This window comes from Danio rerio, chromosome 8 (genome assembly GCF_049306965.1).
Source record: "Danio rerio strain Tuebingen ecotype United States chromosome 8, GRCz12tu, whole genome shotgun sequence".
Lineage (NCBI taxonomy): Eukaryota > Metazoa > Chordata > Actinopteri > Cypriniformes > Danionidae > Danio > Danio rerio.
In genome coordinates this window covers 48939002-49055000 of record NC_133183.1, presented here as the reverse complement: position 1 = coordinate 49055000, position 115999 = coordinate 48939002, and the positions used below count along the sequence as shown (strand labels likewise).

The 115999-nt window shown below is 35.5% G+C and overlaps 3 protein-coding genes and 1 long non-coding RNA gene across 18 annotated transcripts; 1 reads left to right on the top strand and 3 right to left on the bottom strand.

The window, feature by feature from the left end:
- Positions 1–26827: 26827 nt before the first annotated feature.
- izumo1 (izumo sperm-oocyte fusion 1) lies at positions 26828–44751 on the bottom strand. Of its 11 annotated transcripts, XM_073909033.1 has the most exons (10): positions 44419–44638; positions 42975–43049; positions 42795–42878; positions 42673–42693; positions 42246–42329; positions 39451–39540; positions 39223–39341; positions 34020–34173; positions 32797–32965; positions 26828–27081 (listed from the first exon to the last, which is right to left on the bottom strand). In XM_073909033.1, the coding sequence occupies exons 1-10, from the start codon at positions 44636–44638 to the stop codon at positions 27003–27005; spliced, it is 1095 nt and encodes a 364-aa protein (XP_073765134.1). In that variant the 3' UTR covers positions 26828–27002. The 11 variants fall into 11 exon arrangements, with proteins under 11 accessions (XP_073765134.1, XP_073765140.1, NP_001314727.1 ...); XM_073909039.1 differs by lacking the exon at positions 42246–42329 and having other exon boundaries at positions 42795–42892; positions 44419–44717; NM_001327798.1 differs by lacking the exon at positions 42246–42329 and having other exon boundaries at positions 44419–44685.
- npc1l1 (NPC1-like 1) lies at positions 43386–93851 on the top strand. Of its 5 annotated transcripts, none has more exons than XM_073910990.1 (21): positions 43386–43849; positions 46314–46386; positions 62601–62765; positions 65341–66658; positions 69062–69326; positions 71623–71723; positions 71805–71977; positions 74932–75060; positions 76109–76291; positions 77253–77367; positions 80420–80685; positions 82444–82533; positions 82666–82856; positions 84498–84625; positions 84733–84859; positions 84983–85041; positions 87367–87517; positions 88949–89180; positions 89789–89902; positions 92120–92282; positions 92769–93851. In XM_073910990.1, the coding sequence occupies exons 3-21, from the start codon at positions 62703–62705 to the stop codon at positions 93077–93079; spliced, it is 4179 nt and encodes a 1392-aa protein (XP_073767091.1). In that variant the 5' UTR covers positions 43386–43849; positions 46314–46386; positions 62601–62702; the 3' UTR covers positions 93080–93851. The 5 variants fall into 5 exon arrangements, with proteins under 5 accessions (XP_073767091.1, XP_073767093.1, XP_073767094.1 ...); XM_073910988.1 differs by lacking the exon at positions 43386–43849 and adding an exon at positions 44297–44678; XM_073910992.1 differs by lacking the exon at positions 62601–62765 and having other exon boundaries at positions 43815–43849.
- On the bottom strand, positions 77529–82626 carry LOC141375901 (uncharacterized). The gene is made up of 3 exons (XR_012384707.1): positions 82395–82626; positions 81964–82156; positions 77529–80728 (listed from the first exon to the last, which is right to left on the bottom strand). It is a non-coding gene; the product is annotated as an uncharacterized lncRNA (long non-coding RNA).
- Positions 93852–95313: 1462 nt separating the features above from the next.
- sb:cb288 lies at positions 95314–115292 on the bottom strand. The gene is made up of 5 exons (XM_002663185.5): positions 115155–115292; positions 111648–111693; positions 111496–111564; positions 104534–104618; positions 95314–96626 (listed from the first exon to the last, which is right to left on the bottom strand). Exons 1-5 carry the CDS (start codon positions 115209–115211, stop codon positions 96572–96574), a joined length of 312 nt encoding a protein of 103 aa, XP_002663231.1. The 5' UTR covers positions 115212–115292; the 3' UTR covers positions 95314–96571.
- Between the last annotated feature and the right edge of the window lie 707 nt (positions 115293–115999).

Sequence of the window (115999 nt, the reverse complement as noted above, 5' to 3'; positions counted from 1 at the left end):
AGAGTTGTAGAGAATTAGTATTATTATTAAGAACATTTTAGTTTTGCATATCATATCCATGTCTCCTACCTCATCAAAATCAAGATGGCAGATATTATTCCTATAAAAAAATGTATCAGCCTAAATAAATAAATAAAATGTGTATCATGTCATATAAGACTGAAATATTTTTTGAGCCATTAAAATTACTCTTCAAAACTCCAAATAGATGTTTACAGAATATATATAATCATAATGTAACATCTGCCAAAATATACAGTATTTCACAATATCATAAAATTTCCCTGTGCTTGGCTGCAAGTTGAACACTTACACTTATTCAGATTACAAAATCACAAAGCAAAACTAAAACTGTTGTTAAAGGAAGAGGAGGAGGATCCTCCCCTGCTCTGCAGCTGAGCTCAGCTCATTCACTCCCTCACTTTTGAATTTCCCTTCATTCACTCGCTCTTTCTCCCCCGTCTTTTCCCCTACTGCTTCTTCCACAACTGTGGCCACTCTACCATCCCACTCTCCTCTTCCTGTTCACTTTGATGACTTGTGTTCACACTTACCTCATATTAATCTGACTGTCAGTGCATGTCCTTGCATGTCAGGTAATTCCCTTGAGACATAACACTGTCATTCCATCAGATGAGTTAGTGAAGACTCACTATTCACAATTGGTATGCTGTTAACCATCAGTGCTGTAACCAGTGCAGACCAGTCAAGTGTGTTTAATAATGTAAAAAACACACCTGTCATGGGCAAAAAACACTTTCCTGTCATGGCATTAAGTCAAACATTATGGTTTTGTTCAGACCACCTGTCTGCAATCACAATAAGCAAAAGTTCAGAACAGATTAACACACTCAGGCCATGCAAGATGTTTTCCCTTTTTTGTTTAGAACTTAAGTCTTTGATTTGAGAGTCAAAAAATGTACAGGCAAAATAAATTAATAAATTAATAATTTATTTTAATTAATTAATAATTAAGTAAATACAAATAAATTAATACTCATGGCTCGTCACTGAAAAAAGAAAATTCAAAGATGATTCCTTGGATTTAATCAATTTGTTTAAGTTAAGTTGGTTGTAAACAATCTATTTGAGCTGAAATTAAACAAATTAAGTTGACTGACTAAATTTGATTTATTTAAATTTAACTTAAATAAATTGTTTGCAACAACTTTGCAGACATTTTTTAAGTGTGGAGACATTCAACCAGAAACGTACATTAAATTTCCCTAAAACAAGAACATAAATACAGTAAATAAAAAACATTTCATCACAAAAAATAAAAAAAAATAAAAAATTCTAATATGGGCTAATGAATTCTAATATGGGCTGATGGTTGATTTCTGCAAGCTGTTCTGTAAAGGAATATGTCATTCATTTGGTTCTCAGATTTTTGTTCTTTATTAAAAACACTTTACAAATGTACAAACCATGTCATAGTCCTTGTCCTTGGCCCAGTTGAACCTACAGCTTTAATAGTTTGGTTATGATATAAGCTGTTATTTTGAAAAAAAAAAAAAAAAACTTCAGAAACAGCAAGTTTAAGTTGTTATCATTCACATCAATTGATCAAAAATATGAAATTATAAATAAATTCTACAAATAAATACTACAAATATATAATACAAATAAATCTACAATTGTCCCCATGTTTCTGTCAGTCCTGACACATTATATATTCAAAAAGGCAGCAACACCAAAGCTCCAAAAAAGCCAATTTATTAAATAAAAAAGGCTAATACAAGTCCTGTCTCATGCATTAAATTTAACATAAATAGTATGCAATACAAGTTTAAGGCTATAACAGGAAACGCTGGAAAAGCTGACAGTGATCAAGGATGCATTCTATTATTGAATTGATTTTATAATTGACTTTGTATTATTAGTATTTTTGTGGAGGACAAGCTTAAGTCAGACCCTGTCACATTTATTATAAGTAAAAATGTACGTTTTTGATACAGAGTCCCTATGATTGAGGTCTTATAACCTGAACACACTTACTGACTCGTTTCCACTCAGTGGTACGTTTTGGTACAGTAAAAAGACGCTTTTTTATGTCTGTTTTCACTGCCAGAAAAACCAAAATAGTGAACCATACAGTAACAATTTTAGTGACCCATTAAGGTTAGGACAAAAGGTTGAAGCTAGACTCTAACAAGTTGTACTAAAATGTATGTGATTGTACAAATTCATACAAATTAGCTCAAAATGGAAAAGTTACAAGTTGACATGAGATTGCATTGCAGATTACCCCCTACACCTCTCAAAAATAAAGGTACAAGAGCTGTCACTAGGGTGGTACCTTTTCAAAAGGTATTTGTACCTAAAGGGTTCATATTAAAACCTCAAGGGTACATATTAGTCCAAAAAATACAAAAGTGTACCTCTTAAAATGTTTAGGTATATATATATATATATATATATATATATATATATATATATATATATATATATATATATGCTTTTGAAGTACCAATATGGACCCTTTTAATACAAATATGTATCTTTTGTAAACCTATCACCCCAGTGACAGCTCTCGTTCCTTTATTTCAGAGAGTGTAGGGCCTTCTTAGACAGAATGATGCTCAAGAAGGGACATCTGGATAAATTGATCTCATTTTGACTAATTGGAATGATTAAAAATACTATGAAAATGAATATAAAATGATCTGACTAACACACACTGTAAAGTTACCATCCACTATCCATTTATATTAATATTAATATTATTATTATTATTATTATTATTATTATTATTATTATTATTATTATTAGTGTTGTTTATCCAATGTTATGTCTGTCAACCTGAAAGTTGAAATAATAATATATAAAACTCAAACTAATATTATCTGCCCATTTGTGTTTTAAAAACTAATAAAAAAAAAAAAAAACAGAATTATTGCACTTTGATTAGCTTTAAAAATAATTTAAATAAATAAATACATACAAATAAAAACTATTCACCATTTGCAAAGAAGAAAAATTGTTGTTCCCTAAATAACCTGTCAGTAAACAGTTTTTGGAATAACCGCTGCATAATCTTCAAGTAATCTAAAGCAGTGTTTCTCAACTGGTGGGTCGGGTCGCGGGAACATTTTCAGTGGGTCGCGGAGTGTGGTCAAAGAAACAACAAAAGTAATTTTTTTACCTATTTTGCTTATAACCGACTTTTATTTTGGAATGCACGCATGACAACCATACCGTTTGACATGTGACATTTTATTTAATTATAGCAACAAATATGTCGAAGCACAAGTACGACCCCGAATATGTTAAGTGTGGATTTACATTGACAACAAAAAAAGGCTTAAAGCCTCAGCGTGTCATATGTAGTGAGGTGCTCTTACAAGAGAGCATGAAACCTTCTACATTAAAACAACATTTAGAAACCAAACATCCCAGTCGCAAGGACAAACCCGTGGACTATTTTCAAAGACGACTCCATTAGCTAAGGGCAACACAAAAGAGCCTAACATCTTCATGTTCAAAACAAGTACAGGCACTTTGCGCATCTTATAGTGCTCACCGTGTAGCAAAGGCCAAGAAAGCCCACACAATAGCAGAAGAGCAAATAACTGGTGATTATTATAAAAATGGTTAAGATTATTTTAATTACTTTAATTTGCTGGTTTGTTCTGTTCAACTGGATCCCTGTTAAGGTTTTATAAGCAGTTCAGTTTAGTTAATGGTAACTGAACTTTTCCTTACCCTAACCACTGTTATTTGACGTTTTTCCTCTGTAATATTACTATAAGTTGATACATTTTGTTAAATGACAGAGATAAAGTATTGTTTATTTGTAAGTCTTGGTGAATTTCTTATGATTTTACTACATTTGTATGTTAACAAATAAATACAAATGAATTATAATTCCTAAAATTATAATATAGTTCCCAAAAATTTGGGTCGCGGCTTGATGACCATGTAAAAATGTGGGTCCCATGACCAAACCAGTTGAGAACCACTGTACACTTTACTCTATAAAGACTCTTTTTTTGTAAAATAAGTTGTATGGATGATCAAGGTTCATCACCATAAATGCTGATAAGGAGCCTTTATTTTTACAGCCGCACACAGCTGTGCACATCAATTAAGTTTGTGTGTGTGTAACATTTGCTAACCTATATGTGGTTTTGTGAGGGTGTCAGGATGAGGGTGTACATTGCATATGCGCAAACTGAATTGCGTTTCGGTTAATGCTGCAAGGATGGTGTTGTGTTCTGAGGTTAGTTTTAAGAGCCTAATGTCATAACTTCCTGTTCAAGGTGGCAGAGAAAAAAAAATACTGGCCCTTGTAGCCAGTTTAGCAACCATAATAGGGCTTCATTTTACTGTCGGAAATTAAATCATCAATGGAAAACGTTGACGATTGCTTTTAATGAAAGACATCCCAGGTGAATAGGGTAAAAAATAAATCGTTTTTATCACTATCATTCGCTAGTTGATTGACTTTAAATCAATATAAATAACACAAAAACACTGAATAAAGTTAGATTATAATTTCTTAAGTTGTAAATAATCTTCTTGAAATATTTATTTGTTTGTTTATTCATTTATTTATTCATGTTTCACAAAATACATCTAACAACCAGAAAAAAAAATACAAATGCTAATAAAACTGTAAATGAATTAAACTTTCAATTTTAATATATGTAAGTGCTGCCGAAATGAACTGGAGGAGAAAAAAACCAGAGAATGACCATTAAAATATGTTATGAATTTAAAATCTATAAATTAACTGATTTAAAAAATAAAAATAAAAAAAAACTATAAAAAGAGTTTTTAGATGATGTCTTTTAACTGAAAAAAAAAAAAACTAAAGAAAAAAAACAAACATGAAAAGCCAAAACACCCAACATCTTAACAGGTGCATGAACAACAACTGTCTTTTCCTCCAGAAAATGGCCATAAAGGGTAACACTTTACAATAAGGTTGTATGGGTAATGCATTTACTAACATTAACAAATAATGAACATTGTTTATTTATTACAGTGTTTGTTCATGTTAGTTAACGTTAGTTAATGAAAACAAAGTTGTACACTGTTAGTTGATGTTAACTCACAGAGCATTAACTAATGTTAACAAGCTTGAATTGGTATTTTAATAATGTAGTAAATGGTAAAATATGATTAATAGATAGTGTACAAGTATTGCTCATAATTAGTTCATGTTAGTCAATAAATTAACCAATGAAATCTTATTGTAAAGTGTGACCCCATAAAGTATATGCACTCACCGGCCACTTTATTAGGTACACCTTACTAGTACCGGGCTGGACCCCCTTTTGCCTTCAGAACTGCCTTAATCCATCGTGGCATAGATTCAACAAAGTACTGTAAATATTCCTTATAGATTTAGGTCCATATTCACATGATAGCATCACGCAGTTGCTGCAGATTTGTTGGCTGCACATCCATGATGCGAATCTCCCGTTCCACCACATCCCAAAGCTGCTCTATTGGATTGGTGATTGTGGAGACCATTAGAGTACAGTGAACTCATTGTCATGTACAAGAAACCAGTCTGAGATGAACTGCGGTTTATATGACATGGCACGTTATCCTGCTGAAAGTAGCCATCAGAAAATGGGTACACTGTGGTCTTAAAGGGATGGACATGATCTGCAACAATATTCAGGTAGGCTGTGGCGTTTGCACGATGCTCAGTTGGTACTAATGGGCCCAAAGTGTGCCTAGAAAATATCCCCCTCACCATTACACCACCAGCAGCAGCATGAACCATTGATACAAGTGAGGATGGATTCATGCTTTCATGTTGTTGACACCAAATTCTGAACTTATTATTCAAATTTCGCAGTAGAAATGGAGACTTATTGGATCAGGAAACGTTTTTCCAATCTTCTGTAGCCTCAGTTTCCTGTTCGTAGTTGACAGAATTGTCAGATCGTCTTGACCATGTCTACATGCCTAAATGCATGGAGTTGCTGTCATGTGATTGGCTGATCAGAAATTTGCGTTAATGAGCATTTGAACAGGTGTACCTAATAAAGTGATAGTGAGTGTATAATGTTTAAAGTAAAAAAAAAGTATAATGTATGTGTACATATCCAGTCGAAGAAATACTAGCCCTCCTGTTTCTCCTTCTTCTTTTATATTTTAACAGTGAGAAGATGTTTTTGAACATTTTTATTATTATAATTCCTAAAAACTGATTTCTGTCATGATGACAGTACATCATATTCTACTGAATCATTTTCAAGATACTAGTATTCAGCTTAAAGGGCAATTAGCTAGGTTATTTAGGAAAGTTAGGGGAATTAGGCAAGTCATTGTATGACAGTGGTTTGTTCTGTAGCCAATTGAAGACAAAATATTGCTTAAAATGGCTAATAATATTGACTTTAAAATGTTTTTTTTATTATTATTATTTATTTATTTATTTATTTATTTATTTATTTATTTATGTTTTTATTAAAACTGATCTTTTTCCACACAAAATAAAACAAATAAGACTTTCTCCAGAAGAAAAATATTATTGGAAGTGCTGTAAAAATGTCCTTGCTTGAGAATGTTTTGAAATAAGAATGAACATCTCACAGGAGGGCTAAAACTTTGCCCTCAACTGTATAATGCAATACATGTCAGTTAAAGTATTTGTATACCAGAATAAAAAATAAAAATCTATCTGTAATTACACCGTTTTCTATAGACCAAATGTCTTTAACTGCCAAGTAAGTAACGGAAAACAGTCATGACCATGTCTTAATGATAAAAGAAATAACAAAGACAATGTTTCATTCTAGGAACGCCCCGTGAGCTGTTTGTGTTTTATAAAGGAAGTTGGTGAGTAATCCGGTGAAAATCAATACTTGCAATGTACATTTCGTTCCAAAGTAAACGAGTAAAACCATAACAAGTAATAAAACCTTAGGAATAAATATACAAATGTTGTTAACCTAATGTTTTGGAAGAACCGTCCTGTCTGCGTTTACATCGACAGCACTTCCTGTCTCCGTGATGTCACTCGAACCTCACTCAGACAAAAGGAAAATACAGAAAGCTTTCCATCACAATAAACGAAAGCATAAAAAGCAATCGTTCAAATTCACAACTTGGCATAACTTCCAAAACACATGATTAGGGTTTTCCTTCAGACAATGACAACATTAAGACAAGAGATTCCAAAGATTATTATTTATGTATTTAATTTTTTGTATTGTAATGTAACAGTTTTTGAGCAAATGAGGGAGTGTTTAATAAAATATGCACTCATTTGCATACATGTCTAACACAAAAAGATGAATATTATATGAAGTCAGGTTCAATTATTATTTTTGTTGACAAATTAGAGTTAATGTTTTTATATTTTTAAGTTTGGGAGTTTAAAAGTGAAAACTGGGAATCTATTTTTAATCACGCTATAATTCAGAAAATACAATCAACAGCTGCACAGTACATTTTTGAGCTGAATAAACTTAACTGTACAAGTAATTTCAACTTAACATCAATTGAACTGACTTAAATTTGTCTTAAATGTGTGTGACAAAAAAAACTTTAAACTTGATCGACCTCAAACCTCTGATCAATAAGTTAAAGTAAAAAAAAAAAAAAAAAAAAATATATATATATATATATATATATATATATATATAATGTAGCGAGCACACACATGCCACGTCGCCCTGGTCGCTAATCCAACCCAGCTGGACCATCATCAGCACAGGATCGCTCACAGCTGGACGTCATCAAGCGGAGAGGCATATAAACCAAGCCCACGCCAGAGGAGGACGAGCTTCATTCAACTAATGACTCCCTGCGCTAATGCTTGTCTCGCTGTCTCTCTTCCACAGCAGACTCCAGCTCGTGACGATCCCACACCCGACTACTCACTGTCCTTCACCTACTTCCCGGAGCACCAGAGCACCTCACCTCGAAGAAGAGCACCGTTTACACCATTCACTTTGTAAATAAAGCACCCTCCGGGGACTTGTCTGTAAACTTATCCAACTGTGTCGGTGTTTTCCCTCTGCCTCGCTACAACTGGTCGAGAATGCGAGCAATTACAGAGATAAAAAATTCAGAAAACAGCACTTACCAGTAAGGAGAAATAATCGCTGAATTTTTTCTTGTTTCTTTGTGTTTACAGACAGGCATCCGCTCTCTCTCTCTCACTCACGCTCTCTTGCTCGGCTGTCATCCTCTCCTGACTCATGTCGTTGGAAGAAGTAGTACGCCATCTAGTGGAAATTTCAAGAAAACAACAGGTAATAACCGAACAGCTCACTGCCAGACAAGACCGAATGGAGCAACAGCTCCGCCAAGCGGCCGCTCCTGGTCAGTTCCCTGATGTGAGCGCTCATCGTTATATCACCAAACTCAGCGACCTGGATGATATAGATGCTTACCTTCACACGTTTGAAGTGATTGCCGAAAGAGAGAGATGGCCGAAGGAAAGTTGGGCGAGGATGTTGGCACCGTTCCTAACTGGAGAAGCTCAACGAGCATATTTTGCATTGGAGACTCCGAAAAAATGACGATTATAAAGCATTGAAGAGGGAGATACTCGCCCGAATGGGGCTCTCCACAATAAACGCAGCACAGCAATTTTCCTCGTGGTCTTATGATGAAAAGCAGCCGGTACGTACCCAAGCAGCTCACTTATCTCGGTTGGGGCGGTTATGGCTGTTAGGAGGAGATCCTTCGGCGATCCAGGTCGCTGAGAAAGTGGTGATCGAAAAGATGATGAGGGCGCTACCAAGACGACTCCGCACACTTACCAGCATGAGGAATCCCGAATCGCTGGCCGCCTTGGTGGAGGCGGTGGAGCTGGCAGAAGCTCACGTGGCCAGGGAGACTGGGGAGAGAGCGGCTCTGCCACCCCGGAGGGTAAATGCACCAGGGCGACCGGTGGAGGGCACAGCACGACCAGGCAGCAGACCGGCGGTCCCCAGCCCAGTCGACGAGCCGATGCCCACAGAGCCCACATCACACTCGACCCCGGCCTGGACAGCAGGGTGCGTAGTACATTGCAACGTCCCACCCGAAGCTCCCACCCGAAGACTATTGTTAGACGGGAAAACACAAACAGCCACGTTGGATACAGGAAGCGCCATAACCCTAGTTCACCCGAAAATATTAAAAAGTCATCATGAAGAAAAAAGGGCGAATCCCTATTACGTGTGTGCACGGGGATACTCGCCACGAACCCTCACAGAGAGTGACCATTGCAGCAAAATTGGGCAGCTGGCGCATTGAAGTAGGAGTGGTTCCGGATCTTCCCGTACCCCTCCTTCTGGGCAGAGACTGGCCGGGGTTCGATGATCTCCTCACCCACCATCAGGCTCTATCGGCTCGTCCGAAGAAAAAGAACAAAGGACGGGCTCAGCGGGACCGCCAACCAGCGCTGATGGCCAGCGAGAGCGACAGAGGGGGTGAGTCATCATCGGCTAACCTATATTTTGATCTGTTCCAACACATAACTGCAGGTGGTGATTTCGGAAGGGCGCAACGAGAAGACGAGACGTTGAAACACTGTTGGCCACAAGTGAGGATCGTTGACGGTAATGAACGGTTTCCCAGCCCTCACCCCCTCCCACATTTTATCGTACAAAATGGTCTGCTGTACTGTGTCGCAGAGAGGCGGGGGGAAAAGAAGACACTGTTGGTCGTCCCGAGGACCAAGAGGGAGACGGTTCTGGAGCTGGCACATACTCACCCGATGGCGGGACATCTAGGAGCGGCCAACACAATTAAAAGAATCCGAGATCGGTTCCACTGGCCCGGGCTGGACGGAGAAGTCAAGAGGTATTGTCAGGCATGCGACATCTGCCAAAGAGCGTCTCCCCAACGACCACCCCCCAGCCCTCTGATACCGTTACCCATCATCGATGTGCCCTTCAACCGCATTGGCATGGACTTGATAGGGCCTTTGCCGAAGTCGGCCCGGGGACATGAACACATCCTTGTCATCCTCGACTACGCCACCAGATACCCTGAAGCGATTCCCCTGAGGAAAGCCACGTCATCGGCGATCGCGAAGGAGCTGTTTCTGCTATGCAGCCGAGTAGGAATACCAGCGGAGATACTGACCGACCAGGGCACCCCATTTATGTCCTGGTTGATGGCAGACCTCTGCCGCATCCTAAAGGTAAAGCAAATAAAAACATCTGTTTACCATCCACAGACTGACGGCCTTGTAGAGAGGTTCAACAAGACGCTGAAGCAGATGCTCCGCCGGGTGGTGGCAGAGGATGGGCGCGACTGGGACCTCATGATCCCGTACGTGTTATTCGGGATCAGGGAAGTTCCCCAGGCATCCACAGGTTTCACCCCCTTCGAACTGCTGTTTGGCCGCCAACCACGTGGGCTATTGGACGTGGCTCGTCAAGCTTGGGAGCAGGAGCCAGCCCCACAACGGTCAGTAATTGAGCACGTACGGGACATGAGTGGACGCATTGAAAAAGTCATGCCCATCGTCAAGCAACATCTGACCGAAGCCCAGCGCGCCCAACAGAGATTATATAACCGGCCCGCCCAACCCAGAGAGTTCCACCCAGGGGACAAGGTGATGATCCTCATACCTACCACAACTTCAAAGTTCCTGGCATCCTGGAAGGGGCCATATACAGTGGTAGAAAGGGTAGGGCCGGTAAACTATTGAGTCCGTCAGCCGGGACGAAGAAGAGAAGAACAACTGTACCACATCAACCTGATAAAGAAATGGGTTGCAGCTCCAGGTCATCTAGTTGCCTTCTCAGAAGAAACTTTCCCCCGTTGTCCATATAGGTGAGCAACTCTCACCGAATCAGAAGGCGGAGCTGCAAGTCTTGGTCGGTCAGTTCAAGGATGTGTTCTCAGAAAAACCGGGCCGAACCACCATTATTCAGCACGACATCATCACTCCACCTGGCACCATCGTCCGGCAGAGGCCTTATCGAGTACCAGAAGCTCGCCGGCTGGCTATCAACGAGGAGATCCAAAAGATGAGGAAATTAGGAATCATCAAACCATCTCGTAGCCCGTGGTCCAGCCCCATAGTGATGGTCCCCAAACCCGACGGCACCCTCCGCTTCTGCAACGACTTCAGGAAGCTCAACGAAATATCAAAGTTCGACGGGTACCCCATGCCTCGGGTGGACGAGCTGCTGGATAGGTTGGGTGGAGCCCGATTCATATCCACGATCGACCTCACCAAAGGTTACTGGCAGTTACCACTAAGTGAACGCGCCAAGGAGAAAACCGCCTTCTCCACTCCCGGTGGGCACTGGCATTACCGGGTTCTTCCCTTCGGGCTCCACGGGGCCCCAGCCACATTCCAACGAATGATGGACATCCTGCTGAGGCCCCACCAGCCGTATGCAGCAGCATACCTCGACGACCTGATCGTCCACTCCGAGTCATGGGAAGAACATCTATCCCGGTTGCGGAGGGTGCTCCTTGATCTTCGTAGGGCTGGGCTCACAGCTAATCCCAAGAAATGCCACCTGGGTCTAGCAGAAGCCAAGTACCTTGGATTCCACATCGGTAGAGGTCTCATACAGCCACAACAAAGCAAGATCAAAGCACTACAAGAAACTCCACAACCCACCACAAAGACCCAGGTACGTGCATTTCTGGGGTTAGCGGGCTACTATAGATGTTTTATTCCTAATTTCTCATCCATAGCCAGCCCTCTGACAGACCTGACCAGAAAGGGGCAGCCGGAGAGGATCCAATGGAACAAAAGAGCAGATGACACGTTCCAAGCCCTGAAGACGGCCCTCACATCCTCACCGGTACTGCACGCACCTGACTTCGGCTGCCCCTTCATTCTACAGACAGATGCTTCCGACTCGGGCCTGGGCGCGGTCCTCTCCCAGGTCCACGCGATAAAGAACACCCCATCATGTACGTGAGTCGGAAGCTTACCCCTGCAGAGACCCGGTACGCAACGGTGGAAAAGGAGGCCCTGGCGATCAAGTGGGCAATCCTGGAGCTCAGGTATTATCTCCTTGGCAGGAAGTTTACCCTGGTGACCGACCACGCTCCCCTACAGTGGATGTCAACAGCGAAAAACAACAACGCTCGAGTCACCAGATGGTTCCTGTCGCTCCAGGATTATAACTTCATGGTACAACATCGAGCCGGGGCCTCCCACGGAAACGCTGACGGTCTCTCAAGGCTCTGGTCAGGATGGGCAGGTCTGTCAAAACATTCCACCCCCCCTCTCAATACTTTACCTTTCCTCCGCAGGAAACCCAGGAAAAGGACGACGCTAAGGGGGGGGGAATGTAGCGAGCACACACATGCCACGTCGCCCTGGTTGCTAATCCAACCCAGCTGGACCATCATCAGCACAGGATCGCTCACAGCTGGACGTCATTAAGCGGAGAAACATATAAACCAAGCCCACGCCAGAGGAGGACGAGCTTCATTCAACTAATGACTCCCTGTGCTAATGCTTGTTTCTCTGTCTCTCTTCCACAGCAGACTCCAGCTCGTGACAATCCCACACCCGACTACTCACTGTCCTTCACCTACTTCCCGGAGCTCCAGAGCACCTCACCTCGAAGAAGAGCACCGTTTACACACCCTTCACTTTGTAAATAAAGCACCCTCCGGGGACTTGTCTGTAAACTTATCCAACTGTGTCGGTGTTTACCCTCTGCCTCGCTACAAATATATATATGGCGTTTCAGTGTGGAGTTTGCATGTTCTTCCTTCATTTGCGTGGGTTTCCTCCAGGTGCTCCAGTTTCTCCCACAGTCCAAACACATGTGGTACAGGTGAATTGCATAGGCTAAATTGTCTGTAGTGTGTGAATGATTGTGTGTGGATGTTTCCCAGAGATGTGTTGCGGCTGGAAGGGCATCCGCTGCGTGCTGGATAAGTTAAAGGTTCATTCCGCTGTGGCGACCCCAGATTAATATATATATATATATATATATATATATATATATATATATATATACAACAGTTCTGTCTGGATCTCGAATCTGATTGGCTGATAGCCGTGAAATATTTAAGTAATATCTGAATCCATACAGCCTCTTTACCCTTTGTGTATTACTCCACCCACATACAGCCAGCAACAAGCAGAGACGCAAGTTTGACAAATATTACTGCTGTTAGACAACAAAATGTACTTTTGAGGCTTTTTTAGTTGAGAATGTAGTTGTTTAAATTGCAACTATGCCGTTTATCTGTAAGGATAGTGCCTATTTTTAAATATTTACAGTTTCTGAGAGAAATTAATTATTAATTATTGTGGGGTAAATTATTGTGAAATCCTGATTGCAACAGAGAAATACTGTAGACTGTAACACTGTAAGAAGATATCTCTGTAGATTGAAGGCATTTTATGTCATTTTCAGCCTTATAATCTTAAAGTGTGAGCAAAATCAGCTATTTTATCATCACTTTAGACATTTTGCTAAAAAAATTCAAACAGTCATTCAAACACTAGCTCTAAATTGACGTTGGTGAATTAGTAACAACTTCTGCTGTTTTGACGTCGGCTACAGACATGAATGAATGGCGGAAAAAAGTAGTTCCTAATAAAAAGAGGTTTTTAGACTCTGTGTTTGATTTTCTCATTTATATACAGGATTGTGCCGTCAAACTGTTATATAAACGCAATATCACACTTGTAGCAGTGCGATATGGATGCATATCAGCACTAGTGGGACGCTAAGGCATGCCTCACATCAGTGCTAATATACAGCCATATCACACTGCTACGAGTGTGAAATTGCTTGTGTGTATATATATATATATATATATATATATATATATATATATATATATATATATATATATATATATATTAGGGATGTAACGGTATTGTAAATACCGTCATACCGCAATATTAATTTTTTTTCGATATTACCGAAGTCGCATGACTCGGTAAAACTATAGGTCTTCTGAGAAAATTTGCTCAGGCGAATGAAGCGAACGGGAGGTAACGAAAACTACAATTGCCATCAGCCCATGCTTGACCATCATCCCTTGCGGTCTGTTGTTGCTACAGATCCAGTAATGCGGAAATGGAGTGTGCTGCTAGAAGCGGGGATGAAAAGAGCTGGAAAACTCTAAAGCAGGTCGCACACCAGAAGCGCCGCTCGGCGCCGCGACACGGCGCGTACATGACAGATTAAAGTATCGCACACCAGACGCGCACATTCGAATGATATTTAACATGAAACTAATCAGATGGCGCTCTGTGGCGCGGCTGAAAAATGAACTGCGTCCTGAGCCGTCGCCGGGCGCCGCCGACAGCCGCCGACTTGCGGTGCCGGTGTGTGTATCCTGATAGAAACCTATGATTAGAATTCTAAAATACGTGGCGCTGCGCGGCGCGCCGCCGAGCGTCGCTTCTGGTGTGCGACCTGCTTTACACGCACAGTTCAGTCCTGCATTATCTCCGTGTAAGTTCAGACTTCTTCTTCTTCTTCTCAGTTTGATATGGAAAAGCAGATTATACCGAGGACACGGGTAAATCTTCAAAGGGAACAGTGTACTTTATAACTTCATTCACATCACCCTGGCTTCGTTGTTTCACTTTCTCAACAATAAAATGTAAACATGATTTAAGGAACTGCCTATTTTCATTTTATTATTAGCAACTAAACAGACAGCAGAAATGTTGAGGCGTCGTGCTGCATATATGAGCGTCATCTTCACTGTGTGGATATTTATAACAAAACGGAGCCGATAACAACTGCCTCCTTTCAATTTCAGTGAAAATACGAAACACAGCCTCTCTTTTGCTGAGTATCAGTTTTAAGAATCGATAATGGCCATTTTAAAAGTATAACATACAATAAGTTTTTACATTATAGGAAATAAAGACGATCAGTCAATATACAGAATGTACGTGGTTACATTAATCATTAACTTATCTTTGCGCTCAGCCAAAACACCTTACCTGAGAACAAGTAATAGATTCCAGTGACCAAAGTCAGGGAATATGTCGTTAGATAAAGACAACAAGATAAATGAAATATCCCGTTTAATAAATATAGTGAGATTAGATCCAGCGGGAGATGCTTGATGAGAAGTCCGACTAGCAGAGCTCTCATCTGGGTAGATGGGCTGAGTGTGATTAAATGTTGAATGTGATGAGTTTTCAACAATACTAAATTGAAACTTTATTTTTTTACATGGTTTAATAATTTTTTGTTATTAAAATTGAAGTTCCTGTTTCAAAGCTTACAGATAGATGGCTAATTTGTATGTCATTGACACTTTTGGCACTTTTTTGGAGTATTTTCATAAGTTTTGTTTTTTCCTGTAAATGATTCAATAAATACCGTACCGTGACATTCATACCGAGGTATTACCGTACCGTGAAATTCTGATACCGTTACATCCCTAATATATATATGTGAAAACTATCAAATTTTGTGTAGTTAAGAGCTGCTGAAATAAACACAAATAATAATATTAATAATAACTGGAAAAAGGTGGTTTGCTATTTACAGGTTGGAGGAAAGTGTACCCCAAGTGGAGGAGTTCAAGTATCTTGGGCCTTTGTTTATGGGTGAGGAAAGGATGGAATGTGAGATTGACAGGCAGGTTGGTGCAGTGGCAGCAGTAATACAGTCCATGTATCAGTCTGTTGTGGTAAAAAAGGAGCTGAGCCGAAAGGCAAAGCTCTCGATTTACCGGTCAATCTACGTTCCCTCTCACCTATTTTCATGAGCTTTGGGTCATAAACGAAAGGACAAGATCTCTGATACAAGCGACCAAAATGAGTTTTCTTCGCAGGGTCACAGGGCGCTCCCTTATAGATAGGGTGAGGAGCTTTGTCACCTGGGAAAAGCTTGGAGTAGAGTCGCTGCTGCTCCACATCGAGAAAAGTCAGCTGAGGTGGCTCAAGCATTTGTTTCGGATGCCTTCCTAGGGAGGTGTTCCAGGCATGTCCCACCAGGAGGAGGCCTCGGGGAAGACCCAGGACACACTGGAGAAATTATGTCTCTTGGCTGGCCTGGGACACCTCAAGATTCCCCTGGAGGAGCTGGAGGAAGTGTCTGGGGAGAGGGAAGTCTGAGGTTCTCTCCTAAGACTGCTGCCCCTGGGACTCGGCCCCGGAAAGGCAGATGAAAATAAATAATAATAATTTTAAGAGTTCACACTTAGGTTTGGCATGCTGTCCCAGGAGAGAACCCTGAGCTCGGAGATAGATGAGACCAAGGTTGCCGCGAGTCGCGACTTTAGGCTCTGGTTAATAGGTGGTACTGATTGATTAGGTATGTATGTGTTAAGTACATGTGACTATTACAATTCACTTATGTATATGTTTTTAGGCTTGTTTAACCCACACAAACACGGGGAGAACATGCAAACTCCGAACAGGGAGTGCCGACTGGCTCAATTAGAACTTGAACCTGTTCCAAAAACGAAGATAAGGAATGAAGTTTAGGCTGGATATTTATAGTAGTTTCAAAATGATCTTATAGGCTAGCTGATGATTAGCGATGAGGATCAGCTGTAGTCGATAATTTCACATGCTCCTCTCGAAATTAGTTTGTGAAACTTCACGTATTGAAATTATAATCGACAGACACAAATTGATAAAGTGCAACCAACAGAAATACATAAAAGTGTATCGTTGATAAGAAAACAAAAACATTATAAAAGCCAGAAATCTCACAATCATAAGGATTCCTTTTTGCTGTAAGGCGACAGTGCTAACCACTAAGCCACCGTGTCGCCCCATCATAAGGAAAACATGTAGTGTTATTTACAATATATGTAAAGTACAATAGATTTCAGCCCCCTGTTCATGTAAAACAACACAAAACTGTTTTAGAAGTATTAAAAACAGCCACAATCAATCAGAGGTAACGCAGGCCCTCAAAACAGGAAGTCTGACAGTCTCTCACTGACCAAAGGGGAAGTTCATATGAAAACAAGAGTTTTCAGCGTACACTCCTCTGGCCACAAGAGAGGATTATCCCTGGGATTAACCAGTTGGCAGGGGAATATTAATTCTAGAGAAAAAAAAAAAACATTGTAATCCGAGTGATTTACTTCTCCCACTGTATCTTTCATTCCCTCCCACGTGTCGGCCAACAGAAACGTGGCATTCATTCATCTGAAACGTGTCTTGCTTTTATTTTAATTCCAGTGAATGGGTCTGTTTTAGAGTGTGTGTGAATGTGGTCTGCAATTAAAGAACCCACATTGTATGACAGAACCTTCTGGACAGATAATAATGCAAACGGCATTAACCACCGAGATGAGTTACTCATGAAAATCTACCTCAGAGTAAGTCACATGACTTCAGGTTAAACCATGATGTCATCATTTCTGTATGAGCTTTTGACAATCCTATGGCTGCTTTTTTATTATTTATTTTCATTTGTTGGCCTTTAAAGTTGGCATCAAGCCATACTGTGTATGTGTAAAAAAAAAAATATTTGAAAATAAAGGTAAAATTCCAATATTATATGAGGAACTGCTCATTAATCAGTGAGTATGAAGGAATTTAAAAGTTCCCCTTCGGGGGGAACTTCAGCACTATAAGTGGATTTGATTTGTAAAATCCACGCATTGGGGAGGTTCGGTTCAGAAGCTACTCGTCTGAAAGAGTATTGAACGGGCCAATTAAGAATGAATTGGCAGCGCAAGCCTGCGCAGGTGAGCGGCATAAGCAATCAACTGAGTATATAAGCTCACCTGGCGCCAGCAGACGCTATCCTTTTCGCTTCAGAGACTTTCTGATCGAGTCGATGAGGGTTCCTCCTGCTGTGACCAGCGATTCTGAGCGAACGAGAGCATTCTCCCGGTCCAGAGTGTGTACACGCAGTGGCAGACGGTCGAGCTGGGTTTCTCCCTTGCCTGGCGTTCTTTGGGTCCGGTCCTCCAGAGCGGTGCGTATAAAGTTGCAAACTTCACAGAAAGAGCAACACAGTCGTGCAGCACGTCCTTATCAGGACGGCGCTCCGACTGTGCGTTTCTGGATGCGGTGGTTTCCTGTCCTCGGATGATGGGCGCGGGCACTGCGTTACATGTCTGGGGGTCCAGCATGTTAATGCGCTGCTCGCGGGCAGTTCATATCGTCATTGCGATGCCATGACTGTTGCGCAAGATCGCGGTTAGCCTTTGCAAAAGGGTGAACCACCCCAGTTGTCCCCTGCTCTGCAGCGGGCACTCGGGCAGATCTGAGGGTTTCAGCGAGAGATAATCCGTCGCCCACGGGCCCGCGGACCTCCCGCTCCTCTAAGCGCTCCATCCAAGCTTCGGGCGGGGGAAGCGATCCGTCTAACAGATGGTAGCCCTTACGCCCGATGACACCGGAGACCAGATGTCCACCGCGGCATCGGAGGGTGGGCTTTCATTGTCCGATGATGATCCAGACCCGCTCGCCCCCTTCGGGCTGGTGAGCGCTGTCACTACGGATCCTGAAACGGACATGTTAGCCGTGCTTTCCCGGGCTGCTTCGGCCGTGGGTTGGAGATGGTTTATCCCCCAGCTCCGCGGCCGGACCGACTAGAGGGGCGTTCCCTTCTTCCCGGAGGTGCACAGTAGGCTCACGCGGTCTTGTAAAGCACTTTTTTCTGCTCGTGCTGCGTGTTCCTCCACCCTAACCACTCTTGACGGTGAAACAGCCAGGGGGTATGTGGCGATTCCTCAGGTTGAGTGCGCGATGGCGGTAAATCCGCGCGGCGCCTCTTCTTGGCGGGATCCGCCTCGTCTCCCATCCAAAGCCTGTAAGTTATCTACCTCCCTTGGAGCTAGAGCTTACATAGCTGCGGGCCAGGCTGCTTCCGCCTTGCATGCGATAGCCACCTACTAGCGCTACCAAGCGCAGGCGCTGGCCGAGCTGCACGAGGGTGGGTCCAACCCAGGCTTACGAGCTTCGCACCGCCGCCGACTTAGCTCTTCGGACTACTGAGTCCGCTGCGTGTGCGTTGGGGAGGACGATGTCCACATTAGTGGTCCAGGAGCGCCACCCCTGGCTGATATGCGCAAAGTCGACAAAGTCCGCTTTCTTGACTTCCCCATATCCCCAGCCAGGTTCGGCGACACTGTCTGTGAATTCACCCAGGAATTCAAGGCGGTGAGAGAGCAGTTGGTGGGTGATGTCTTATCGGCGGTCCGTAGCCCGCTCCGCCCGCCGTGCCATTCATACCTGCTCCTCGCCGAAGGCGCCCGCCTACGAGAGCTGCTCCGCCCCCGCACACGCCTCAGGCGAAGCGAGCGCGTCGGGCACCTCGGAAGCAGGCAGCCCCCCTGCCCAGAACGCCGCTAAGTCCGGCAACGGACCGCGAAGCGCCCCTGGGACAGGCCATCTGGAGAAGAGGGAACTTGCTCTTTCCCCGCTGGAGGGCGGGGCCCCATTTCCAACGGCACTTTTTACTGCCATGAAAACATTATGAAAGGGCACTTTTCACTTCCCCAGATGTGACAGCCCGAAATCTGCCAGTCTGGGACGCTATGCTTTCTAGCTTGCAGATTCGGTGCGTTTCGCCAGTGGCTCACGAGCGCTGGGAGGACGGTCTCCTTTCTCCCACCCCTCGAGCCTCCCCTCCGGAGCTCGGGTTTGGAGTGAGAGCAAATATCTCACCTCCAGCTTTTCCGTGGGACCCGCGAGCTTCCCGGATCAGCACACCCACTCCGCGCTGCCCCACTGCTGGTACGTCAGCGATTGTAGCGATGAGTCCATTAGCGAGAGCTCTGCCTGCCTGGTTAGCGCGGGCCAGCTCTTCGCGGTGGCTCATACGCACAATCAGACTCGGCTATGCGATTCAGTTCGCGAAACGGCCCCCCAAGTCACGGGTGTGTATTCACCAGGGTCAGCCCCCTGTCCGCCCCTGTCTTGCGAGAGGAGATTGCTGTCCTCCTGGCGAAGGATGCAATCGAGCCGCTCCCTCCAGCCGAGATGGAGAGTGGGTTTTACAGCCCACGCTTCATCGTGCCCAAAAGAGCGGTGGGTCACGGCCAATCCTAGATCTGCGCGTTTTGAACCGCTGCCTGCACAAGCTGCCGTTCAGAATGCTCACGCAGAAGCGCATCCTCCGGTGCGTTCGTCCTCTGGGTTGGTCTGCAGCATTAGACCTGATGGACGCGTATTTCCATGTCTCCACTCTTCCTCGCCACCGACAGTTTCTGCGGTTTGCGTTTGAAGGTCGAGCTTGGCAATACAAAGCCCTCCCCTTCGGGCTCTCTCTGTCTCCGCGGGTCCTCACCAAGCCCGCGGAGGGTGCCTCATCGCCCCTTCGGCTCGCGGGCATCTGCATACTCAATTTCTTTACGACTGGCTGATTTTTGCCCTCTCTCAGAGCAGTTGATTATGCACAGAGACAAAGTGCTCTGGCACTTCCACCTGTGGGGGTTTCAGGTCAACCGAGAAAAGAGCAAACTCGCCCCCGTGCAGAGGATCTCTTCTCTCGGGCTGGAGCTGGACTCGGTCACCATGGCAGCGCGCCTCTCCGGAGAGCGCGCTCAGCTGATGCTGTACTGTCTGAGAGAGCTCGACAGTAAAATAGTGGTCCCACTGAAACTATTTCAGAGGCTCCTGGGGCATATGGCATCCGCAGCCGCTTCATGCCGCTCGGATTATTCTATATGAGACCACTTCAGCACTGGCTTCACGATCGAGTCCCCAGACGCGCATGGCACGCGCGCGCACACCGAGTCTCTGTTACTGCGCTGTGGCGCCGCGCCCTCAGCCCTTGGAGCGACCCCTCGTTCCTACAGACCTGGGTGTCTCTAGAACAGGCGTCCAGTCTTGTTGTCGTTTCAGCAGACACTTCCAACACGGGCTGGGGGGCTGTGCGTTGCGGGCATGCGGCTGCGGACCTGTGGAAAGGTACCCAGTTGCATTGGCATATCGCCTGGAGCTGTTGGCAGTGTTCCTCGCTCTCCACCGTTTTTTTTCCGGTGCTGGAGCGGCAACACGTGCTGGTCAGGACGGACAGTACGGCGGCGGTGGCGTATATCAGCCGTATAGGGGGTATGCGCTCTCGCCGCATGTCTCAGCTCGCCCGCCATCTGCTCCTCTGGAGTCATCCGCGGCTGAAATCGCTGCACACCATTCATATTAAGGCAAGCTCAACCGTGCAGCCGATGCGCTCTCACGGCAGCCTTGCGTCCTGGAGAATGGAGACTCCACCCCGAGTCTGTTCAGCTGATATGGGCGCGATTCGGGGAAGCCCAGATCGATCTGTTGCTTCCCCCGAGATCGCTCATTGCTAGTTGTTCTTTCCCTGACCGAGTGCTCTCGGCACGGATGCACTGGCTTACAGCTGGCCTCGGTGCACGCGCAAATACGCGTTTCCCCCAGTGAGCCTGCTCGCGCAGTTACTGTGCAAGGTCAGGAAGAGGACGAGGAACAGGTTGCTGGTTGCGCCCCTCTGGCTCAACCGGACCTGGATGTCAGAGCTCTCCCTCGCGATAGCCCTCCCCTGGCAGTCCCTTCGAGAGAGCACCTACTCTCTCAGGGACAGGGCACCACCTGGCACCCTCGCCGATCTTTGAAGAGATTTTAGACGCGAGGAAGACTTAGGTAACCTCCGATTGCGGTGGCTAATACCGTCACTCGGGCTAGAGCCCCCTCCCCGAGCGCGCCTATCCCCTGACGTGGAGTCTATTCACTGAATGGTGTGTCTCTCGCTGAGAAGACCCCCGTAATTTGCCAGATCAGCGTTGTGCTTTCTTTACGCCGAGAGAAGCTGGAGAGCAGGCTGTCGCCCTCCACACTCAAGGTTACGTGGCTGCCATCTCCGCTCTCATAACGCGGTGGCTGGCAGCACCGTGGGAACGCATAACCTCATCATCCGGTTCCTCAGGGGCGTTAAGCGAATTAATCCACCCCGCCCCCCCTCATGCCCTCTTAGGATCTCGCCCTCGCTACACAAGCCGCGTCAGATCCCTTCGATCCTCGACTCAGTATCTTTCTGTCCCTGAAGACAGCTCTGCTGGTCGCGTTGATATCGATTAGAGGGTCGGGGACCCGGAGGCATTTTTCGGTCAGTGACTCGTGCCTGTAATTGGGCTGGCTTCTCTCACGTCCTGAGACCCCGCCCGCGATATGTGCCCAAGGTTCCTACCACTCCGTTTTAATACGAGGTAGTGAGCCTGCAAGCGCTGCCCTCGGAGGAGGCAGACCCAGCCCTTCTTTATTGTCCAGTTCGCGTTTTGCGTATTATCCGGACCGCACTCAGAGTTTAGATAATCTGAGCAGCTCTTCGTCTGTTATAGCGGTCGGCAGCAGGGAAGTGCCGTACCGAAATAAGTTCCCACTAGATTGTGGATGCCTTTCTTTCACTATCAGAGCCGAGATGAGCCGCGTCCCCCGAGAGCGCGTGCGCACTCCACTCGGAGTTTCGTATCCTCTCCAGCGCGCGCACGCGGCGCCCCTCTAACAGACTTCTGTAGAGCTGCGGGCTGGGTGACACCCAACACATTTGCAAGGTTTTACAATCTGCGAGTGGAGCCGGTTTCCTCAAGGGTATTAGGTAACCCTTGGTGATTGAGGAAACAATTCGGTAGGGTGTTGAAACACGCTTGCTGCGCCATTTTCCCTAACACGGAGATACGTGCGCCTTTTTATCTGTCAGTAAAGTTCCCCGTCAGGTGAGCCCTGCAGATTCCTCCGTGGCCCCCAGCACTGACTCAGCGGAGGAGTCACTTGCTGGCCCACTACGTTGTAGGTCTGCCCGCTGGTCAGCCCGCGTTTTGGGTATAGGTGCCTGCTATGCGTGATCCCCACTAGGCGATCCCATATGCTTATTCCGCCACGGTTAAGTCCCCCCCCCTGGGCGGACCCGTGTCTTCCCTCCCCGCTAACCACTCTTTTGCTATGCGTACTCCCCCTTTTTAGGGCTAGTCCATATGTAAATTCTGCCATCTATCCCCCCTCGGGTAACGGATGGCCTCCGCAGCGTCCTCCCTATCGGGATTGCACGCTTCCCAACGTACTGTCGTATTTCCTAGAATTATCTAGATGCTCACGACTTCCCAAAAAATATATCTAAATCCGTAAAACTTCTGTTGAAGTAGGATAAATTAGGGCCAGGGACACGTTGGAGGACCGCGCCCCCCATGATGCGGGTGCGTCACGCTTGCTTGACTATCTCCTCATCGGGGGTGTTGGTAAGGTGCAGTCATTATGGCGCTTTCAATGGGCTCCCAATGCGTGGATTTTACAAATCAAATCCACTTATAGTGCTGAAGTTCCCCCCGAAGGGGAACGTTCGAGGTTACTAAAGTAACCCTTCGTTCCCCGAGGAGGGGAACGGAAGCACTATACTCCGTCGCCATAATGACTGTCCCTTAGCTGTTGAAAGTCTCTTCAGCTTAAAAAGGATAGCGTCTGCTGGCGCCAGGTGAGCTTATATACTCAGTTGATTGCTTATGCCGCTCACCTGCGCAGGCTTGCGCTGCCAATTCATTCTTAATTGGCCCGTTCAATACTCTTTCAGACGAGTAGCTTCTGAACCGAACCTCCCCAATGCGTGGATTTTACAAATCAAATCCACTTATAGTGCTTCCGTTCCCCTCCTCGGGGAACGAAGGGTTACTTTAGTAACCTCGAACGTTCTCAATGTTACTATTTTTTAACGATAGTACTACTGCGTTTATTCCATATTGATTGATTATAAAATATAAATAATATTTGAAAATTACATTTATTTAAAGGTTACATATTAACAACCCCATATATATAAATATTTTTTATTAATAATTTTTTTAATGAAAAGTTTAGATGCAAAAAACTCTAAAAGCCATCAGTCTTCATCAGTGACGAATAAGTGACAGCCATCAGTGACGAATAAGAAGGGCATCCACTGCGTAAAAACATATGGTGGATAAGTTGGCGGTTCATTCCGCTGTGACGACCCCTATGTGTCAGCAAGTATTGACAGTGAATAAGGATAAGGGGTAGAATAGCTCTAAGTGTCATCTTTAATTAGAGCCAAAAATGACAGTCTTTTGTGTGTCAATGGTCAAAAAGGTTAACTTGAAGTCTCCAAGTGGCCTTTATTGGGAGCATCTATACATTAATTTGAATAAACATGTATAAAACATTTATAAAAGTAGAAAAGATTTTCTCAGGTACTGTTATCAAAATAGAAAATTTGGATTGCTTTGATTCAATTGTCTTTTCAAACCAATTACCCTGACAAAAATGTAAATTTTAGAAGAACATTTCAGATGGCATTTAGAGATATTTGCATATATATATATATATATATATATATATATATATATATATATTAGGGTTGGGCATCTAAGCTAAGCTATAATCCGATACGCATCTCGATACAAAGAATACGATCCGATATATTAGCGATACATTTGTGACATATTGCGATGCAACACGATACGATTCACACCCATATCACGATACGATGCGATATTTCAGCACTAACTAATTAGATCAAGTTTATGAGATGATGTGAAAGAGGATGCTGTGCCATTGAATGAGTTTGATTATTTATTAACCAAGCAAAACCAAGACTTTTTTACAAACTGGCTCTTCTCTCAGAGCCAGAGTGTCAGTTTACAGTAGAGGGCCATTTTAGAACATATAGCACATATTATTTAAGTATTTTCAAGATAAACAGAATGTATAAGTGCAATATATATTAAAAAATATATATATTTGCACTCTTTCAACATAAATAAATTTAGCATTGCACAACAAGAATTGTGATTTAACTTTTCAACTATGAAAACAAGTTTTACAAAGATATATTTTGCCACTGATTATTCAAAACTTAAGGTCGTGAACTAGCAGTGTTATGCTGCGTTGAAACATCACTGTCACTGTAAACAACAGGCTAATAAAAATATAACAAACCAGCAATCTTCTTGCTGTGAGGTGGTCAAACTACCCACTGTGCCACCGTGACACCCATTATTTTTATCATTATTATTATTAATATTATTATTATTATTATTATTATTATTAAATAAAAATTAACAGGAGGAGGTGTTTAAAACCTTCGTTCTCCGTGACACTAGGCTGAATATCTTTGCAGATGAACAATGCAATAGCATTCGTTATTGGCGTAGAGCGAGCAGAACTGTTGCGCATGGAAAAAAAACTTGCAATGCTTTTCTCACCACTTTTGGAGCTGGTTGAAGCAGTGCGAAAGCCGGGGATGCAGAAACACTAGAAGATGCTTTCACAACAACACCGTGGCGCCGCTTCAAGTGAGATATCAGATTAGTCGTACTGCCCGCGTATTTTACAGATGCGCGGCACATTTTGCAAATTGCATCTGTCCTGTCATGTCGTCCATCCTTAAATCCATAATGTTGCCATACTTTAGATTTAAAACTCAGTGGGGAATAAAATGTTTGTTTTGCTTCTCGCGCTTTCTGAGGGCGCTCCACTAGCTTCATCCGCACACCTGATACACTGAGTTGTAGTGTGTGCACATCCGCAAATCCGTTGCTAAGGCTTACTTTATGTAGGTCGATTAAATTATGCGCCAAAAACAGGTTGACAACACTTGTTAATAAATAAAAAATACATTCTTTATTAAAAATATAAGCTGTATCTCGGAAAAATCGATGCATCTCGCAAAAACCGATGCATCTCGATTTGCTTCCAAAATTTCATTCATCCTCTGCTGCTCAACCGATGCACTCGCATCGTGCACGCGCATGACCACGTATCGATACATATCGGTTAATCTTCCCATCCCTAATATATATATATATATATATGTGCATATGTTGCTATGTCGTAACTGAGATACATTGAAAAGTAGTACACCTCAAGGGATTAATCCTAATAGATAATTTCTAAATAAATAAACAAAGTTAATAATATTTTAAAATCATAGTATTGTAAATAGGTAATATATTTTAAATATAGATATCATATTATATATACATGCACATTCGGTCAAAAGGTTGGGGTCAGTTTTTTTATTTTTTAAAAATAAGCTTCTCCTGCTCACCAAGGCTGCATTTAATTAATTAAAAATACTGTACAAATTGTATAATTGTGAAATGTTTTAGCACTATAAAGTACTGGTCCAAAAGTAGTTTATCATTTAATTTAACCATTTTTTCCAGTGGTTTTAAACATTAATTTTCAGCTTAATTACTCCAGTCTTCAGTCACATGATACTTCAGAAATCACTCTTAATCATTATAATTATTATTATTATTATTGGTAATAGTAATAAAAGCAATAAGGGTTGGATTAATATTTTTATTTGAAACTACACACAATAAGCAAGGACTTATTTAAAGTTGTAATAAATATTTGACAATGTAACTTTTTTTTTTACATTTAATAAATGCTGCCCTGAGAAACAGAATAATTTCACAAAACAAAACACAAAACAATAAAAACATGAAAAAAAAAAAAACCTGCCCCCAAACTTTTGACTGGTAGTGTGTGAGTGTATATATATATATATATATATATATATATATATATATATATATATATATATATATATATATATATATATATATATACAAAAGTTCTCAGTATATATCACTATATAATAAATTCATATTTTTAATAGGAAGCTATTCAATATTTTATTTGTGCACATACATTAGATTACAGTACTGAAGCCAAATCTGGAGCTTATCTTACAAAATAACTTATGATAACGGTAAAAAATTAGACCAACCAAATTTATGTTATTGAAAAATATTAAACATAAATTTAAAAAAAGGAAAAAATCAAGAAGCAAAAAATTGAAAAATGTAGTTGAAATTTTTTAATTTTTATTTTTTATTTTTGCTATATTTTGATTGAATTTAATTGTGTTATCTTTTCACTTATAAATATGTTTGTTGACTAAAATATTATTTTAATAAATGTATCCGTTTAATAAATCTGTTTTGGTTAAATGCACCAAAAAACATTGCCTATATTCACATGAAAAATGAGCACTATATATAGTATGAATGAATGAATGCTATTTATTATGCTATCATGCAGTATTTATTTGATCTAGTGCAGAATATATAATAAGGCCTTTCTAAATACTTTGAGCGTTCTGGCTGCGTGTCATCTTCAAACTGGAACAGTAGAAACTCATCTGTCTTTATTCCTGCATGTGTCTGGATGTGATCCGTCATTCAGTGTTGAGCTCTATATCTCCTGCTGTCCTGCTGTCTCTCCCTCTCGCCTCCTCCTGCCGCTTCAGGCTCTTTCTGTCACACAGACACAAAGAAACATGACAGAATGGAGGAAAAACAAAGTGTGCTTCCTTCCTACTGTCACAATCAGCAGGACATCTTAACAGATCATTCACTGTCAGTTTGTCTTTCCTCTCCTCCAGTCTCTCTTTCTCCACATGTGTCGCAGCCTTCAGGAATGTTAACTACACTCTATAAAGTTCTTGCTGCCTTAATTTTTTTTTGTAGAGTCAGATTAATTAGCTACAATCAGACATGTAGCGCACCTGAATGCACAAGTGTTGTGGAGTTGAAGACACTATAGAATTTGTTCTTGAGAATGATGAATGTCTTTTTTAGGAGTTTTGGTGAGGAGTTTTCCCATAAGTATTTTGGGTGGGATCAGATATAAAGTAGTGGATAGATGCAAAGTGTTTAGGATTAGGGTTAGAACTTGCAATTTTGAAGACAACGAAAAAAAGGTATTAGAACTTAGTTCATTGATGCAGAATTAATGTTGGAGTGTATGCTAAAAAAATTACTTATTTATTTATTTAATTAATGATGTTGAGGGACAACACTTTGACTCAATAGTTAGTTGCCTCAAAACAAGATGGTCACTGGTTTAAGTCCTGGCTGGGTCGGTTGGCATTTCTGTGTGGAGTTTCCTCCGGGTGCTCCAGTTTCCCCCACAGTCCAAAGACATGTGGTATAGGTGAACTGAATAAACTAATTTGGCTGCAGTTTATGAGTGTATGCGAGTATGGGTGTTTCCCAGTGCTGGGTTGTGGCTGGAAGGGAATCTGCTGTGTAAAACATATGCTGGAATGGTTGGCTGCTAATTCCGCTGTGTCAACCCCTAAAATAAAGACCCATGCATTTTACAATTCTATGCATAGAGTTCTATCAGAGTACGCACTGCAAGTCGACGGCTGTCCGCGGCACCCAGCTACAACACAGGACACTGTTCATATTTCTGCCGCACCACAAAGCGCCATCTGAATAGTTTTAAATAACATGCAAATGTGCATGTCTGGTGTGTGATTCTTCTTATTTTAGTGTGTGCGGCGTATCGCAGCGCTGAGTGGCGCATCTGGTGTGAGACCCCCTTGAGCCGAAGGAAAATGAATTAATTTAAGTATTAAGGAGTTTGTGTTATTGGTGATGAAGTTTTTTTAAAATTCTACTTGAATTGATAATGTTAAAAATTCTGGATTTAATGTAAAAATAAAGCTTTTTTCAACCCCTCTCTCTCTCTCTCTCTCTCTCTCTCTCTCTCTCTGGAATGCTATGCCCCTCTGTATTAGATCTGTTTCATCTCTGTCTGTTTTTAAATCTGGAAACTTATCTCTTGATTTGGCATTTTATTTATGAAAATTGTCCATTTTAGCTATAATTTTATATTTTTATATAAACTTTGTTGTTAAGTATATTGCACAGCACATTGGTCAACCTCTGGTTGTGTTTAATAGTGCTCTATAAATAAAATTGCCATTACATGTGTCACAGCCTTCAGGCATTAGTACTACACTGTATTTTTTGTTATTAAATCAAAATAACTTTTTAAATTAAGTCATCTAAACTTAAATCAAAAACATCAAACTGACCAAATTCATTCATTCATCTTCTTTCAGGTTAGTCTCTATTTTTTAAGGTCGCCACAGCGGAATGAACCGCCAACTATTCCAGCATATGTTTGACACGGCGCGCACATGACAGTTTAAAGTATCACACACCAGACGTGCACATTCTAATAATATTTAACATGAAATTAATCAGATGGCGCTCTGTGGTGCGGCTGAAAAATGAACTCCGTCCTGAGCCTTGGCCGGGCGCCACCGACAGCCGCCGACTTGCGGCGCCGGTGTGTGTATCCCGATAGAAACCTATGTTTAGAATTCTAAAATGCATGGCGCTTCTGGTGTGCAACCTGCTATACACTAAAGCCAATTTAGTTTATTCAATTCACCTATAGCGCATGTCTTAGGACATTTGGACTGTGGGGGAAATCGGAGCACCTGGAGGAACCTGGGGAGAACATGCAAACTCCACACAGAAATTACAACTGGCCCAGCTGGGACTCGAACCAGCAACCTTCTTGCTGTGAGGTGACAGTGCTAACCACTGAGCCACCGTGCCCCCTCAACTGACTAAATATATTAAGTAAAAAAAAAAAACATGTTGTCATAACTTTGGCATATAACAGTGAGTTTTACAATCTACAGCTCATACATACATATAATGTCTTATATTAAAAAAAAATAATAATAAATATATATATATATATATATATATATATATATATATATATATATATATATATATATATATATATATATATATATAATGTCTTATATTAAAAAAAAGAAAAAAAAACATTACAACAACATTTACTTTGTTCATTATTCAGAGTTGGCCTTTTTGGTAATCTGTTAACATTAAATACATCAGTTAGAATGAAACCATTTCTGAATTTTGTATTAATCTAAAGTATAATTTCAACATTAACAGTTTTAAAATTGATCTTAATTTATAATGCATGAGTAAATATCTTGCTAACATTATCAATGAGCAGTTGAATGTTTAAGAACTGATATCAACAAGCAAAGTTGAATGAAATGTTGTCAATCAATGTTGCTCATTACTAGTTATTGTTAGTTGGATACATTAATTCATGTTGACTAATGTATGTTATGGGACTGTAAAAAGTGCTGGGTTCCACACTATTCTTTTCTTTAACACAAATTGATTAAGTTATCTTAATTGTTTTTACAAATTTAAGTGATTAAACATTAAGTTGTCCCATAAAAACTCAATAATTTTGTTGATTGATTTTACATAAGTTTAAAAAGGAAGAAAAAAAAACATTTTCTGAGTAAGGGATTTTTCATTTGTACTTTATTTAATTTGTAATTCACAGACTCACATTTAGGAATTAACAATTCAGCAATGTTTTGCAGAATTAATCTACTACATAATGGCATAATCATATTTTATTTCAGTTCTTTAAATCAAAATTTTCATTTAATATTTTATAACATTTAAATTACACTCATTTTATTTTATTATTATTTTTTTTACATTGTAGAACATCTATAAAATAAATGATATCCTCACAGATTAGCAAGACATTTTACATATAGTTCTTTTTAATTTTAAAACACAATGCAGTGTGCAATTGAGAAAAACACCTTCAAAAACTATTCTTGAAAATTACTTTATATAAACCCAGTAAGTTGGACTGTATGTTTATATATATTTTTATGTGCGTTCTATTTTATTTTTTTATTATAGTTTTAACAATAACAACCGTGGCTGCAGTATTATTAAAGTAACATGGTATTTGATATACAAACATTGGCGGGTGTTGCATTGAGTGTAGTGGTAATAAGTGGATTGTTGTCGAGCTCTGTGGGTGCAGATTCCATGTGGGCTTGATTATACAACATTTTCCAAAACATGAATATTTAATACAAACATGAATGAATGTAACTTATTGAACTGTCTATGAAATCCTATTTCACTATATTACACTGGTACTTTATATACAGTATTAATTACAGAAACATAAAATATGCTAAGCAACAAATCAACAAATATTTGTAAAACCTATAATTCCTCTTTTACTAAACGCATTTTTCATTAAATAAATGATCACCAAATATTGCAATTGATAAAAACATGGTAACATTCAAAACACTTAATCAATGAGATCAATCAAAGAAAGTTTTTTTTTTTTTTTTTTTTATAGTCCAAGTAGGGGATTTTGGGAATCTGCACTTATTACTCCATATGCACTCACTGGCCACTTTTTAGGTACACCTTAATAGTTCCGGTTTGGACCTCCTTTTGCCTTCAGAACTGTTCTAATCCTTCATGGCATAGATTCAACAAGGTACTTGAACTATTTTTCAGAGTTTTTGGTCTATATTGACATGATAGCATAGTTGCTGCATATTTGTTGGCTGCACATTCATGATGCAAATCTTCCATTCCACAACATCCCAAAAGTCCTCTATTGGATTGAGATTTGGTGACTGTGAAGTCCATTTGAGTACAGTGAACTTATTGTCATGTTCAAGAAACCAGTCTGAGATGATTCGCTTAATGACATGCTGCATTATCCTACTGGAAGGAGCCAACAGAAGATGGGTACACTATGGTCATAAAGGGATGGACATGGTCAGCAACACTACTCAGGTAGGCTGTGGCGTTGACACAGTGGTCAATTGGTACTAACGAGGCCAAAGTGTTTTAAAAAAATAAGAGTTTCCTGTTCTTAGCTTACAGGAGTGGCATCCGATGTGCTCTTCTGCTGCTGTAGCTTATCTGCCTCAAGGTTGGAGATGTTTGGCATTCATAGATGCTCTTCTGCATACCTCAATTGTAATGAGTGGTTATTTGAGTTACTGTTGCCTTCCTATCAGCTTAAACCAGTCTGGCCATTCTCCTCTGCCATTAACAAGGCATTGGTGCCAGACGAACCATGCCATGTTCAAAGTCACCTAAATCACCTTCTTCCCAATTCTGATGCTCGGTTTGAACTGCAGCAGATGATCTTGACCCCGTCTACATGCCTAAATGTATTGAGTTGCTGCCATGTGATTGGGTGATTAAAAAAATTGCGTTAACAAGCAGTTGGACAGGTGTACCTTAAAGTGACCAGTGAGTGTAATTCCAAAATACTGTGATTGATTAGAAAAAAATGTTTATTTACTGTATAGCAGGCACGTGCACACATAGGGCTCAACCTGTGCAGTGCACATGCCCTTTTTAGTCTTGGATAGAAAGTGCCCTTCCAAAATGATCAAAAGTGCCCCCGCGACGCGGCACACCTTCGGTCCCGCTCTTCAGTAGGCGCGCGACAACACCGCTCTTGAGTACGCGCGACAACACAGCTGATCAGTAAGCGCGCGATAACACCGCTCTTCAGTACGCTCGCATCCACTCTGCAGATCTGCACCAATCCCCCCCCTCCCCCGCCCACTCTTCAAAAAATTTATCCTGCACATGCCCTTTGGACGGTCTCTGCACGGGCCTGCTGTATAGAATAAAATGTTTTATATAATCAGGCAAATTATATGAACAATTTCCCCTAAAAAAAGGTTTCTGAACTCAGATTTGAATAAATTTGTGAACTTTTAGTGTATGAAAGTGCTACTGAAGGGAAAATTTATGGAGATTTTTTTCAATTGGTTTTTATGAACTTATGAAAAAACTTATGAAGATAATAAACTACAGAAATAAAAATGATAAAGTGCAAAATATGTAACACTTAATAGTGTATTTTGGATGTTTATTTCCATTAAACTACAAAGAAAAGCCCAAAAGCTTACATTTTACATGTGCTTCAAAATCAGTTTTTGGCTGCAGTGTATGCCTTAGAGATACTAAATTTCACTTAAAAATGATAATTTACTCACTATTTATTTACTCTCCCTCAAGTGGTTTTAAATCTTTAAGACATTCTTTCTTCTGTTACACACAAAATATGATATTCTAAAGAAAGCTGAAAACCTGTAACCATTGACTTCCATAGTAGGAAAGACAAATACTTCGAAAGTCAAAGGTTAGGTTACAGGTTTCCAGCTTTCTTCAAAATATCTACTTTTGTGTTTAACAGAAGAAAGAAAGTCATAAAGGTTTGGCTCTTTACTCATTCTTTTGTTTCCTGTTTGCAAATTTATTTGTTATTCATTATATTATATTACACACGCCTTACTCATGTATTCACCCTATTGGCAATCATACCTGAGGTACTCTATGATGATGAGGCTGCCTGTGATGCTGAGTACAGTCAGCAAAATTAGTACAGTGAGGAAACTGCTCTTCTGAAGGCTGTAAGGTGTGTTTTCATAACCCAAGGGTAAAGACGGCAATGTCACAACCTGTCTAGGGCTTGTGGATGGAAATGGCTTGACTGAGGGAAAGAGAAACAGGTCAGATGAAGTCCAAATTAAATCGTGTATGGATAGTTGTCAAAATGTTGTTTTGAAGATTTTTTAAGAAGAAGAAGAAGAAGAAAACATACGTATATTTAGAAAACAGATATATTTATGCAGTTTGAAGTCTGATGTTTGAGGAAAACCTAAGGGGTCGTTAACTCAATGAATTCTTACACTGTTATTATAAGTACTTTATATATTTTTTTATTTATTTTTAAAAGGAAGAAAAACTATTCTTAATAATATAAAAATAGTGTGAGAGTAATTTATCTTCATTGTTGGACATTTAAAGTGCTATTTATTTTATACGTAATAATGAATATTATTTCTCAATGACTTGTCGGACATTTTCAATTAATAGGGATTACACCAAATGACAACAAAACTTGACAACTGTATAGTGGGTCTTAAAAAAAAGTAAAACATGGAAAATTATGAAACAAAAACTTAATAGATGTATGTCATTGGGCTTCACAGGGGGCTTCAGTCACAGTGAACTTGAATGTGGTCCTTCAACTAATTAAATTTTTTGGTGAAAATTTGCATATAGTGTCACATCAAAGACAAAATGTATCAAGTTTTGATGTTTTTGAAAAATGTGTATAAAAAAACATTTATATTTTCTAATAAAAAAATGCCATTTGTAAAACCTGCCTAAGTATTTATTGATCATCTACCTTTGAATTTATAAGAGCTGTAATTTATTGAACTATAAATGAGACCATCACACTATTGGACAGTAGAGATTCACCACTAGCTCTTCATACTCTCCGTCAAATAACACCTTGCAATAAAAAAATAAATTATATATATATATATATATATATATATATATATATATATATATATATATATATATATATATATATATATATATATATATATATATATATATATATAAATATATATATATATATATATATATATATATATATATATATATATATATATATATATTAAATAAATATATATATATATATATATATATTTATTTATTAAAAACATAAATATCATAAATAGCTACTGTACCTTCTAGTTGGAAGAACGTGCGGGACAGTGCAGTACCCTTTTGGTCCTTTAGAAGGCAGCGGTATGAGCCTTCCTCACTGACACTCAGCTGATTGAGGACGATTTTAGACTCTTTTGTCACCACTAGCTCTTCATACTCTCCGTCAAATAACACCTTGCAATTAAAAAAATAATAATAATAAATAAAAAAATATATATATTAAAAATAACAAATGTTGTAATCTGGTCTGTAAATATATATAGAAAGATCAACATTTGAATAGCTTATCAAGCTCATGATGTAAACTCGTTGCTACTTAAGGGGAAATTATATTATGATAACATTACTATAAGATAATTTACAGTAATGTAGGAAATTATTAATTCACCTGGCAAATTCTGACTCAAAGCTACTTTTATTCAACCAGCATTTTTTTTTTCTGGAAATGACACAGGTTAAATTTACTGGGATTTGCATTCACATTGACATATTTGCATTCACATTGAAATATTTGCATTTACATTGACATAATTGCATTCACATCAAACATTTCAAAAAGAAAAATGCTCTTTATATATGTTGCTAAAGCACTTATTTAACTGAAAATATAAAGTAAATAAAACAAAAATTGTAACTCTTTATGCAAGTGTGTGTGTGTGCATGTGTACTGGTTTTGGGGATTTGAATAATGGGGTGTAATCCTGGAATTACAATGTTGAGGTCATTTATGAGAATATGCCTTGTGTCTTAATTAATAATTAAAAAAATTTTAAAAATCATTCTTAATGGGGTCTTCTTACTTTCAAAATTTACAATTGCTTTCTTGTAAGGGGTTGGGTTAAGTGGTAGGGCTAGGGTAAGGCCATATGATAAGCGTTTTTTCAGTATGAAATGCATTACACCTCTGAAGAGTCCAAACCACAAAAACTGACATTACAGTATATTTTACAGTCTAAATTAGCCAATATGAATCTCACATATAATCTGACTGGGTCTAATGTGGGGCTCAACTGGGTAACATCCATATTGGTCACACAGTGTTTCATAAAAACAAATGAAATCAACCTGTTCGGCCTTATTTCTCTCTGAGTACTGACAACCTGATAGTTGCAAAACGATCTATTGGATACTAGTGGAGGGAGCGGGGCTTTCAGGCTCTGATGCTGAATGAAGAAATAACCGCATAAAGTTCATACACTGCATGGTTGAGTACATAGTGTCAAAGTACATGTGTGCTTACATGTGGAGTGTATATCATTTAGGATACATCTGTGCTCTTTATCTAGTTAAAAATATAATGTTATTTTTACAGCATATTTTAAATCTTAAAAAAATATTTACTGTTTTGTTGTGTTTTAAATAAGTACACTGATTTTAATGTGTTGACTTAAATGCTACTAAACAATATTTGGTAATTTTGACTGTTTGTAAGTGATCTTTGGCTGTAATGCACTTTAGCTATAAACTATCTGAGTGCAAAAAGCAGGGAAAAAAAGACTTGCTGCAAGTTTACTCATCATTAGGCAAAACAAGTTGTGGGTAAAAAAAAAAAGGTCAGTAAAATATCAAAGAGAAAATCTGGCTGAAACATTGGTGCTTAGTGATGTGCAAAACACAAGTCAATTTTAAGAGTCCAAACAGAAATTAATTAATTATTTTTACATAATGGATACCTTTGGCCTTTGTGAAGCAAAATGATCAGTCTGTGCAGGAAACGGAACATGATTTACAACAGTATTACCTTTAATTTACAGCCTGTATCACGAGTTGATGTTGTTTGCTTGTAGATTTATTTCATTTATTTTTTGATGACACAAAAAAACACAAAATTCACTTTGCACTTAAAGGTCTCATTATTTAATTTTTTTTTTTTTAGATGTTAGTTTGTCTGTTAGTTTTAAGAATATCAATAAGCTGTGCTCCAAAACAGTGACACAATAAGCAACTATAAAACTGATTTAAACGTAAAGCTTGAAGTCCATCACTTAAATGGACCTAAAAATACCTAAATCGATCAACGTTTTTTTTTTTTTTACATCACCTCATACTTCAGTTTCTAATTAAATCTTGCCCAATCAAATACTCTCTAGTATCTGCCATGCCCTGCCTCCTTTAATACGCTTCTTATTTGCTTTTCATTTGATGCACTTGAGCTCAACCACTCTCACTGGCAGAGCTGTGATAAAAATGCTAAATGTAAAAAGGGGAGGGGCTACTCTATGTCCCACCCTCTCTTAATTTTTCAGTTTGATCAAAAAGCATAGAATCACCAAGAGACGACACTCTAGTGCAATTTGTGAAAGAGCCACTGAATGGCGCGGCGGCCATTTTGGAATCAAAACTCCAATAGAACAACAGCACATTATAAGTCTGTAAAATTAATTATTAAAAGTGCTGATAATTGTGATAGTAAATGTTGTATTGTCGTCTTTCAGGTTGTACTTTTAAAAAAACAACGAAAAAAAAACAAAGCAGCTGCATGCCATTGCGACAGCAATAAGATCCAATAGACAGCCGACCGCTTTGACTCCAAAATGGCAGAATCCGGGGCTGTTGCTGTCCGCTGCTGTTTAGATGGAATGTTCTATTAATTGTCAAGTCTTGGTCATTCTAAGCTTTTTGGTTTGATTTAGTTTGATTTTGTCAAACCTCGAATAAAAACGCAAGTGGTTCCAAATCATTATAAGTATCTTTTTTTCTGTTGAATACAGTATAATATATTTTGAAGAATGTTAGAAGCCATTGAAAGTAACCATTGACACCTATAACAGGAAAAAAAATAATAAACCCAATAGAAGTCAATGACTACCAGTTTCCAAGATTTTTCAAAGTAACTTCTTTGTGTTCATTGGATTAAACAACACCCAACAGGTTTTGGATAAGTGAAGGGTGAGTATGTGATTCAGAGTGAACTATATCTAAAAGACATTTGACTGATTGTAGCAAAAGTGAAACAAATTCCAAAAGTTTAATCAAACAAAAGCGATGTGCCTTTAAGTTAATGAAAATAATAAAACAATAAATGTATATTTGGGGCAAGGCAGTGGCACAGTAGGTAGTGCTGTTGCCTCACAGCAAGAAGAACGCTGGGTCGCTGGTTCAAACCTCGGCTCAGTTGATGTTTCTGTGTGGAGTTTGCATGTTCTCCCTGCCTTTGCGTGGGTTTCCTCCAGGTTCTCCGGTTTCCCCCACAGTCCAAAGACATGCAGTACAGGTGAATTGGGTAGGCTAAATTGTCCGTAGTGTATGAGTGTGTGTGTGAATGTTTCCCAGAGATGGGTTGCGGCTGGAAGGGCTTCCGCTGTGTAAAAGCGAGCTGGATAAGTTGGCGGTTCATTCCGCTGTGGCGACCCCGGATTAATAAAGGGACTAAGCCGACAAGAAAATGAATGAATGAATAAATCTATATTTTATGTTACATAAAATACTTAATTTTTACAAAACATCTTTTAGCCCAAATTTGACAGAAAATCAAAGCTAAATTTTTGATCAAATTATATTCCAAATTTGAAGTTGCTTGGCCGCAATACCAAACATCACCACCTGTTAACATTCAGTTTAAATTGGTGACTATTTAAGGGCACCCCTTATTTATGTGTATGTTTCGCAGAATATGAACCATATGTTTTCATACTTTTGACAATATTTGTAAAGTAGGAATTAAAGTCTGACGTAGTATAAGCAGCTTGATTTGAAAAATCCTCAAAAAAGCATCTACATTTTTTACATGTGGATTGCTGTAGCAAAGTAATGCTTTAAAACCCTGATGAGTATCTTGTCGAAAATTAAAAAATAGCTGTTTCTCAATAATATTTATCAAGAATTACCACATTGAAATTAGACACTTTTAAATAGTTTGAAATAGTTAACAAATAGTTTGTAGGGTTGCACAATATATCGTTTCAGCATTGATATCGCAACGTGTGAATCTGCAATAGTCCCAATGCAAGATCTGCAGTGTCAAGTTGGGTTTATACTGTAATCACCAGCCACCAAGGTTCAGAAAATGTGATTCGTGGAGTCTGCGCAAAGTTTAACCCTAATATAGTGAAAGATTTTTATTCGAAAATGTTTTTGAACGCCTGTCACCCTCTGAGATTTCAAGCAAATTTAAACCAAGCAGTTATAAAGTTAAAGCTTTAAAAACAGATTGGTTGTATTTATTTATATTTATTTGTTTATTTAAAAGACTATACAGTGTTATTTTACATATGACTGAATTTCTGTGCCTTAATATTGTTAGATTCTGCAGAAAACCCTAATACACTATTTATTTTATTTGCATCTTTGTTGTTGTATGCTTCTAATTTGTTAATCAGATTTTATGCAGATACTGCCCTACAAAATAATCTTAATCAATCTAAACTTATGATTTTTAAATAGTGTTAAAACTACAAATCATTTTTTGAAATTATAGTTACAGTTGAAGTCAGAATTATTAGCCCCCCTGAATTATTAGCCTCTATATTTATTTTTTTCCCCAATTTCTGTTTAACGGAGAGAAGATTGTTTCAACACATTTCTAAACATAATAGTTTAAATAATTCATCTCTAATAAGATAATTCATTTCTAATATTTAGAAAAAGTAATAATTCTAATAATTCTGACTTCAACTGTATATTGCAATATATATTACAGACAAAAAGCATATTGCAATGCCAGTTTTTTTTTTCCAATATTGCGCAGCCCTAATAGTTTGTCATGGTTGCCTCATGTTTAGACTATAATATTATGGCTTAGAAATGTATCAGCACACGATCCCACAGGTTAAAAGGTGACGGTTAATGGATTTCAATCTTTTCTCTTCCTACGTAACAAAAGTAAAATATGTATTCAGAAGCTTTAGACCTTTCCAAATATATAGTTTGTCATGAAGTGGTTTTTATGAGAAAAGATCTCGTACGAGAAAAGATGACGTTATAACGACATAGCTGAGTGAGAAAAAAAAATGTATGTGGCAGCAATGCGTCAACATAGCATCTTGCAATATAAGAAAGTAAACTAAAGAATCTTGCTATCTGGATAGTGAAAGGAAATGAGGTTAAGCATACCTCTTTAATAAATACCCTTTTAAAGGTTTTTTTTTTTTTCAGGTTACAACTGTGTGTGTGTGTGTGTGTGTGTGTGTGTGTGTGTGTGTGTGTGTGTGTGTGTGTGTGTGTGTGTGTGTGTGTGTGTGTGTGTGTGTGTGTGTGTGTGTGTGTGTGTGTGTGTGCCTTTACATTTGTTTCTCCAGGATGCCAGGAATAATGATACTCAGTCTGTCCCACCACAAGAGTGTGCCAAGACAGAAAACAATCCAGCACCACCTCCTCTCCTTCATCTGCCTCAAGATGATGCTCTGAACGAATAGAAAGCAGAGAGAAAGACAAAAGAATATTATGTGATGTGTTAAAATAGTCTGCAAATGTAATCTTGCTGTGTATTTCCATGATGGCTGTCTTTCTCACCTCCACAGTCTAGTGGTGGTTTGGCTGACAGACATGTAAACAGCCCATACTGACAGGAAGTGCAGTTCATCACTCTCTGATACAACAGGCCTGAAACAAACAAGAATCCGCCCCGGACGGGCAACCACCCATGCATACACCCACACATCCCATGAGCAATAAAATATACAGTAAATATATCGTCATATTCTTTATATTCTGCGTCATGTGACACATACACCAGTAATCAGAGGTTTAGAGACACTTGACTGAATTTATGTCTCAGGATATTAAAATCTAAAGGCTTAAGCTTAAATACTTGATTTTAACGTAGGAGACGTGTATCAATTTGAATGACAGGGATGAACAGCTGTATTCCAGGAAGAATAATGTAATACACACACACACACACACACACACACACACACACACACACACACATATATATATATATATATATATATATATATATATATATATATACTGTTGGCTACGATTATGGGACACAGGACAGTCGGCTTCACTTTCTACAGTATATAGTTTGTATCAGATCATTTTGGAGCTATATGATCTATATGCAGCTATATATATATATATATATATATATATATATATATATATATATATATATATATATATGCAAAATACGATGGGACCATCACAACTGGCCCACCAACCAAGTGTACAGTTGAAGAATTATTAGCCGCCTTAGAATTCTTTTTTCTTTTTCTTTTTAAAATATTTCCTAAATGATGTTTAACAAAGCAAAGGAATTTTGATAATAAGTCTGATAATATTTTTTCCTCTGAACAAAGTCTTATTTGCTTTATTTTGGCTGGAATAAAAGTAGTTTTTAATTTTCTATGAACCATTTTAAGATCAAAATTATTAGCCTCTTTAAGCTATTTTTTTCGACTGTCTACAGAACAAACCATCATTATACAATAACTTGCCTAATTACCTGAACCTGCCTAGTTAACCTAATTAACCTAGTTAAGCCTTGTCACTTTAAGCTGTATAGAATTGTTTTGAAAAATATTTAGTCAAATATTATTTACTGTCATTATGGCAAAGATAAAATAAATCAGTTATTAGAAATGTTATTAAAACTAGAAATGTGTTGAGAAAATCTTCTCTCCGTTAAACAGAAATTGGGGAAAAAATAAACAGGAGGCTAATAATTCTGACTTTAACTGTGTATGACATATACTGATATATATCAGTTTGATGTGCAAAATAGTACTGGAAAAGGCAACCCAGGCTCATTAAAATAATTTTTACCCCTTCAATTTTGTCCAAAACATTGTATTTTTGTTTTGCATTTATTTTTAAAACATACACAAGCTCAACATTTTGATCACACACCTTACCCCACTCCTCAACATAACTATCATTGGTGTGTAAGCAGATGAATGTAAGCCCCTTATCCATGAAAAATTTCAAATTTAAAGTAAACAATCATAAATTACTATGAGTTTGTTTTGAAAAATTATATAAGTTTCTGTCATTTTGCAGCTCATTTCAAAATGAAAGGTCAAGGGTTAATTGTTAAGAACAGCCAGGTAACCTTTTTTGTCTGTTTTGTTTGTTTTTTATGTACGCATTGTAGCAGTTAGTTCAGAAATCACATAGCCAATAATTGGCACAAAACATGTAACTAAGTTATAAAATAACATAATAGTGTAGGACTAAACATTAGATTACTAATAACTAGACAGATAGTTGTAGAGAAAAATATGTGGTACAAATGTAAACTACCGTTACAATGTAATGTTATCTTTTAGAAGCTGAGCATTTTAACTCCAACCTCATCGCTGTATTTAGAAAGTGTTTGCAAAACCCCACAGATAGATATGATGTGAATGTTAAAAGGTAATAATTCACAACTCATTTACCATTTCAAAATGTTCTGAGGTTTGAGGAAATTATGTCATCAGCACAGCAGCTATGCCTGGGACAGTTGGCTTCACTTTTTACAGTCTATGGTTTGTATCGATACTGTGTTAAAGGAACATCACACTTTTTTCAAAAATAGGCTCTTTTTACAAGTCACCTACAGTTAAACATTTGAGTACGTTTTTGTAATCCATTCAGTCAATCTCCCAGTCTGGAGGGTGCACTTTTACCTTAGCGTAATATAAACAATTGAATTGGACTAGACCATTAGCATCTCATTCAAAAATAAAAAATGTAAACATTTCTTCAATTTAATAAATTTATTTAAATTAATTTTACATATATTGTGCCTGCAGCAGGCACAATAATATTATTAATCTAACTCAATGACCTATGCTGATCTAAACTAAAAGTGAGAGAGATCGGCTAAATGGATTTAAAAAAAATAGCATGGTATCCGCAGGGTCTTAAAAGTTCTTAAAATGTCTTAAACTTCAAAAGCTATATTTTAGGCCTCGATAGGTCTTAAATCTAGTGAAAAGTTGAGTTGTAGATCTTAATTTTCCTTTGTTCATGTATAACAATGAATAACATGTATATGTATAACAATGAACTACTTTCCTTGCAGTAACATTTGCTTAAAAGTTCCCCATTTATTTACTGCTGAGGATACTTACCTCTTATTATTTAATTATTATTATTATTTTAGACTGAAGTAAGTGACAGCTATGTTTAGTTCTATTCTTGGTAAGGGTTTTAGGATTGTGAATGATAATATTTGAAAATTATAAAAAATATTAATGTTCTCCCTGCGTTTGCTCCAGTTTCCTGCACAGTCCAAAGACATATGCGGTACAGGTAAATTTGGTTGGCTAAATTGTCCATATTGTGTATGGATGTTTCCCAGAGATGGGTTGCACCTGGAAAGGCATCCGCTGCGTAATTCATGTGGTGGATAAGTTGGCGATTCATTCCTCTGTGGCGACTGCGGATTAATAAAGGGACTTAGCCAAAAAAAATTAATGAATAAAAAACATTCCAAGTAAATAATTATGTACTGTATTAAATTTTAATAATATTTTAATAGAGTAAGAGGAAATATTTTCTAACTGGGATATTCTAAAAGATGTCTTTAACATTTAGCCCCATATAAGTCTATAATTTCATTCATAATGGTCTTAAAATGTTTTAAAATTAACTTGGTGAAACCTACAGAAATAATGAGTAAAACTAAACTGTGTAGGAGTAGTTACAAAACGAGCCTATTTCCCCAAAAAAAGTAAAGTATTTTTTTTTAAGATATTCAGAACTATTTTGGTGAAATATAAGAATAATTATTTTACTTACCACATTTATTAGGACACAGACCTTTGGAAAAATATATATATGATAAATATATATAACTACTGAGAATTAAGAGATCTTAGATATCATCGCTACACACAAACTTAAATTTTATGTACCCATACCTTCAGCAATGAAAATCTCCAAGTGTTTCTGAAGGATTCTTTTTCCTTTCTCCACTATAGTAATCAAATCCCATTGAAGAGAATCTACAAAAACAACACTGCATAACATTCATATCATGTCTTTACCATTATGAAAAAAGATTGGCTGCTTAAAAGTAATCTGCATGCACAAGTGCTCACTTGTCCTGTCTTCTTTCCAATGCCTCTTGAATTCACTCTGGTATTCTGTTCTTGCACGATAGAGTGTTGTAGGATCTAAAGAAAACATCATATAGCACTTACTAAAAGGTCCTGAACTAAAATGTATATATTTTGCCATCATTTAGCCTATTATAACTCTGATGAACACAAAGAAAGATATTTGGGGAAAATGTCAGTAAATGATCTTGCCACACATGTACTGCCTTAGTTGGAAAAATGAATACTATATGTACAGTTGAAGTCATAATTTTTAGCCCCCCCTGAATTATTAGCCCCCCTGTTTAATTTTTTTCCCCAATTTCTGTTTAACAGAGAGAAAATTGTTTTAACACATTTCAAAACATAATAGTTTTAATGACTCATTTCTAATAACTGATTTATTTTATCTTTGCAATGATGACAGTAAATATTATGTGACTAGATATTTTCAAGACACTTCTATGTAGCTTAAAATTACATTTAAAGGCTTAACTAAGTGAATTAGGTTAACTAGACAGTTTAGGGTAATTAGACAAGTTATTTTATAACAATGGTTTGTTCTGTAGTCTTTCGGGAAAAAAAACAGCTTGGGCTAATAATTTTGTCCTTAAAATTGTTTTTAAAAAATTAAAAACTTTTTTATAGCCGAAATAAAACAAATAGGACTTTCTCTATAAGAAAAGATATTATCAGACATACTATGAAAATGTCTTTGCTCTGTTAAACATCATTTAGGATATATTTATTCAATGGGGGTCTAATAATTCAGACTTCTACTGTAAGTAAATATGAGATCTGTTTGAATTGACATTCTTACAAATATCCTACTTTGCGTTCAGCAGAACAAATCAATACAGAATTGGAGCAACCTGAGGGTAAGTAGTCAACTAAAATGGCAGAATTGTAGACACTTTAGATTAAATGATTTATAAGTGAGGTGTTCCAAAGTCTCATACTATAGCATAATGCATACAAAAACAAATACGTAATGAATAAAAAGCATATTATGACAGCTTTGATTGATTATCCTGTACCTAATGTAGGCCTATGGATATTTGGTAACCGTTTGGTAAATGTAAAGTTCAGCTATTTTAAACTGAAACACTGTGGTAACAGCCTAATGTGGGTAATGTTCATTCCTGGTTGATTTCCATTAGTCTTCAAGCTCTAAAACAATAGTATTGCTGTTATGTTTACAATTCTAAGTATTGTTTAGTGAAACAGAATTTAAATCAATATGTGTGTTCTCTTAATTTCTGTAGTTCATGCCATGTTTACATCTCCCCCTATCGACGGATAGGGTAGGTATAAAAAAAATCGTTTCTTGCATGTTATTCAAACGTATACAAAACAGTGTTCACTTTCACTGCTGTAACAGGCCTATGAAATTATAATGAACCATAATAATGAATACTGTCATCAAAACAGTATTTATCGGATTTACCTATAACACCGCTGAGCAGTTTGCTTGTCTCGCGATAATTGGTGTAAGCGTGATCGATAATTTTCTTTAACTCGATCTGATCACGGACGCGGATCCCTTTAACCGTCGACAGAAAGTCTTCATGTACATAACGGATGACCTGGTCACACTGCAAACAGGACCTCACAATGTGACTTGAACACAGAGTCAAAAACCACCCCAAAAGAATTGGTAAAGTCATTTGGGAGAGACTGGAGTGAACTGTGGTCTTCAAAATTGAAGTGAGTCGTCATTCTGTCGTAACGGCCCTTCAAAGAACTGATGTCACTCTTTTGCTTGTAAACACATCATCACAAGGCACGAAATATCACCACATAATTCCATGTAACATATCTCAAATATTGTCAAATTTAGAAAACAAGTGCTTCGTTTTTTTATCATAATACAAACATCTATAGAAAAGTCAGTAGTCTACTTTGCATTTCATTTTGTTTGTTTATTATTATTATTTCTTAGAAATTAATATTTTATTAAGCAGCATATTAAGTCGATAGACATGGGGGCCTATAATTTATTCATGTGATTGCAAAGCTGATTTTCAGCATTATTTTAATTTAAATTATTTCTCATGATCCTACGGAAGCCATTTGCTACAATACACTACCAGTTTTATATGGCCACTTTATTAGGTACATCTGTTAACGCAAATTTCTAATCAGCCAATCGCATGGGAGCAACTCAATGCATTTAGGCGTGTATATAGCCTATATATATATATATATATATATATATATATATATATATATATATATATATATATATATATATATATATATATATATATATATATATATATATATATATGGTCAAGATGATCTGCTGCATCAGTACGAGGAAAAAAGATGATTTAAGTGACTTTGAACCTATGCTTTGAACGTGGCATGGTTGTTGCAGCAGTGGCGTTACTTTTGATAAATTGAGCAAAAATGACAGTAAAATATTTTTTTGTCACAATAAAATTAAATTAAAATATGAAGCATCGTATAAACAAAGATTTTTTTAGCAGAAAGAGTTTTCTTTCAAATTGTTTTTTTTTCATTTATTACAAACTATTGTCGTATAATGTACATATCTCAAACACATCATCTTATTTGGTTTAAAATTATGAATATGACTTATGACTTAATATGAGCATGCATTGTCAGACAGAAAAGTTTAAACTGGTCACTTCCTCTTGAAAAGTCTTGCAGTCAAAGAAGTATCTCATCACAGTAAAATAGCTCACTCAGCGGTTAACCAGACAGCAGCGGTGCGTCCTGCTTCAGCACAGGTCCTCTGTATAGGTAACAAGTGCAAGATCCGGTTCACTTCACTCTTGACGTCTGCTGACTACGTAGGTGTAAAGAAAATGAACATATATAAACATGAGGACATCGGAAAATTTCAAAGTTTCCATACACAAAACATCACATTATATATACTCACCACAAACCACAGTATTCACAACAGTAAGCTACATTGTACAACAATAAATAAATAAAAACTTGTTGTTGACTTAAATTATTAAATTGAAACAAACTTGCCTTAGGATTTTTTATTAAATTCAACTTAAATTACATGAACTGATATCAAATTAAATCTTATTTTAATACATTTTAGTGATTTAATAAACGTAAAAACAAATAGCAAAAAGTGAATCATTGATAAATACAGTGTGTAACATATGTGTGCGCACAAATGACAATCAAAATACAATTAAAGCCAGGAAATAAAATATTAAAAGTTTCAACAAAATATAAAATAACAGAGAATAAATGAGTAGAATAAATAAGAAATATTTTAGATTCTACACTATTTCTACAGCAAGTTATTAATGAAGTACATTTCTGACATTTGTCATTGGATTCTTTGCACAGACGCTGATCCATTTTTGGTCCAGCAAAGCTCAAAATGTGATTTCATCCCAAATCTGTAGAACATGATCATCAGGTAAGAAAAACATAAGCATTTCGTCACGTTAGAATTATAAGGTTCTATCTGACATTTTTGTCAAAATTGAGTTATTCACATATTCTTTTTAAATGGCAACTTATTTAGATTATGGGAAGTGTTTTTATACGTTGTTTACATTTTAAGGCTTTTTATTTAAAAAACAAAAAAGGTGTATCTACAAAGTTGAACTCTAGCTTGGCTCTATAAGGTTCTATCTGTGAGCCAATCAGCATTTTTAATGCATGCACGAGGACAAATTAGGATTAGCTTTCTTTGTTATTTCGACGGACTGCTCCATTGACAGCAGGAAACACCAGAAAGACAAAATCACACAAAATCAGAGTCGACTAAATAATGCCACACCACACAAAATTGAAATGTGTGTAAATGTAACGATTTAGAAGCATTTCTTGACACTGAGATTCATTCATTAATTTTCTTTTCGACTTAGTCCCTTTATTAATCTTGGGTCGCCACAGCGGAATGAACCGCCAACTTATCCAGTATATGTTTTACACAGTGAATGCCCTTCCAGCTGCAACCCAACACTGGGAAACACCTATACACACTCAATCACACACATAAACTATGGCCAATTTTAGCTTATCCAATTCACCTGTACCGCATGTCTTTGGACTTGTGGGGAAAACCAGAGCACCCAGAGGGAACCCACGCAAACACGGGGAAAATACAAATTTAAAAATTTGTATATTAAATGTAAAATATTTTTATTTGTGTATATATAGTCAGTGAAACACTTTTCAGTGTTTATTAAACTCATTTGCTCATAGTCTGTTTTTTTTTTTTTTTTTTTTAAGTCTATAAGTTTAATATTAAGCCTTGAAGGGCAAATACTTAATTTATTTCATGGGGCATATAATTCAATAAATATAATTTAATAATTTATTTAAAGCATAAAATTTTATAAATATTAACATAATAATTAGATAAAATTAACAGCTGCACTGGAAAAAAATAGTACAGCCTTGTATGCTTAATTTTAAAAGAAAAAATATTTATCCTAAAACATGAAATAAATGTTACAGAAAGCAAAATTTTAACTTTCTCAAGCATCAACATGTTGTTACAACACTAAACTATATATATTTTTATTGCATTTCTTGATAATTAATGCTTCAATGAATGATCTGCCAGATAGAACCTTATAATTCCAAGCAGAAAATGACTTTTCAGAATGAGAAGGTTCTATCTGCATTTACCGTGGTTTATTTACTCCAATTTGCAAATGTAAGAGAACTTTGATAATTTAAATTTAGAGAACCCTTAGGGTCTCTGTCATGTTGATGTTTGAAAAAGATCTGTTACACACATGTTGTTTGCTATATAGAATGCAAAAACTTTGAAGCTCAATATCTCAAAATCATTCAGAACGCAGATAGAACCTTATAATTCTAAGGTGACGATTTGTAGTAAATTGCTTTTCTTTTTTGTTGAACTTACAGTAAAAATATGCATGCACTCAAACATGCAATACAATACACAACATAAACAAAATACCATCAGAGTAAAAGCACTGAAAATCAATGTAATATTGCCACCCACTGGTACAAAAAGCAGAAATAAATGAAACCTCTAAATTCATCACTGTAATCAATATAAAAATAAGAAATTATATTTTATTAAATAAAGTGAGTGCATTTGTACACATTTTGCCTGAAAGATAACATATATATATATATATATATATATATATATATATATATATATATATATATATATATATATATATATATATATACACACAGTTGAAGTCAGAATTATTAGCCCCCCTGAATTATTAGACCCCCTGTTTATTTTTTCCCCAATTTCTGTTTATGGGTGAGAAGACTTTATACTAATTCTGACTTCAACTGTATATATATATGAGCAGAAATAGATGTGATCATCAGATAGTTTATCACCTCCCAGAACATCATGTGTAAAGTTCAACATATATTGTCTTATTATACAGGAACTATATGGGCAGAAGATACTTTGTGCTTACATAACCATGTGTCTATTTCATGAGTGTGTAAAATACTGTGCAAATTTTCATAAGTGCAAATTTAACCCAGTCTGTTCATATGCATAAAGCACAAAATGCTTTGAAAAAAGAATTAGCATTCATTTTAAAGTAACAATAATAATCGTTGTTAAAAAAAACATAACTTGTACTAAACAAGTACTAATATTTAAAGGGATACTTCAGGCTAAAAAGGGAAAATTTTAGCTAATAATAAAAAAAAAAATATATATATATATATATATATATATATATATATATATATATATATATATATATATATATATATATAAGTACAAAAGTGTTCCTCTTAAAATTTTTAGGTTGCGTTCACAAGGCGAGACAGACATAAGATTGGATTGTAGCTACAGCTCATGTCCATATTGATAAATCCCAAATTGTGTTCAAATGACTGTATGGCCACTTTTCTGTCGTACATTTATTTGAATATTCATCAAAGGCAGCAACACCAAAGCTCCAAAACTACAAATTTATTAAATTAAAAAGGCTGACACAAAACGCATAACACTTCGAGCCACACGGCTCTTCATCAGACAGTATTCATCACAATCAGGTGCTCCTTTTTGTACTCTTCCGGATCACATGATATCCTCTATACATACAAACACACTCATAGATTATACAGCTTAGATATGTTAAGTGAAAATACAAAAACAAACCATAATATTACATTACAAATTATAAAAAAAAAAAACAGAATGTACCAGGATACAACAAAATATGCAACAAAATGTAGCCAAAAACCTTTACCTAAACACCTAATTAAACATTAAAGAATGATTAAAGAAAAGGACGATTGTCAAACTCTTCATTTAAGCCTTTTGGAGACAATGTATCTAAAGTGAAAATCCAAAAGGCTTCACGTTGTAACAGCAATTTATTAAGCTTTATTTGAAAAATGAGTGTATGCTCACATTATGTAAATACACTTTTATATTGGACTCGATTATTTGTGATTCATCATTTGACAATTATTGTGTATTAGCACTAACACACAAAAATAGCTCTCACAATGCACTTATTGTTCTATTAACGCATCTAACACTTACTGATCTGAATTGTACTTATCGTTAAATCTACCTGAATTTAATTACAACTGTAAAATATTTCTGTAAATACATCTGTAATCACATTTTTGACACTTTAACTAAAACTTAGACAAATGCATATAAAAAATATAAACTAAACATGTTTTGCAATAAGTCACATTATTTTGTTGTATTTGAAGCCACTAAGTATAAAGTTGGACCTCAAAAAACACTAATAAAATCATTAAGAAACATCATAAAAGATAAGCTGCACTGAGAAGCAGTACTGTTTCCAAAAGTTTACAAGAGATTTACAGCTTTTACAGTAAAAACACAATACGAGACTCTCAGACCCAAGAACAAACAGTGAGACACTTAAGAAAACACATTCTCACACACCCTTCCATAATCATTATGTCACCACACCTAAAATTATACATTTATTGTGGCTCATCTTTAGTTTCTAGGCCTTACAGAGGAACTCTGCTCTCTGATGGCATGATCTATCATGCTTTTGAGAGTTAAAGGGATTCTCTCCATCAAAAGATTTGAAAAAAAAAAAAGAACAGAAAGCAGCGCACATGGAAATAACCTTTAGGGCTTTGTGTTTAACCTGGATGACTTGATTTAAGTGATAATAATTTACTTTTGCTTTCTCAAACTTATATTAGTTTGAGAGAACCCTTTCGTTACTCAGCATTTGCAAGATTTATACCATCCAAGTCTTCATTTCTTATAACGATTTTGATTAAAATATATGTAGATTTAACTATCTAATTAACTAGAACTACACACATTTTACACTAGTTTCTTGCTTGGCTAAATTGCTGGAATGTTTCACAATGATTTCTTCATCTATGTTACGTTGTTTTGACACAATTTATACTGTAAAAAGCACAATAAATATAAAGAAAGATGAAGATGAGACAAAAACTTTTAAAAATAAACACCTTTTACCCAAAAATGAAAGGCAAGTTTATTTTTTTGGCACATTTCATACAAAATGATAATTGTTTCTTCATAATGCTTTACATAAGGATGAAGATTAAAAGAATTTTAAATAATCACACAATAAATAAAAACGACAAATAACTAAAACATCTAAAAAGATTTAAAACCGGTTTAAAAGGATTAAAAAAATGACAGTTTTTTTTTGTATTATGTGTTAAGTTAATTTTACTAACTATAGTATGATAATTTTGTGCTGGGACATAAATAAATTATGTTGGCATAACTAACTCGGTAGTCGATTTGAACTCTGTTAGAAATGGTAGGTTCCATACAAGTCCTTCATGTTGTCCCAACATAAACCGATTAATTTAACTTAATTGTTTTTACAAATGTAAGTGGATTCATTCAACATAAAACAATTCAGTTATTCCATAAAAAGCTAAATTAGGATGTTTTGGCTCAAGTTAAATAAGTAGTTTGAACGAACAGGAAAAAAAAAATATATATATATTTCCCTTTTTTTGTAAAGAGAAGTATAAATCAATCTACGGCCAAATATACTTGCAAAATAAAAAACATTTTTGCAAACAAAAAATAAAGTATTTAGCAAAAAAAAAAATAAAATGTAAATCTCCCAAAATCGCAAAGCAAAAATAAATTTTTAAGAAATAAAAATTTATTTTGCTAATAAAAATAATTAAATGCAAAGGTAAAATTAAGTTTTGAGAAAAAAAAAATGAATTTTGCAAACAAAAAAGGAACTGCAAAAAAAATCAAGCAGTGTAAAAAAAAAAAAAACTAAAATATTTGCAATTTAAAAAGAACAACTATATATATTTGCTATACATTTTTTTAAAGCATTGCCTTTACAAAACCCGTCCAGTCAGTTGCAATTGTTATTTTGATTTGCTTTTTTAGTCAACCTTGAGTTTGCAATGCTGTTTCCACTTTGCACTCCACGTTTCTACATGTTTCACTTTGTGGCCCTGATTTGACAGAGGGTGGAGTCAAGGAAACTTGGGCATTTACGGCAAGCCGAGACCTGCCTCCATTGAAGTGACGTCATCACCTGTAGACACAGTATCACTGAAGTGGTCTTACAGCCCAGTATGTCTGGGCCTGTCGTAAATGCCCCCTAAAAAAATTAACAATCATGCTGTTTCAGCTTAAAGTTTGCAGTAAGTTAATTTAAATGTGTATAATTTAAGTGAATATTTAGGAATTATTTAGATAAATAATTCGATTTGTTTTCTAGTTATAATATGAAAATGATTATTCTGTTGGTTTGAGTTTTGAAAAGGGGAGTTTAAGCTCTGAAAATAGTAATTTGGTCTCTTATATACAGTATATATAGATATATATGCTTACTCATCAGTGGCTGTAAGTTCAGTGAGTTTATACATTTATACAACACTTACAGTATATAGAGATTCTCAGAATTATCGCGGATCAGCTTATGTTTCCTGTTCCTAAGGCAACGGGCACTGTGTCCTGAGTGTCTACATTATCAGTCATATTGCACACACTGATAACACTAATCTTAATTAATTGGATTCTCAAGGACAGGGCAGGTAATCATTCACAACTATTGGATTAAATGTCTTAGTACATGAAGATACAAGATACTGTACATCTGAAGATAGGATGCAACATATTTAGTCAATTTCAGATGTTTCGCAACTAATATGAATTGATCGTAACAAAGATTGTACTTCTTGTGAAGGCTCAAATGCTGACACCAATGTATTATAGGGCTGTTCTAGAAAATGTGGCTAGATATGGGCATTTAGTATGGAAATCTAGCAGTACAGCTGAAATCAAGGCTTGGACATTTAAGTCATGCTGCTATGAAAATTATGGATAGTACAGAATCCCTGTACAGTCAAACTTTTAAGTTCAAACTAGGGTTGGGCGATATCGACCAATTTGGCATCGTGCGATGTCTAATGTAAAACATCACGATGGAAGATGGCACTGTCATCATAGGCAATGGTAATTTAATTGTTCATGGATAATTAATTAATTAATAACAAATTAATTATTTGTAGCCTACCGTTTCAACTACCTGACCCGCAAGGTCTTTGTTTTACCCATAAGCAAATCATAAATAAATAAAGATAAGATAAACACAAATTACCATATGTCACTTTTTTCCGCAGGACTCTGGCATGAATAGGCAGAGTGATCTGTGTCGTTATAATGGCGTCGACAAACTTGGTTGGTAAAAATAGGTGCACAACCAACAGGAACCAACCAACAGTATCTGAGGTTTCGCTAAAATTACTAAGTACAAGCGTGAAAGCGAAAGATTGAAGCAGTGTAAAAGACTGAAGAGTGGTTAGATAGAGACAAGATTAATTAAATATCATGTGTAACACAACTATAGACCTTTTTCATGGCTGCTGTATGGAGGGCGCTATAGCGACAAGCGTCTTCCGGTAGAATGCTAAAAACTTCCGTTTACAGCGTGTACAACTGGTAATTTGCGCTCCGAAAATGGGTTTCAATAACATTTTAATGCATAACAGAGTGTTTTTGTGACACACAACTTAGAACTGTGTCTGTTAAAGCCGTTATAATCTATCACATGTGGTTCAAGTGCATCAGAAATACGAGAAAAACTTTCTCCTAGTTCACATGTGTGCCGTCAGAAATACAGTGTGTGTGTGCGTTCCTGGCCTGTCAGCTGTTAGCTCAGCAGCTCTTTAACACACACACACACACACACACACACACACAGAGAGAGAGAGAGAGAGAGAGAGAGAGAGAGAGAGAGAGAGAGAGAGAGAGAGAGAGAGCAAACCAGAGTAGTACTGGCATGAAACTTAACAGGTATGAAAGTCGTGCAATTTACAAAAATGACCAATAAAAGTCTGTTATTGATACTCTGCTGGCTGATTTGCTGTTCATTCTAATCGCGAGCCGTTTGTGTTTTATTTCGTGTGTTGTTTTTACCACAGTTTGTGTTTTTCTGTCATTTCGAAATGACACTAGCCTATATTTTCACTTTGTCACAGTTATTAAATCAGTGTGTCAGTGGCAGAGTACAGGCTACGTGTGTGTGTGTCAAACATTTTGGTGAATTACATTTGTTTGGGCTAGTTATATATTTGAAATAAAGAGAAAATGTTGACTTTAGCGATGACAAGGCTTCATTTAAACTGCAGAAGATGCCGTCTGACAACGAGGGGAAAATGCCTCACAGCAGCTGTTTTCCATCCTATTAGATCGCATTTCTTTAAATGATCAGTCCAGGAGATGGTGCTGATGGACAACAGTATTAGTTCAAAGAGGATAAAAGCAGGTAAAATAGATTAAAACTATCATTTCAAAGCTGTCAAAATGTGACTGTTTACACGCATCAGCTGCTGACCGGAAGTTCTTCGCATTCTCCTTGCGCATACACGCAAAGCATAATGGGTAATTTTGTGTTCCAAGAAAAAGGTCTATAGTGAGATGCGATCCAGCGGTACATCCTTGATAAACTGTCCAACGTGTGCTGCTCTTTGGGGTTTTATGCTCAAAGCACGCTGATTGCTGGAGCTCAGAGATGTTGGGGCAACTTAATTGTTTCATGTTCAATCCGCTTAAATTTGTAAAAACTAATAAGTTAACTTAGTTCCTTCATGTTGTCCCAAAACAAGTCAATTGTGAAGCATTTTATACAGTGTATTACAGGCTTTAAATGAGAACATCTGTGTTTCTGTGTTTCTGCAGAACATAATGCACACTTTGAACTGTAAGCTTGAGAATTGCAAGATGCAGAATTCTCTCTGCAATTGAATTATTAAATAAAATTATGTAATATATGTTTTGTATTTTTCAGATGTATGTTTTTTTGTGTGTAATGAATGTACCTTAGAGCCTAAAACTGATTTCCCTCTTTGACAATAAAGTATACCTTTACTTTAATTGATGCATCAAAAAGGTTAAAGGTAAGAGTAAAATAGCCTCAATTACATGCGAATATTTGTTTCTTAAAGTGAATGTTTTTCATATTTGTACTTCAATTTAAAAAAGAAAAAAAGAATTTCTATTTCATTCTCTCATTGCAATTATTATTATTAAGCAGATTTAATCACTAAAAATTTTAAGGATTAAGTACTTGTAACATTAAAATAAGTTTACTAGAGCATTTTCTTTCCTGACTCTGTGCTCAGGGTGTTATTAACACAGGCAGAACATTGGAAACCTTTCAAAATACTTGAAATATTTTAACATCAAAAAGTTATGTGGTTGTGTCTAATCATCCTCCAATCACAGTGGAATGGAAACCACAAGTCTGGCAATGTTCTGGTTTAAGAAGTCTTTTTGGAAGACATTTGTCATTTATTATGATTAGTTTCCTTAAAACTGTTGCATAATAAATTGTTGGGTATATTTTTAGGTTGACTATACATTCACTGGCCATTTTATTAGGTACACTTTACTTGTACTGGGCTGGACCAACTTTTGCCTTCAGCCTTAATCCTTCATGGCATAGGTTGCAACAGGGTACTGGAAATTATTCCTCAGAGATTTTGGTTCATATTGAAATGATAGCATCACGCAGTTGCTGCAGATTTTTCGGCTGCACATCCATGATGCGAATCTCCTATTCCACCACACCCCAAAGGTGCTCTATTGGATTGAGCTCTGGTGACTATGAAGGCTATTGGAGTACGGTGAACTTGTTGTCATGTTCAAGAAACCAGTCTAAAATGATTTCTTAGTTTATGACATGGCACATTACCCTGCTAGAAGTAGCAATGAGAAGATGGGTACACTCTGGTCATAAAGGGATGGACATGGTCAACAACAATGCTCAGGTAGGCTGTGGCGTTGACACAATGCTTAGTTAGTATTAATGAGCCCAAAGTGTGCCAAGAAAATATCCCCCACACCATTACACCACCACCACCGCCAGTCTGAACAATTGGGGCAGGATGGATCCATGCTTTCATGTTGTTGACGCCAAATTCTGACCCTACCATCCAAATGTCGCAGGAGAAATTGAGACTCATCAAACCAGGCGATGTTTTTTTTAAATCTTCTATTGTCCAATTTTGGTGAGCCTGTGCGAATTGTATCCTTAGTTTCCTAAGGGTGTAGAGTGGCACCCGGTGTGGTCTTCTGCTGCTATAGCCCATCCGTCTCAAGGTTTGATGTGTTGGGCATTCAGAGATGCTCTTCTGCATACCTCGGTTGTAACGAGTTACTATTGCCTTTTTGTCAGCTCAAACCAGTCTGTCCATTCTCCTCTAGCATCAACAAGGCACTTGCACCCACATAACTGCCACTCACTGGATATATCTCTTTTTTCAGGCCATTCTCTATAAACCCCAGAGATGGTTGTACATGAAAATCCCAGTAGATCAGCAATTTCTGAAATACTCAGACTAGTCTGGCACCAACAACCATGCTATGTTCAAAGTCTCACTTAAGTCCCCTTTCTTACCCGTTCTGATGCTTAGTTTGAACTGCAGCAGACCGTCTTGACCATGAATTATATACCTAATAAAGTGACTGGTGAGTGTATGTCTATATTCATGTATATATATTTCTACCACATTCCTCAGATTTGAAAAATATTTATATATAATGGACATGTCACTGGTATACTTTTAAATGGGCAAAAGTGTAACAGTCAATATGGCAAATAAAGCCCCTCCTTCTAGTACAGGAGGCAATCAGTGATTGTTATTGAATGACAATTCTCAGAGGGAGGGACTTTCTGCAGATTTTGTTTGATATGAACATATAGAAATGAAACTAAATACACGGTTGTTGTTTAATTTTATTGGTTATTCACAATATGTAATGTAATTGTAATCATGGGAAGTAATTTTGGAGAATTTGATGTTTCCCCATTCAAACAGAATGCTTGAGCAAACTGCCCAAGAGGCGTTTCAAAGATGGCCGAGAACTGAAATGACTTGAATTAAAGGGACTTTAATATAACCTGCCACATGAGCCATTTGTTGCCATTAGCCAAATGCTTATTGCCTGAGTTCATATAAATGAATATGTTTAAACACTTCAGAATGTCCTTATTGGGACAAAAAAAGAAAAGAAAAAAAACTTATCCATCAAACTATTTGGGTTATTCAAATATTGTCTGCTGCCAAAGTGGCACAATATCCATTGATAATGCAAAGGTAAAAGTAGGTTAAAAAATAAAGGGAAAGGTAGCTCTCATTGAGGTAACAATGTAGTCTGTTGCTCCACAGCTCACATTTCCAACATGTTTTTTGTGTCTTAAAGAATTATTAATTCTATCATAATCACTGAGGCGAGATCACATTATGCCTGTCATTGTGTCAGTCTTATGCCAACTACCTTACATAACATAATTAAATAATAAAAACCGGAAAAAAAGAAGATTTAATTATAATAAATAATAGAAACATAATGACAGTTATGCAACTATTTTTTGTTAACACTGTTTACACAATGTAAGTAGGAAAGGATGTTAAATTATATAATGATTCGTGTTATCATCATTATTATTATTATTATGATGATGATGATTATTATTATTATTATTAATAATAATAATAATATAATTATTATTGTAGGGTCTAGCCAGTTGGTCCAATGACGGTCCCCAATGGTGGATGAAGGTTTACTGCATGTTCGGTCTTTCCAGTGCACAATGTTGATTTATATTAAACTTAACTCATATCTGACTCCAATTTTAGTATGAGGTGGTTTAGAATAATAATATATTTATCCTCGTTTTATCTGACTCCAATTATAAAACATTGAGAAGATTATTTTGTTTCCTTTCACATTATTTTAGATTATGAATGTATATTTTCTTCGGTTCATCATTTTATGTTATTCTCATTCATTGGGATTCCTATAACATCCTGAATCTTGTACTGGCAGAGTATACAATTTCTTAAGCACAAGCATGTCAGTCTTGGTCACTAAACAGTGGCGATTGACCTTTAAAATGACCAAATGTGTCAGTTGGGGTGGTTGAAGTCAAGTTTCAGCGGATTCAAATGTAAATGTAGGGGGAACTGGTTCTTTACCGCATTCCCACCTGCTGGGTTGTAGAGTCAATTTGTTTTTTTTTTTTGTCAAAGACATCAAAATATTTGTAATATCTCAATTCTTACATTATTATTATTATTATTATTATTATTATTATTATTATTATTATTATTATTATGGCTTAAATATTTTTCTATTAGAACAATGTGCAATTGTCACTTATACAGTTGTGAAGTATTCATGGTGATGTTTTGGGATGCAATTAAATCACCTTGGTTCTTGTTCATTTCAGAAAGTGTGATAACATTTCTGATGCAATTTTTCTTTTCTTTTTTTTTTAAATAGGCATACATTTAATTACAGACATAAATTAAATAAAGGTTTTCTTAAAAAAATTGCTTAAATTTAAGAAAATCATGAATCTGTGATTTACTGCCTGCACATCCATCTGTTATTATATGGATAACTTTGTGACAGTGAAACGTTATTAATTTGACTTAAACACAGGATTATTAAAAGTATACAAAACTCACTACATAAATGCTTCAATCCATGATGTTGACAAACATACAGGTATGCTTATTCTCACTTTTTTTATAATGGCAGTAAAACAAACAAACAAACAAAAAAATTTCAAGCTTTTTTGTCATTTTGGCCATGAAAATAAAAGAAAAAAACATAGTTTACAATTCTTTATCTGTGTATACTTGTTACGTCTGTGATAGAAAATAATGAAAAGTAGCTCCAAATGCAGTCCAGTGGGTTTATAGTGAAGTGCAGAAAATCAGGAATGACAAAATAGTGAAAAATGTAAAAAACAAAAAACAAGTTTCAAGACAAGGAAGGGCTAACAAAACCGGGGATAAATACACAAAAAAACAATTAACAAAACAAGCTGATGAAGCAGACTATTAATAACCAGGACAACTAATAAAGAATGCAGGAGAACTAATTTGAAGGGATATGACATGAACAGTGTTGGGTAAGTTACTTTAAAAAAGTAATATGTTAAAAATTACTGAAAATTGTAATCTGATTACATTTCATGTGTGCGCCTGGGAAATCCAAGTGCAAGCAAAAAAAATCGATACATGAACGGCCCCATAAGCAGCTACGCTTCTCTTCAAATTCAGAAGAAACCTTTACTCCTGATCCTGCACAAAAAAAAAATCTATTTAGCCTGTTTAGGCTGAGTTGGCCCGTCATGTTTTTGGATGCCAGTGTCCTCCTTAGTGACGAGTATCAAAGAATGCTTTCTATTCAAGTGCTTGAACAAGTTGCTGGTCGAGTTGAAAGCAGTCAATCGTTCTTTAGAGACCAGACATAGACTGCAATTCAAAGCAATAATTTTGCTTTTACACTCAATAAAATCAAAATAATGTCTGTATTTCCAGTTGAAGACCTGGAACCTCTGTAGAGCAACCGTTTCAGCTCGTGCTCCAGCAGTTTAAAAGCGCATGCTTATTAACTGACATTACAGTGGAAAATGTGATTCAAACAAAGCAATTTTTTTACTTCCAAAAACTAAATTTGTAATGTATATTGACTTTAGTAACTGTAATCAAATTACAAATGCAGTCCCCAAAAATGTGATTAGAATACAGTAACGTGTTACTGTGGAACGCCTTACACCCAACATTGGACATGAATAAACCAAACTAAAACAAAAACACAGACATGGTTATAATACTTTTATAGAACAAAGAAAAATTTCATTTAGTCATCTGCCATCTCCGTCTGCCCAAACTTATATAAGGAAGTTTGTCACCAAAATAAGGAATGAATCTCAGAAGAAAGTCTACACATGTTCTGCTGTTATTCTTCATGTTTTGCTGATAGATCATATTAATGCATTGTTGTAAAAGTATAAATCAGCCTTAAGATGTTTGTTTGGTTGTTTTTCCTGTAGTTCAATGGTGCATCTAACCTGTTTATAAAACTGTTTAATTTGAATACATTTATTTTACCACAAATTTTGTGATTTAGCTTTTTCTCTTTGGGCCCTATCATACACCCGGCGCAGTGTGGCGCAAGGCGTGGCGCAGTAGTCTTTTGGTAGTTTCAGCTTGGCACAAGAGTCGTTTTGAGGCATTGCGCTACGCTGTTTAAATAGCAAATGCATTTGCGCTCAGATGTGCGCCCATAGGCGTTCTGGTCTAAAAAGGAAGGCGTTCTGAGGCGCACTGCTGGCGCGTCGCTATTTTGAGAAACTAAAATTGATTTTTCATTAGACCAAAACAAACCCGGTCTAAACAGAGTTGCGCCTCGCTTACGCACTGCTTAATACGCACAAGAGAGCAATAGGCAAATATCTTTACATATGAAAAAAATTTTATATTAAGGATATATATATAGGATATAATAAGAATAGATATAGGACATAAATATAAAGGATTAAAATATTACAAAACATACTATTTTCTAGCCTACATAAATATGAAAAATCACTGCTTTTATGTCTTCTTCATCTCGGGAGGCTTTTTCAGTTCATTCATAACATTTTGCTTTTGTATAATGTTATTATTATTAGCAGTATTATTTATTATATCCATGTTTATATTTGTTTTATTAAAAACAAGCTTAGATTTGACCACCTGTCAGGTTTTAGACCATAAGGGGCACAGCATGTGTTTTAGGATATAACTCAGGTTTTTAAAAACAGTTTGTTAATATTGTTCATTTATTCGTTTGCTGGAAATTAGAACTGAATTTAGAAATAGTTTTGAAAAGAATATCTGCACTTAACAAACGCAATTAATTATTTATAGACTAATTGATGTCTGTGCATAAATGTTTCCCTATCCAAGAGCGAAAGTGAAAGTGATCCATTATCTCTCATTCTCACACAGTAGATGCTCTGTTTAACTGTTTTCTGTTAAAAAAACTGTGAACTGTTTGCTAGTGAAATGCTCAGTTTTTCCACTTAGACTTACTTTGCGTCCTGTAAATAGCAAATGCGCTTATGGCGCAATGCTGCTGGCTCTTAAAGGGAATGGGAGATGGGACTCTAATGGGTTTATTCTCAAAACACACCTATAACTCATTAAGAAAATAAACTCAACCCTTTTAGACCATGCGCCTTGGCGCAAAGCGGATTTTCCCGTCCGTAAATTAGCAAAAATGCGTTCTGACACGCCCTGAAAGCGTTTGTGCACTGCGTTTTGCGCTCTGCGCATGGACCGTCAAAATAGAGCCCTTTATGTGTATGCGTGTTTTCAATTTTGTGATATAGGCCTTAAATTGAATACTTAATGGTCTTAAAAAGGTCTTAAAAAGTCTTTAATTTGACATTATGATGTCTACAGAAACCCTGATAATGTGGTTTGATTCAGTTAACGGCATTTGATTTATTGATTAGACATTTACAAAATTGTATAACGATCCATTAGATCGTTAATAACAGTAGGTCATCATGCACTCTTCGTAATGCAAGACCGGCTCCTACGCCAGTGTTTTTGACTAATTTCAGCCCTGCGCAAGAATGCAAATGCATTTGCTCAAATGTTTTGGTTGAACTATGTCTTTAATTGCTTCCAAATGCACTGGCAAGTTGAATTTGCATGTTCAGTATCAGTTTATCAAGTCGCATGTTTAATCTTATCCACAATCTGAAACTTATCTGATTACTTTACCTGAAGGACAACCGTGTAAACCTTTGTCCTATCTGGTATTGGTTCAAGGGACTTGGATATTACTCTGAAATAAATAAATTAATACAAATCTTTGTGGCGCATTCATAACACATGCAATGCCTATTCTCGTTATTGCTGATATCTGTAAAAAAAAATTTAATCTATTAAATTTATTATGTTAAAATGACTGACAGGAATTTGTACGTACAATAGACTGCACTTTTTATATTTTAATTTATTTCTTTATCAAATGTGTATGTCACTGACAATTGAGGTAAAGCCACACAAGTTGTTCTTTTTTTTACACAAGTGTAATAGTCATGCAAGCAGATTTTGTATTTGCTGCCCTTTGATATCTTTTACAACTCTATCACTCTACATACTGAATCTCCAGAAACCCGTTCCCACCCCTGAATAAAAAATGTAAAAAAAACTATTGAGACTTTTTATCTCAGATTTATGACTTAAAAGACTTTGTGAATTTAAAAAAGGCAGAATTTTGAGTTTGTAGAAACTCTGGGATAAAAAGTCACAATACCTTTTTTATTTTGCATTCAGAGGTGAGAACAGGCTTCCATGGAATGAGATGTCTAACACATTGGGGGGAAAAAATTATACGGTGTGTATGAATTTTTTGTGTGTATACACTACTGTTCAATTGTTTGAAGTGATAAAATAAATAAATACCATACATTTTAGTGTAAACGGATCAAATGAACAGATGCTAAAAATTGAGAGTCAATAATTATTTCTGTTTTGATCGAATAGTAATTAAGCATTTAGTTTAAGCATTAAACCAGCATGCCATATTTATTTCTGAAGAATCATGTGATACTGAAGAGTCAAATAAATATGTTTTTCAATTATAATAACATTTCACAGTAAAATATAAAAATGTAGTGTGTTTTGATCAAATAACGATTTATGGTACAGATAAAACCCTTTTTTTCCCATTAAAAATCTTTTTGACCTCAAATCGTTTAATTTATATTTTGATTTTGCACAAGCAACAATTTTTTCCTCTTGATTTCATTGCCAAACAACAAGATCCACAAGCTTCATCAGATCTGCGTCATAAATCTTACCTGTTTTTAAGCTCCGATCAAATCTCCTCCAAACATTTTCATTGATTATCTTTAAAAAAAAATAAGAAAAAGCTCATTTAAATCATTAGATATAATAAAAATACTTATATATAGCAAGTGTAACGAAAGGTACAAAATATGTACAAAAAAAATCTACATTTATATTTATTGTATAATGTCACACTCTTCCCACAAAAAAAAATAAATAAATAAAAAAAGAAAGAAAAAGTTGTTTTGCATATTTTTGCATGCATTTTATTAATGAGAGTCATCAAGTTTTGGTGGGTGTGTTTTTGTCCTTTCACTTCAATAACACACCTTTGGTTTAGTCTGCCCATCTGGTTAATGATCAGTGAGCTGGATTGGCTTTTGTCCATTCTGGTTGGTGGTAGAAACATCAGGCCAGATAAGAGTTTGGCCATCATCAGTATCACTAATATTCATCCAATGAGAGAGAAAGTCTTTCATTTCCTCCTACGGCTCTGTACAGTGCGAGCACAGGCAGAGAAAGAGCAGGGATCCACTTGAAGCTCCCCGCGTCTGTCTGTCCTCTGGGAATAATAACACTCCACACACACTGAAGGCAACAAAAATGCATTTCCAAAGGAAGAACTCTGCGTGGTCCATTACTTTGATTTCACTTGCTGCTTGTTTGGTAAGGATTCACTTGACTTTATTTAAATATTCTTTGAGTGACCATGAGAATCATCCTATAAAGTGAGGCAAATGAGGCTGTTATATGTTAAAATAGAAAGGGAGGAGTTTTGGACATTGTTCATTTTTTTTTTTTAAGTTTTAAGTGTAATTTATATTTATATACGAGCTGAAACAAAAATTGTTAGAGCACTTGTTTCGCTTTCCCTAATGGGAAATTGATTCAAATGTAAATGTTAAATATTTCACAGTAATGAGATATTGAACTATGTATGGATTTTGAACCTTAAAATAGCTTCAGCTTGTTGTGATTAATTAATTGTCTATAAAATGTATATGAATACATATCACACTTTCATATGGTCTTTTTCTAGTGGTTTAAACTTTGTATCACTTAAAAAATTAAACAAAATAAAAGTTAATATAGTTAAAATACACTTTTTTTTCCAGTGATATCGCCATCTGGAGCTGTAATTTTTTCCTGGATTTTATTAATTGTAACAGAATGATTGGTTGAGTCATCAGCAAGAAAATAAAATCTTTTTCTTAATGTTTATTAATTTATCTTATTTTATGTTACTGTGTATTTGTCATTTTTGTGTGAGTAGATTTTTTGGTAACATTTTAAAATAATGGTCCATTAGTTAATGTTGAATGACATGAAGAAACAATATGTGATACATTTATTATGGTTTTATCATCTTTGTTAATGATAGTTATTATATATATATATATATATATATATATATATATATATATATATATATATATATATATATATATATATATATATATATATATATATATGTATATATATATATATATATATATATATATATATATATATATATATATATTAAGTTAAATAACTTTAGTTCATGTTAACTCACAGTGCATTGTGTTAACAAGCACAGCTTTGGATTTGAATAATGCATTAGAAAATGTTAAACTATCATTATTAAATGCTTTGCAAAATTATTTACTGTTGCTAATGTTAGTAAATACATGAATTGATCATTGTTCTGTTTTACCAGTTTGTTTGTAGATCTAATTTTCTAAACGTGAAACACAAATTCCAACATTGGTTCACTTTTCTCTCACTGCGGAATGTGTAAGCTGGAGAGTAAATTACTTCTGTTTCGAGTTGTTGAGAAAATGTTTTCTAAAAATTACTTTTTACATATCTGTTTAAAAGTTTGGGGGCAGAAAGTGATATTTTAATCAAGAAAGAATGCATTAAACTTGTCAAAACACTGAAGACTTCTGGAATTAAAAAAAAAAAAAGTCTGTTTTAAAATAGCATTTAAAATAATTCAAATGAATAGTTTATTCCAAAATATTTTTCAAATAGTAGCTGTTCTTTTTCTTAGGAAGATGATGTGCCGTCATTTCCACAACCATATTAAACTGTTTTCATATATTTAAATATATTCAACTTATGTTAATAACAAGAAATGTTTCTTCAGCTGTAGATCAGTGATTTCTGAAGGATCATATGACAATGAAGACTGCAGGAAAGATCCTGGAATATTGTGGTATCAAAGAAAATAAATAACATTCATTTATTAATTTTCCTTTGGCTTATTTATCAGGAGTCGCCCCTGTTTTAGCATGTTTTATGCAGCGGATGCCCTTCCACTTCCAACCCAGTACTGGGAAACACCCATACACTCTCACATTCACACACATTATAGTACGAACAATTTTGTCTACCCAATTCACATAACGTGTCTTTGGACTGTGGGGGAATCCGGAGCACCTGGAGGAAACCCAAGCGAACATGGAAAGAACATGCACACAGAACTCCACACAGAAATGCCAACTGACCCAGCCGGGGCTCGAATCAGCGACCTTCTTGCTGTTAGTGCTAACCACAGAGCCACCATGCCGCCAAATAAATTACATTTTAAATACAAAACAATTACTTGTTACAACTTGCTATAAAATCTGTGGGCGACGCAGTGGCGCAGTAGGTAGTGCTGTCGCCTCACAGCAAGAAGATTGTGGTTCGAGCCTCGGCTGGGTCAGTTGGCATTTTTGCGTGGAGTTTGCATGTTCTCCCTGCATTCACGTGGGTTTCCTCCGGGTGCTCCAGTTTCCCCCACAGTCCAAAGAGATGCTGTATAGGTGAATTGGATAGGCTAAATTGTCCATAGTGTGTGAGTGTAAAGGAGTGTACATAGATGTTTCCCAGAGATGGAAGGGCATATGCTGCGTAAAACATGTGCTGGATAAGTTGGCGGTTCATTCCGCTGTGGTGACCCTGGATAAATAAAGGGATTAGCCGAAAAGAAAATGACTGAATGAATAACATCTGTTCAATTACATAGGAAGCATGAGAAGAAAAAAAAACACTTGGTTTTTTGATAAATTAAATGTCTATGAAACTTAAAAACAATATTTTTTAGCATTTGAAATGTGTAAATTTTGGTAGCAAGAGAAACTTATGTGGTTTTAATGCTGTCCAATTTATTGTTCATTTTGAGTGATAAAGAGTCAGAGATACGGTATAAGACACTTGACTAAACGACAGATTGTGTTATCTTTATTTATCTTCTATCTCTCATCTATTGCAGGTTCTCACAGGTGCTCAGCATGAACCAGGCTTCTGCGCAATGTATGAGGACTGTGGGTTAAATCCCGCAGTGGAAGGGGCTCTTATCCCCCCAAGAGTTCCCTGTAAGGACTACAGAAGAGCAGTGAATGTGACAGGAGACCACTATGAGCTTCTGAAATCTGTATGTCCAATGCTGGCCAATGGCGATGGCCAAACATTGGCCTGCTGCTCCATCAGGCAACTCACAGCTCTGCAAAACAGCCTGTCGCTCTCCAAAGCCGTTCTGATCCGCTGCCCGTCCTGTGCCGAGAACTTTGCGTATCTCCATTGCGCCACGACCTGCAGTCCTGACCAAAGTCAGATATTGAAGATCACCAAAACGGCCAACATCACTCAACCCACAGGCATTGTAAAAGAAGCCGTGGTGGGTTACGCAGCGTATATATCCACTAACTTCTCTGATGCCTCGTTTGACTCCTGCAAAAATGTACGAATTCCATCCACCGGAGGGTTTGCCATTGCCACAATGTGCGGCCGTTATGGTGCAGCACTCTGTACGCCACAGCGCTGGTATGATTTTCAGGGCGACTCCAGCAATGGATTGGCTCCGCTGGATATTGACTTCAAGCTTTTACAAGACAGCGAGACCTCTGAAGTCCCAGCAGGAGCATTTGCGTTTGCAGGACAAGCGTTAAAATGCAATGAAGTCACACCTTCCGGTGGCGAGGCCTGTTCCTGTCAGGACTGCCTACAATCTTGTCCGGTGGTGCCAGAACCACCGCCTCTGCCGAAACCCTTCATGATTGGTAACCTTAATGGGGTGCTTGTCATCTGCCTCACAGTCTTCTCTTGCTTCCTTTTTCTTTTCCTGTGTTACGTGATTACCGAGTGCACGACTTACTACATGAAGTCGAGGAAGGGTCGGAAGGGTAAGAGCACCAAGGATCAAAACGCAAATGAGATCAAATTTAAAATCAGCCCTAAAGATGTTTCGTGCTCTGACAAAGCCAGTCTTGCCACTCAGGAATTCCTAGGGTCTCTTTTCCAGTCCTGGGGGACCTTAATGGCACGGTATCCCTACATAGTGCTTCCGGTCTGCCTTGTGATTGTGCTGGTGTTTGCGGTGGGAATAAAGGACATAGAACTGACCACAGATCCCGTCCAGCTCTGGTCAGCACCTGAAAGTCGCGCCATGCGGGAGAAGGCCTTCCACGATGCTCATTTCGATCCGTTTTACCGCACCAATCAGCTGATCTTGACGGCTCCAGGCCGGCCCAGCCACTTCTATGACTCCTTACTCTTTGGCAAGCAGAACTTCAGTGGCATCATCTCCAAAGGTGATTTTTATTTACTCGGTGGTGAAAATAATCAGTGCTACAGCTACACTATTAGTACAAATAATAATAATTGTGATTCAAATAATGACCTAATTGGTAGAAAACTCTTGTCCAGAAGGGCCACTGTCTCTCATCCCCAATCAATATACTATGATTCTCTGTAATTGTCAGGTAATCTACATTTCAGATGTATGTTTGGTTTGGGGTGTAGCTAATTGCATGTCTTAATGAAATGGAAGTTGCAACAGATTTTTTTTTTTTTTCATTATATAACATATGACATTCAGCTTAGTAGGGTGGGAATCTTTAGGGACTTACGATTACGATTCTGGGAGTCATGATTTGGTTCCAAAACAGTTGTTGACTTCTTTTTCCTATTTCCTTAGCTGTGCAAAATACGTCTTTCCAACGTAACCGGAATTGGAGTTTCTATGCTTTTGTTCTTGATTGGAATGACAGTGGTGCTAGATTTGGCATAATTTGTTGAGTTTATTAACAAAGTTATATTCAGCTTGAACAAGCTCTGAATGTAACATCAAAATGCCAGATTAAAAAAAGCAATCATAAAGAACAAACAGTTCTTATTCCATAAAGAGAGTATTACACCATTCCAATCAGTGTTGGGTGTAATGCATTACAAGTAACACAAGTTACGTAATATTACTTTTCTAAGTAACGAGTGAAATAGCACACTTATTAAAAAAAAATTAGTAATAATATTTGAGTTTTTTTTTTTTTTTAAATGAAACGTGACTTTTTAGTTTAATTAATTAGCTTTAAAAAATGAAAGTAGTCACAAATAATCATGCAGTCAATGAGGTAATGTGTTCATTAATTTGAAAGCATCAAAACAAGGAAAAGGGGATTGACTTAATGGACAGTGATTTTACTTAAGTCAAATAGTATAAAAGTAGCAAACACATTGCTTTAAACTTTCAATCTGTATATACCGCATGCAGAGCTCTGGGGTCTGGAAGTTCTCAGATAAATTATCCTAATATATATATATATATATATATATATATATATATATATATATATATATATATATATATATATATATTGTTTTCTTAGATAAATGTAGGTGAAGGTAAAACAGTGCATTGGTAATCGCAGAACCCCTCTATTTAAAAAAAGCAATGGAAAAAAAGTAACTAAAAAGTACCGTAACGCATTACTTACACTGAAAAAAAAACTGTAATTTTACGGTTTATTTATGGCAGCTTGGGTGCTGGAATAAATAAAATAAAATAACGGCTATTAAATTACAGAAATTTACCAGAAATTAAAATTCAAGGAAATTTCTGTAATTTAATATTCGTTATTTTACAGTATATTTCTGTAATTGAATGGCTGTTATTTTACTTTTTTTTTCGGGCACTCCAGCTGCCAGAAATAAACCGGAAAATTACAGATTTTTTTTTTTACAGTGTAACATAAAAAGTAAGTTACTTTTTTGGGGAGTAACTCAATATAAAAAGTAACAAGTAATGCTTTACTTTCAAAGTGACTTTCTCCAACACTGATTGCGATCAATTTGAGTACCTTTTGAGAATCAATTCAAAATTGCTTGAGAAAGAATCACAATGCAACGATTAACCAATTTGTTTTCTATAGCTTAGAATATTGGATTATGTTGTGTAGGAACTTGGTTGTAGATGGAGTTGAGGCAATGAATGCAAGATTGTAGTCAACATAAAGAAAGGGTTTCAACTAGGAATGTTTAAAGTCTAGCCCACATTGTGCGACTTTTACTAATCCTTTATAGAAGTAGCATGTCAGACTTATAACAATGATCCCCAAGTCAAACTGTAACATATCAGTAGTAGTAGGAATGTCAGACTGAATGACAATCAGAACGCAAAAAACACAGACGCTCACAAGAATCATCTGGAGTTTGACATCATTTCATTACATGTTCTGTACCCTGCATTCTGAAATAATACTTCACAGCAAGCTTAAACAATCTGAAGCATTAATTGTGATCAGAAAACACCTAGATAATAAAACAACAAAACAAAATTGACAATTTTAAGCCAATAGCAAATGGCTTATGTGATTGTTTATTGAGTTCATGAATTCAATTGTCAGTCTAATTTAGTAACTGACACAGAAAATAACCCACTTAAAAATGCTCAAACTTAAGTTTTGCAGTGTCACAGTGCTCTCATAACCAGGAACATGTAAATTGTTAAGTGTAGCTTCCGTCATTTTAGATTATAAATCAGAATCACTGGTTGTTTTAATAGCAGCCCTTTTTATTAACATAAACAATCACAATTCAAACTGTTCCAATGTCAGTTTATCCTTTTCTTAAAATTTTGCGTTTAAGATTGTTTTCTGTCTACCTAAATATAAGATTTCAGTCATTTTAAATATATTGTGCATGTTTCTACCTTGCAGATTTGATCATAGAGCTGTTAAAGCTTCAGCAGAGCATCCAAGCAATTGAGTTCTGGTCAGATGAACTAAACAGTACCGCCAGCCTTAAGGATGTTTGCTATGCGCCACTCAACCCAGGCAACCCCTCGTTAACCGACTGCGCTGTCAACAGTCTGCCGCAGTACTTCCAAAATAGCATCGACAACCTGAATGCCAAAGTGAACATGACAGAGCTTGGTGTGACTAAGGAAGTGGACTGGCGGGATCATTTCATCTACTGTGTTAAGTAAGTCAGGTAGATTTATGTCTGTAGTTATATTTACTGCATTACTTTCTGAGCATTTTTCAACTTTTTTGTTTGTATCACCATTTCATGTTTGCATGTATCATATATTCTATCATATATTGTGCCTAAGCGCACAATAAAGTCTGAATTAATTGCCTCAAAGGGATTAATTGTTATACCAGTATTTTGTATTAAGTACTGCAACTCTTTGAGTGAGCCACACTGCAAAAAATGCTTTTCTTACTTAGATTTTTTGTCTTGTTTCTAGTCCAAATATCTCACAATTCTTAAATCAATAAGAATTTTCTAGACAAGCAAAACATATTGTCTTCTTTTCAGCAATAATATGCCAAAATGAAGTAAGTTTTTACTTAAAACAAACAAAATAATCTGCCAATGGGGTAAGCAAAATAATCTTACGTCAAAAGAAAAAACAAGATTGTTTTGCTTACCCCATTGGCAGATTATTTTGCTTGTTTTAAGGAAAAACTCACTTATTATTGGCATATTATTTCTCAAAACGAGACAATATGTTTTGCTTGTCTAGAAAATTCTTCTTGATATAAGAAATTTTAGATATTTAGACTAGAAACAAGACAAAAAATCTAAGCAAGAAAAGCATTTTGTGCAGTGCATTCATTTGAATCATTTGCTCATAAATAGACATGGTTGGTATATTGAACTGTATATTAAACTTTGAGGATAACAAACACTTAATATGCAAGTACACTTCATTTAACATATATTATACACATACTGTTGACCTCATCTTTTTAAAAGGACACATTATATTGTATAACTGCCGGTTAACTATGTTTATATATCGCCCACCCTATGCACAACTCCTTAAAGGGCCGTGAACCTCCCTCTTTCAGTAGAAGTCTACCTCAGAAATTTTTCAAAATATGCTTCATGATGGGCTTCGAGCTGAGGAAAAAGAAGGGAGTGAGCAATTGTCAGTCGGCTCACAAAATGAGACACAAACTGTTGGGGGGACCCATGATTTTATGGTTTACAAAGTTAAAATGCAAAGAAATAAACAGTAAGCAATGTAATGCCCCTGCTACTTATGTTATTCGTAATTTCATATACACATAACCACAATTTGTTAAGTCATTGTAAAGATAATCATCTTTATACAAACACTATAAATGAGGAGGACTTCTCTCCTCCTGAATCCCCGGGACTGACTGTAGACACAGTGACAGCAGTGTAGCAGGTCTCCTGCCTTGTCTATTTCAACCATTAGCCCTGCTACTCTCTATGATTTTAAACATAGGCGAACATAGCAGCACGGATATAGGCGATGTGTCTGAATGGTAAGAAATTCAACTGATAAAATTTTCCAATTCTCATACAGCTCTCCAGAAATGCTTGCTGCAAACCAACAGCTTTTCTGTATCGGCCCTGACAGCATCACAGGGAAAACATGCAACAAACCAGGTTTATCATGGAAACAAACACATACAACCCTTCATGAATGGCTAAATACTGTGCGCCATGCGCTGACATGGTCTAACAGCTTGGCAGGTCTACCTTGCCTTTGGAAAGCACGTGCTCTCATGAATAATTAAGAAGCAGGGTCTTCTCTTAGGATTAGAAAACTCAGCTATGAATAATAATGAGAAACTGACACGTCATCACTAGACAGGCAGATCGGCGCTACGTCACCGATTTTGATCCCACCCCATAAATGATTTTAAACCCAGAAGATGAAATTAGCCGACAAGAGCTCAAAATTATCCAGTTTTCCCCACAATTAAACAGGTGCTAACATTGTCTTAACTGATGCTCAACACACATCTGTTAAAAAAGTACTCAAGGGTTTCCTGAACCTTTAACTTTTCAGATTTTGACTGTTATTTGATCTTCATCTTTTGTAAAGCTGCTTTGAAATGATAATTATTGTGAAAATTGATATTTAAGTAATTTGATTGAACTGAATTAAACTCAAATAAACCTTTTGTTCTAGGCACACTTGTAGAAAGCACTTGATTTTAAATGCATAGAAGACAGTATAAAAAACCCTAATAATTACTAAAGGGGTCTCTTTTTTCATTTACTGTCTGTGAAGATGTCGTGATTTAATTGTTACATACTGGTTTTGTCTGCTATGCACGTTTAGATTAAACTACTCACTGGCTCCTGTATACTGTAGCATGCTTCTAACTGTTTTTAGGACAGAGTCGTTGAATTATTCACTCAGCCATATTGCTAGTTTCATTCATACAATACCTTTGTTTCCTGAATTGTCTTCTAAAACCCTAATTTCATAACTATATTCTGCTTGCCACAGCTCTCCACTATCATTTAAAGACATCACAGCTCTCGGCATGAGCTGTATGTCTGACTATGGAGGCCCTGTGTTCCCCTTCCTGGCTGTCGGAGGATATGATAGTAAGAAACAAAACTGTCCGTTGGCATCTGTACATTGCTTTTAAACCCTCACAGATCTGACTTTGGCTTTTATATTTTCAGATGAACAATACACCACTGCTGAGGCCCTGATCCTCACTTTTTCCCTCAACAATTATGCAAGAACAGACGTTAAATTTAAGGTGGTTGAAGAGTGGGAAAACCGGTTTCTTAAAATCGTCCAGGAGTATCAGAAAAACTCTACAACAAACTTCACATTTGCTTACATGGCTGAGGTGAGTCTATATCACAGGTTGAACTAATGATGTAATGTAAAGTGCCCGTATTATGGCGTTTTTGAAAAATACCATTCATGCAGTAACACAGTAAAGCCGGGCATACACTTAAGAAGATCGCAAGCAATGTTAAGCCAAAGCTCAAGATTCATGTACACACATTATACAATATAATTGCTCAGCAGCAGCTTGACTGCTCACATTGTGTGTATGAAATCAACACGTAACACCCCTATCTATTGTTTTTTTGTTTAATGGTTGTTGGAAAACCCGTATGTGATGTATTTATGCCATCTAATGGGTAGTAGTGTTAAACTCAGGTGGAAAGGAACAAGGTGGAAAGGTGAATATGAACAGAATATCTTATGCTTTTAAATGTTCCTGTGCATTCTGGAATATATTAAAAAATATAGCACAAGCAATCCCCAATGAACCCTGAGTTCATTTCAGTCGGTCTGTAGTTCTAATTCAACTGAGCCAACCAAAATTTTTAAATTGTCAAAAAAAATAATCGGATTGCAGATTGTGAGAGGTTAATCACCTCTTCATTCCACTTGTATACTGCAAAAACGCAGAACAACAAATGATGCATGACAAAGCTTAAATGTCCAGCCTAACATGGCTCTAAGTCAGGGATTCTCAACGCACTAGTGGACCACAAGATAGCTTAAAATTAACTTAAATATTATACTATTATTATTTTATTTCAATCTTAATTATTTTATATTAAGACTATAATAATGGAATTTCTCGTTTTCTGTGGTTGAACAGGCAAATATAAACTCTGTCCAAAAACAGGCTCACTGTTAAGTACAGACATAACTGTGGCTTAAATTTCCAGCCGCTGCACGTCAACTAGGACTACATTCTAAGTTAAATAAACTAAACCGCCTCGCAAATGTAAAGGTAACGATGATTAGGGTTATAATAACCAGCTCACAAGTGCCTCACATTTGCCACTCATACTGTATAAGAGTTGAACAAGTCCTTCGATTCACAAACTATGCATGTTCTCCCTGTGTGATAAAATATAAAATATCCGCATAGTTGTCCAAATTAACATCCTGCGAGCGTTTTATAACTGACGCACGTCCGTACAGAAGGAGTGAGACTCGATGGTGTTTCAGTAGTGAACACCTGTTCATTTTTCCAGCAATAATGTTCAGCTACAAAACCATCCACCTTCAGATTGATGTGCTTCAACAGATTTAGAGGGTTTACTCTATTTTACATTTAGGGTTAGGTTTAGGTTGTTTATTTTGAGGGATATAGATCAATAGATCAATAGAAGTCAGTCTAATTCAAAGCTGCAGCAGTTTTTTGCCATCTCCTGTAGTCCTGTCTGGTTCAGGTTCCTGTCAGTAGTTGTAAAGAATAGCTAAAGTAAATATTTCAGGAGCTTTGAACCTGAGAAACCTGCATTAAAAAATAAAATATATATTATTGTATTTTATATCATATACAGTTGAATTCAGAATTGCTGTTTAACAGGGAGAAGATTTTTTTTAACACATTTCTAAACATAATAGTTTTAATAATTCTTTTCTAATAACTGATTTCTTTTGTCTTTGCCATGATGACAGTAAATAATATGTCACTAGATGTTTTTCAAGACACTTTTATACAGCTTAAAGTGACATTTAAAGAATTAACTAGGTTAATTAGGCTGGTTAGGGTAATTAGGCAAGTGATTGTATAACGATGGTTTGTTCAGTAGCCTATCGGGGGAAAGAATTGCTTAAAGAAGCTAATAATATTGTCCTTAAAATGGCTATAAAAAATTAAAAACTACTTTTATTCTAGTCGAAATTAAACAAGTAAGCCTTTTTCCAGAAGACAAAAAATAATATCAGACATATTGTTAAAATTTGCTTGCTCTGTTAAACATCATTTGGGAAATATTTAAAAATAAATAAATAAATAAATAAAAGGGGGGCTAATAATTCTGATTTCAACTGTGAAACATTTTCTCTAAACAATCAGTTTGGGCTTTTTTAGAGAAAAAGGTAGGCCTCGAAGTGAAAAAGGTTGAGAACCCCTGCTCTAAGTAAATGAAAACATTCACCTGAGGTTTAAATCAGAAAATTCACTGTATATAAAATTGACTCTCAAAACAACAACAACAACAACAACTGCAAAAAGTCAACTCAGAGTCATTAATATGAATCTTCATTCAAATGGATCTTAGAATAGTCTAACCAAAAATTAAAAAAATCCTCATCATTTGCTCACCCTCAAGTTATTTAATATTTTATTCTTCCAAAAACACATTGAAAGAAAATAAGACATATTAAGAGCCAGGAGAAAATTTTAAACTACTCTGACTGCACTGAAAAAAAAATAAAAGGTTTAAAGATGATTTACAATTTTTTTTTTTAGTTAAGTGGTTGTAAACAATTCATTTGCGGTGAATTTGAACAAACAAATTAAGTTTAACATTGCTAGATTCAATTTGTTTGTTTAAAATCAACACATGAATTGCTTACAACAATTTTGCAGAAAACATTTTTTTCCAGTATGTGTTCATCTGACAGAAAAAAGGCATGTAAAAGTTGAGTAAATTATGAGGTATTTCCATTTTTCCATGATGTATTCATTTTATTAATGGGATAGTTCATCCCCCACAAAATGAAAATTCTGTCATATTTTACTCATCCAAACCTGTTTGAGTGTCTGTCTTCTGTTGAACACAAATCTCAAAAAATGTTGGAAACCAGTAACCTTTAACTTCTATAGTATGTTTTTTTCTTACTGTGGATGTCAATGGCAACATTTGCCAATGTTCTTAAAGAATAAACTCATAAAGGTCTGAAACCAGGTTGAGTATATGTAATAATAATTATTCACTTTTGCCATCAGAAAAAGCATTTTTACGAGTGAGGCCATATTTAACAAGCGGATGTCAGTCGGAGACATTTATCTGTTTCATAATGAAACTGTGTGGTGATTTTCAGAGGTCTTTGGAAGATGAGATTAACAGAACGACAGCGGAGGATATCCCCATATTCATGATAAGCTATGCTGTCATCTTCCTCTACATCGCAGTGGCTCTTGGGGAATATTCATCCTGCAAGCGTATCCTGGTGAGTAACGATGTGGTTAATGACTTACTGGGAATTTCCTCATTTCCGATAAGAGAATAATAGTAGCAATCCTTTTCTCAACATAAAGGCCCAATGGAAACTTCAGCATGTCTTGATTGAAGTGCATTCTTGATATTCTGTGTATTAAATAATTATAGATGTATTTTAGTATTTATTCTATATTTGTGTAGTGTAGTATTTGTTTTATATACAGTCAAGTCCGAAATTGCTCATATCCATGACGAATTCTTACTTAAAAGTTACTTTTATTCCACCAGCCTAAGTTTTTTTTTTTTGACAGGAAATGACACAGGCTTTTCCCAAAAGATAATAAGACGATGTACACGAAGCATTATTGTGGAAAAAATATATTTCTCAGCTTTTATTTACATTTAAACAACAACTTTTAATCATAATAAGCCAGGAGAATGAATAATTGCAAGCTTGACCAAAGAAATTATTTTTATTTATTTAAAGTTAATGTTAATAGAGTACTGATTAGCGGAAACGCATGTTTAAACATAACAACATTTAACAACTGTTTTTTAATAACTAATTAAACTTGTCTTGCTAGGTTAGTAAGGTAAATTATAGGTTATCAGACAACAGTGGTTTGTTCTGTGGCCAATCAGGGAAAATTAATTCTTAAGGGGGCTAATAATATTGATCTAATCTCTTTTTTTTTTTTTTTTTTTGTTCTTGTTGTTGAAAGTTATGTTTTTTTTTTACTATTATTATTATTATTATTATTATTAAAAATGCATTTTATTGCAGAAAAAAATAATTAAAAAATTTAACTTTCTAAAGAAAAAAAATATATATATATATATTATAAGAAATTCCTGTATTCCACACATATATTCCACAATTAACACAATAAACGATTATAAATCAGTTAAAGTACTTTTAGATAACATCATGTCGTACTTTGTGTCCCTGATGTTTTTTTTTTTCAAAACCCTGTGTACTGCTGGTCTTGTTTGCTTAATAAATGTGTATTAATGCTGCTTTTACACACCATGATTGTTTATTTTTATTTTTTTTGCAGGTAGACTCGAAATTCCTGGTAGGCCTGGGTGGGATTCTGGTAGTCGGCTGCTCTGTCATAGCCTCAATGGGTTTCTATGCTTGGATTGGTGTGGCGTCCTCGCTGGTCATTCTGCAGGTGGTGCCCTTCCTTGTACTGGCCGTGGGAGCTGACAACATCTTCATTTTTGTCCTGGAGTATCAGGTATGTTGGGTTATTGCTCTTTTCATTACGATTTTCTTCAGTGTTGTAGGTTATTCTTTTACAGTAGTCAAATGGTTTACAGGGAATGTATAACCTTATGGGTAGGCCCACATGGATTCTGCACACGGAGAATTATGCAGATTTTCCGCAGACTTTTAGCCCATCATTAATTCTGTTTATTTACTTAAGTAAATGTGTGTAAATTTATATTTATTCAGTTTTTAAATTAACTTCAGTAATATTATTGACTAATATGAAAATGTTAATCGGATTTATGTACAATACAGTTTGTACAGTAATATTTTCTGTCTTTTGTTAGATTTTGTCTAATTGGATTTGCATTTTAAGTATTAAATACAAGTTAAAAAGATATAATTTTTTATTTCACATAAGGTTTTAGTTATGATACTCCCAAAATCATTCCACAGAAATCTGCAAATTGTTACCAAAATTCTCAGCAGAAATAGCAAAAACGTCCGCAGATTCCGTCTGGCCCTACAAATGGGTCATTTTTGATCTGTATATTTCAAAATATTACTACAACACAGCTCTGTATTGTGACCTAATACTGCAGTGTTGTTGAGTATAAAACAAATCTTGGCAACTTCAAAAAAACAGAAATAAAAAATCAGATTTTGATTCAAAATCCTTTGATTGCTTGGATATATTTTTCTATTTAAGATTTCGTTCTGCAAACAGTTTTAATAGTTAAAATAAGTGTTAGCTTAAAAAGAAAAAGTACATCCTGTTAATTAAGATCATGCATTTTATTCAGTTTAACAATGAAGTATTTGAAATAAAAAGTTTATTTAAAGGCTGTAATAAAATAAATAAATCATAATAATAAAATACCTAAAATGTCAAAAATAAAAAAATAAATATTTCTAGAACCTTGCTACTTATGACTCTTCTTCATAAACCATACTTTCTTTCTGTCTGTCCTGTTCTTCTTCTTGATCAGAGAGACCTGCGCAGACCAGGAGAGCAGCGGGAGGAACAGATCGGCAGAGTTCTCGGAAACGTGGCTCCCAGCATGCTGCTCTGCAGTTTGTCTGAATCTGTTTGTTTCTTCCTGGGTGAGAATCTCCTACTCATCTAAAACTATACTTCAACCCATAAAACACTTTTTCTTTTTTATCAGACAGCAGGTTGCATCAGAATTTATTAAATTTAAAAATAAATTAAAATAAAAATGTATTTAAAAAAGTTTAAAATAAGTGGGTTTTCAACAAACAGTGGGTTTATTGTGTAGAGTAGGCTTTATTGTCCTCACATATCAGTTGATCGAACATAAAACCTTTTTACCCCAAAAAAACTTTAGTCAGTTTATTATAGAAAAAAATGGGTTGTCTTATTAAAGGCCAGGTTGCTAAAAGAGAAACCAAAGCTGAACACCGTAGCATCAATTACTGCTCTTTGACTTTGTTTTGGAATGCTCCTATTGAGTAAAGTACTGTCCAGGTGTCAATATGAAGGGAAGGATTTAGCAATAATATTTACTCTTAACATTTTCATATTTACATAATGCAGATGTAAGCTATTTACCTGCGCAAATGTGGACATAACCATGTAGCATATTCACACATAGGATCAGAACAGTTCACATTTAAACCCATATCTCACCTTTTCTGGAAAAAATCTATTCAATCCACAATCATTCTGAGATAATGCTGTGTTATTCATCAAATAATATTATATTTATACAAGTAAAATAAAATGGCATCATGACAGTGACCAACCACATGACAGTTTATAATAACATAAAAAAGTTATGTAGTTACAATAACGTAAAGTTAAGTAGTTTCTTAAATTCTATAATGAATATGTCATATCATGTTTATGACAGGTTTATGACAATTTAAATTGTTTTGGTAATGTCAAGCTGTTATGACAAAGGCACTGATAGTTTATAATGTATTTGTTTATGTCCAGTTGTCAAAACAAAAACACCTCAAGCAATGTCATCTTGACATAATGACATAACTGAGCTAATGACACTAAATGACATATCACACCATGATTATGAAGGTGTTGTGTCAGTCTTATGGTCATCCTCTTTGAGCAAAGTGTTTCCAGAATCATATACGAAGCAGGTGTCACAGATCTAGTATCGGTCGCAGCAACTTTAGTTTTAATTACCTGAACTTTACTCCCTTGCGCATGTCATGATGCATTAGAAAAGTGCCACCCTTAATAAAAACAGATATGATTCATGTAAATTACAGGCAAAAATGTACACTGAAGGAAACAACAAGTACAATTTACTTCATTTAAGTAAATTTCATGTAAGGAATTCGTTTGAATATATACAAAAAGTAATTTGCTTAAATAAGTTATATGAATGTAACATTGTTTGTAGTCATTTTTACTGAGTTGACATTTCATATTTAAAATGTTTTACTCAAATAATAAAGTACTGATTTTGTTTTTGTTTTTTGTTTTTTACTGAAGTTTATACACTACCTATATACATTTACTGTAAGCATGTGACTCAGCATATTTGTTTTCATAATATCCCTTTAAATGCCTGCTCTACTAAATGGTTGACTATATTTTGACTGCTTTAAAAACGACTGTTAAAGTCATTTATAGAATGACTGTTTAAAAAAAAAAGGTTTACACAGCATTGTTGGTTTACAAAATAATCAAACAAGCATAAACACCTATCACTACACTACACCTATCATATAATCACTACACTTGATTTTGGTTGTGTTATAAAAGGAAAATATGAGAGCGTTAAATCAGAATCTAAAATATTTGATGGCATACTTCAAAAAATAAAGATGATTTGGTATTCAGAAGTGTTTTAGTTTTAATATTTTTTTTAATAAATTGGTCTTTCACTTCATATTTTAAGATTTTTCATAGTATATGTATTAATTACAGTACTTTTACCATAAATCAACATATTAACCATTTGGTAGAGGTTGATATTTTAGAAATGATAGGATCTGGTGAAAAAATGTAATGAGTATGTTAAAGAGCAACATTAGGAGTTAAGAAATGCAATCCAATTTCTTTTTTCTTTGTGGAGCAGTTAAAGGGATATTATAACAAAAAATAGATAATGAGATACCTAAATCACCCAGAGACCTCAATGCTTTGCACAATTTTCCATGATGGTAAAAATATTTTTTTATTATCATAAAAGTGTCAATCTGAGTATAAGATTAATCATAAAACAGAAAGTTTCTACACTTAACAGCAAAAACAATCAGAAAAGTGGTAATGCAACTGGAAAACAGGGACTTTTTTCTTACTTTGATATTATGTTTCCAAGTAATTCCTAGTAAAATATACATATATTAAGCAGTGCTAGGTAAAGAACTTAAAACAAAAAAAAAAGTAATTAATTACTTATTGGATCATTCAAATTGTATTTAAATTACTTTTGTAATTACTTACTTTGTCATTAAAATACATGTTTTTTTTACTTGACTAAATACTAAAAATTGACATGCACTTCATTGCATAGACAACAGATATGTAAGTAATATTAACAATAATTATTTAAACTTGAGTCAAACAATATACCTTTTAGTTTACGCTTAAAATCTTAAATATCTATTAAACAGAAAAAAAAACTTCAAACTAATGACACTAAAGTTCATACATACATTATATTGTTATTTTTAAAACATTTTACCTTTTCCTAAGCATGCGCAATATATATATATATATACACAGTTGAAGTTTGAATTATTAGCATCCTCGAATTATTAGCCCCCCTGTTTATTTTTTACCCAATTATTGTTTAACAGAGTGAAGATTTCTTCAACACATTTCTATACATAATAGTTTTAATAACTCATCTCTAAGAACTGATTTATTTTGTCTTTGCCATGATGACAGATAATATTATTTGACTAGATATTTTTCAAGACACTTCTATACAGCTTAAAGTGACATTTAAATGCTTAACTAGGTTAATTAGGTTAAGTAGGCAGGTTAGGGTAATTAGGCAAATTATTTGCCATTATTATGTTATTTGGATATGTTTTAGAGAAGCAATTGCTCTGCTTCTGCTCTGAATCATATTAATGCAGTCAGTGAGTTCAGATCATTTCCACCTACAACATGAAGAAGCACACTCATCTGACTGATCTCTTCTCATTGTGTGTGCAGGAGCATTGAGCACCATGCCAGCAGTGAAGTCTTTCGCTCTGTACGCTGCATTGGCTGTGCTGATGGACTTTGTTCTCCAGATGACTGCCTTTGTGGCTCTGCTTTCTCTGGATGCTCGCCGTCAGGACTCAAACCGCTGTGAGATAGCCTGCTGCGTGACAGTGGACACTCCACGACCGCAAAAACCCAACGAGGGCATCCTGCTGCCGCTCATGAGGAAATACTACGCTCCGTTCCTACTCAACTCTTTCAGCAGAGTAGTAGTGGTGCGTTTACACAGATTCACTGCACACTGCCTTTATGGAGTTTCTGTCAATAAGCAAAGTAACACACAAGCAATGAGCTAAAATGAACAATACATTTACACTGTTTATTATTTTTAGTTAATATTAATAGCAGCATTTTGCAATAGATATAGAATTAAACTTACTATTAACAGACACTTATACACATGCACACACTGAGAGAGGGAAAGAGAGATACAAACCCAGCAGGCACACAACATCATAAGACGTTAATATTAGGTTAAATTTAGGTCGTGATGTCAGGTTACCAAAATTCAATGTCTAGCCAGAGTCTAAGGACAACATTATTTTGACGTCTAATAACAACGTCAAATTACGTTGATATTTGGTTGATTTTAGGTTGTGTTGAAAAGTGACCAAAATCCGTAAATGTCTGATAGATGTCATAGTGGTAACGTCCACACAACATCAAGGTGTAACATAATTATACATTGATATTTGGTTGATATTAGGTTGATTTTAGGTTTGAAATTGGACACTGACATTGGCCTGAGGTTGGGTTCTGAGGTCAACTTGATTTTCATTCTCAAACAAAATCCAACATCTCCAGGACGTTGGGGTACAACATTAATATGATGTCATGTTGACGTCCTGTGCCTGCTTGGCACACTTTTGATCATAAAATCCTTTGTAAAGATATAATGTTAAAATTGAGTAGATGTAAATAATGTTAATTTGTTATTGTGTTTAATTCCATCTGTTTTACTGAAATTGCTACAAATCACTGAATTTAATTAAATTAGAAATAAATTAAATGTCTTTATTATCATAAATAAATAATAGTATAAGTACAAATTTTTAATTAATTGTTTGAATTTAATTGAATATATTTTATTATGTAGAAATGTATCATTTAATTAATCTGATGTTAATTAAAATTAACATGGAATACTTTGAACTAACAGAACTTCAGAGGGTAAATTTAATTGAATTGGAATTAATTAATATTTAAATAATGAAATTTTACATTTAAATTAACTACATTTGAATAAATTCAATAAGTTATAACAAATACGTATTAAAGGCTTTTGATTTAATGCGATGTATCAAATGAACATTCATTCATTCATTTTCTTTTTCGTCTCAGTCCCTTTATTAATCTGGGGTCGCCACAGCAGAATGAACTGCCAACTTATCCAGCGTATGGTTTACGCAGCGAATGCCTCCCATCACTGGGAAACATCCATACACACTCATTCATACACATACACTAGGGACAAATAAGCTTATCCAATTCACCTGTACCGCATGTCTTTAGACTTGTGGGGGAAACCAGAGCACCCCAAGGAAACCCACTCAAACATGGGGAGAAGATGCAAACACCCACACATAAATGCCAACTAAACCAGCCGAGGCTCGAACCAGCGACCTTCTTGCTGTGAGGCGATCATGCTATCCACTGCGCCACCGTGATGCCCTCAAATTAACATATCTGAAATAAGTAGAAGTGCAATACTGATCCTAAAAGTCTACAGTGAGACCATCAAGGCCTTTGCAATAATGTTTGAAAACTGTAAGGTTTTTGAATAAATGAAAAAAAAAAACATGAAAATAGAATAATTTAAAATTACAAATCATTACAAAACATTTGAATACATTTTTTTTACATGAAATAAGTAGTGTATAGCTAAAAATTACACCCATTAATAAAATGTGTATTTCTCTTTTACCTTATAAAGACTTTTATCATGTAAAACATGTCATTGTGTCTTCTCTTAGATGGTGTTGTTCCTGGTGATGTTCTTTAGCTCTGTGTTCCTCATGTTTCATGTCAAAGTGGGCTTGAATCAGGAACTGGCCATGCCAACTGTAAGTACAGCGGTTTATTGAACACTCCTCCACACTAGCCACTAGACAACAAAACAAAAACAAACATTCAGTTGTTCATTAATAAGTCACAGTGTTTCCTCTGTATTTTCCTCTGTGTTTAAATATAACCAGGACTCCTACATGCTGGACTACTTTGCATACCTGTTTAAGTATTTTGAGGTTGGTGTGCCCACGTATTTCATCACGACCAAAGGGTTCAACTTCAACAGCGAGGAGGGCATTAATGCAGTGTGTTCCAGTGTGGGATGTGACCAGTTCTCTATGACCCAGAAGATCCGCTACGCTACTGAATATCCTGAGCGGTGAGCACAGATATAATTCCGATTTTTGTGGCATTTTCATGTTTTATTTCTTTTCAAAATACATGTAACAGCATTATGGATTTTAAATAAATCACATCAGACCTTAAACTTACAGATTTGTTATGGATCTTAAAAGTTCACAATGACAAGATTAGGATACCAGCATAATTGTTTAGGAATTATATTTTATTTTAGTTAGTTTAATGTTTAATGCCAACCAAGTAAGATATTTGGTCAAAATAATCATCATATTAGCATATTAAAATAATTTCTGAAGTATCATGTGACACTGCAGACTGAAGTAAGGGGTGCTGAAAATACAGTTTTTGCCACCACATGAATAAATTAATATTTTTAAATAAATAAGATTTATAAATAATATAGTTATATAATATAATTATGTTATTAATAAGACTTAATATTTCCATTTTACATGCTAATTTGGTTATTATTATCTCAGTCTGAAACATATTTTAATTTATGGTTCATATATTTAAAAAGTGCTTCATATTTTGGAGTAAAGCTAATAGAAAAGATAAAAAGAAAACTTTCGTAATGATGTAAAAAATCTTTAGTGTAATTTTTTATCACTTTAATTAGCAATTTTAAGGTCTTTTTTGGGTAAAGTAAAAGTTTATTTAGGAAAAAAAAACTTGCTGATCTCAATCATGATACTGGAATTTCTATCTTTGATACGATACCTTGAAAAATATCTATATTCGATACCATTTCCGATACCACAACATTAAAAGTATAAAATCATTCATTCATTCATTTTTCCTTCTGCAAAGTCCCTAATTATCAGGGATCGCCACAGCGGAATGAAACGCCAACGATTTTGGCATATGTTTTACTCAGTGGATGCCCTTTCAGTCGCAACCCAGTACTGGAAAACATCCCCACACTCATACACTACAGCCAATTTTAGTTCATCCATTTCACTTATACCGTATGTACATGCAAACTCCAAACAGAAATGCCAACTGACCTAGCCAGGACTCGAACCAGCAACCTTCTGCTGTGAGGTGACAGTGCTAACCACTGAACCACCATGCCGCCCTTTTTTTAAAGATCAGAATAGACTCTTTTCCAATCTTTTTTTATTATTAAAGCAAAAATGTTATGCCAATTTTAACTGTTCGCTAACACATCTTGAGGGTAAATTACAGCAATTAAACAATTATTTAGCACAACAGTTTCCAATTTGATATTTTTCCACATTTCTTCCCTTGTTAACTAAACCTCCAATAACTCTGAGGGAGATTACCTCCATTATTTTATAGGGACATTTAAAGGGCAAAAAAGGGACAACATATCGATACTATCAATACTAACCAAAAGCAAAATCGTATCGCTTTAAATATCGTCACCATGGAATTATAAGGTTCTATCTGCGATTTTCAGATAATGAGCTAAGTTTTTTCATTCCATAGCAAACAGTATGTGTGCGACATATTTTTTTTTTTAATAAAAAAAGTCCTAAAATGTAAAGAACTTATAAAAAAAACATCCCATAATGTAAATAAGCTGTCTTTAATAAGAATATGTCAATAACTCAATTTTGACAAATATGTCAGATAGAACCTTATCATTCTAAGGTTTACTTGCAGGATTTTCTTCTAAATGTTTCTGATTTTTTAGATCTTATCTGGCTATCCCAGCATCCTCTTGGGTGGATGACTATATTGACTGGCTGAACCCTGGATCCAGATGCTGTCGCCTTTACACATTTGGTCCAAACAAAGATGAATTTTGTCCTGCCAATGAGAGTAAGTGAAAAATGTTGAGCAGTGTCCACCTCAGGTGTTGCCGTTTATTGAAATGGTACAATGCAATGTTTTCTTTTGGAGATCTAAAACTTAATGTTCTTTGACAGCCGGTGTCTGTCTCAAGAAGTGTATGGGCAAACCTGAAAATGGTGTACTGCGGCCTGATGTTTCAGAATTCAACAGATTTCTGCCAGATTTTCTGAGCAACAGACCTGACCTGCAGTGTCCAAAAGGGTAAGAAAAGCAAATTAATTAAGTCTGAACCAACTGAACACTGAAGGTTTCCATCCAGTATAGATAAACACCTTTATAATAATGCACTTGCCACTTACTAAAAAAATGTTATTTCATTTCCAGTGGTTTGGGAGCCTATGATAAAGCTGTGATTAGAGACAATGAAACTGGGGAAATAATAGGTAAGATACATGCATTTTGTTTGTTTAATGTAACAAATAGATATATGTGACAATGCTACAACGTTATTTTAAACTGGCGGTTGCTAAAATGCTAATGTCTAATTCACATTCACACAGCAATACACATTCTTGTGGTAGTCTTATTCCTTATTTAGTGAAATGTTTGCACTTCCTTTGTGTACAAATAGCCAGTTTTACCCCTAAACAAAAACCCACCCTGTTGAGAAAAAAAACAAAAAAAAAAACAGTTTAAATCAACCTTAGCTGGTTGACCAGCCTGGTTTTAGATGTTTTTTTTGCCATTTCCAGGCTGGTTTCAGACATTTCCAAACTTGTCTTAGCTGGTCAGGATGGGAGATCAGCTAAAACCAGCTTGATGGGCCTAGGCAAGCTGGGAGACCAGCCAAAACCATCTGTGTCCATCTTAAACCAAGCTGGTTATTAGCTGGTCATTTCCCAGCCTGACTAGTTAAGACCGGGCTGTAAATATCTGAAACTAGCCTAGAAACCCCTCTAAAATCAGGCGGGTCTACCTAGTAAAACTAGCCAACCAGCTCAAACCTTAAGCTGTTTTTTTTCAGTAGGGCACCATTAAATGTTAATTTACATAAACTAATTTGTTAAAGATGCTAAGCTACATTGGCTACGGCAATTGTCAATTAGTCAAACATGTAAACTTTTAGTTTTAGTCCTAGTCCTAATGTTTAAGGTAGCCTATGAATAATTTGACTGAACAATGTGACAAAGCTACAGCGCCTGTTTAACTCCAAAATTTGAAACTGTCAGTTGCTAAAATGCTAATTCACTTAACTTGCATAAGATGCTAAGCTAAAGTGACTTCAGCAGTTGTTTGAGGTATTATTTGTCTGGACAAATGCGACAAAGCTACTTACCCAGGTTTACTCCAAAATTATAAACTGTCAGTTGCTAAAATGCTAATTCCTCTAACTTGCTTAGATGCTAAGCTACAGTGAATAGCAGTTATTTAAGGTATGATTTATTTATTTCAATGAAATATGAAAGCTACAGACTTTATTTTAGTCCTAAATTTTTAAATTGTCTGTTGCTAAAATGCTAATGCTACAGCAGTTGTCTCGGTTAATCAAGCACTGGAATGTATTGTGGTTCTATTCCTTTTTTTAGTTAAACACAATGTAAAAATAGCCAGTTTAACTACTAAATTAAAAATTACTAATCATTAATTCTCTTATTTGTTGCTAAGCTATAATAGCTACAGTGATTGTCATTTTGTCAAACATGTAAATTGACATTTTTGTTGTAGTTCTAGTCCTAGGGAACTGTTCACTGCTCAACATTTGCACATATAGTGTACTCACTTCAGTGTAGTTCAAGACCTGACTATGTGAACTTTTCAGTGTTTCACACTCTGCTTTACTCTTAAACTAAAGTGTAGTCATTAAAATGTTAAGTCCCCCTTTGTAGTTTATTAACCATATTGAGAAAAAAAAAACAACAGCTTAAACCAGCCTAGGCTGGTTGGCTGGTTTTAGCTGGTTTTAGAGGGGTTTTGGCCACTTCCAGGCTGGTTTCCAGCCTTTTCCAGCCTGGTCTTAGCTGGTCAGGCTGGGAGATGACCAGCTAAAACCAGCTTGACCAGCCTAGCCAGGCTGGGAGTCCAGCCAAAACCAGCTATGTCCAGCTTAAACCAGGCTGGTCAAGCTGGTTTTAGCTGGTCATTTTCCAGCCTGAACAGCTAAGACCGGGCTGGAAAATAGTCTGGAAGTGGCCAAAATCCCTCTAAAACCAGGCTGGTCTACCAGATAAAACCATCCAACCAGCTTAGGCTGGTTTAAGCTGTTTTTTTCAGCAGGGAAATAGGCTAAGCTACAATGCTAACAGTTGTCTTGATTCATCAAGTCCATAAACTCACAAACTTGTTGTACTAATAGTCTTTATTTAGTAAATTGTTTACTGTATTTGAGATGACTGTTAATAAATGCTACTAGCTAATCACTAAAATGCGATTCTCTTCCACTCTGCAAAATGCTTCAAGCTGCTTCAGCTAATTCTTATTTAGCTACACATATTTTTTCATTAAAATGTCTGACTTTAAAATATTATTTGAATTGGAATTTTAGTTGGCACGAACTTCACAAAAAAAATTATAATGTTAAATATATTTGTGTTCATTAGTCAACGTCGTCCATTCTGTAAGTTGACTGGGTTTTGAAATAGTTCTTTATTAAAGTGTATTTATGTCATAAGAAAATCCCAACAAGAATATTTGTTCAACTTATATAGGTTTTTCAGCATTTTATTATTGCTGAGTTCACAGTTAATGATGTGTGTTTGTGTGTGTTGCAGCTACTCGGTTCATGGCCTATCACACTCCTCTGGTGAATTCGCAGGAGTACACCGGAGCGCTGCAGAAAGCCAGAGAACTGGCCCATAACATCACCATGGCCATGAGGAAACTCAACGACACCTCTCCAGATTTTGAGGTCTTCCCTTACACGTAGGTGTCCCCTTCTAATCCTCACTTATCTCTCTGGATTTACCATCCTTACCCTTGCTGTTTCTTCTCTGTGATAAGATAAGAAGCGATAATCAGCGCATGTAATAATACTGAATGATAGTGTGTCCTTGAGCTACTTCATAAATGACAAAACTGCATAACGGATCCTTGAGCTACTTAATATGCTTCTTTTAATAGGACACTGTTATTTTAAAAGTAGCACTTGTCGTTGTTCACTTTAAGTTCTGTCTATGTGAAACTGAATGCACATTAAAAATGTACTAAAAATCTTAGAATATGTTTTAATGAAGTGTACTAGCAAGTAATATAATACTATGAAGGAGAGTAACCTACATTTTCATGACTGTATCTAAACACACTTACTGTAAGAATTAAAGCATTATAAAGTAAATCTTTTCTCTTTTCTTGTTTGAATTTATATATATATATATATATATATATATATATATATATATATATATATATATATATATATATATATATATATATATACATACATACAATTAAAGTCAGAATTATAAAACCAAATTTATATGTTATAGAAAAATATTAAATACAAATTTAAAAAAAAATCAAGAGAAGCAAAATAATTTTAAAAACGTATTTTTTCAATCTAAATATGTTTGGTGACAAAAAAAAATATTTTAATAAATATATTTGTTTAATAAATCTCTTCTGTTTAAATGCACTAAAATACATTGCATATATTTACGGAGAAATAGATTCAAATATTAATTTTAAAATATTATATATATATATATATATATATATATATATATATATATATATATATGCATATATGTGTGTGTGATTATTTGTGATTTATTTTATTTTTGCTATAATGACAGTAAATAATATTTGACTAGATATTTTTCAAGACACTTCTATACAGTGACATTTAAAGGCTTAACTAGGCTAATTACGTTAACTAGTCAGGTTTGACTATATGTAGATATATATATATATATATAGATAAAAATACATAGCTTCAAGAGGCAAATAATTTTGACCTTAAAACAGTTCTTAAAAAATTAAAAACTGCTTTTATTCTTGCCGAAATAAAACAAATAAGACTTTCTCTAGAAGAAAAACTATTATCAGACATACTGTGAACATTTCCTTGCTCTGTTAAACGTCATTTGGGATATATTATAAAAAGAAAACAATTTAATAATATATATATATATATATATATATATATATATATATATATATATATATATATATATATATATATATATATGCTTTAAAAAATATAAGACCCAAAGCATTCCACCAAATACTTTTAAGGTAACATACTATTTTTAGTCGGTTTGACTCGACTTGTATAAAGTTCATTTTATTCAACTGAAAAAGACTTTTTACAGCGTATGTATACAAGTAAAACACATGCTGTCTTTTATTTTGCAGTGTGACGTATGTGTATTACGAGCAGTACCTGAACATCGTGAATGAGGGTTTGTTCAACATCGCCGTGTGTTTGCTGCCCACATTCGTGGTGTGTTGTATTCTGCTTGGCATGGACCTGAGATCCGGCTTTCTGAACCTGCTCACTATAGTGATGATCACTGTGGACACAGTTGGCGTCATGACCCTTTGGGGCATCGACTTCAACGCCGTGTCACTTATTAACCTGGTGACGGTGAGTGTGTCTAATAAACACATACAGTTCATAAAAAATAAACATTCAAGTTAAAAATAAAAAAAAAGTTGCCATGTAGACGCAATGTAACCTAAATTCAACAGATGGAAAATCAAAATAAAGTGTGACCCTTTTTTCTGTTGAACACTAAAGAAGATATTTAGAAAAATGTCGGAAACCTGTAACCATCGACATCCATATTAGGAAACCAAATTTCCAAACTGATACCTTTTCACATATTGATTATAAATTATTAGAAATAACCATATTATAAAGACAACATAAGCAATTATAAAATTACTAATTTTATACATTTACTTAAGCTAAAAACTATGCTAAATTATGAAAAAATAAAACACAAATATTCACCAAATTACATTTAAACAGTCATTTTTTTTATTTTAAGATGTATATATATAGTTTTTTTTTTTAGAAAGCAGCAACATGAATCATAAACTCTAACTCCATCTAAATATAATTAGCATAGAGTGCTTTTAAACCACATTGTGACAATATGATTATGAAGTGCCATCATAACGTGACTACTTAAATGTGTTTCATAAAAGCATAAGTGAAGCTCGATTATTAAGACACAGTTTGTTTCGCAGGCTGTTGGTATATCAGTGGAGTTTGTGTCTCATACAACACGCTCATTTGCTTTAAGCGTTCGCCCCACAAAAGTGGAGAGAGCAAAGGAAGCCACAGCTAACATGGGCAGTGCGGTGAGTACTACCAATATTCTAAACCTTTTGTATATTTAAAAATATTAGTGTATTCTAAAAGTCATTTTCCAAAATGTGATGATTTTTTTTGGTTTACTTGTTTTGTAAAACATTGAAGAAGATTTTTTGTATCTGAAACTGTGATCCTTAATATGATTTTACAAATTGCATGTCAATAGCTGCCGGCACTTTGAGAGGCCAACAACAATGAATTAATATAAATAGTGAAACAAAATGAGCAGTTTCTTGCGCAGGCCAATTGTTTAGCTTAATAAGACACAGATATTTACAGATGCCTATGAATATTTTTTTGACTCAGTGTTTACTTGCACGTCATGAATGAATCACAAGGGACCTTTTCTGTTATGTTTTTTTTTAGTTTAAGCACGTCTAAAAACAGTTTAAGTCACAGTTTAAGTTCTTTTTCATTGACACATTTTTAAAGACCACATCAAGAATTCGAAAGTAACATATAAAGATGTACCAGAGTCCTACTAAAGAATGACAAAAATACTTATTTTGTTTAACAAATTATTTTAAAGGGTCATGAAACAAGTATATACAGTATCTGAAAGTATATACACACTCTATATAAACCTATACAGAGTATATATATATATATATATATATATATATATATATATATATATATATATATATATATATATATATATATATATATATATGTATATGTATGTACACTATGCGAGAGGCATGCATCTGCATCTGCAGCTGACGTCAAAACAGCAGGAGCTGTTACTAATTCTTTCTACTTTAGAGCTAGTGTTTAAATGACTCTCAAGCATAATGAATAAAGTGATGACAAAACAGCTGATTTTGCTCACATTTTAAGATTATAAGGCTGAACTTGACATGAAATGCCATCAGTCTACAGAGATATCTTCTTACAGTGTTACTCTACAGTATTTCTCTGTTGCAAATGGGATATCACAATAATTAACCGCCCCAAAAAACAGGGCAATAACTACTAGACTGCTGTTGTGTATGCGATAAGGTGGGGGTGTTCGGGGGTGAGGTCTCTTTAACATTTTTGAGAACCGGGACAGGAAGTAAGTAACTGTTTTAAAATAGGTACAGTCCTTATAAATAAACTGCAAAGTTGCAATCTATACAAAAGAATGAGATCGACTTACAATAACACTTACCAGTTTAATAATGATTTGATCTGCTGTGTTTCTATCTTCATGTTAGAAAACATGAAGTTTTAATCTTCTAAGCAAGGGCTTATTATGCAGTACTGGCGTCATCTCGTGGATAGACAAAGTCTACCGTCTTAGGCTAATAGGCTAAGGCTAAAACCGGCTAAAACCAACGCTTTGTCTCTCTGAAAATATATATATTTTAAAATAGGCACTATCCTTAAAATGACATTATGTTGTCTATTAGATGCAATATTTGTCAAACTGTTGTGAGTTTATTGATCTGCTGTCACTCTGTGGGCGGAGTAATACACAAAGGTGAAGAGGCTGTAAGAGTGCTGTTATTGCAGAATATCACACTGCTATGAGCCAAATTAGATTCGATAACTAGACAGAACTGTTGTTTTTGTGTGTGTGTGTGTGTGTGTGTGTGTGTGTATGTATATATATATATATATATATATATATATATATATATATATATATATATATATATATATATATATATATATATATATATATATATATATACACACCAGAATAGGGAAGTCCCAGAGTAAAATGAGAAAATTTGATACACCAGTGTTTTGGAATATGGAAAAACTGTCTTTATGCTGCTTTTATCTGTTTTTATATTATTTGTTTTTATTTTATTTATAACTCTCTCTTTTATTCCCGTTTATGTAAAGCACTTTGAATTGTCACTGTGTGAAATGTGCTATATAAATAAACTTGCCTTAATTAAAATGCCACAAAAAAACACTCTTTTGTTCAACAAATTTTTTTTAAAGGGTAATGAAACAACTTTTTTGAGTTTGAATATACATACATAAATACATACACGGTAATACAATGCAGAAAACAATAGGAATGATACATTTCTTTACAATGTAAATGTTATCTGGCTATTTTTAAGATATTTCTGAGTGACACTTTTACTTGCATTTAATGAATCACAAAGGACAACAATTTGAGCAAAAAAATGTCTTTACTACTGTAAATTTTAAAACTACTACTGTAGTTTAAAAAAATTTCTTAAATCCCTTGTCTCTCTCAGGTGTTTGCTGGTGTTGCGATGACCAATCTGCCCGGAATTGTTGTTTTGGCGTTTGCTAAAGCTCAGCTCATCCAGATCTTCTTCTTCAGACTCAATCTGGTCATAACTCTTCTCGGCATGGCCCATGGACTCATATTTCTGCCTGTGCTGCTCAGTTACTTTGGTAAGTTATTAAACTAAACTGTCACTCACTTGACCTTTACTGTAGGTCACTTAATGACTGTCATTACCTTTATTCATATATACAAAATCTTGACTGGCATATTTAAAACAAAAATCAAGACGTATAAAGATACTATTTAAGGATAATAGAGTGCAACACCAAAAACATTGTCAAATTATTCCATGTGAATTGCAGTGGTTCAACTAATCATACGAAGCTCCAAGAACACTTTTGTACACCAAAACAATTTAAAAATGACATTATTCGCCTGTGTCTACCGCATCAGATCAGGGTGTGCATTTACTAAAGACATTTATGAACATTGAGCTACTATTAACAACAACGAAAAACTATTTCTTAGCTCAAGAAAAAAATAAAACACTTTAGTAGACATGGAGATTAAAATACTGATACTAACGTCTAAAACTACATTTTGATTTCAATGGGACTTTAACTAATAAAAAGGACTGTGTGTGTGTTTCCCAGGTCCTGGAGTAAACAACGCACTTCTGCTGCAGATTCAAGAAGAACAAGAAAAAGAGATGGAGCTCAATAGTAAAGCTACATATGACAACGTTTGCTTTGAAAACCATGAAAAATCTAACGGCGAAATCCACGTAGAGCCTGCAAGTTTGCCTGAAAACCATGAAAAGTCCAACGGCGTAATCCCTGCAGAGCCTTCAAGTTTCCCTGTAGAGCCTTCGAGCCCTCCAGAAGAGCCGTCAGTCCTAATAATGGCAGTGATTATGCCTGAAACCACCCAAATGCCCACCGAATGGGATATCTCCAAGTTGTAGCCCTAAAACTTTCTTTGAGTTTATTTACCATATCATTATACTGAACTGGAAGTCTTAAGAATGCCACTATTGTAAATGCATGCGAGTCTCTAAGGGAAATAAAGCAGCCAATCACAAGCCATCGATGAAACGCTGTAAGCAGAATGTGATCCTGCTCTGTCAGCTCTATGCGTTTCACATGGACTTCTCTGATAGCATTGCGCTACTGCTGTTCTGAAGATGGGAGATATTCAGCTTGTCGATCTTTCACCATCATTCGTACCGGTGATTATGTTGCCCAGGTCAAACCTGAGGCAAAGTGATAACAGATACAAGCTGATTCCACCATTTCACAACGAAGGAAATCACTACAATAGAGCACAATTGTTTGACTTTTTTATGATGTAATATTTGTTATTTAATTCTGTCGTTAAGGTTTCACATGATTGAAATGGTCTTGTTCATGACGGAAACACTTACAGCGTTGAATACAGGAAACTGCAACTCAAACACTCCAGTATAGAAAGAGTATTATCATAAGCATTACTATGTATTAAATGCACTGTGTGTATTTCTACCTTGTGTAAAACAAACCGCATTGAATGTTCATTACAGCTTGTGTGTTTAAAGTTTACCATTTACTGTTGAAGGAGCCATCGAGCACTTTTACAATTTCTCTTTTAATAAATGTTGGAAAAACATTTTCAGAGGCAATCAAGGAAAAACTTTTTATATGTAAAAATAAATGTTTTAAGGATATTTATTGTGGAATAAATGTAATGATTTCACACTGTTCAATGAAAATAGCGTTTTATTTTTGTCACAGGCAATTTTATGAATAAAATATAAAAAAAAACTGTTATACTGCATTTGTCATGAATACACACCTTAATCCTTCATATCATATATTCAAAAAGGTACTAGAAATATTTCTCAGAGATTTTGGTCCATTTGACATGATAGCACCACACAGTTGCTGCAGATTTGTCGGCTGCACATCCATGATGCAAATCTCCCGTTCCACCACATCCCAAAAGAGCTCTATTGGATTGAGTTCTGCTGACTGTGAAGGCCATTTGAGTACAGTGAACTCATTGTCATGTTCAAGAAACCAGTCAGATGATTTGTGCTTATTGACATGGCATGTTATCCTGCTGAAAGTAGCCATTAGAAGATGGGCAGACTGTGGTCATAAAGGGATGGACTTGGTCAGCAACAATGCTCAGATAGGCTGTGGCATCAACACAACGCTTATTTGGTAATAATGGGCCCAAGAGCACCAAGAATATATCACCCACACCATTACACCACCACCACCACCACCAGTCTGAACCGTTGGTACAAGTCAGGATAGATCCATGCTTTCATGTTGTTGACACCAAATTCTGACCCTACCATCTGAATGTTGCAGCAGAAATCGAGACTTATCAGACCAGGCAACGTTTTTCCAATTTTCTATTGTTCAATTTTGGTGAGCCTGTGCAAATTTTGGCCTCAGTTTTCTGTTCTTATGTGACAGGAGTGGCAGCCGGTGTGATCTTCTGCTGCTGTAGCCAATCTGCCTCAAGGTTGGATGTGTGATGCATTGAGAGATGCTCTTCTGCATGCCTTGGTTATAACGAGTGTTTATTTGAGTTACTGTTGCCTTCCTATTAGCTTAAACCAGTCTGGCCATTCTCCTCTGACATCAACAAGACATTTGCGCCCACGGAACTGCCGCTCACTTGATATTTTAATTTTTTATAACCATTCTCTGTAAACTCTAGAGATGGTCGTGTGTGAAAATCCCAGTAGCAGTTTCTGAAATACTCAGACCAGCCTGTCTGGCACCAACAACCATGCCACATTCAAAGTCACTTAAATCACCTTTCTTCCCCATTCTAATGCTCTGTTTAAACTGCAGCAAATCGTCTCAACCATGCCTACCTGCTGAGTTGCTGCCATGACAATTAGAAATTTGCGTTAATGAGCAGTTAGAGAGGTGTACCTAATAAAGTGGCCGGTGAGTGTAGTAAATTATTGCATTTTTTAAATGATTTCAAATATTAAAGACTGTCTTTAAAGGAACTTTTAAAGAGTTTAAATTAACGCTTAAGCTCCAGATGTTGGGCTCTGGAATAAATGTCCTTTATTTCACTAGACAGTCAGCACAGCAGCCACAATCGTATTATTAATTAATTTAATTCATTATTATTACTATTAATTGTATTACTGTAGTGCGGTAATTTTTATGAAGGGACAGAAATCTTTCACAATTCATTAAAAACATCTTCATATTTATTCTGAAGATTAACACAAGGCAGGTTTGGAAATGGGAAAGCATAAAGCTAGCAACATTTTCATTCTGAAGCCATCTAACGTATTAGTTTAAAACAACTGTACAAACTCGTCTTTAATCAAAGTACACATTTGCATACTGGATTACATCGACACACTTTAATCCAAAATAAAAGTCAGATATTCACAGTGAAAACCGCTAATAAAAAAGCCATGACATAAGTAAAATATCTATAACCGCGTACAGCTATTGTGCAAACGGGTATATTATCTACAATAAAAATGTGCAATCTGTAGCTCCCTTTTCTTACATTAACACACACACGTACCCAAAAAGACTTTAACCCAGAAATGTGCTGTTCTCTCTAACCAATACTGCTGTACAAGGCAAATATCTCACAAACTCGCTCTCTCACACCCACACACGCATGCACTCATTCACTGGTGCAGAGTTCACCTGGCCAAAGGGGACGTTTGGAGAAAAACAAACGTCTAGTTTCATAATAGGTGTTATATTTTGTGTGTTAATTAGCATATATAGGCAATAAAATCAAATAAAAGTCCTAAACAGGCAAGTTTACGAAGATAAAAAACATATGGGCTAAAGAATGAAGAGCTTTTGGCTGATTTCCTAGTTTCGTTGAGTTAAAAGTGAACACATCTAGTGACATCTAGTGGACATTTATGTCTTGGTCACTCTTCCAAATCATATATATTTATACACGCTTCAAGAGCACGTTTAATGGATGAACAGTTCATTTTAAAAATAATTTACTTTTACACACCCTCAAGTTGTATTAAATGTGTTTCTTTCTTATTTTTCTGTTTGATAAAAAAAGAAGATGTGTGTGTATGTGTGTGTGAAATCATCAGCCATTGCCATCCATAGTAGGGGTGGGGGAAGTACTGACGTCAATGGCTGCTAATTTTTACATTTTTTCAAAATACCTTCCTTTGTATTTTAAGAAAGAAACTGTAATGTGTTGGAAACATGCCGAATGGGAGTAAATGAGTAAATTTCATTTTTGGGTGAACCATCCCTTTGTCATTTCCTTTAAACATACGCATGCACCTGCACACACACACACATTTTTCAGTTGAATGCCCAAATCACAGATTTTCAGAACTATTTTTCAAATGGGACAGTGGATAATGTGTAGTGATCAGCCAAACAGACATTAAAGCTGCGGCTGATACAGATCCGACCTAAGATGAGTAACTCTGGGCAGGTGGAAGTCAGCATGTAAGAGACCTCTGCTCGTGAGCCCTCAAACTTGCTCTTTTTTTCCTCCTAGCAAGAGACAGGGAGACAAAATAAAAAGTTCAACACTATGGTTTAAATGCATTATGATTATGACAATGCAAGGAATTTTTTCACAGTATTTGAGAGAATAAATAAACAAACAAATAAATTAATAAATCCTATGGGTAAATATTACTAGCCACTTAAGATATTTTATAATGGCTACAGAACAAAAATCCCTATCGTCCAATAACTTGTCTAATTAACTTGTCTTGTTAACTTAATTATGCAAAATACAGTAACTAGTGAAAATATATGCATCATGGCAAAGACAAAAAAAGGAAGAAAAGAAAGAAAAAAATTAATAAATTTGTCTTCGACTGAGGATGATTTTTAAACCAAAACACACAAGTGGTGCATTTGTGTTTAGTAAAGAAAAGTCTTGTGAATGAATGAATATGATATTTGTTTAATATTTCACCATTAATTTGTTTAAATAAATGCATATGCACATAATCTGAATTGTTTGGAATCTAATAAGGGTGTCCGCACCATACATTTGCACAGACATTGTATATATTTTATAACAGCTGTCAAACTCTGCATAAAAATTGAAAAATGTTCATAAATTTTAAAACATACCTTAGAATATTGTTCATCTTGCATTTTTTGATCAATGTTTGATGAATATGTAATATGCATTTGATGTCACAATACTTATTTGATTTTAAAGTGGTTCTCCAAATCTTATACAGTGCTCAGCCTATACAGTTGAAGTCGGAATTATTAGCTCCACTTTGAATTTTTTATTTTTTAAATATTTACCAAATCATGTTTAACAGAGCAAGGAAATTTTCACAGTATGTCTGATCATGTTTTTTTTGGGTTTTTTTTTCTGGAGAAAGTCTTATTTGTTTAATCTCGACAAGAATAAAAGCAGTTATAAATTTTTTAAACACCATTTTTAAGGACAAAATTATTAGCCCCTTTAAGCAATTTTTTTTTCAATAGTCTACAGAACAAACCATCATTATCCAATAACTTGCTAATTACCCTAACCTGCCTAGTTAACCAAATTAACCTAGTTAAGCCTGTAAATGTCACTTTAAACTGTATAGAAGTGTCTTGAAAAATATCTTGTCAAATATTATTTACTGTCATCATGGTAAGGATAAAATAAATCAGTTATTAGAGATGAGCTGTTAAAACTATTATGTTTAGAAATGTGTTGAACAAATCTTCTCTCTGTTAAAAAAAGAAATTCGGGGAAAAAATGAACAGGGGGTCTAATAATTCTGACTTTAACTTGATGTAAATATATATATATATATATATATATATATATATATATATATATATATATATATATATATATATATATATATATATATATATATATATATATACATACTTGGTTTGTTGGCTTATTTCTTTCGGGATTTTTTTTCATAATTTACTATATATTTGATCATTATAATTTCTGTATGTTTTAATATAGAACATTTGAAAAGTTTGTAAGATTCTAATTAAAAAAGTTAATTTATCTTATTTATGAATTAATGAGTCATATTCATTTAATTATCAAAACATTACTGCCTGGTTTCATAAACCGAGCATAATCAAAGTATAAGCTTTAGTTAAAATAAGGTATTTAGGGCTCTTTTATAAAAAGGACTCAAAAAAACTCGCTGGTTTTCATCTTGAAACAAAACATTGAAAGAGACATATTTGTCATTTCTAAGATATTTACAGTTAAGACGACATGCAGTTATTCTGGATTAGCCTTAAAGGTGCAGTAATCTTCCGAAATGCTAACCGCTTAGCATATATCATGTCTCAGAGCGTGCACTGAGACATGAAAGCAGACCACAAGTTCATGTCATTCGCCAGTTAGAAATGTAGTTAGTGTTTGGCCACACTTATTTCAGAGCGAATATTCAGAGTAGCATGGTAAACAGTCTAGCGAGGCTGTCATTGTTCATTGTTGACAGGGACGCAAAGTTACAACAATTCAAGGGCCCTCACATTTTGGGGCTACGGCACCTTTAAGCCTTGTATGTGAAACACTTTATTTTAAATAGTTATAATTTTTAAATAGTTATGTTTCATCTTTTAGCCATTCAGACAATCTCCTAGTGAGAGCACTCTAAGCTTTAAATAAAAAAACAAACATTTTTTGGCCATTTAAAGCTGCAGTAGATGATTGTCTAAAGAATTTTCTTTTTTTGTTGTTTGTTTTTTTTGTGCTGGTTTAAAGTCTCTTCACATTCCAATAGTACTGATTAAAATAAATTATCTAAATGTATTTATTAGATTTTTATATTCTGGGTGAGGCATAAAACTAAAAAATGTTCATCCAATTAATTATTGTTGGGCTGACATTTTCGATAATTCTGATAGGTAGTGCTAAAAAGTCTGTCAGCAATTGTAGATTTGTACATCTGCAGCCGTTCATGACACCATGGATGAAGGTTTTCTTTTAGACAGCTAATGTTGTTTGAAAACTATTTTAGTCATTTAGTCATTAGTCAGCTGATGTAGATTTTTTGTTGTTACAAATTGGTTATATGCACAGAAGTGTTGTTCAGCCACTGAAATCTCCCAGTGAAAGACTGATGTGACTATTTTCAGTTTCATAAGTTATTCTTGTTTAGTTTAACAACAAAACAAATTAAACAGCACTATTCAGCCTATTCTACATTGGTGAGGTTTTATATTCACAACACATTGGTTCATTTTTGAACAATGACAACCTGCGTTGCGCTCTCTATATTGTTCACCATACTACTTTGAATACTCTGTCTGAAATAGCATGCAAGTATGGCTTAGTAATAAGTGTAATTCCTGCACCTAGCCAGCCAACCACTGAGCATACAGATAGTCGCTTTAGACATTGTAGACACATCATGTGAGAGAGACCTTGCGTGCATGAAATATTGCACATTATGACAAGTTTTGCTAGCAAACTACATAACTGAAAATGTGCTAGATAGAGGTGTAAACCTACACTACAATTATTTTAAAAGTAATAAAATAATTTATAGCATTTTAAAAGTAGTGTATTTATCTTTTTAAATGTTCACTGTCATTTTAATAAGAGCAAATTAACTTTTATTTAAAAACTATTATTTGTACTCAGTCTTTGCTTGCTTAAGTGATGTTTGCCAAGTTTTGTAAGAAAACTCCAGAAAAACATGTTGCTCTCCATGAACTATATGGGTGACTCTATAGTTGCAGGTACATACTGTAGTGACCACGGTTATCCTTTTTCTAGCTTGTAAAAAATTGTTACATCTTACATTTTTGATTATTTATAAAATGTCTTAATCATTTTCAAAGATCATATTACCAAAAATCATGAATTCTTAATGTTCGAATTAGTCAGTGTATTTTTCCATCATTGTGCAATCAAAAATAATTTATTTTACTTTTCTTAAAAAAAATTCACCAATATTTTAATTTTAAATGTTTAAACTGTAAACTGCCAATACTATTACCACAATTACAAAAGGAAAACTGAATATTTCATTAATCACATATTGGACAAATTAAAAATATTTTAATCCCCATTTTATTAGTATTATGTGATCTTTGTAGTTATAGCAAGTAGAATGTTTGGCTACAAAGTTGTAAAACTATGAATTGTTACAGTCAATTTAGTAAAAACCCATTAGGATTTTTCTGGCTATGATTTATTATCATTTCTAAACATTACTAAAATCATTCATGACAGAGTTGACAAAAAAAAAAAAAACTTTTATTCCCTAAAATTAAAACAATTAATTATTTATGTTTAGCAAAATGAATTATAAAAGATAAATATGCTCTATAAGATACTGGAAATAATTGCTGTTTTTAAAGAGTTTTATTCCTTAACTTTTTATAAATGTAAAATATACATGCAATAGAATCACCCATATTGTTTTTTATGCATCTTTACAATAACTGTAGTGTTGTCACTATGCTGGAATTTACAACTTTGAGATGATACCTTCAAAAAATATCAACCATATCAAAATATCAATATTCCATACAATTTTCTATATTTTGTGATTTAAAAAAAAAATCTTAATGTTAATTTTAATTATTATTTATTGCACCAGAACCAATATGGACATTAGTATTTTTAATTACATGAACTAATTTTTGAATAGCAGATTTTCTTTGCATATTAGCCTAATTATTAGTGGTAGATAATACATTACCATTTATAGCCTAATCAAAAAAAAAAAAAAAATCAGAGTTTATTTCACATATAACATGTTTTAATCGACACACACAAGGCGTTTCACATGCTTTATCATAGTGCTCTGTGTGTGTGCGTCCCCCTGCTCCCTGAAACATCTTGAATTATCAATATTTATTCTATTCATTATTGAATTCTGAATTTTTAATATTGCATTGCACTATTGTTAACCAAAACAGTTTAGGATATCTTGTGTATGATTTTGACGTTTTTCCCTGATCAGTTAAAAGGTTCAATAATAGAGGAGATCACATATGATAATTAGAGAGATTTAAAGGGAAAAAGGAAAACACGTCAATCGACAGCACTTTAAACGGCTTTCCTATTTAATTAATTAAATCAGTGATATTGAAATGAGTTCACTTACTAACCTCTCGATATTGTTTATACAGATGAAGGACACGAAGCAGCGCGCGTCAAGAGAAGAGCATGCGTTTAGAGAGAGCAAAGCAAAAGCAAGATTATGGGCCCTATCATACACCCGGCGCAGTGTGGCGCAAGGCGTGGAGCAGCAGTCTTTTGGTAGTTTCAGCTTGGCGCAAGAGTCGTTTTGAGGCGTTGCGCTACACTGTTTAAATAGCAAATGCATTAGCGCTCATTTTTTCGCCCATAGGCGTTCTGGTCTAAAAAGGAAGGCGTTCTGAGGCAGACCGCTGGCGCATTGCTATTTTGAGAATCTATAATAGATTTTTCATTAGACCAAAACTAACCCGGTCTAAACTCCGGCGCAGAGTTGCGCCTCGCTTACACACTGCTTAATACGCACAAGAGAGCAATAGGCAAATATCTTTACATATGAAAAAATGTAAATATTAAGGATATATATAGGATATAATAAGTATAGATATAGGATATAAATATAAAGGATTAAAATATTACAAAACATTATTTTCTAGCCTACATAAATAGGAAAAACCACTGCTTTTATGTTTTCTTCTTATCGGGAGTCTTTTTCAGTTCATTCATAACAATTTGCTTTTGTATAATGTTATTATTATTAGCAGTATTATTTATTATATCCATATTTATATTTATATTTGTTTTATTAAAAACAAGCTTAGATTTGCCCACCTGTCAGGTTTTAGACTATATGGGGCACAGCATGTGTTTTAGGATATAACTCAGGTTTTTGAGCACATTTTGCTATTATTATTCATTTATTCGTTTGCTGGAAATTAGAACTGAATTTAGAAATAGTTTTGAAACGAATATTTGCGCTTAACAAACAAAATTATTTATTTATAGACTAATTGATGTCTGTGCGTAAAGGTTTCCCTATCCAAGAGCGAAAGTGAAAGTGATCCATTATCTCTCATTCCCACGCAGTAGATGCTCTGTTTAACAGTTTTCTGTTAAAAACTGTTAACTGTTTGCTAGTGAAATGTTCATTTTTTTCCCACTTAGACCTACTTTGCGTCCTGTAAATATCGAATGCGCTCTTAGCACGACGCAGCTGACTCTTAAAGGGAATGGGAGATGAGACTGTAATTGATTTATTCTCAAAACACCTATAACTCATTAAGAAAATAAACTCAACCCTTTTAGAACATGCGCCGCGGCGCAAGGCAGATTTTCCGTCCTTAAATTAGAAAAAAAACGTGTCCTGACACGCCCTGAAAGTGTTTGCGCCCTGCGTTTTGCGCTTTGCACATGGACCGTCAAAATAGAGCCCTATGTGTGGATATGTGTCGAAATATTGATGTTTTTGACACAAACTGCAACAAAGTGCTTTGGACTCTTTTGTGAATTTTGTATGTTGCACTTTGCATGAACTTTACTACTGAAACTGCCTGTGATTTGTCCGTTTCTGTGCGTCATTAACAGATAGTGATTTTAATATTTGCTCTTTCCGTGAGAAAAATGCTATAAATGTAATGCCCAATACATCCTCGCGATTATCTCACTCAGTGCTGCTAAACTGTTTGTGTTTTTAGACTTCCTATTGTATGAATTACGACTGCATAAAATTATATTAAAGGGAAGTGCATTTGGTAATGCGTGCTCATACGCGTGATGCGCACAGAAACCTGCGCTCTATGCTGAATGGTTTCTCTTTCATCTTTTGCAGCCTGAATCAGTTACAAATATTAAAACGGAATACTTTATTCAAGATTATAAAGGAGTCTGGCTTGCCAAAGCATGTTTTTTGAAGCTCACGATCACAACTTATGCTGCTTTCTCATGAAACGCATCGGGAAAAAAATTGCTGTTATCTGATGTAGGGCCAGGGTGGGCCAAGCTTCTGACTGGGTGGGGAGCTGTGGAGCCGGGCCTGCGAGCGAGTTCTTTCTTACACCCCAATGATTGGTCACGTGCTCAACAGAAAGGGCTGCGATTGGCTCTAACGGTCTGGTGCTGTTCACCAATGAGTGACGCGGCTAAGCGGTAGTGGTGATAACAGCGGCCGTGATAGACGCAAAGGAGAAAACTTGCTCTGCAAACATGCTCATGTCTGTATCCAGAAGTATCACTTTAACAGCCGAGGAGAGGAAACTACCTCATGCCAGCAGGTCAAAGGTGCACAGAGGGAGAGAGAGAAATGCCGCTTACTTTCAGTTACTCCGTAATTTCAGCTTCTGCTGTAAGTGTCAGTAAAAGACTGTCCAGCAAACACACGCATTTAAATTGTGCACAGTTTCTGTGTTTTAAGCTTTGTAAATACTCATGCTTGCCTCCCTCGCCATAGTAAACTACCGCGACAGGACATTTGAGATAAATTAAATCACTAAACAATAACCGGTTATGATTATAACTGAATCAATACCAAATTGTCCGCGTCTGCATCGCGGTGCACCGAAGAAACAATTAATTTTGACACCCCTAATAGATATAGTACAGTTTTTCCATTTAAAATTGTAGCATTACAAAGTACTATAAAGTTTTCTAACTGGCGAATGACATGATCTAGTGGGTCTCTGTCATCTTTAATGTGCGTTCATGATTTCAAGAGGCGTGGAATTGGATGGCAGGGGAGGGATTGTGTTTCAAAGATATTATGCTAACTGTTAGCATTTAGGCAGATCACCTACTGCACCATTAAAACTTGACTCTTCTGTTGTTTCAAGTAAGACTGACAAAATAAATGAAAAGTTGCTATTTTCTAGGCCAATATGGTGAGAAACTATAGTACACAATAAAAATACAGAAGAGTCAACTTTTAAATATGATCAATATTTCTTTGAGTGAGATGCCAATGGTCTTATCCGATTTAATGGTTTATGCTAAGCTAAGCTAACGGTGTTCACACCATACCCTGGAAAAATTAAGATTAAAATTAAAAATTATAAAAAACAAAATGTTTAATTTTAGGGAAGTTGCAATTTACAAAAAAAAAAAAAAAAAAGCGAATGTAAATGTCACTTTTTTTACATACTTTTACACACACAGAGACACATGCAGTACTTGTATACATGGTTTACAGGAACACTGCATAGATGTAATGTATTTTATACTGTATAAACTGTTTATTGTTTGGCCCTAACCTAACCCCTACCCTGAAACACAACACTCACAGAAAACCTGTGGCAAAATTTTAAGCATAACTTTTAAGCATTTTGAATTCCAGAGACAAGAGTTGCATCCCTGTAAACCACCTTAATAGAGTATAACCAAGTCATATCAATGCTATTATAAATCTTGATGTCCCTGTAAATCACATAAACCTATACACACACAGTCACTTATTAAAAAAAATGTGTTGGGTTCATACCGTTTGGGTGGTGAAATCATGCATTTCCACAGAACAGTGTAGAGCGCTAACAGAAATGCTATAAACACTGCAGCAGCGATCGCACCTGCAAACACACACACACACACACACACACACACACACACACACACACACACACACACACACACACACCCCGTCACACTGCTGTCTGAAAACATGCATCAGCAAAGTCTCATAATTGTTTCTTCCACACAGAGAAGAGCTCAAGTTGCTATTTCCCTCAGAGATCTATTGTTTTTTTTCAGTGAAAAACTGCAAAGTGGACACTTTAGTTCTGTTAGTAAACATCAGATGTACTAATCGGAGGCCTGTGAAAGGTCAGAGGTGGGAGAGAGGAGCCTGAGAATCAGCATATTGTGACAAACACATTCATGTGCTGTAATGAGGGAACAGAAGTAGAATTTCAGACATGACATGGAAACCAGTCTGAGCCTGAAGGAGAGGGAAAAAATACAGCAAAGCAAAGCTTTAACGCTGCATATTTACATACAACACCCTGATGTTCAAATGTGTCAAGTTTTTCTTTAAAAGTAATAAAATTATGGTTTGAAACATTTTAAAATCGCATTATTTAATTATTTATCTTAAATGATGCAACAAGTATTTATGTAGAGCTAAACTACATACCCTTGAGACCTTAATTCATCTTTAAATTTCATCTTTAAAATTATGATATGTATGCATGTATGTATGTATGTATGTATATTTTTTTATTTTTTTTTTAAATCTATGAGCTCAAAGTCCAGAAAAGGCACTAGCAACATCCTCAGAACAAGCCATGTGACTTTAGTTGTTCAACTGTAATCAAATTAAGCTCAAAAAACAATTTTGTGCACCAAAAAAAAAAAAAAAAAAAAAAACATACCTGTAAAATGATTTTGTTTGCCAAAGTGTTCCTTTTAAGGACAGCAGTGCAACACGCAAATGCCGTATTGCGAGCTAGTAAATGTGCACCCTAACATGACACAGAAGAGAAAACATTGGCAAACAAAGTCATTAAAACGGTTTTTGTTTGTTTTGTTGTTGCTATCTATGGAAGATGAAAGAGCTCTTGGATTTAAAATATCATAATTTGTGTTCAAAAGATGAAAGAAGGTCTTGGAGGTTTAAAACAACAAAAGGGGAGTAATTAAAAACTATGAAAAACTTAGGGTGAAGTCATATTTTACATTTTAATCATCAGGAAATGTATGTATATTTAAAAATTTTAAAAAAGATATATATATAGTCAGAATGATTACCCCCCCCCCCCCTAAATTATTAGCCCCCCTGTTTATTTTTCCCCAAAACTTCCGTTTTAACTGAAAGAACTTTTTTTTTCAACCCATTTCTAAACATAATAGTTTTAAAAACTCCTTTCTGATGACTGATTTCTTTTATCTTTGCCATGATGACAGTAAATAATATTTGACTAGATATTTTTCAAGAAACTTTTATACAGTTTAAAGTGACATTTAAAGGCTTAACTGGGTATTTAGGTTAACTAGGCAGGTTAGGGTAATTAGGCAAGTTAATGTATAACTATCGTTTGTTCTGTAGACTATCAGAAAAATATAGCTTAAAGGGGCTAATAATTTTGACCTTAAAATGGCTTTTAAAAAATTAAAACTGCCTTAATTGTAGTCGAAATAAAACAAATAAGATTTTCTCCAGAAAAAAAAAATATCAGACATACTGTGAAATTGTCCTTGCTATTTTAAACATAATTTAAGAAATATTTAAAAAAAGAAAACAAAATTTAAAGAGGGGCTAATAATTCTGACTTCAGCTGTGTGTGTGTGTAACAATGAAAAAGAAAAAAATCAGCTCTATATAAAAATACCTTAAAGCAATCTTACTCAACAAATAGTTAAAATCCCTTGAGTAATTTTGCATTGCTTGTACCTTTACAGAAACTTAACCACAAGTATATTAAATTTAAAAATACTTTGAATGCACAAAGTATTGTGCATATGTTTGTTTGTTTGTTTGTTTTAAAATCTGAGAAAATCAGAACTTTAAACATTACAAATGTACTTTTTTTTCAGCTGAACAACCTTTTTCTTGGCATGATTGAGCTGCGCTTGATCAGTTTGTTACGGCTACAGTACAGATTATAATTTAATTAATGTAAGCACATTTATGGCATTTATTCAGTCATACAACTTATTCATTTTATTTCAATTAAATAAATCATTTGTTTTTATATTATTGTTATTATTATTATAATTATTATTTATTTTATTCTAAAAAAGACAAGTTTTAAATACTACAATAAATTAAATTTATTTACAACATACAATTATGCATAAAAATATGGATAACTTTTACACAAATGTTATTGTAAGGATGCAAGAAAGATGATTAAACTATATTGGTAGTAGAGTTAATCAATTTTCCCTTTGTTAAAGGGGTAGCACAGAGTGTATTTTTAAGGCTTGGTTGTGTTTATAAGATGTAAAGCAATGTGTGCTGATGATTCAGTTATGCAAGATTTTTTCATATATCTTCCTTTGATTATATACAGCTACTCAGCTAACATGAAACGGTTTCTCTGAAAGGCCCGCCCTCAGGAGGCTCAGATTGGTCAGCTAACATAATGTGCTTTGATTTGCGGAATGGCTCCAGGAAGCGTCTTTGTTATAACAATATAGCACATCTGGCCACACCCCTTTGCTACTGTATGCGCATAACTCATGATCTTATTAACCCGGGTGTATTTTTTTGTAGTCCCCAAACTTTGTTCGCTGTAGGCTTTGATAAGCTAATGCTGTTAAAGCCAATGTCTCACTTTACATTAAACTTTGAGCGTATTACATTCAGAGATGTTGTTTATGTCCACACAGCTAAATTACGCATCAACTAAACTTTAAATATTATATCACAGTAGACCACACCTTTAAACATGTTTTTTTAGATGGACTGTTGCATTGGTTAGCTTAAGGAAAATTAAGACCTGTTTAAAAGTATTTAAGACGTAAAACACAATTTAATGGATCTAAATTTTAAACCTGAGGCACAAATTTTGGTTTTTAACATTTAAGACATTTTAAGACTTTTTAAGACCCTGCAGACACCCTGAAAATAATTTTTACTGACAAATCAACCCAATCTCACAAGGAACTGTTACTTTTATTTACCATCAGAAAAGTGTCCAATTTGTACTAATTCAAATTATTTAATTCATATAAAAACATGATTTTTAAAAGGAGGCGTGTCCCCAAACCCCACTGCTAACCCTACCCCTCATTTGGGGATGAGCAAATTATACTAAATTGTACAAATAGGATCATAAAAATTCTAATTAGCCACCAAATCAAAAAGCTGCAAAATGCAGTGAGATTTCATTAATCATTTGAATAAAACCTGGTGGTTTGAAAGATAGGAACAAAATTTTAAGATTTATTTGGTGATCTTTAAATTAATGTCATAAAACTGATCTAGATATGCCAGACTACATATTTTGCATATAAACTGGTATATTGAATTATATCTTTCTTTATTGTTTTGATGTTTGCTGTGTCTATAAATACAGTGGTTTCTAGGTGTGATATTTCTAGACAAAAATAACCTCATCATCTTTATCAGGCAAAGGAAGATACAAGTGCTGACATCAAGTGATTCATTTCACACTTGAATTCTGTTACTCTCAGAGCACACAGAAGAAAAACACAAACATCACCCAGTGCATAAAAACACAGAGAGCTGAGAGGTTGCAGATAAGTCGTCTTCCCCAAGCGTTTGTTTTGACAGGACTTGTTTTGTGGGCATAAGCCACATGACAGTCACACAAAAACACAGATTTAACCTTTAGGCAGAGCCACTGAAAAGACTTTGGTCAACCTGATGAATGTCTGACTGACAAGAAAGAGATTGGAAAAAACTAATTAAACATGTACTTCAATTAGCAAACAATACTGATGATAAATTCCTAGGAGGAAAGTTGAATTGAGAAACATACTACTGTTTAAAAGGTTGAGTTGTCTAAGATTTGATAGTTTTGAAAGAAAGTTAATAGCTTATAATTCTCCTCAGTGCTGCATTTGATTAAAATACACTAAAAAAAGTTAAACATTAATATTCAGTAAATGTTTTCAAATTGAATGCATTTTAAAAATATTAAAAATAAAGCATGTAAAGTGAAGTTTTTTTTCAACAGCAAAACTAAACATTGACAGGGTTTCATGATTCTTTAAACATAAAAACTTTCCAATATGCTAATTTTATACTCAATAGACTGTTTGTATTTTTGTTGAAAATGTTGTTGTTGATCCAGCAAACACTAAATATTGTCCAACCTTTATGATTTTTAAAAATTATTATTACTATTTGTATTATTTATTTTTTTTTGTCACTTGAGAACTAAATCCCATTCTAGAAACATTTCTTCTTATGTCTAAGTTATTTTACAACCATAATAAATTACTAAAATCATTACTAATTTATTATTTATTTGTCACTAAATGTTAGGTTTGGGTAATTTCTGTGTGGAGCTTGCATGTTTTCCCTACGTTCGCGCAGGTTTCCTCCTGGTGCTCCGGTTTCTCCCACAAGTCCAAAGACATGCGGTACTGGTGAATTGGGTAAAATAAAGAAAAAACTAAAACTAAATTGGGTAAACTGTCCGTAGTATATGAGTGTGAATGGATGTTTCCCAGTGATAGGTTGCAGCTGGAAGGGCATCTGCTGCGCAAAAAATGTGCTGGATAAGTTGGTTCATTCCACTGTGGCGACCCCACATTAATAAAGGGACTAAGCCGAAAAGAAAACAATTGAAGGAATGAATGTTAGTTTTGGGATGGCACTGTCACCCTACAGTAAAAAGGTTGCTGGTTCGAGTCCTAGCTAAGCCAGTTGGCATTTCAGTGTGGAGTTTGCATGTTCTCCCCTTGTTCACGTGGGTTTCCTCCGGATGCTCTGGTTTCCCCTACAGTCCAAAAACATGCAGTGAGTTCGAAGAACTAAATTGGCCATAGTCTATGAGTGTGCGTGTGAATGCAAAAGTGTATGGGTGTTTCCCAGTACTGGGTTGTGGCTGGAAGGGCATGCGCTGCATAAAACATAAGCTGAAATATTTGGCGGTTCATTCCGCCGTAGCAAACCCTATTAAATAAGGGATTAAGCTAAAAGAAAATTAATGAATGTTACAATATGATAACTTACACAGATTCCGGATTTTAGGTTTATTACTCCTTATAATTTAGGGTAACACCAACAAAAATAAAGATTCCAGAACATACAAGAGTGAGTATTTTTAAACATTTTCTTTAAATAACACCTATTATTCAGAATGTTTTATAACGGTTAGTTTTGGGGAAATTTGTACAAAAATTAGGTGTACATTAGAAGAATGTTACAATAATGTGAGACAAACAAACAAACTAGTTTTCTGCAATGAAACCTTTGGCTGACCAAAATCAAACCCTAATAATAATAATAATAATAACAAATGTTAGCTTAGGTGCTGCAACTAGCACTTTCTTTTTTATAAATTAATTTATCTCGAGTCGTTTATGTTTTTTTATTTATAGTATTTTAAGGATTCTTAATTAGAAAGTTCAAAAGCATATTATTTAAAACATTAATTTAAAATAAATCTTATGTAACTTTATGGGTGTCTTTTTGATCTCTTAATTGCTTTAAGTATTCATCAAAAATATTAATGGCAAGGCAAGTTTATTTATATACACAATAGTAATTTCAGGTGCTTTACATAAACAGGAATAAAAGACAGGATAAAATAAAAACAACAAAGAATAAAACTAAGATAATTACAGATTAAATTGTGTTCAACTATTATTAAAAATGGAACATTTTACTAAACACATGCTAATAAAATGATGGTGTTTCACTTTATGGTGACTGTGGCCCCGTTTACACTAGTGCGTTTTAGTTTTAAAACGGCGTTGTAGAATGAAAACGATCCGCGTCCACACTCGCGTTTTACCCAGCGTTTCTGAACAGCTCTCCGTCCACACCAAAACGCTGAAAACGCACATCACGTGACCACACACACACTCTCGAGCAAGCGGTCCAGCATTTCTACCCAGATGAGAGCTCTGTTTGTCGGACTGCTCATCAAGCATCTCCCGCTGGATCTAATCTCACTATATTTGCTAAACGTGATATTTCATTCATGTTGTTGTCTTTATCTAACGACATAGGCCAATTCCCTGACTTTGGTCATTGGAATCTATTAAGTTACTTGTTCACGGGTAACATGTTTTGGTTAAGCGCAAAAATAAGTTAATGATTAATCCAGGCACATTGACTGATCGCTTGCCTTTATTTCCTACAATGTATAAACTTATTGTATGTTATACTTTTATAATTATCGATTATTAAAACTGATGTTCAGCAAAAGAGAGGGTGCGTTTGTATTTTCACTGAAATTGAAAGGAAACAGTTGTTATTGGCTCCGTTTTGTTATAAATGTCCACACAGTGAAGATGACGCTCATATATGCAGCACGACGCCTCAACATTTCTGCTGTCTGTTAAGTTGCTAATATTAAAAAGAAAATAGGCAGTTATATCATGTTTACATTTTATTGTTGAGAAAGTGAAACAACGTAGCCAAGGTGATGTGAATGAAGTTATAAAGTACACTGTTCCCTTTGAAGATTTACCCGTGTCCTCGGTATGTTTTCCATATCAAACTGAGAAGGGGGAGACTGCAGCCTTGATCAAACTTGCGAAGTCTTAACTTACAAGAAGAGGATGCGAGACTGAACTGTGTGTGGGCTACTTAATATTGAGGAAAAGCCCCAATCAGATAGGCGAACGTTTGCAGCCCCGCCTCAGTTTTAGAATGAAAACGGCCTTTCCAGCGTTTTCAAAAAGCTCCGTTTTCGGCGCTTGAGAACTCCGGCGTAGTGTGGACGGATGGCGTAACCGTAGCAAAACTTATGCGTTTTCAAACTAAAACGCACTAGTGTAAACGGGGCCTGTGAAAAGTAGTACCTGGTATGATTCCACTCTGTCTGCTCACTGGAGTGTCAGCAAGAGGAGGTTTACCGCCAGTCACTGAGCCTTTAAAGACAATGATTTTAGAAAATGCATATAAATAAACACCATTAACACGGCATCATTATTAAGACTGCTTAATGCATTACCATTTCTAAAGGAGTTGGAGGGGAGCCATGAAGAGACTGGAAAAATCTAAAAAAAAGAGAAACAATTGCTCAATGAGTAGACAATGGACTTGATTCAATTGCAAAACTGTTACTGTAAGGGTTAAATAAAACTGAAGGGGTTAAATAAAAAAGTTGAAACATATATTATTTGTTCAGACAGACAGATAGATTAAGTCTAGCTCACGCAAAACTGAAAATTCTGTCTTTATTTACTTGTCCTTCACTTGCTCCAAACCTGCTTGTCTATTTTCTTCTTCTGTTGAATGCAAAAGATAGTGTGAAGAAAGCTTGAAAACCTGTAACCATTAACTTTCAAAATATATGTTTTAATGGAAATCAATGGTTACAGATTTTCTCAAACAGATTAAAGAATCTTATAAAGGTTTGGAACCACTTGAGGGCGAGTAAAGAATGTTGCGTGAACTATCCCTTTAATAAATAAAAATTACAAACACAAACATACAAATAACGACAACACTGATATAATTTTTTAAAAGATCTTCCCATTTAGTCAGTGATAAATATTCTAAAATTCCTCCTGGAGAGTGATGTTACATATGAAATGAAAGTTGTTTTTGAAAGCGTGGCTTTATTTTGAATAACAGCTGTAAAGGCCAGTGCTCATGAACTCTTGAGACACCTACAGGTATCTGTGTGAACCGGGGACGTCAAATTCCTATGATCAGTCTTCATTTAAATGAACAAACAGATTAAATGATTAACTAATGAATTACCTGGGCCCGGTTTTTCAAAAGGTTTAATCCAAATAAAATTTATCCGGATTTAGTAATCCTGTTTTTGCGATCCGTAATCACGTAATCCAGCTTACTTTTTGAGCCAGTTTTTCAAAGCAACATCGGATTGGATCAATCTTATCTGGATAGGAACTTTTCAGGATCACTAAATCTGGATAACCAGCGCTCAAACAGGATAGGACATCACAATGTAGAACTATAGATATGTAAAGATTAGAATAGCCAGCATGGGGTCAATATAACTTTATTTTTATTTAAAATGAAAACTAAGAAAATTTGATAATTATTTAAACAATAATTAATAATAATAAAAACAAGAAAAACAACACCCCATCCTCTTTAAGCAGTCCGCTCATCTAACACCTACAACACTGTACATTGAGGATATTTATAAAAAAAATTCAAATATAGATGTAAATAAAAAAAGACTTAATGTCAAAAACTCCACAATAATATCAGACTTCCTCAACTGATGTGGAGAGACCAGCTTTTCTGAGCGTAGCCTTTAGGAGGCGGATCTCAAGTCATTGGCCTTGGTTTGCTGCAGTTTGGTTAGAGTCAGTTGTTTCTCTGCCAGAAGCTGTGCTTCTGCACTTTCAGTCTCTTTTTGCAATTGTTGAAAGAGATTTCAAAAATCAGTCATTACCATTCTTTGCATTTTTTTTTTATTCTGCAATCATTGCATGCATCACTAATAAATATTCTAAAAAGAAAAATATTTTCCATTGTGATGAATATATATATATCAATTAGTAAGAATAAAATGTATTGTTTTTGGTCAGTTTTGACAGCTGTTTGGGGGATTATTTTATGAGGCCAAACTCTTTCTACTTTGCTGTAGGCCTATACTGAAAGGCTGAATACGTTTAAGCCTATACTCACTATAGCCTGACGGATGAACAAATAAAATTAAAATCTTATGAATAAATAGTATATCTCATAAGATACTGCATGATCCAAAAACAGAATTATTTAATACATTTTTTAAGTTTTCATTACATTTTGGGCATGAAATCCACGCTAAATCTACCCTTCTGATGGGATCAGTTTAATCCAGGTTTTTTGGATCAAAGTGATCCAGATCCTACAAAAAAGGTCTGAACAACCCAAACTAAAGGTTTGATCCGGATCAAAACCAAGATTAGATTACGTGATCTAATCCGATCATGTAATCTGTTTTTTCTTCTGAAAAACCCATTTTTAAGATTTGATCCAATCCCTTATCCAAAATCCTAGTGGATTACTTTTGAAAAACCGGGCCCTGATGTTAACCTTAATAAGTGCACGTTAATCCTGCTACCGTGGACTGGGGAAAAGCTGGATTTAATATATGCAGGTTCAGACTTTCTCCATAATAATATCATTTCAGAAAAGCATTGATTGCAAATTCTAAATAGGGAAATCAGATTATCAGCCAATGACTATTAAAGTACACCATTGTTCACCAGGCAATCAAATGTTTTGAAGTCATACATGCGACTACAGACCAAATATTCAAGAGAGCGATAAACAACATAGTGATATTTAGTCACAAGTTGTCACTATTTAAAACTGAATGAATGTGCGATTATAAAACCAACTTACCTCAATCTATAGTGACACATTTTCACCAGCATGACAAAATAATAATTATAAAAATAATAAAACATTTTATTTATATTGCGCTTTTCTCAAACTCAAAGCCCTGACAAGAGCATCAACACACAGAAGAAAATGAAATACACAAAAAAGTAAGAATAAAATATTGATAAAAATATACATATTAAAAGAAGGCCTCATAAGTTATAAGCAATAATAAAAAGATGAGTTTTAAGAAGTTTCTTAAAACAGTCCAGGGAACTGGCGTTTCTGATATTTGTGGGGAGAGCATTCCACAATTTAGGTGCACGATAAGAGAATGCCCTGCCTCCCATGCTGCTAAGTTTGCAACAGGGCTGATACAAGGTGAGCCCCTTGACTAAGAATAAGTACATGACATCCTTTTATTTATCTATGTGTACTGTTAATTTATGGCTAGTAGGAATAAAGAAAAAATATATAATTTAATAACCACTCAAATAAATGTAATGGCTAATACAAAGTGTGTTAACAGTGCCATCTCTGAAGTAAACAACAACTGCTGCTTATTTTTAATAAATCGTGCTTGGAGCAACTTAATAGATGAGTAAATACTCATTTTAGGGTTAACTATCCCTTTAAAGAACTCAGAAAGAGAGGGGGCATGTCCCAACACTGTTGTTTAACAAAGATAAGAAACTATGCCATGACTGAAAGTTTCCAAAACATGCTGGAAGACAGGAAATGAGAGAAAGAGGAGGGCAAGAGAGATTGACCATTTCCCAAGATGTTTACAGTTCATCTTTGATTATAAATGCAGTCCTCAGTCTTGTAACTTTTCCTTATAAACTAAACTACATATAACTGAATAAAACAAAGAGATACACTGACCTCATTTAGACATTTGAAGTATCATCTGAATTTTTGTTTAAAATAAGCATTTTTCTGCAGGCTACAGTGTGTAGATTCAATTTAACTTTTGAGCCAAAGAACGTTTTATTTTCATTTAAAGTGAATTATTTGAACATAAACATACTGTAGGCTATTATAAACGTAGGCTATTTCCTAATTAAGAGAAAAATGATATAAAGAGCGGCGGGTTAGCATTTAAAACAACTGCACTGCAAAACAGCTGATTGTTGCATTGCAAAGCTTCGCTTGTTTGCTTGTATACCTGTGTGAGGTTGTGGTCTTGTGGTTCTTCAAAGGAGCTGCTGTTGTTGTTTCTCATCTCCGTCCTCGTGTTTCCCCGTGTTTGTTTGTGTGTGTGTTCCGTGGTTATCACGAGTCGCCCATTGTGAACAGATCGAATGAGAGACTTTCAGACGAACCCCCTTTTTTCACTTTAAGTGGGCGGAGCAAGAATAAATAGTGGGCGGGACAACGACTGTCACTAACATTTATGTTATGGTGTTAGGTGTGTCTAATTTATTTATTTTTCAAAAAATTGCTGTGAGATGTATATGTTCCATGTACATATTTCATAATAAAGGGCAAAAAAGTTTTGCAACATGCAAAAAAAAACTCTTAAATGTTATTTCAGTGTTTTTAATGTAGGCTATTATATCTTTCCATGTGTGAGTTTATAATTATGAATTAAAACGATATTAATATTACTTAAGAATAAATAATTAATTTAATTAAGATACAATAGGTACTGTCCAACTGTTTGTTAATGCACTTTTCCAATCAGCCAATCACATGACAGCACATGACGATCTGACTTCAAACCAAACATCAGAATGTGTAAGAAAGGTGATTTAAGTGACTTTGAATGTGGCATGGTTGTTGGTGCCAGACGAGGTCTGAGCATTACAGAAACTGCTGATTTGCTAGGATTTCACACACAAACATCTCTAGGGTTTAGAGAGAATGGCCTGAAAAAAAAGTAAATATCCAGTTCTGTGGGCGCAAATGCCTTGTTGTTGTTAGAGGTCAGAGGAGAATAGCCAAACTGGTTCCAGCTGATACTGAACTTTGATACTGAAGTGCAGAAGAGCATCTCTGAACACACAACAC

Excerpts from the sequence above, each read along its gene's own strand:
- izumo1 (XM_073909033.1), bottom strand. The coding sequence starts at position 44,638 with ATGACTTTACCAATTCTTTTGGGGTGGTTTTTGACTCTGTGTTCAAGT. Across the intron at positions 43,050-44,418 it reads ACTGCTCAGCGGTGTTATAG|ATCCTACAACACTCTATCGT; the intron begins GTAAATCCGATA and ends TGTTTTCTTTAG. Across the intron at positions 42,879-42,974 it reads TTGGAAAGAAGACAGGACAA|ATTCTCTTCAATGGGATTTG; the intron begins GTGAGCACTTGT and ends TTGTTTTTGTAG.
- npc1l1 (XM_073910990.1), top strand. The coding sequence starts at position 62,703 with ATGCATTTCCAAAGGAAGAACTCTGCGTGGTCCATTACTTTGATTTCA. Across the intron at positions 69,327-71,622 it reads CATTTCATCTACTGTGTTAA|CTCTCCACTATCATTTAAAG; the intron begins GTAAGTCAGGTA and ends TGCTTGCCACAG. Across the intron at positions 75,061-76,108 it reads CATCCTGCAAGCGTATCCTG|GTAGACTCGAAATTCCTGGT; the intron begins GTGAGTAACGAT and ends TTTTTTTTGCAG.
- sb:cb288 (XM_002663185.5), bottom strand. The coding sequence starts at position 115,211 with ATGAGAAACAACAACAGCAGCTCCTTTGAAGAACCACAAGACCACAAC. Across the intron at positions 111,694-115,154 it reads AAGACCACAACCTCACACAG|ATTTTTCCAGTCTCTTCATG; the intron begins GTATACAAGCAA and ends TCTTTTTTTTAG. Across the intron at positions 104,619-111,495 it reads ACAGAGTGGAATCATACCAG|GTGCGATCGCTGCTGCAGTG; the intron begins GTACTACTTTTC and ends GTGTGTTTGCAG.